The sequence below is a fragment of the Phodopus roborovskii genome, unplaced genomic scaffold (assembly GCF_943737965.1).
Source record: "Phodopus roborovskii unplaced genomic scaffold, PHOROB, whole genome shotgun sequence".
Taxonomy (NCBI): Eukaryota; Metazoa; Chordata; class Mammalia; order Rodentia; family Cricetidae; genus Phodopus; species Phodopus roborovskii.
The window spans coordinates 10,822,915-10,965,937 of NW_026126571.1; the positions used below are offsets into that span (position 1 = coordinate 10,822,915).

General features: G+C 45.8%; 4 protein-coding genes across 6 annotated transcripts; 1 reads left to right on the plus strand and 3 right to left on the minus strand.

The window, feature by feature from the left end:
- Nucleotides 1–4,467: 4,467 nt before the first annotated feature.
- Nucleotides 4,468–18,209, minus strand: Cd8b (CD8 subunit beta). Of its 3 annotated transcripts, XR_007835728.1 has the most exons (7): nt 18,104–18,209; nt 15,103–15,465; nt 12,969–13,058; nt 8,358–8,447; nt 7,415–7,451; nt 5,018–5,171; nt 4,468–4,983 (listed from the first exon to the last, which is right to left on the minus strand). XR_007835728.1 is itself a non-coding variant. In XM_051203099.1 (6 exons), exons 1-6 carry the CDS (start codon nt 18,144–18,146, stop codon nt 5,159–5,161), a joined length of 636 nt encoding a protein of 211 aa, XP_051059056.1. In that variant the 5' UTR covers nt 18,147–18,209; the 3' UTR covers nt 4,468–5,158. The 3 variants fall into 3 exon arrangements, 1 of the variants encoding a protein (XP_051059056.1); XR_007835729.1 differs by lacking the exon at nt 8,358–8,447; XM_051203099.1 differs by having other exon boundaries at nt 4,468–5,171.
- A 28,897-nt stretch (nt 18,210–47,106) lies between these two features.
- On the minus strand, nt 47,107–59,798 carry Krcc1 (lysine rich coiled-coil 1). The gene is made up of 3 exons (XM_051202860.1): nt 59,598–59,798; nt 50,091–50,254; nt 47,107–48,458 (listed from the first exon to the last, which is right to left on the minus strand). The coding sequence occupies exon 3, from the start codon at nt 48,434–48,436 to the stop codon at nt 47,666–47,668; it is 771 nt and encodes a 256-aa protein (XP_051058817.1). The 5' UTR covers nt 48,437–48,458; nt 50,091–50,254; nt 59,598–59,798; the 3' UTR covers nt 47,107–47,665.
- A 10,033-nt stretch (nt 59,799–69,831) lies between these two features.
- Nucleotides 69,832–103,337, plus strand: Smyd1 (SET and MYND domain containing 1). The gene is made up of 10 exons (XM_051202811.1): nt 69,832–69,968; nt 79,655–79,831; nt 81,656–81,869; nt 82,920–83,050; nt 84,874–84,912; nt 96,274–96,463; nt 98,726–98,818; nt 100,578–100,741; nt 102,256–102,424; nt 103,122–103,337. The coding sequence occupies exons 1-10, from the start codon at nt 69,832–69,834 to the stop codon at nt 103,278–103,280; spliced, it is 1,473 nt and encodes a 490-aa protein (XP_051058768.1). The 3' UTR covers nt 103,281–103,337.
- An 8,012-nt stretch (nt 103,338–111,349) lies between these two features.
- Fabp1 (fatty acid binding protein 1) lies at nt 111,350–116,559 on the minus strand. Its single transcript, XM_051202865.1, has 4 exons — nt 116,393–116,559; nt 114,741–114,913; nt 113,495–113,587; nt 111,350–111,471 (listed from the first exon to the last, which is right to left on the minus strand). The coding sequence occupies exons 1-4, from the start codon at nt 116,457–116,459 to the stop codon at nt 111,421–111,423; spliced, it is 384 nt and encodes a 127-aa protein (XP_051058822.1). The 5' UTR covers nt 116,460–116,559; the 3' UTR covers nt 111,350–111,420.
- Nucleotides 116,560–143,023: the final 26,464 nt, after the last annotated feature.

The window sequence follows — 143,023 nt, forward strand, 5'->3', positions numbered from 1 at the left end:
ATCTGCTGTGAGGATCATGAAGACCTTTACAGCATTCTACTTGGTTTCTTTGCTTTGATTCCTGCATCAAGGCTGAGGAACACTGGCTATGTGAACAGATGGCGGGAGGAGGGGGGGAGGGGGAGGGGGAGGGGCGCGGGCTGCTGTAGGCTGCAGCTGGTGAAAAGGACACTGTGAAGTCTTTTTGCTAAGTGTCTGTGAGTAAGACCACATACCCTAGGGCCCTGATAGCTGGCCCTTGTTGTACCCCTGGCCCATGGGCAGGGTGAGCTGTGGAAGGTGATCCAGATAAGTATATTTGAACTAGTATGGAGATCCCCCCACAAGGGACAGGCTATCTCAAACCCAAACAGCCAGGCACAGTGGCTTGCTCCTTGGAACAGCACTTGGGAGGCTGAGGAAGACTGAGGAATGTGCAGTTCAATGACATTCAAGGCTGCATAGCACCTTGTCCGCCAGGACCACAAGAGACCCAGTCTCAAAAAAAAAAAAAAAAAACCAACAACAAAAAACAGTACCAAACCAAACATCAACCTCCCTAAAACAGCAAAAACACAACCACCACAAAAACAGAGGTGACACTCGTCTGTCTTTTACCCCAAACTTGAGACTGGATTCAGATCCCAGTCCACGCACTTCGCTATGGGAAGACTCCAAGAAACAGTGACTCACGTCCTGAAGAGTGACGAACCGAGGAGGGTTCCCGAGAACTGACAGAGGCAGTCTGTCCTTTACCACCTGGAGAGGCCCGGGAACCCAGGGCCCTTTCTCTCTTTCTCTTTGACTGGGTGGTAGATTCGGATCTGCTTCTCAGCCCACAAGAGCTGGGGAATCTCTTTCTGAAAACAAGTCGCCCACTTCCTATAGGTGCTGAGGAGCTTCTGTGGTTGGGAGAGCGGTGAGTAAGGAGGAGAGGGCTGGTGTGGGACCCCTTTCCTCCCGTGGATAGGCCCGGTGGCCAGCGCACCTGCGGCTCTGCTTTTTACTGACACAGCACAGTTTCCAGGGTTTCTCATGGCTGCGGTCAGCCCAGACCCACCACAGGGCAGAGGGGCAGACACTACTGACATTCTGGATCCCAGCAAAGCTGGGTTATGTTGTACAGCCAAAGCCATTTAGACTGCCAGCAAGGGGACTGCTGTGTTGGGGCCTCAGACACACTGCAATAATTTTCAGAATTGCTCATATTCAGATATTCTGCTTTGTCTTTTTTTTTTTTACAATTGCAATTTTTACAAACTTTTGTCTCCACCATCATAAAATTAATATATGAAAGCACAGATCCATACAAAATTGGCCCAAGTACTAATCTTACTCATTTTTGCAACGTTCTATACTTGGGGCTTTATTTTATTGCTTTATTTTGAGATGAGGCCTCAAATTTATTACGTAGTCAAAGGTGGCCTTAAACTTCTGACCCGCCTGTCTCTGCCGCCTGAGTGCTGAGATTACAGGCGAGCACCACTGCTCTGGGGTTGTGAGGTGCTGGGGATTGAACCCAGAGCTTCATGCCTGCTGGGCAAGCACTCTACCCTCTGAGTTACACCTTCAGGCCCTGGGTGATGGAAGTCTCCAGAGTCACTGCTCGTAACAGCCTAAAGTAAATTCCTTTTTAAAAATTATTTTTGTGTGTATGGTCTCTTGCCTGCATGAATGTCTGGGAACTACTTTCATACCTGGTGTTTGTGAAGGCCGGAAGGCAGCCTTGGATCCACCCGGAACTCAGTTACAGATGGTTGTGAGCTGCCATGCAGATGCTGGAAGCTCTGGAAGAGCTTAACCACTGAGACATCTCTTGGAGTAAATTCTTACAGGCCCTTTTCCATGCACATAAAACATGTGCTTGGAGGCTGTGTAGACTATTAGAAAAAAAAATCCAATTTTCAAAAACAGTGAGGTGATATTCTCTCTCTCTCTCTCTCTCTCCCTCTCTCTCTGTGTGTGTGTGTGTTTCTTGAGATAGGGTTTCTCTGTGCTAGAATTCACTCTGTAGATCAGGCTGGTCTCTAACTCACAGAGATCCACCTGCCTCTGCCTCCCGAGTGCTGGGATTAAAGGTACACATTGCTACCACCACTTGGCTCATTTTCCTTTTCTTATACATTTTGTATTATATATATATATATATATATATACACACACATACATACATATATATATATATATATATATATCCTCACCTCGTGACCCTGGCTGGCCCTGAACTCATAAAAATCCACCTGTCTTTGTCTCTCGAGTGTTGGTGCCCAGCTAACACATTTCTTAACAGTGGCATAAACTCACATATAAAGCTGGACCATATCTATCTAATTGCTTTTTCATAATCCTACCCCACCCCCCTTTTTTTTAACATGCGGGATGGATGTTGAAGCCAGAGTTTTGAGGTTATTTTTGTTGGACCTTTGAGTGTTTCCAATTTTAGGCTACTAAGCAGAACCACAAGGAACAATTCAATGTGTTTTTCTTTGTGCACGGCTTGTGACCTATTTAAAATGAAGGCCAGGCCCAGCGTGGCAGCATAAGGTATATATTAAAGACTTATGGCAGTACTGACAACTCAGTTCCCTCTTCCATACAATAGTCAGGTGCTGGGTACAGGCCTCCTCACCACAACCCACAGCCCACAGCCCCCAGCCCTTGGCAGCCAATTCTGATCCAGCTGAGCCCCCTTAGCAGCTGCCTGCTACATGGCAGCCAGCCAACCTCCTGCCAGCCCAGCCCCACCTGAACTGGTAAACAAGCAAATGCAATTGCAGAGACAGAGGCAGGGAGATGCTCAAATATCACCGCTGAGGTGGCCTGAGGGACCAGGGGCGTGCTCTTCCTTCCGCTGCGGACAGGGTATGAGCCTTCAGGGAGCACAGGCTGCACACAGCCTGGGTCTCAGCCTTTGCCATTTACACGGTGTGGCTAGGCAAGAGACCACCTTGGTCATTTTCTATTCTCCCATCAGTCTGGGACACAGCCTGTCCTTTGCAGAAAGCTCTTGCTTCAGTGGGGGATCTCCTGCACCTGGTTCTGCCGCAGTTTGCATCTCAGATGCAGGAGGGGGTTGTGCTGTCTTTCCTCTGGAGTCATCTTTCCTCTGCGCCTAGCAGAGACCTCAGAACACAGCCCAGTTTGCCCTTACCCTTCTCTGAAGTGACCACGAGGAGCGGACAGGATGGTCCAGGTCACAATGCCTCTGTGAATGTGCATGCCAGTTGCAATGGGTTTTGCCTTGCTAGTCCTAAAGGGTGAGAGGCCGTGGTGGAGGCAAACAGACGGACGGACAAAGGGACTTTTTAAAATTTGGGATTCTTCTTCTCCACCCTGACTGCAGTTCAGCAGTCGGTTGCTCCTTGGTCATGCCCTGAGGCTAAAACATGATTAGCAAACGAGTCGATCATTACTCTGGTTTTACGCCTTTGCTGTGGTACAAGCTTGTCTTGAGGCAGATGTCCCCCGAGCTTAACCTTCAGAGCAAGTGCTGAGACTGAAGTAGGGAGGGTCACATGGGGACATGAGGTGACAGGTTTTCATGGCTCTAATCTGTAAAACCCGTTACCACCAAAAGTGCCTGCCTGCAATTGTCAGCAGCATATGCCTGTTCTTTCCTCCCTAGCTTATTACAAGAGAAAAAACAAAAGCAAAACAAACAAACAAAACCCAAAACTTTACCAGGCTTCTCCAGGAACATGAGGACTACTGATGTAGAAAACTCATTACACCATAAGAAAGCTCATTCTCTAAAAATTTTTGTAAAAAAGCAAACAAATTGTAAAAAGTTAGCCAGGATGGTCTGGTAAGATGCCTCAGAGGGTAAAGGAGAGGCCCCAGGGCCTGGGTTCTATGCCTGGAGTCAGGGCACAGGGAGAAAAATTTCAGAAAGTTGTTCTAGACTCCCCGCCTCTGACACACACACACACACACACACACACACACACACACACACACACACACTATTTTAAAAATTGTCAGGTGTAGGACTCACACCTTTAATCCAAGCACTTGGGAGCCAGAGGTAGGTGGATTTCTGCAAGTTGGAGGCTAACCTTATCTACCTAATAGTTCTATGCAATAGAACATAGTGAGATGCTGTCTCAAAAATAAGTAAATAAAACCACTCTCTTTCCTGCTAACAGACTCCAAAGCCCTCCAACGGCTGGAACCAACACCTGCTCTTCTCTAGCAAAAGCGATTCTAGTATCATTGCAGGTGATAGCATGTGTGTGGTCTGGAGGCAGCACAGCCTGGCTTGGGGAGTCCTGGGTACTTCCTAACCTTTTCATCCACGATTCAAGGTAAGGGCACATTGTGTGACCAAATGAGGGTCTTAGATGTAAGATGAGAATGCACAAAATGACCCCTGGGCTGGTGACCTTATATCATTTAGGATAGTCTTCTACACTCCCAACTCTTGTTCTTTTTGACTAACGTCAACACGTTTACTATAGAGGGGCTACCCTCGAATGTCACAGGAACCACTTGTGTCTGTAACACAGGACTTTATTTTTACAGCCATGACATTTTCCATAAAAACGGCAGAGGCAGAGAGGAGAAATATCCAAGCCACGAGAGAGAAGTGAAGCTTAAGAATCTCCTACTAGGAGATGAAGAAGTCTGTCTCCTGACACAACAGGTTCCCAAGAGAGACGAAGATAGCTGGCGAGAGCCTAGATGCAGTTTGTGGGACTCTTCAGTCACAAGCTGGCTTCTCCCTGTGAGGACGGACCGTCTTCTCTGGGAAGACCCAGGGTGGCCCCCATCCCCAGCTCTCTCCCATGAGAGGCCAAAGAGCCAAAATTGCTGCCCTACCAAGCAACCTACAAAGATAGTGGCTGAAGGCCCAGTCCAAGAAGGGTGCCAGGACCACAGGGGTGTCATGATGGGCGTTCTTGGTTCTTCAGCACACTCTGTGAATGGCTCTGGATTCTGGAGCCTTCTCTGTGAGACTCCAGGTAAACAAGCAAGAGGTTCCCATGCCTGAGGTCACAGACAGAACTTGCAGTGGTTCAAAGCAGATGGCTTGACAGACCTTGCAGTGGTTCAAAGCAGATGGCTTGAGCAAGGCAGTGGAATCCCCAGGGTAGAATGGACCCTTCTCTCATTTGTCCAGATCTTGCTTCTTACTGAGCATTGTCCTTTTGTGACGGGATGTCGGTGTTGTGTGTGCTGATCACTTGTGAAACCTGGGGAAGCAAGAGCAAGTCGTAAGACTCTTATTTTCAGCCTAGGGACACTACATTTCTTGTAGCAGAAGCAAATGGCAGGTGGAGGAGGAAGCGGGTGTGCCTGCGGCTGACAGCTGTATGTTACAGTGTTTCTTAGGGCCCATCTCTGTCATTAAAAAGCAAAGAACAAAGTAGCAACACCAAAAACCAAACTACAACAAAATAACATACACAGATGTAGCTCAAAACTACTCTGGCTTTGGGGCTAGTAGGACGGCTCAGTGGGTAAAGGTGCTTGCTTCCAAGCCTGATGATGTGAGTTCAGCATCCAGTACCTGTTGTTCTGACCTGTCATCATGCACATGTACACACATGACAAGGAGAGGTTTAAAAAATGTCACAAGCTTTGACATTTGCTTTGGATGGCGTTGCTTATTAAAGCACTTTCTAAGTGCACACTTTCTAAGCGCTGGCCCCTGGCGGGATTACAGACAGGAGAAGGTTGGGAATTCCTGCCTCAAATCACAGGTTTGCCAATAGCTGGTCTGTGAGGGCCAGGGGCTGTTGTGACCATGCCTGGACCATAACAGCAAAACTAGAAGGGGCTTTTAAGGGTTTGAAAGCCACAAGCCAACTTCACAGGATTAGGAGTCTAAGATGAGCTAGAGTCCAGCCTGTGAGGCCCTGTCTCAACACGCACACACACATACATACATACACACACGCGCGCGCGCACACACACACACACACACACACACACACACACACACACGCTGTGCACTCTGCCTTACTGGTCCACAGAACTCCTGGTTGCCAAATCTCAGGGTCCCATCACCAGCTTCTTTAAAAATGGCATTATCAGGTCACTGGGGACCAGGTAAAAATTAAAGGACACATTGGCACACATCATAATGAGTGGCAGGATTAGACTGGCTCTCTACAAAAGGCCCCCAAGGAGGGCTTTTTGCACAGAACTCTCGGGAGGTCTAGTATTAGCAGCTCTCAAGTTGTGGTTCTCGTCTGTTAGGGGAAGGTGGTTTTGAATTCCAGCCCACAAAGCAGAACTTGCTCACCATCTAAATTATAATTGCAAATAGCCCATAAAATCTAGTGGGGGGGGCGGAGGGCTCAGCGGGTAGAGATGCTTGCCGCCGATTTAGATGTAGGCATGTCTCTCCCTTGAGCAGAAAGTTCTGTTGCCCTCTTCCATTTGGGAGCGTGGTCCTTTCTATCTTCACGCTTGTGTGTGCGCGCGCCCATGCATGCATGCATGTGTGCGTGCGTCTGTGTGTCTGAGGATCAAACTGATATGTGTGGCCAGCAGATGTGAAACAGCCTCTGTGCTACACATCAGCTCCCAGGGCTGGGCCTGGGGCTCAGGTGGCAGGGCAGTCTCTGTGTACCAGGTCCTCAGCGCTCATATAGCAGGCGTGGTGGTGGTACAGGGATGCAGTCCTAGCACTCTGGAGGCGGAGGTGGGAGGATGAGGAGCCAAAGGTCAGCCTTGGAATACAGAAGATTCTGTCTCAAAACAACAACCAGTCAAATCCCAGTACACTGCCTGAGCCTGGGGGTGGGGTCCTAGTTGTGAGGTCAGAGAGCAACCACAGCCTCTGTCGTGTACAAGCCTTGGCTCTTGTTAAGGGTCGACTGGTAAAAACACATGATCTTTTTTTGTCTATTTTTAAATTTATGTAGTTGGTTGATTATTTCTGAGATAAGGTTTGTATCCCAGGCTGGCCTGGTACTATATGGGAGGGAAAGACTTTGAGCTTCTTTTTGGTTTTTCAAGGCAAGATTTCTCTGTGTAACAGCTCTAGCCATCCTGGAGCTCATTCTGCAGAGCAGGCTGGCCTCAAACTCCCAGAGATCTGACTGCCTCTGCCTCTCAAGTGCTGGGATTAAAGGCGTGCTCCACCACAGCCTGGTGACTTTGAATCCATGTCCTAGTGGATTTCTAATCCACTTCATTTTATATTTTGTATTTTGTTTTTTGGTAGTTTCTCTGCATAGCCCTGGCTGTCCTGGAACTCACTATTTAAACCAGGCTGGCCTCAAACTCACAGAAATCAGCCTGCTTCTGCCTCCCCAAGTGCTGGAACTAAAGGCGGGCACCACCTCCCACGTGACTTTGAGTTTCTAACCCACCTCCTAGTGCTGGGATTTCAGGAGTAAACCACTATGTTGGTTTACATAGTTGGGCAGGCTAGGCAAGCAGTCTTCCAAGTCATCCACACCCTCGGGCCCTGTTTGTGACTTACTGTTTCATGAAGCGAATTTGGGCTTTCCTGCGAAGGCCTGAAAGAGCAGAGCAAAGGCAAGTCAGCGCTGGTTGGACGATCGCTAGCATCAAGCCTCAGAGCCCAAGAGGCAGACAGCAGGGTGAACCAACACTCACTACTTCATCTGGGGTGCTAGGGTGGGCCCCGAATTCTTCACAATTCACACGTTTCTTGTTTGCTTATATAGGTTTAAAATAGTTACGATTATTCACTCATCCATTCCACATTTTTAACAGCCTTCACGCATGCTACCAGATCCCAGTACCACTGTATCCACCTCACATGCATGCGAATTGCCAAACAACTTGCCTGAAAGTCATGTAGCTAGTGCCAGAGTTTTAGCAAACTTCATCTACTCCAGTTTTACCTTAAATAAGCTTTCCTGGGAACAGGGGCGGGGGGATCAGCAGCAGAGTGGTGGGACACAAGGCCTTAGGGTTAATCTCAATAGCACACAACAAATGTCATTGCCTTTTGAAGCAGGCCAGAGTCCAGAGCTCGCCATCCAAAGCAGCACGTGTGTGCACTCCTACAGGGATGCAGCAGGGGAAAGACAGCTGTGCTGTGTCTACATCCGCAGAATGTTTTTGTTTTTGAAACAGGATCTTTGGTGGCCCAGGCTGGCCTCAAACCATAGATTCATTAGCCAGGCTGACCTTGAATTCCTGATCCTTCTTTTTTTTTTTTTTTTTTTTTTTTTTTAAACCTCCCAGGCACTGTGGTAGAGGGCATCCAGCATGCCCTGGGTTCAAGTCCCTGCATTCCCTCAAAGCCCTTCAAAGACAAAAAGAGCCATTTGCAGAGCCACAAGGTTCGTTGGGTGAATTTGCCATCTGCTTTGCTGCCCTAGGGAAGAAAGTGTGCCTGGGGAGACTTAAGGTAGCAAAATGGGGCCCACAACGTCCTTTAAGCATCAACTCACAGTGAAGGCGAATGGCCACACTCAGGGACACCAGCAGAACCAGGAGGGAGGCCACCAGCAGGCTGAGGGTAATGAGGCCACATGTCAGGCCTGAAAAAGACACACAGGACACATGAGATGGATTCACCCCTGTTCAGACACAGGCAGGGAGCAGCCCCTCCTCCCAGAGGGTGTCACTGGTCGGCTTGCTATTGTTTGTTTTTGACACAGAGTCTTACTATACAGCCTTCATCTTGTAGCCCTGGCTAGCCTGGAACTCACAGAGATCTGTCTGACTCCCCTCCCGGGAGGTAACCCCAATGGTTGTATTTTTATCATACTTCCGTCTGGTTGACTTTAAAATTCACTTTAAATATCACTGAGGTAATCTTATATAAAAAATGTCATGTTACATCTATGTTTTTACAAGTCAATAAAGCTCGGGCACTGTTTATGTTCAGAGGAAGTAGACACACCTCATACTAATAAAATTTTACTATTCGTTTAAAAAAAACCTTTATTTAAATTTCACCCAAAAAAATATAGACAGCTATGTTGTCATTGTGCTTTACTCCTGTTAGAACGGTCACAGAGCAACCCTGACAATTCCAAAATCTTCCCCTTTGCATCTAACCATTCACAGGCATGTGCAATTTTTATTGTTTCTTCATATGCGTGTATGTGAGTGTGCACGTGGGGTGTGTGCACATGTGTGTGAGTGTGGAGACCAGGGGAGGGTGGCAGGTGCCCTGCCCTGTCGTTTCCTACCTCCTCCCCTTGAGATAGTCTCTCACTAAACTTGGCGCTACTGGGGGCCAGCAAGCCCAGGTTCTCCTGTCTCTACCTTCCCCCAGCGCTGGGGTTACAGGTGTCTGACACCATGCCCAGCTTTTTATGTGGGTGCTCATGTCTTAAACTGAGGAACTGCAAGCTCTCTACCCTAAAAAAGTCATCCCCCTAACCTTTGTGTTTTGATTTTAAAGATAAGTTTTTCTGTATCCCAGGCTGGTCTCTAATTCACCGTGGCCAAGGATGCGCTTGAACTTCTGATTCTCCTGTCTCCATCTCTTCAGTGCTGGGGTTACCCTTGTGGGCCGCTATGACCACTTATGCTGAGCTGGGGATTGAACCCAGGACTTTGTGCGCGTCTCGAGCAAACACTCTATCAACTGAACTATATCTTCGGCCTCTTAGTTTTCTCCTTTCTAGCACTGTGGGTTGTACTGTGTTCATTTTGTTTTCTGCAAATGCATTTCTCCCCACCCTTTAATCATGCCAGCACATTCTTTCCCTCAGCAGAGTGAGAGGTGGCCCTTGGATGCTCCATCATTTATTCAGCTACCAGTGGGAATCTTAGTTGCTTCCCATGCTTTACTTTTATAAACAGCCCCACAGAGAACATTCTGGCACCTTTCTGCATGCAGGTGCCTTCCTAAGGCAGGAGCTGAAAATGGAAACTACTAAACCACAGACTCTGTCCATTTTGGTTTTAGTAAACTGCCAGATGCCTTCATTTTAACTCCCAGCCAACGATGCACCTTACCCGCCCTTGTTAATGGTGCTTTAGCTTTTGTTCCCGTGTGTCTGCATGGCAGAGAGAGGGAGGTTGGTTGATCGTACTTCAGTCCCGATGCCGTGTGGGCTTCAGCCTATTTGCTTGCACTAGCCACTTGCCTGAGTGTTCTTCTGCGATCTGTGTATGTGTTCACGTGTTTAGTTTCTGCATGCTGTTTAAGCGGCAGGGCTTGCCTTCTTAATGTTCTGGATCCGTCTTCAGTATTCTGGTGTCAGATCAGCCACATAATGGGTCTCCATATAGGGCTGAGGTGCAGAGCCAAGCCGATGGGTGAAAGGACAGAGTGCAGGTTTGGGCTCTTGGCTGAGAACTCTAGAAAGCCCTCTGCATGCGAAGGAGGAGAGGAATTCAGCTCATTGTGTACAGTGTGCATCAGGGATGGTGCTAACTGAAAGCTTCGGCTTTTGAGGCTGGAAGACGGGGTTGTTTTATCATCCCGGCTCACTTGTGGCTTTGAGAAACTGAGGCCTGTACTGGGGATCTAACTCAGCCGGCAGAGCGCTGAGGAGGCACTTGCACAGCTCGGCAAGTCGACCATGGCTCACCCAGTTGGTGAGGCTCTAGTGAGGGAAGCTGATTGCATGCGTGCGAGTTATCCGTGCCTGTTTTCACAGGTAGTGAACTAGTTGCAGAGCAGCAGAGGAGGAGGGGGCAGGGCATTGAGGAGGGACCGCATTGAAATGGAAGCCATGGTTGGAGGAACATGGTTACTTGTTCTAACTGATTGCTGCCTCTCTATATAAAAGATCTCTCTCCTTCTCCCTTCCCTCCCTCCCCTCTCCCGTGTGTGTGTGTGTGTGTGTGTGTGTGTGTGTGTGTGTGTGCGCGCGCGCGCGCGTGTGCGTACGTGCACACGCGTGTTTATCTTTAGACAGATTCTCATTCTGTAGGTCAGCCTGGCCTAGAACTTGCTTTGTAGTCCAGGCTAGCCTCAGATTCTTGAGTGCTGAGATCACATGCAAGAACCACCATGCCTGGCTTATTTGTTTTTGAGACAGCCTCTCACTATGTTGCTCAGACTACTCTCAAACTTATGAGTTCAAGTGATTCCCCCTGCCTCAGCCTTCTGAAGAACTAAGCCAACAGGGGCTGAACTTTGTGGGGTTTGTATCTTTGTTGCTTGACTTTTTTTTTAACTGAGCTTTCAGGGCACAATGGGTTATAAAATGAAGTCACTCTGTCTTCCCCTTCGTATTCGTATTCCTAACAGAAAGGCTTTCTGTTCGTGGGCTTGCATTTTCTTTTTTGATTAGTGTTTTGATTTCTTTGAGACAGGATCTCATATAGCCCAGGCTGGTCTCAAACTTGCACTGTAGCTAAGGATGGCCTCGAACTCCTGATTGCTGGCCTCACCCTCCCAGGTCCTGGGATTACAGGCATAAGACCAAACCTTCATGGTGACCACAGGAGGCAGCCCCCTTCCCTGCCTCCCTGACCCTGCAGGGAGCATCTCCTCTGGGAACTTTGTATGTTGCTGCAAAACCACTCAAGCTGCCCAGGAGTGCATTGGTTGTGTGGTTTGTTCTTTGGGTAGTGGCAGCTAGACCTCCCTGTTTGTCACCAGTAACTTTTGGGGGTGGAAGTCAGTATTTTTCCAGCACACATTTGAGCTTATGGCTTCAAAGGTAGGTTATGTGCCTGCTCCAGCTGAGATGCCTGGCCTCCGTTCACTAGCTTGCCAGAGTCCCACCCATCATGTTAGGTCCTCTGTCAGCCACCCAGACTGGAAAAGAGGGAAGGGCTGGTCCTTTTCCCGGAAGCTTTTGTTTGCTGGCAGCTTGATTGTGATATGATTTGCAAGCCAGAAACTCTACCTGTTGCAAGTATAGAATTTTGACCAAGGTGTACATATCTATAATCCCAGAACCTGTGAGCCTAAGGCTAAGGCAGAAGCATTGGGGATTTGAAGTCAGCCTGGGTTAAAGTTAGTTCCAGGCAGCCTGGATCTATACAGAAAAACCACGCCTCAGTGAAAACTTAAACACCCACTCAATGGCTTTTAGAATCTTTCTAGAGCCATGTTGTCTAACTTTGGGGCATTTGGGGAGTTTCAGAAAAACAAGACAAGACAACACTTCTGTACTGGTTAAGATTTTTTCATTGTTCCCAATGCCTGGTCTTGAACTCAGAGATCTACCTGCCTCTGTTTCTGAGTTCTAAGATTAGAAGGATGAACCACCCCACCTGGCTAAAATGCGTGGGTTTCTTGTTTGTTTGTAACTGACCTTTCTGTGTGCATTTTCAAGGTTCATCTAAACTTAAGCATGTATCAGTATATTGTTTGAGAATGGGGCATTGAGACAGGGTCTTACATAGCCCAGGCTAGCCTCGATGGTGCTGGGATTACACACGTACGCCCCCACATCTGGGCTCTTTCTTTCTTTTTTAATCAGGGCTTCTCTACATAGCTCAGGCTGACCCGGCCTCAGCCTCCTGAGTGTTAGGCATGGACTGCCATACCCAGCCAGTATTTAAGTATTTTTTAAAATTACATTTATTGATTGACTGAGTATATGTCACGGGCATCCGAGTGCCATGGTACACGTGGAAGTTATAGGACAACTTGCCAGAGTCAGCTTTCTTTTTGTACCGTGCGGGTACCGAACACGGTCAGGTTTGGCAGCAAGCGTGGTTACTTTCTGAGCCATCTTGTGAGGCCAGTACTGCATACCCCGTGTGTCCTCGCCTTGCCTGCGTCCTGTTTGGTTAGCCTGTGCGTTAGTTGGGGAACATGTGGGTTGTGTCCACTTCTCTGGCTGTGATGAGTTGTGCTGCTGCGAGCACCTGTGTTCAGGGTCTGGGGGGGGGGCTGTATTTTCCTGAACATCTCATTCTGTGACGAGTTGTGAGTGTGGCCTCACTGGCTGCGACTTGCTGTGGTACTCAGTGTCCCTTTTGTTGACACTAGGGTGGGGCTACAGAACAAAGGTTCAGCAAGAGTTTGTACCAGGGAGGAAGGAAGAGAGGAAGGAAGCAAGAGAAAGAGGGAAAGGAAAGGAACGGCGAGGGCTGCCCCTTTTTCTTGTAACCTGTGAGTGCACTGATGGAAAACTTACCCTTCTGGGCCTTTGGTTTGGGGACTGGGCATAGTTTCTTCTTGAAGACAGTCTTCTTGGTGGTCTGGGCAGTTGTAGAAAGGACATCCACTACAGAAAGAAGCAAGACCCATACATCATCCAGGTGACCGTGGCGCTGATGGCCAGTAATAGGAGAGGGGCTAGGAAATCCAAAGGACCATTTCCCATACCACGTCTGTCAACACATTAACCACGCTTGGTCACCGAAAGGCTTTTGACCATTGGTGCCAAGGAGCTGTTGTGAGGGACAGTTAACAGCAGTGACAAGGTCCAAAAGCCTGGGCCTGCTGGGTGTTGAGTCCTTTAGCGCATATGATTCCTAAGCTGGGTCCATTTGTCTCAAAACAAGCAGGAGTCTCTCAGTGCTCAGTGTGGAGCATGGGGGGAGCTGTAGCCTCCGGGGACCTTGGCTGGTACAGTAGGAGCCTGAGTCTGACGGGAGGGCTTGGGGACAAGGGGAGGTGTCTCTGTTTAATTTCATCTCTCTCTGAGTCAGGTGTCCTCAATTTCTCCTGATCTGTGAATTCAACCTCTCCCTCTCTGATTTCTTTTCTTTCTTTCTTTCTTTCTTTCTTTCTTTTTTTTTTTTTTTTTTTTTTTTTTTAAAGAGGGACAGGTCCTTGGAACCCAGAGTGTGCTTGAGGGCCCAAACAAGGGCTGTTTTTCCCCAGTTCTCTACATTACCCAAGTTTCTCCTCCAAATCACTTGGACCCTCCAGCCCAGCAGGACGGCTCAGGCTTTGGGTGTCCTTGTCACTGGGAAGACTGACTGAGGATCCTGGTCTGTTGGGCAGCACACAGGACTTGGAAACACAGCCTGGGACAGGGAGAGCTGGAAAATCGCCTGCTCTTACTTCACACCCACCTTTCTTAGACCCTGAAGCACTGGGAAGGCACGGAGCTCAAAGAAACAAAAGTAGAAAAGCAAACACAACCCAACCTTAACCCCCACCAGCCTGAAAGACCAGACGCGAGAGAGGCCATGGAGACATCGCTCAGCTTCTGTTGGTCTTGTTTTCCATTATAACGCTGGCCTCATCCCCAACTGTCTCTGGGCCTTCTTAGGCCGAGTGACCTAACTTCTCGGCTGGCTGGGGTGCCTTTGTGACTTCCAGCCCCCATGTGAGTGGGAACCAAGGCAATGAGAGGCCCAGTCCCGGGTTGAGCTGGAGAAAGAGCTACAGCCAACCGTTGGCCTGAGAGAATCTGTGATGATCGCTTTCCACCCCAAGAGATGAATCTTTGCTGTTCAGTGTGGCTAGTCTGAACAGAGATACTCTGTGCACATAGACTACATACCAAATGCCATGTATGAAAAAAAAAAAAAAAAAAAGGCTGCCTGTTGAAATGCTAGTATTGTTTGGATAAGTTGGGTTCAATAAAATGCACGGTGAAGGCCACGTCACTTATTTCTTCTTACTTAGATGACTCTTAGAAAACGGAAAACCGTGTCTATGGCTTACACAATCATTTAATTAATGAAACTGCAGCTTCCAAGAATTAGAGATGGGCCAGCAGCTGCCTTGTACAGATAGGGAAACTGAGGCTGCGGGAGGGGAAAGGCATGTGATGGGATTAGTAGCCTGGCTAGGCTTGGAGTCCAGTTTCTTTATCCCCTGGGCCCCCAAGTTTGGGTTTGAGCCCTAGAACCCCACAAAGGATGCTGAGGACAACTGCTTCTCTGCCGCCTCAGAAATGCACTCTCTGTGTGAGCCCAGGCAGTGAGAGTTTGTATGTACACGTTGGGTTCCTGAGATTGCTGTCCAGGCAGGGACACTGCTATGTCTACATCAGAATCAAAAGCTCCGACGGTTAACTGACTTCATCTAATTCCCATCCAAAGTGGCAGTGGATCGTACCATCTGCTGGGTGGACGGCAGCTTTAAGGGACATAGCGACGTGCAGCCCTCAAAGGTGCTTGGCCTGGGTAACTCTCAGTGTGCATTTTCTACTAGTCTCTGAGGTGGTGTGCTTATCACGGCTGCAGAGTGAGCTCACTGGCAGCCCCAGTGCCTGGTGTGTGTGTGTGTGTGTGTGTGTGTGTGTGTGTGTGTGTGTGTGCACCCACACGCCTGTACCCACGTAAGCTCCATAGCCTTAAAACCGTTCTTACCCACACTCAGCTCCGTCCCTGTCCCAAAGATCAGCTGAGGGCTCCCGACCATCATGCAGAAGTAGCTGCCACTGTCCTCTAGTTTCACACTCGTAAGATTGAGAATGTGCCGGGTTATATCCGAAAACACCATTATACTCTCCTTCTTCACCCCTTCACCGTACGTAGCGGTTCTTCTGGAAGGGTTCCAGGAGGCCAGGAACTCAAAGTGCTTGTCCTTGGTGGGTCCCTGGCGCTGTCTCAGCCAGCTGATGACTGTGGTCTTAGGGAGGGTTTTAGCTTCACAGGACACTTTTGCCATTTGATTGGTTAGAACTGTCAAGGACCTAGGGGTCTGAATGAGGGCAGAGCTGCTCCAGAGAGCTACAAAAACAAAACCAGAAGAAATAAACCAGGCTGCTGCTGTACCCATGTACTCTCAGCACTCTGTAGGTTGTAACAGGAGGATCAGAACTTCAAGTTTGGTTATATAGTGAGTTCAAGGCTAGCCTGGGCTACGTGAGAACTTGTCTTAGAAAAAAAAAGAGTAGGGGGAAGGCTTGTGAGATAGCTCAGCCTCAAGTTCAAACCCTAGAAGGAGCAGAAGCCATTAGCACGTGTTTCTATGCACAGTGGTGGGACCTCAGAATCACAGTGAGTTTGTATCAGAGACAAACAGATGGGACACTCTGCCTGGAGAAAGAGCTGGGTGTTATCAGCAGTCCATGCCTTTGAACTCACAAACATTGACTGCAAGGCAGGTGTCCGCCATGCTTGCCTTTACCACTGACGATCTACTTCTACCGGTGGCCCTGGCATAAACCGTCTCAACCAAGTCTCAGACTGGCTCCAGGATGTTTACCCCCCCTCCTCCAGATGAGAAAACACAGGCATGAAGTTAACTTGTTCGGGGTCTCACTGAATTCATATCCAAAGAAAAGCCACAGCTGGTTGCCGCCTCTGCTGGCCGTGAGGGCATAGACAGGCCTTTGGTGGCTCTAAGCCACCGGAGACTGGGGCAGGCTGGGAGAGGAATTTGGAGCCACAGGCCCAGCGCAAGGCTGGTTTGGACAATGTGAGATTTCCAGATGGAGTTAAAGGAGCTGACTCTGCAAGGGACCTGCCATTGACTTGTCGCCCCTCAGGGCAGGGCAGTCATTACAAAGGCAAGGCTAAGAGTTCATTGGACTTAGATGAGAAGGCAGGCAGAAGGAATTGCAGACATGGCTGTACACACAGCCTTTGTCCTGTAGCAACTGTGGGACCTTAGAAGTCACCAAGTAAGTGGTCTCCTGTGAAGAAAGAACAGCTTGGCTTGCCGCCATTGTCCTGCAGGCATGGTTGTGCACACTTAGAAACCTAACACTTAGAAGTTGAGGCAGGAGGATTGCTTTGAGTGTGAGGTCAACCCAAGCTACATAGTGAATTTCAGGGGCAAAGGGAAGTGAAATCATGTGAATGACGAGGCACTTACACACGTAATCACAGCGGAGTGCCTGTAACTTACACAGGTAATTTACACAGCATTTACACAGGTAAATCCTGCTGGCAGGTCTACGCTCCCAGGGGATGTTCTGGGCACCACATGAAGCCTCAAGGAGGCTCATTAAGTTTCTTCCACATCCAAGGCAATGTGGGCTTGTTCCCACAAACACAGTTTGATCCAGAAAGCCTTTTTTGTTGGGTTGGAGCAGAGGGCAATGGCCAAGATATAACACAGAGGATGGGCCTGGCTGAGCAGAGGCTGGAGGGCGTGTGAGCCCGGGAGCTGCCTGAAATAGTGACTCCATCACTGCCTACAACTGTGGCTCAGGCCTTATAACCCCATCACGGCCTTCCCGAGGACTGATGTGATGAAGTAAACCTGGAGTCCACCCTCGGAGCACTCTGAGCTTCCACTTGCATGGAGAGAATGAATATTTCCCTGGTGCTCAGGCCCTGAGTATCAGGCTACCATCTCTGTGCCGTCACAGCCGTTTTTCATTGTTTTAGGTCACTGGCCTCTTTGGGGAAGTAATTGTGAAGTGATGATGCCAGTGTAATATTGCAATGCATCAAGCATGTGTGAGTGTGTGCGAGTGTGTGTTGTCTGATTCAGATCTCACTAAAGCCTATGGGTGACAGACTCCTTTTACACAAAACAGAGCTCAAGAGAAAGGTATGCTCAGGGTTACACAGCCTGTGCTCAGTGGGCTCACACTCAAACCTAAGCCGCCACGGGACTTGGGCGAATGAACTCAGAACCGCCAAACTGAGGGAACCTACATACAAAATGGGAGCCCTTCCAACGAGCCCAGAGGACCCACACAGCCAGGCTTCAACTCACACCCGGTCTCCTTTGATCTGTTTGGTTGCCCAGGATTCCATTTTCAGAGGGACCTGGCATTTCTAGAATAATCGGCAGTAGCTTTAGTGGCTTGGCATAGCCTTACTTGTTTCCATCAGTGGCGATTTGAGGGGTCTCCCTCCCTCTAAAAAGTACTCTTGCTGGGTCTGGTCACAATGACAGACTTTAGGCCACACGTCTGTGTTAGCCCCATATCCCATCTGCGGTGTCCAGTGATGCTTCCTGGGGGAGCCCTGCTGCCTAGGACCCTGACTCAGAGGACGCTGGACAGTGAGGGGGTCGTAGTGAGCACCCTGCCGTAGTTGTCCGTGAGCCAGCTAGGCAGGGTTTGTCTAGTTTACTAGAAGCACTTCCCCGGAAGTAAGAGTGTGTCTACAGACCATGGCCTAGGCCAGACTGGGCTCTGGGAACGGCATGGGCACAACCCTGTGTCCTTCAGGTTTGGATTTCTCTCTTCTCTTTCATTTCTTCCTCCTTTCATCTCTCCCCTGCTAGTTCAGGCTGAGGGGTGGGTGGCTTCTGCCCTAGGCTTCTCAGACATCTCTGGGCAATGAGCTCCCGGGACTCCTCTGCCCATGACCAGGGCCTGTGCCTACCAGCCTGCCCTGTCCCCACAGCCTGTCTGTCCCTCCTGTTCCCTGCTCTAGGGCAGACCTGTGCTAGCCCACGTCTTACCTGCCAGCTTCACACTGAAGACCAGCCAGAGCCATGGCTGCATCTTGGCGGTTGTGGGGACACCTGCTCGCTTGGGGCTCTGTCAGCCAAAAGGTGGGTTAGGAGCCAGGGCGGGCGGGCCGGGTACCCTGAGCGTAAGGGAGGTGGGGTGCGGATGAAGTAAGAGGGTGGTGTCACCAGAGGGGCGGAGTCATGGTGTGTGTGTGTGTGTGTGTGTGTGTGTGGCCCTAAGGCCTTTGTATTCATCCTCCACAGCATCAAAGGCTGTAACTTTTCAAGGAGGCCACCAGGACTCTGCTTTCTGGTCAGGAAGTGACAGCTGTCAGTCACACCAGCTAGTTGCACCTGTGTAATGCCTCTTGCCCCTGGGGAGGGCAAGATATCTTGTGACACCTAGAGTAACTGAGCCACAGGTCTTTATTTCTTTCTGGGCAGGCCGCAGGAGCCGTTCTCAGTTTGAGGTCAGTCCATTATGGTTGCAAAGACATGCTGGCTGGCTTTACATCTAAGTGGCTCAGGCAGGAGAGCAGCTGGCCCTGGAGAGATGGAGACCCCCTGTGGGGAGGCGGGGGTTGGGGCGGGAGGAAAGCTAACTGACATCCAGAGAAGTGGATGTCATCCAGGGGGTGAGGGGCGGTCTGGCGTGCTGCCAAGGGGCCCAGACCTTGCCTGAAAGTGAGGCAAAGTCAAATCTAGACCTTCAGAGCCCTAAGGGCTGGGGCATGTGAGTGCCCGTGTGTCTCCCCTGTGCCCTCCTGCTGCTCTGCCTTCCAGAGCTATAACCCTCCTCACCTCGATTTCCTTACTGGTTTTGAGAGCAAAGCCCCATCAAGCACCTGTGAAGAACTCTTATCAGGGAGACCTAGCTTAGCCTGTGGAGGTTGGCAGAGGTGAGTTGGAGGGAGGCCGTACAGGGAAACCAGATCGTTGATGATCTGTCTGCTGGGAAGAGGGAGAATGAGGACCGACCGTGAGAAGATACACCACAGGAGGCCGAAAGTGTGAGCGAGCACCAGCCAGGCAGGCGGCACAGGCTGAGGTTTGGGCATCACTGGTGGCTAAAGCTGGGACTGAGACAGTCACCTCAGTATCCAAATCCACCGGCCCTTCCATCCCAGTCCTTTGGGTCCCTGGTGACAGGCATCAAAGAACTGAGGCAGGGGTTGGAAGGCTCCGGAGAGGAGGAGGGAAGGGGTCATGTCCTGAGTCCCGCTCTCTGACAGCCAGGCTAGTCTCCGCCATATTGTCCTGTCGTCACTGTTCCCGGGAGAACCTGCGAAGGCCCGGATGCACACGAGGTAGATAGTTCTAGGAAAACCACACAGCAGCAGTTCTTACAATCCACTTACCACAAAGTGAGTCACGTAAAGGGACTCAGTATGTCGGGTGATAAGTGAATGGTACGGCCACACCCCAGTTGCACCTTGTTCCAGGATCTGTTAACTGATCGTCTGCATTTCTTCTCTGAATTTACTTCTTCAGAATGCAACTGTATGGCATTTGGACATGTGTCCTTAGCAAATGGTCTCTGGTTTTGGAGAAGATGATCCAAGCCCGGGCATGATTTTGATTTTGTTCCCCTTGCTTTCCTATCCCCAAGGCTTTGTGTGTGTGTGTGTGTGTGTGTGTGTGTGTGTGTGTGTGTGTGTGTGTGTGTGTGTGTATAAGACAGGGTTTCTCTGAAGTTTTGGAGCCTGTTCTGGAACTTGCTCTAAAGACCAGGCTGGTTTCAAACTCACAGAGATCTGCCTGCCTCTGCCTGCCTAGTACTCGGATTAAAGGCGATGCCACAACTGCCCAGCTCCCCAGGACTTCTTAAACTCTTCCCGATTGTGACCACCCTCCCCCCCCCCTTTTTTTGTTTTTTGTTTTTCGTTTTTCGAGACAGGGTTTCTCTGTGGCTTTGGAGCCTGTCCTGGAACTCCCTCTGTAGACCAGGCTGGCCTCGAACTCACAGAGATCCGCCTGCCTCTGCCTCCCAAGTGCTCAAATTAAAGGTGTGCGCCACCAATGACTGGCTGTGACCCCTTTCTAACTCCCAAATTTTTCTATGTCCCTAGGACTAGGTCTAGGTCTGTGAAACAGATATACAAGGCAATCATTAGTTACTGGTAACTAATCATAAATGAATTTGTTTTATTCTACTTCTTAAATAGGTTATATTTTCTTGTGTTTGTGTGGGAGTGTGTGTTTGCCCTCAGGGGCCAAGAAGAGTATATCAAATATGCTTGAGATGGAGTCCTAGGGCTTTATAAGCCGCCTGGTGCAGGAGTTTAGAGCCTAACTTGGGTCCTTTGGAAGAGCATTGATTACTCTTCACCACTGAACTGTCTCTCCAGGTCCCAATAAAATTGTTTTGAATAATTTCTTTGCTATGCATATGATGCTACCATTAATTAACGATGGAAGCCAATTTACATTCTATAGAGATGGATGTGCTTGTTTATTTTTACAGGATGAATTAAATCTGGCCTGAATATTTGATACTGCAGGACACATAACATCAAAATTGAATGATTTCATAATTGTCAATTTAGAGAAAGCAGCTTCAAATAAATATAGCACAAAATGGCAGATGTGTGTTTGGGGAGACTTCAGAAATTGCTGGACTAATCCCAAACCCAAATCCGTGTAATGATTTAAAACATTTTTTAAATGTAATTATTTTATTTGCTTGCATATGTATCACGTACATGCCTGGCACCTGTGACAGTTAGGAGAGTGTTGGATCCCTGGCACTGGAGTTATGGATGGTTGTGAGCTGACATGTGGGTGTTGGGAACTGAATCTGGGTCCTCTGTAAAAGTAGCAAGTGCCCTTAACCACAGAGTCTTCTCTCCAGCATCATGGGTTGTTGTTGTTGTTTTAAATAGGACCCAAGTCATCAACTCAATTATCAATTTTTTAAAAATCAAACATTCTAGCTAGGTGGTGGTGGTACATACCTTTAATCCCAGCACCTCGAAGGCAGAGGCAGGCAGATCTGAGTTCCAGGGCAGCCTCCAAGTCTACACAGAGAAACCCTGTCTTGGAAAGCCAAAACCAACCACCCAACCAACCAAACAAACAAACCCTTCAAACATTCTAATACAATACAATGAAAAAATACTAAGTATTTAAGTGATGATCATGGAAAAATACCAAAAGTTCATGTTTCTGTAAGAGCAGGGAGCTTACTTAGTACATCTAGTGCAAACACACAGTTCACATCAGGGAATTGTTCCAAACCAGACTCCGGGTGCTAACGTTTTGTGGCATGATGGCATTTACAGGGCTAAGAGCCCACATCGTGTATTCGCAACCAAGGCCGTGTGAAGCGATGGGACTGAGGGCTGGGTTCATCACCCTTTGATTTTGAATTAATGTTTGGTCCATGCATATTCAGCAACCCTTTATCATGGTCAAATTTTGTGCACTTCAATTTCATGATCACCTCTCGGGTTGTGATGCACAGTTTAAACAGTTGGAAGTTGCCCAAGTGCTGGACTGACAGGTGCACCCACTACACCCATCACAAGCATGTGTTTGAACCCCGTTTACTCCGTTGGGGTATATATACAGGAGTCAAACAGCTGGGTCCTTTGGGAATGGTTGCTCTGTTATCCATAGCGGTGATGCCAATCTACAGAAGCACCAGTGATGGAAAGAGCTCCAATTTGCCCACACCCTGCCAGGGCCTGCCACTTGTGGTTTTCATTTTGTACCTAGCCTCGTGTTAGGAAGGGATATATCATGGGGACTTTGGTTTGCATTCTTACTGACTAAAAAAAAAAAAATCAAGCCTCTTCTCATTGCTAATTGGCCATTTGTATGTCTTTGTGTGTCTGTTTAAAATATTTGTGATTTAGAAAACACATTGTACAAAAAAGAAAAAGAAAGAAAAAGAAAACACACTGTACTTCTATCAGAGGGGCATCTGTGCTGTGCACTCAGATCCTTGGTCCCTTTTACTCTTTACAATCCGCATAGAATTGTCTCAAATCAGTTGAGCCAGAGTGTCCTCAGAAAGTGCCTCACCTCACCTCAGTCAGTGTGCCTTTCTTGTGTGCTCAGTGTCTCTCCACCCTTTCGAGGCTACTCAACTGTGCTGGTAACTTCTAACTGTTCATGGGACACAGCCTACAGCCACGCTGGAAGAGCTTCAGTTGAGCAGTTACCTAGATCAGCTGGGCCTGTGGGCTCATCTGTGGGGGACTGCTAATTGATGGAGGAAGACCCAGGCCACTGTGGGTAGCATGGTTCTCCAGGCTGGGACTTGAAGTGTGTAAAAGTAGAGAGAGCCAGGAAGAGATCAAGCGAGCAAAGGTGTAATTATACTTTTGTTGTTGACTGTTGGTGTTATGTGACTAGGTGCTTTGAGCTTCTGTCCGATCCCCTCCCCCCTCCCAGTGAAGGACATAGTCTGGAACTTTACACTGCTATAAACCCCTTTCTCCCTGCGGTTGATTTTGATCAAAGTGTTTTTATCACAGCAGCATAAGTGGAACCAGAACTTGACGAGGAAGCAGCTCTCTCAGGGAGTGATTAAAAGGTACTGTTTTGTCAGGGTATTGCTTAAGCCACAGAGAGGGTTCCGGAACAGTTAGTTGGAGACTCTCACTCTTGTGATAAATTAGCCTCTAAACACTGGCGATTTAACTCATTACAAAGGCGTTCAGACACAGGGTGTTAGGCTAGGGAGTCTGTGCTCCATTTGGTCTGCAGAGGCTCGGGATCTTTCTATCTATCTATCTATCTTTCTATCTATCAATCCCCATACGCAGTTCAAGGCTCCAGGAACCTCTGAACAAAGTGAAGCCAATGAATGACTTCCTGGTGACCCTACCAAGCTGCAAGCATGCTAGACAATGGAGTCCAGCTGGGACCCTGGGAGGAAAGGGAAATGAAGTCAGTGAATGCATGGCTAGCATCCACCATACTTGGTATGGCAGAGAGGTCCTGTTAGCTTTGATCCTATTACTTACTTGTCCTCGGGCCTTGTGCCTCAATAATGGTGATAACACCATCTTGGGAGTTTTTTGTTTTTAATGATTCACAGGCTAATTGAACATCAAGGAGCTAATTCAGAGTCCCATCCATTCTTCCTTCTCCTCGGCCCTGTTCTCCTTCTCACCATTAGACATTATTTCACTTTTTTTTATACTTATTATATCTTATTTACTTGTTGGGAATGGGCATGCGCACAGCATGTGTGTGGAGGTAGGAGGACAACTTTCAGGAGATTTCTCTTTCTACCATGTGGATCCTGAGGACCCTACTCATGTCCTCGGGCTTAGAGGCAGGTGTTTTTATCTGCTGAGCCTTCTCAGCCTATGGTCATTTCGCGCATGGTCTCGAGTGGTCATTCCCTGCTTAGTCCCATCTTTCTGAGTAGGAACACGGGAGCAGTTTAGAAGGACACTGAGGACACTTGGACAGCCACATTGTCAGGGTATGCTATGGGTAGGTGGTGAGTAGGGTTAAAAGAAGCCAGGTACACAATGTGGACCTTTTCTGTGACTTTGGAGCATACAACTGGACTGTCAGTCATCATCTATAATTATCAGAACTGAGTCTGGTATTGCATCTCCAGCCCATCTTTCTCCCTTAAGGTTTTCTAAAAATCTGCCCTGTACCTCTGGTCTCCCAAATTAGTGCTCTTTGCTAGCAATCATCATATGCTCTCTGTTTTACCTTCAGTCAGGATCTCCTCAGCACATGTCAATGTGAGTGTTCAGGGACCTCATTCGATGCAATTCTGTCAGAAATGCCTGTGTAAATACTCATTGGTATGTCAATTTTGCTGCCGTTGCTGCTTTGAAGTAGGGTCTTGCAATATACCTCTGGATGGCCTTTCACTAGAGAAAATTCTCCTGCCCAGACCCAGCTGGGTTTTGTTCTGGAATAGCATGAATGGATACGTAGGGCTTCTCATTTGTGAATCTTGTTTCAATACAGTAAACATGTTATAACAAGGAATTGTTAAAAAAAAAAAAAAAGTGATGACAACCAAATAAGACATTATGTTTATTATTGTTGTTGTTGCTATTGTTTTTGGAGACAGGGTCTCTCTACAAAGCCCTGGCTATCCTGGAACTCACTATATAGACCACCCTGGCCTTGAATTCATGGAGATCTGCCTCCACCTCCTAAGAGCTGGGATCTAAGGTGTGTGACACCACACCCAGCAAAACATTTTAATTCATGGTGGTTCAAACCTGTAAGTCTGGCACTTGGAAGCAAGAGGGTCAGGAACTCGAGGCCATCTCCGCTACCCCAATACACACTGACTTAGAGGTCAGCCTGGGCTTCATCAGACAAAACGAGGCAAGAACGCTCGCTCGGTAAAGGGTGCTGGTCTGACAAGGTTGGGTCTGCTCCAGGCTGTGACCAGCCTCAGCTGCGGAGGGAGTGACTGATGGGTGAAAGGGTGAGTGGACATTATCGGTGCTGAGGATGGTGTTCTGTGATGTAGCACGAACCTGTGTAAGGTGCTGGGTTCAGGCCCCACAGCAAATCAAGCAGTTGTTAAAAGAGCGCAAGCAGGAAAAATCCAGCTTGTCTGGGCTGTGTGCGGGGTAAAAGAGTATTGGGTTGGTGTTCATGCTCCACTCGGAAATATCACACTTAGGTCTAAACCAAATTAAAGAAAAACAATCTAGATTGCCTTTTCTAGTTCTTAGGGGAAAAAAAACTGAAAACGCGACCACCAAGAGGAAAGAGCAGAGTGAAAGCCTTCAGGGAAGGGTTAAGGACAGCACCGTTAGCATAAGAGAAAGGAAACCGAGTACTGATGCAGGAGGAGGAAAGTCCCACACAGATAGCAGTGAGCGCTTGTGGCTGGAGAGATGCGCAGTCCTTACAGAAAGTGTAACCTTGTGGAGGGCCAGGGTCTCATCCCCAGAACGCTTCATCCCTTCGTGCGCCCTGTGACAACTCCATCAGATGTACACAGGTCCCTTTACACCATGGTAGCTTTGGCTGCATTGAGTGTGTGTGTGTGTGTGTGTGTGTGTGTGTGTGTGTGTGTGTGTGTTCAGGTCAAAGCGTAGCTTGTGAGAATCAGTTCTCTCTTTTCAACACATCAACACATGGGTCTTAGGAATCAAATTCTTCTTACTGGCCTCAGCATTGTGTTAACTTCTGAAACAAACATGGCCATGACCCCAGAAAAACGACCTCAAATGAGTAAATAAACACCAAAAAGCAAATATACAGGGTTTTAAAAATATACTCAAATCTGGGTATGGTGGCATATGTCTGTGATTTGAGCTTAAAAGGAGGATCTCCTGTTTAGCCAGGACTACATATTGAGATCCTGTCTCAATAATTTTAAGTTTTATACTAGGAAACCTAAGTCCCTTTATCAGCTCACATCATGGCCCCACCTAGAGTAAGTCTCTTGTTAAAAAGAAATTATTCAGCCAGACATGATAACTCTTGCCTGAAACACAAACACTCAGAAGGCTGAGGCAGGGGTTTCTACAAGCTTGAAGCCAGCCTGAGCTACATAGCGGAACTCTGTAGAATAAGGAGAGAGAGAAATCCAGCAAGAAGGCTCCGTGGGTAAATACTCTTGCGATTAAGCCAGATGACATGATTTTGATTCCTAGAACCCACAGGTGTCACACAGGAACTCATATAAACAAACATGTAATAAAAATAAACAAGAAAGAGAGAAAGAAAACATCAAATTAAAATCCTTACACTCTTTCTCTCTCTCTTTCTCTCTCTCTCTCTCTCTCTCTCTCTCTCTGTGTGTGTGTGTGTGTGTGTGTGTGTGTGTGTGTGTGTGAGAATGTGTCTCCAGGCTTGCACAGGTCACCAGCCTTCACAATAAGATCTTCACCTGTTGAACCATCCCCCCCCCCACACACACACCGTTTCAATTATGTTGGAACATTCTAACAGTCCTGGCCATGAGCTGGGGGCATAGCTGAGTAGTAGAGCACATATGAGAACACACACACACACACACACACACACCTCAATCGTGGTGGCCGGCTGGCTGGCAGGATGATTACTTATAGACCAGAGTTTCCTACTATACTTTCTCTTAGCCAGAAGGGATGTACCCAGAGTTTGAGACCAGCTTGTGGAACATAATAATATCCTTGTCTCAAAAGAAAACATGAGGGGAAAAAGTCCCACATGCAATGAATGAATGAATGAGTGAACACCAGTGCTCACTTCCTCTTCCGCATTCAGTTCAGGGCCCAGTCCATGAAATGGTACTGCCCACAGTCAGGGTGGGTCTTCCCATCTCACCCCTATTAGATAATCTCTCGTGTCCAAGGCCAATCTTATCCAGACCATCCCTTGTAGAGATTCAGTTTGCTGGGGATTCTATATTATGTCAAGTTAAGCACAGGCTTGCTGACCTCTTGTATCCAGGGGGAAGATAGTATTTGACTTATGTTCACTATTTAGTCCAGGTTCTCTGCCTTTGACTTTTGGAAGGTTCAGTATATGCAAAGGAGGCTGTAATCCCAGGTTTTGGGAGATGGAGGCAGGAGGCCCAAGGGTTCAAGACTAGCCTCGGCTATATAGGGAATTTGACACCAGCCTGGGATCCATCAGACTCCTGTCTCCAAAACCCAACTAGTAAAACAAAAAATAAATAACTGTGTTACAAATCATCTTTGGAAGAGGATTTTGACCTCAAGACTACGGTGTAGGTTATAGCACAGCAGACATTTTCCATGTATGTGGGTGTTTGCCTAAACATATGTATGTGCATCATGCGTGTGCAGTATCCTGGAGTTCAGAGGAAGGCACTATGTCCCTTGGAACTTGAGTTGCAGATGGTTGTGAGTTACCGTGTGGGTTCTGGGAAACAGACCAGGAGTCCTCTGAAACATCATTCAGTGTTCTCAGCTGAGCTGTCTCTCCAGTCTCATCTTTGTGTCTGAATCAGCATGCACATTCCCAACAAAGCTGTGCCCTGGATACTTTCCACAGTAGCTCTACCACCCAGTTCCGCCTCTCCTCCGCACCCACGCAGGAACAGAGGGAAGAGACTAGGCGGTGTGAGCTGCAGGTGCTTGTGGTGTTCCGAATGTTAAAGGACCATGTTGTGCTCAGATCCTCAGCTGGTGGAAGATGAATCGATCGATCTCTATTACATCATCTCTGTTTCTCTCCCTGTCTGACCAATGCCATCTCCATCTCTAGCTACATCATCTTTATCTATAGTAACACTGCATATGTGTGTGCATATGAGGGTCTGTTACTTTACATAGCTCAAACAAAATGCTCTCTGAGAGGTTAGTCTAAAATCCGCTCACGTTCTGGAAGAGTTCATGCGGTGGCTATGTGTCCTCAGCTCTGCTTTGCAGTCAGCTTTGGCTCTTCGCTCTAACCTAGCAAGCAGAGAGGAGGCTAGCCGCCACCCACCACCCACCCCATTGTTTGGACAGCTGTGCCATGCCCTGTCCCTGTTTGCAGGACAGCAATCTGCAGCTGCTCTGGACCCTGGCTCATTGTGTAACACTCTGTTTTCTACTCCAAGGCAACACCTGTGATTACAGGGCACAGGCTCTGATGTCCCAGACCCCATACATTCCAGGCAGAAGCATGCATTTAAGAGCAGGCAGACAGAATTTCTGCCCACAGGGAGTTTTAAGCAGTCTTCATGGGATAGACAAATAAGAAAGAGACGCTATGAACAATTGTGCAATTTGTACACAATTACAATAATGTACATAGTGTTTGTGGGGGCTGAAGAGATGGCTCAGTCTTTAAAGCACTTGCCTCACAGTGTGAGGACCAGGGTTCAGATCCCCAGGTTAAGAGTAATGACCAGTAGGTATGGCTCTGTTACCAGATTGGTCATGGAGACATGGGATCCCCAGAGCAAGCTGGTGAACAAGACTAGGACATCAGTGAGCCCTGGGTTTGACTGAGAGACCCCGATCCAATGAATAACATAGACCAGGAAGTCAAGATGATTCCTGACATCAGTCCCAGGCTTCTAAACGTACACGCTCCCCAACTGTGCCCAAACACACATGTGCCAGCAGAAATGAATGCACATACACATATATGTATACAGATACACATGCACATATACTACACACACACATACACAAATGGGAAAACAAAATAATTAATGAAGATTCATATTTGAGACAACCTCATGCATCCATCTCATGCATCCTAGGCTGGCCTTGAACTCACAACATAGTGAGGGTGGCTTTGAACTCCTGATCCTCCTGCCTGTTCCTGCCAAGTGCTAGGATTACAGTTGTGCATCACTATACCAGGCATTTGTTTAAAGATCTTAGCTGCATTATTTTCTATTCTAGAATGGAGCAACACTTCAATTCATAAAGCAGAATTAGTGTCCCTAAAGTCTGAGCTGATGAGGCTGCTTCCCTAGACAGAGACAGATCAAAGCAATGAAGAAATAAAAGCAAGGCAGGGCCAGGCCACTTCAAAGCCACTTGCCTTCTCAGGTGGGGACAGGAACAATGGAAAAATAGCTGACTGACGAATAGTTTGTTTGTTTGGTTGTTTTGGGGGCTTGGTTTGTTTGCTTGTTTGTTTTGTTTTTAGAGGGATTCTAATAATTAAAGGATGCAAGAACGCAAGAAATAAGGCAGAGGAAACATCATTACCATGAGTTAGGGTTAGTGCACTGGGGGGATCTAGAAGTTACCTCTTATTTTTCATTTCTTTGGCTTCTTGAAAGGTCAAATAAATGGCTTAGGATTGTTTTGATGACACGGAGCTTTAGCATGGTGACTTCCCTTTGACGGTGTGTGGTGTGTGTGTGTGCCTGTGTATCTGTGTTCCTCTGTATGTATGCATGTGTGCAGGTATACACACAGGGGGCAAAGGTCAACACTGGGTGTTTTCCTCAACCAATTCGCACCTTACCCGGAGTTTTCACATTTCACACTGGCTGGTCAGTAAACCCAAGGCTTTTCCTGTTCCCGCTTCCTCGGCGCTGGCCTTACAGGCAGGAGTCTGCACTCGGTTTTATGTGGGGGCTGAAGTGAACTCAGGCATGCACGGCAAGCTCTTTACTGACTGAACATCTTTCCACGCGTCTCGTTTTGACTTCTAATCTGTTGTGTGGCATACAGTATAAAAGCCTCGTCTAGAACAATGACCACCCAGGATTTTTATTTAACAAATTAATGAGCTGGTCAGAATATAGACTCATGCATTCATGACTGTGTTCATCACTGTGACTCCATATGAAGATATATGTGTTTGCACACATATGTTTGCATTCTACTTAGTGTTCTGCATATTGAAACCCTGATCAACACTCACACCTCAGCATTCTGTTAAGTAAGTTGAAAGCAGACTATTGGTTTATACTCAGCTTCATTCTTAAACCAGATCATGCTGACCCTCCATGCCAAGCTGACCCAGGAGAGGAAAGAACCCAATTCCCAAACCAGGCAGCTGTAGCTGTTGTGGTAAAGAAGCCTCCTACATGGTAGCCTTTTGGCTTTGGTTTTGCTCAGCCGCTTTCTGGTGTTTCTTGTTTCAGCCTTCCATCTGAGCCTTCTCTCTCCTGCTGGAGGGCATCACGAAGAAGAGCCCCATCAGTCTAGCCTCTCTGTTTGGCAACTTTATGCCCATTCTAATATACAGACATTTAGGCAGGTCTGCAAATTTGGGTACCCCACCTAAACTGGAACCAGGAAAGACTTCCATCTAATGGAATCTGCCAAAAATTCCTCAGCAGGTCCTGCGGCCTGAGCCACCTATGAGCTAGAAAAGCCAGACTGAGCCCTAGGGCATGTGTCACCCCCAAAGCAATGCAGACATATGTCTCCCCAAAACAACTCAGGCATGTGTCTACTCAAAGCACCCAGGCATGTCTCTCCAAAGCATGCAGGCATATGTCTACCCCAAGGCATGCAGCCATGTGTCTCTCCAAGGCATGCAGCAATGTCTCTCCAAGGCATGCAGGCATGTGTCTCTCCAAGACATGCAGTCATGTGTCTCTCCAAGACATGCAGGCATGTGTGTCGCTAAATCACCCCATCATGTGTCTACCCAGGGCAAGCAGGAACTAGCCCCACTTTATCTCAGATTACTTTTCTCTGTCCCACTACTTACTTCCTGCCTCTCCTCCTTGGCTACGATTCTGGATAGAGACAAAATTTTCAAGCCGGGCTTTTTGATCCCCAGGAGGAAGTTTCCTTTCCAGCCACCTAGAGGCCCCAATACCGGTCTCCTGAGGTCTCGGTCCTCAGTCAGGTGAAAGCACCCAACTCTACCTTCTGTGCTCAGTTGCTGCTGTGGACACCACTCAGTCTGCCCCTCCAGACACACGTGTGCTGCTTACAGATGCTCTGTAGGATACCCCGGTGCTGATGAGGAAACCCTCTGGTGACGGTGGGCAGCTCAGCTCATACGAGGCCCAGCTGAAAACAGCTACCCTCACACCATGTGCTTCCGATTTAGACAAGGCTAGCCCGAACCTTCCTGGAAAGCAGCTACACACCTCAGCCTTCATACCCAGCTGTGGATGTAATCAATACAACAGTGTCCGTATTTCCCCTCAAGTACTTTCTAATCTGTACTCCAAACTACCATTTTAGCTTGTGTTTGATAGAGGGAGAGGGAAGGCCTGGCATGTTAGGAGCTGTTTATGGGCCTCTGGCCACTCAGTCATTTTAACTTTCACAGAGCTTCCGGGTTTTTTTTTTTTTTTTTTTTTTTTTTTTTTTTTGAAACAGTCCTGACTGTCCTGGAACTCACTCTGTAGACCAGGCTGGCCTTGAACTTACAGAGATCCACCAGCCTCTGCCTCCCACGCGCTGGGATTAAAGGTGTGTGCCTCCACCACCCTGTCATACGTCATACTTTTGTTGTTGTGACCAATACCGGAGAAGGAGGCTATTAATTTCTTTTTTGCTACCACATTTGTTTACTTTGGTGAGACACCACATTCAGAGGTCAAAGGACAACTTGCAATAGTTCGTTCACTTCGTGACCTCCGGGTTCGAGCTCAAATAGTCAGGTTTGGTGGCAAACACCTTTACCTGCTAAGCCATCTCACTGGCCCAGGAGGAATTATTTATGGTTTGAGGAGAGGGCAAGCCAGGAAAGGGGGAGGAAAGACCCCCTGTCCTGCTTCTACTCTACAGTGCCATCTACTGGAGGGGACTAAAAGGCCAAGCAGTAAAGCCAGTCCTGGGGATTTTTGTTTGTTGTTTTATTTTTTAAAAAACTTAAATTAGAAACGGGTTAGTTTTTTTGTTTTTCTGGTTTTTTTCCACATGTCAACCCCAGTTCCCTCTCCCTCCCCTAAGGTCCTGTTGTAAGAGTTGATAATTTGATAACTCGGGTAGGGACACGAGTAGATAAAAGTGGTTTCCCCAGTCTTTCTGGCCGTTACAAATATCTTCTGGAAAAATCCTGAAGAAAATAAAAACAGCACATTGAAGGAGTTGGCTCTCTACTTTAACAATGCAGGTCCCAGGGATCAAACTCGGTAAACTAGGCTTGGCGGCAAGCACCTTTACCCCCGAGCCCTCTAACTAGCCCCATGAGGATTAGTCTACTTCTCATATCCTCTACCCACCCCATGCCTATCCCCTGAATATCCTACCAAATACTCCAAGTCTATTTAATGCTTATCTTCAAGATTCTAATTTTTATAGACTTTATAGAAAAATCTGCTTTACACAAACTCTAGATGTTTTGGAAAACTACACCTATTAAATTTTTCTTGTTGAACAGCTTCTGGCTCTTGTATCTTGAACAAAAACAGTTCTCTTGGGTGGGTGTGGCCGTGAATGGCCTTAAGGGTAGCTAGCTATTCCCTCCATGAATGTTTTTCACAGCACATTCGTACCTGCTCATCATATACCTTGGTGAAGGTTAGGTAACCCTGCAGCCAGTGTTACCCAGCCTATGTGTGGCAGGACGCTTCCCTTGGTGGCCCATCAGAAGAAGGTTTGTGACTAGGGATGAGATGAGAGAGCTCTTGCCTAGCATGCCCAAGGCCCTGGATTAAATCAATCCTCAGCACCAAAAAACCATGCAGCTTGACTGCAGCAGCTCACAATCCGTTTGTCTTCTCTTGGTCTTCGCCATGAGTAGCAGGGCTGAGTGGTAACAAGCAGAGGGAGTGGACAGCAGGAGCAGCTGCAGAATGGTAGCAATGGTGAGGACGGCAGCAGGCACTGCCCCAATGGTTGCCATGGTAGCAACAATGGTAAGAAAACGGATGAAATTTCCAGAGGGGCAGAAACAATAGGAATCGGAGGTCCTGGAGACAACGAGGGATGCAGAAGCAGAAGTGGCCCTGACCACAGAAGTTTCAGGGGGACGTCACGTGTTCTCAATGTCCAAGGATCCAGAACAGCAGCCCTGGCCTGTTACAGTTGCTGAGTGTTCCAACACACAAGATGCTGTCGAGCTGGCAGCTACTACCCACTCCTGCCCCCTGCCACTCAGAACCAATGGCAGCAATTGCTGCCAAGTGCTAGGGCTTCTGCTCCTTAACACGCAGACCATCTCCAGCTCAGACCCAGAGCTGCTTCTAAAGCCCCTGGCTCTCAGGCTTGTAGCTGGAAGTCCCCGGTCTGTCAGCACAGCCCAAAGGCTTGGGCACTAATGGGCCTGTCACTACCAGTGCCGGAAGTGTCCCCATGCAGACTCACCATTTCTTCCTTTATTTAAATTAGAAACAAGCCTTTTTTACGTGTCATTCCCACCCCCCACTAGCCCCCTATCCCACCCCCTTTCTGCTCCCCAGGGAGGTTGAGGCCTTCCATGGGGAATTTTCAAATAGACTCACAATTTCTACACCAGTAGAGCAAATGGACCACGGCAGGAGACTGGTATTTAATGCTTCCAGGTCATTTAATCCACCCTTACCAACAGAACCAAGTCATTGACTTTTGGGGCCCCCAAATGCCCAAACATCAGTAGCAACTGCCCAAGATAGCTTCATCCCACAGATCCCTCTCCTCTGGCTCCTTCTTCTTTCTGTGGGAATGGTGCCTGCCTCTGGTGGCATCTCCTGCATCACGGCTGGTCCCCTTTCCGTGCTTGGACTTCTCTGTGCCCACGGGCTCCGCTGAGGCCTTCTTTCTGCCAAGGCTCTTGTCTTTGAGCGAACCCCTCTCTGAGTGCTGCTTCCTCCTGGGCATCCCTTGCTCTGTGCCGGCGGCCCCTCCTAGCTCCTGGTGCGCTGTTCCTTCCTTTCTGTCCTGATTGACTGGCTGGATCGTCTGATGATATCTAAGGCGTTCCAGTCTTCGTCTGCTGCGAGGTACCAGGTTTTCCCCTGCCAGACCTTCGTAAGAGCATCTGGGGTGCTTTCTGGATGAGAGCACTGGAGCTCCAGAGCTGACATGGTCTCTCTCTCGGTGGACAGGGTCCTCTGCCACATTTCTAAAGTAGAACCTTGGATGCAATCCTCTGGCTTTCTGATTTCTAATGAAATCTTCAAGCTCAAGTTGAAAAGAGTCATTGGTCTGAGGCTTTTCCATTATACTGGCCATGAATGGCTTTCTCTAGAAAAAAAAAAAAAATGGGAGAAGACCTTCTGTTAATGCATCATTTTGCTGAAGACATTTTCTCTGTCCTAAGGGAGAATGTTATATACATATTATACAGCCCATAGCAAATAGTCACTGATGGTGGGCATGAGTACTTTTGACATACTGGTGACGGGAAAGGATAATGGAGGAGTATGGTATATATAATGAAGGTCTTAAAGTATGATTGCTCTTGTGTGTGGCTTTTTTGTTTGTTTGTTTTTCAAGATGGGGTTTCTCTGTGGCTTTGGAGCCTGTCCTGGAACTAGCTCTTGTAGACCAGGCTGGTCTCGAACTCACAGAGATCCACCTGCCTCTGCCTCCCCAGTGCTGGGATTAAAGGTGTGTGCCACTACCGCCTGGCTGCTCTTGTGTTTTTTTGTTTGTTTTGTTTTAAAATTTTAATTATGTGTACATGGTGCCCACAGGCCAATGATGCCCGATGTCCCTTGGGGCTGACACATGGTTGTGAGCCCCCTTATGGAGGTTCTGGGAACCAGACTTGAGTCATCTCCTAGAGCTGTACATACTCTTAACTGCTGAGCTATTTCTCAAGCCTGCTTTTTTTTCTCTCCAACCTGGTGACTTGCTCCTATTAAGTAGTATTAGCTGGCTTAGAACTCACTCCGAAGAACAGGCTGATTTTAAACTTGTGTTCCTTCTGCCTCTGCCTCCAGAGAGCTGGGATTGCCAGCACCAGTCATAGCTGGTGGGAAATGAGTCTGAAATCACTGTAAATGTTAGGGTCTATAAATATGAATAAATGTAATAAATAGCAGTGTATATGTGACCACTTGAGTGCATTCATTTGTGTGCAGTTGCATACGTGTGCAAAGGTTAGAGGCTAAGCTTATTCCTCATAAGCCGTGTTTGTTTGTTTGTTGTTTTGGAGACAGGGTTTCTCTGTGGATTTGGAGGCTGTCATGGAACTAGTTCTTGTAGACCAGGCTGGTCTAAAGGCGTGTGCCACCACTGCCCGGCTTAAGCTGTGGTTTTTGAAACAGGGTCTCTCGATGGGACCCAGGGCTTGCCCTTTAGGGTAGGATGGCTGGCCAGTAGTCCCCAGGGATCTTCTGTCTCCTCCTTCTCCTCCTCCTCAGCACTGGGGTTACACATGCGCCACACTTTTCATGTGGGTGCTGGAGATTAAACTTGGGTCCTTCTTTTTGACTGAGCCATTGCCAGTGCTCAGGGTAACATTTACTAATGGGTAGAAGGTTTATCAATGGTGATGACAGTTTTAAAATCAGATAGTTTGGGTTAAAGAGATGATTCAGCACTGAAAGCACTGGCTGCTTTCACAGAGGATTGTTTGGTTCCCAGCACCCACACAGCAGCTCACCACCATCTGTAACTTTAGTTCCAGAGAATCCTTATACCCTTTTTTGGCCTCTGCAGACCCTGCTCACAAACGGTACATAGACAGGCACACAAGCACACACATACACAAAATAAAAATAAATCTTTAAACAAATCTGTTAAGTTTAGGCCTTTTCTCTACCATAAATACTATTCCAAATATAAGATTAAGACATTTGAAGAGGAAAACATAGAGATTGCCAAGCAACTAAACAAAGCTGAAATCAAGCTGTGTTTGTTGTTGCAGGCCATTAGCCCCAGGACTTGTAAGGCAGAGGCAAGTGATCTTCATGAATTTAAGGCCAACCTGGTCTACATAGCAAATTCCAGGCCAGTCAATGCTACATAAGAGACATGTTTTTTAAAAAAGTGTACTAGAATGACCACATTTCAATACCTGGGACCTACAAATTGTCCTCTGGACTTCACATGCCCTGTAGCATCTGTGGAAAAGTACACACACACACACACACACATACACACACACACACACACACACACACACGATATATACTTTTTTGAACTATGTTTCCTTAAAGCAAAACAAACATAGTGTGTCACGGTGACCACATAGCTGTCTTAGTCGCAGTACAAGCACCCGGGTCACTTAACATTTCTCAATATGTCATCCTCATTGACAAGCAATGCACAGCTATGTTACGATCCATTTCCTGTCCCTATTTCATAATGGATGTACATAATTAAGACAGCTTCCAAGCATGCTGGAACAGCTTCGGGATGTGATTTTATTTTTAACCAGCCCTCTAAATTTAGGTTATTTGTGGCAGCAGTGTTCTGGATATAGTGTACCACGGATATAGGGTTCAAACCCAGAAGGCAGGCTCTGGGGTCAAGGCCCCCATTGTTGGGAAGGCCTGACAACCTAAGTCTAAAGCAGATGTTGAAGCCGAGTTCCTACCAGGGACTTAAGTGTGTCTCCCTTCCCACCCGCCTTCCCTGTCCTGCCCTCCCTTTTTTTGGGAGAAAGGGTCTCATGTAGCCCAGGCTGGCCCGAAACACTCCACACTTAAGGATGACATCGAACTTCTGATCCTCCAGCCTCTCAAGCACTAAATCTAGGCGCCACACCCTCCCCAGTTTATGTGGTGCTGGGGACCAAACCCAGGGCGGGCGCTGTGCTCACAACTAACTGAACTGCATACCCAGGCTTGGGGTTTATGTTTTCTGTGGAGGGACTGAAACTGGGTTCAGGTTTGGTTGAGGTGAAATGATTTTCACTGGCCTCAGGTTGCTTCCTCAACAAGGACAGATGAAGAGTGAACTGTTGACAGTGACAATCCTTCCTTAGTAAAGGGAGGTGATTGGCAGCCTGGTGCTCCGGAAAGGTGCCCACCCACAGGGAGGAGCTGCTCCGAGGGCTCCGGTGCGGCTGGGTCTCACTTCGTGATCCTAGTCTGGGCCTCTCTGAGCAGGCCACACTCCAAGGTGTGACTTAGGAGACATTCTGTCACATACTCATGCGTCAACCTGCTGGACAGTCTTGTGCTCAGTACCCCAGCTCCTCCTGTGGGAGGGCCCCGTGCTGAGTCAAGCCAACAATTATGGTGTGTTCCTGCCTACGATGTATTTGCTGGAGTTCCTCTGAGTCAGGTATTAGGCTTGGCCTAGAGCCCACTCCAGAGCTTCCAGTTTTGTTTGGTGATCGAATAAAATACAATCTTTGATCCCACCCCAAAATGCAAAACAAGGGCTGGGGGTCTAGCTCAGGAGTGTGGGATGGCCATGTTTACTCTCCAGCCCTCCCTCCCCAGATGAAGCAGATCTGATAACAGGAAAGGCCAGGGTTGATTTTTTGTTGGTTTGGTTTTTTCATGATAGGGCTTCCCTGTTTAACAGTCCTGGCTGTCTGGAACTCACTCTGTAGACCAGGCTGACCTCAAACTCACAGAGATACACCTACCTCGCCCTCTTAAGTGCCAGGATTAAAGGTGTGTACCACCTGCCCTCAAGCAGGCTGTTTTATTGGGAAGAGGATGAGAGATCAGGGTAGGTGATACTGGGTGGAATGACTAAACCCACTTCCTTACTAATGACCTTCTTTAAATAGGGCTTAGACATTGGCAGAAATAACGGCATCCAGTCTGCACAAGTCTGGCCTGTCTGCCACTCGGCATCGATGGAGTTTACCTACTGCCTCCATTTTGTAAATCGGTAATTCAACCCCTCAAGTTTTTTGTTTTTTTTTATTGCATTCATTTTTATTTTGTGTGGGCATGTATATAAATGGAGGGGGGTACATATTCTGTGGCACATGAGTGGTCGGAGGACAACTTTGGGGAGTTGGTTCTTCCCTTCTGCCATGCAGGACCAAACTCAGGTCAGCCTTGGCAGGGAGAGCCTTCACTCACCGAGCCATTGGCCAGCACACCCCTTTTAAAATTGGGTTTGGACTAGATCACTTTACCTCCACCTCAATTATGGGATTACAGGCTCGTGTGACCACACCCATCCAGTCCCTTGTCTTTCCCTTAGCCTTTCTTCTGCTTTGACCCACCTACAAACCATTTCCCAAGAAGCAACAACAGAATTAGGACCCATCTGATTGTGTCATCTCCAGCCAAAACCCCCATGTTTTGATGGGGGTTGATGGCACATGCCTTCAATCCCAGCACTCTGGAGACAGAGGCAGGTGGGTCTCTGTGAGTTCAAGGCCAGCCTGGTCTACAGAAAGTTCCGGGACAGGCTCCAAAGCAATACAGTGTAACCCTGTCTTGAAAAATAAAACAAAGCCAACAACAAAAACATGTTTCTCCTTGGTTTAAATGATACTTTGAGTCTCTACTTGTCCATAGTATTTACAATTTCACCCTGTTTGGATCTAGGCTTCCTCTCACAGTCTATGAAACATGAATTGGGGTTGTCAGGAATTCCTATCCCCAGTGCTTGCCTAGTCAAGATGAGCTAGACTGTCCTCCCCTGCTTCCTATTTTTCTTGTATAACAAAGTGAATACTGCTGTATGTATACTAGAAAGGGGAAAGATAGCAAGGGGAAAGAAAGAAAAAAAAAAAAAAAACAACCTGAAGAAATACTTAGTTGAGAAAACGAAGAAAGGAAGAAATTGCCATACTGAGAACAAATGTTTTCTTCTGCTCAGAGTTCTCCCTAGATGCAGGAGATTCTAGATCATGTTCAGCACTATGAAACCTCACCAGTGCTCTCCACACCAACATCCATCTGTCCTCACACAGCGAGCGCCATCTTCTGCTCTTTGCTCCTTCCCATCTCCAGGCAGCACCATAGGCCCGGTTTTCCCTTTTCCTTTTGAGACAGGGCTTCATCTATCCAGAGCTGGCTTTGAACTACTTGGTGACCTTCCCGCCACTACCCTCAGAGCACTGGAATTATAGGCGCGTCCCACCACACCCAGGTTTACGCAGGGCTGGAGCTCGGTGCAGGCTAGACAAACCCTATCAACTCAACTGTGTTACACCCCTTGCCTCCTTCCAGGGTCAAACTGTCACATCACTTCTGGTTCGGAGACACTCTTACTTGGGCTCCCGCTCTAGTTTACAGACTGTTTCCAAACCCACACTAGAATAATCCTTAGTTTCCTTGTTTTTGCTCGAAGGTCCCCCCCCCCCCTTCAGAGAGAAGCCCAGTTGTCTCACAGCCCTGGAGGCCCTGCACCTCAGGACAATTTTCCTCTTGCTCAGGCCTTCCAAACACATTGTCTCTCCCGGAAGGGCACACAGGCACACTGGTCTCGTGGCCTTTGTGCTCCAAGTCTCTAAGCAAGCACACCAGATTAATCATCACCCCGCCTTGGTTGGAATGCTAGGTTGGCTTTGATGACCTCCACAACACCGCTGTCCTATCCCTTGCATTATCATTCGCTAAGTTTCCCCTGTGCAATGCAAGCTCAAGAGCCGGTTCTGATATCGGGTGTGACGGTGCATGTCTGTAACCACAGCGCCAGGGAGGCTGAAGCTAGCTTGGTTCGTGAGTCCTAGTTCAGCCAGGGCTATAGTCACGAACAGCTGGTTCCAGCTCTTCCTTTCTAGCCGGCTCTGAGCTGCGGTCCTCACGTCTCTCACAGAGAAGCAAGATCTAACACTTTTTCAGGTCAGTGTGCTCTAACTTCCCACACGTGCACGCAAGGTCCTCATGAGCAGGGATTCCCCAGTCGCTAGTTTCCTCACCCTAGCCAGTTGTGCCCAACTAGGTGATTCACAAGGCCCCTGGCCTCTCCCTACGTGTTGAAACCCACTAGGAACCCCGGGTCCGAGGAGCCCACCCTTCCAGTCCCAGCTTCCCCTTGTTGTACCTGAGCCATGGTCCTTACTAATGCTCCAAAATGCCGCCAAGCACCAGAATGAACGAGAGGCAGGTTTGGGTCAGTTCTTATCTGCAACCATCACCTTGCATAGTTTACTGAAAAAATCTGCCACACAGAGATGAGTTTCTGGGCTTGCGAGACTTAGGGATCATCAACGCGGAAGACCTGTGGGTACCACAGAGCACCAGTGTCTACCTGGCTAGAGTCTGCAGTCAGGGCCTCACACGGGGGACCAGTTACAGTGAGGTCCTGAACAGTCCCAGGTTCGCAGCTGCTGTGCTCTTCTGGACTGGCTGCCTGGGAGCCGGAAGTGGGAGGTCACGCCCCTTCCTTTCTTTTGGGTTCTGTTGCTTTCTGCCTTCTCAACCTGAAATTCCAGATCACGCGGGAAATAAGTAGGTGGTCACGCCTCTTCCTTTGTTTTGGGTTCTGGTACTTTCTGCCTTCTCAACCTGAAATTCCAGATCACGCGGGAAATAAATCCAATCTTAAACCTTAAAGGGATTAAGCAACGCCCTCAGACTGGAGTACGGAAAAACCAGAATGAAGCCAGATCAGAACTAGTCAATCCTGTCTGGAGGGTGTTTTGTTTGTTTGGTAGGCTTTTTGTTTTTGTTTTTGTTTTTTTTTTTTGGGGGGGGTGGTGTTTCGAGACTGGGTCCCTCTGTGTTACTTTGGAGCCTGTCCTGGACCTCACTCTGTAGACCAGGCTGGCCTCGATTTACAGAGGTCCGCCTGCCTCTCTCTGCCTCCGGAGTGCTGGGGTAAAAGGCGTGCGCCACCACTGCCTGGCTTCTTGTTTTGTTGTTGTTGTTTTGTTTTGGTTGTTGTTGTTTGTTTGTTTTTCCCCAAGTTCAAATTCTGTCTTTATTTACAAAATTTTCTGATAAAACATAACCGCCATACTTACAGGTCTCATCCATGGAATTTATGTTGAAAAAATACATAAAAATATCCGATTTTAGCATATATCACCCTCGTCCCTCTTCTCGCTCCTCGTCTTTCTCCTTTTTGAGACAGTTTCATAGCACTGGTTGGCTTTGAATTCCCCACAGAAGATAGCCTTGAATTACTTCCAGATCTTTCTGGCTCCACTTTGTTGGGATTACTGCCTTGTTCCAACTTGTGTATTTCTATAGCACTAGGGATGGAATCCAGAGCTAGCCCTCCAGGCAAGCATGCTTACCAAGCGAACCACAGTCCATAATGCTGTACTTCTAAAAAGGTTGTCAACTTCAGCAACCAATCTTACAGGGCTAACTTTTTCTCCTATTCATCTTTTGAATACTAACATTAACAATTGTAGAACCTAGTGGCGTCATGGTGACATTGCCATTTGCGTGTGTATCATAATCTGATTCAGTCCTATCGTGGATGCCATGCCGTCCTGGGGATGGCTGTGCTGAGACGCTCTGACCTCAGAACAAGGCTATGCTCAGGGCAGTCACCACTGTCTTCATTCAAGATCATTAAATTCAAAAGAGTTAATCCTAGCAAACCCTTGTTACAAATGCACATGCCAGTGTAGGGCAGGTGGGTGGACATGCTTGGCATTTCCGACCCAGGGAAAGACTGTCATTGCCTTGGGGCTAGGCTACTGCTAGCCACAGTAAATTCTAACTTCAACTGCCCCGGTATACCATGACACTTTGCCACTGTGGCTGTACCACAGTATGGCTAATGAATTCCACTTCCAAGCTCCTCTGTCTTCCATGAATTCACTCCTAACCCATGTCTCTGGTCCTTTGCTGCTTTTCCTGTAAGGCAGTATCCCTCTTTAACACCCATCCCCATCCCCACTTGTGATCTCCACCCATCCCCTTTCCTTTCTGTAATAGTCCTTCTTGGATTTTCAGGTTATCCTACTTTGGATTTCCTAAAAAAAAAATAAATAAATAAAAATAAATTAAAAAAAATACTGAGCAGTTGCTTTTATCGACTGAATCATTTCCCCAGCAACTGGTCTTATTCTGAAGCCTGGGATGGTCTAGAACCTACCACAAAGCATAGCTGACCTTGGTATTACAGCAATCCTCCTGCCTCAAACCTCCTAAATACAGGGATTAGAACACAGCTCTCATAATTCAGTTCAGTCCCCCACCCCAGACACCCACCATAGCCGTTCTGATCAAAATTAGATGGAATCTCATTCTTACTTTGATTTGCATTTCCCAGATGGCTAAAGAGATCAAATATTTTTATTACATATTTTTGTCTGGATTCCCTTTGAAAAGTACTTTTCAAATTATTTGCCTATTGGTTAACTCACTTATTGTTTTGTTGTTAAAAAAAAAAACAGTTTTATTTGAGAGTAGTCTTACTCTGTGGTCCAGGAAAGCCTTCAGATACATAATCTTCCTGTCTTAGTCTTAAAATGCTGGGATTATAGGCATGTGCCACGATGCCTTATTCAGAATTATTTTAATATTCTGGTCATTTCATTACTCATCTATGGGGATAAATAGCTGGCAAAGATTTTCTTATTCTAGAGGTTTTGTCTTCATGGATGGCTTCCTTCTTTATGCATATTATTTAAGTTTTGATATAGTCCTCTTTACTAATTTTAAATTTTATTTCCTAAACTAATGACATCCTATTTCGGAAATCATTTCTTCCTCTGAGACCTTTTAGTGTTTCCTCTATATTTTTCCTCTAATACTTTCAAAATATGGGGGCTAAAGAGATGGCTCAGAGGTTAAGAGCACTGGCTGCTCTGCCAGAGGTCATCAGTTCAATTCCCAGCAACCACATGGTGGCTCACAACCACTTGTAATGAGATTTGATGCTCTCTTCTAGCCTGAGGGCATACATGCAGACAGAATACTGTGTGCATGATAAATAAGTTTTGTTTTTTTGTTAATTGTTGTTGATTTATTTTGAGTTTTTTCTACAGAGTTCAAAATAAGGATCTTTTTATACAAATATGCAGTTTTAACCAGTTCCATGTGTTAAGGAGGCTGTCTTCTCTTTACTGTGTTTTTAGCAACTTTATAAGAATCAAGATGGCCTATTTCTGGACACTCTAGGCTGTTCTATTGGGCTCTGTTTCCATCTCTGTGGCAGAAACATGCATTTTTGTTACTATGGCTCTGCATGAAATGAGGTATTGCCATGTCTCAGCATTGCACTTTTTTTTTTTTTTTAAACTAAGTCTACATAGCTCTGGCTGTCGTGGAATTCACGACGTAGACCAGGTTGTTCTTGAACTCATATAGAGATCTGTCTGTCTCTGCCTCCCAAGTGCTGAGAGATTAAAGGTATGTGCTACCAGGTCTGGCAGCATTGCATTTTTGTCCCAGAGTCCTTTGGCCATCAGGTTCCTTTGTGTCCATGCATAATTTTTAGGGTTGGCTTTTCTAGTTCGGTGAAGAATGGCATTGATACTTTGGTAGGGACTGCATTCAATCTGTAGATCTTTCAGCAGTATGACCATTTTACAAAATGAATTCTCCCATTTGATGACCATACAAAGTCTTTCTGTTGTCTAATTTTAAAAGTTTTAGTTTTGTTATGTGTCTCTGTGTGTGAGGGGATGTCCGAGGAGGCTAGAGGCATCTGAAACATCTTGTGAGTTGCCCTGTATGGGAGCTGGGGACTGAACTCAGGTCCTCTTCAAGAGCAGTATGGATGCATTTCAATGCTGAGTCAACTCTCAGTCCATTTGATTTCTTTCTTCAGAGTTTTATCACTGTATTAAAATGTATTTTTACATTTGTATATGTGCATGTGTGTGCTCTAGTATGCATGTGAAGGTTAGAGGACAATTTGTGGAAGTCTCTCTTCTTCCCAGTGGGTTCAAACTCTGGTTGTCATACATGGTGGCAAGTGTCCTTAACTGCTAGGCCATATCACCAGTCCTATTTTACAATTTTTATTGTAAAGGTCATGTACTTCCTTGAAATGTGTTCCTATTTTTAAAGGATATGTTGAATAGGATTATTTTCCTGACTTCTTAGTGCTCTCAATATTGATGTATAAATAACAGGAGTTATTTTTGTTTTGTTGTTTTTTTTTTCCAGGAGTTATTTTTGAATAGTTTCTTTTTTTGAGATGACATGTTCTTACTGTGCATTCTAGGTTTGATTTGAACTCACAATCCTCATGCCTTAGCCTCCCAAGTACTGAGATTATACAATACACCACAACACCTAACAACTATTTGCTACTTTTTTGTTGGTGTTGTTGAGGTATCTCGTGTAGCCCAGGCTGGCTACATGACATCGGCCTCCTGATCCACTTGCCTTCATATACCACATGACAGAATTGCATTTACTACCATACCTGCTTAACCCCTTGGTCTTCATGCTTCGCCCTGTCTGACTCACCCTAGAACCATTTTCCAGGAAGCGGTGGAGAAACTTCAGGGTTCTGATCCTTCTGCATCTACCTCCCAATTCTGAGGTTAGCACCATCATGCCTAGACAATAGAATTTTTTTTTATCACTGATTCTATTTATGTGCTGAATTATGCTTACTAATTTATGTATATTGAACCATTCTTGCACTTCTAAAACAAAACCAGTTTGATCAGGTCTTTTTATTTTGAGACAGGGTTTCTCTGTGTAGCCCTAGCTGTCCTACAGCTAGCTCTTGTAGACCAGGTTGGCCTTGAACTGACAGAACTCCACCTGCCTCTGCCTCCTGAGTACTGGGATTAAAGGCATGCTCCACCACTGCCCCGAGATCATGTTTAATTTATAATCATTTTAATTATTTTCTGTATTTATGTTTATCAGCAATACCACTCTATAGCTTTTTTTTTTTTCTTTCTTTCTTTCTTAGACAGGTTCTCTCTACATAGCCCGAAGTGTCCCAGAACTCACTGCATGGACCAGGCTAGCCTTGAGATCATAGTGATCTACCTGACTGCCTACTGAGTGCTGGGATCAAAGGCAAGCATCACCATACCAAGCCTACAGCTTTCTTTTTGTGTGTATCATTTACCATGTTTTAGTAGGTAAAATACTGCACAGACATAATTTTGCCTCCCAACAAAGAAAGCTTGAGACCAGATGGATTGTTTAATTTCACCAGACCTTTGAAGAACCACTATGAATGCTTCTATAACTATTCTGTGAAAGAGGGAACTCTTCCTAAATTAATTCTACAAAACCAATACTAAACCTACCATAAACCAATAAAGACACATGTTCAGCTGGGTATGGTGAAGCATGCCTGTGCAATTTTAGCATTTGGGAAGTGGAGGCAGATCTTCAAGGTCTTCTTTAGTGACATGAACTACTTGAGACCCTTTATGTTCTGCTTTGAAAAAAAAAATCTTTTATTATCCATCCATCCATCATCATGTATAAGGTCAGAAATGATATGAGCAATGTGAAGATTCTGTGTGTCAATGCTATTTGTACTTCTGTCAATGCTAAAGGATTTGTATGGTGTGAGCCTTCAAGTTATGTTACGGGCTGGATCATCAGCTGCAGGCTTTTGCCTTCTCATTAGTTTGTTCATGTATGTTTCCCCTGTGCACTGTATGTATTCCTGGTACCTACAGAGGTCAGAAGAGAGCACTGGATCTCCTGGGTCTAGAGTTATAGACTGTTCACACATGGGTACTGAAAATTGAACCCAGCCCCTCTTCAAGAATGAGTGCTCTTAACTAATGAGCCATCTGTCAAGCCTGTCTTCCATACTCTTAAGTTGAAAGATTCACCAAAGTCCAAGTAGGATGAGGTTGTAGTATACAGTCTACAACCTGCCCTGTATTTCTCTCCAGGTGGAAGGAGGTAATTTATGTCCCCTGAAAGGCTATATTTACTTCTTTAAGTCTGTCTCATTGTCCAAACCAAGGTTTGTTAGTATGTGTAGCAGGCAACAAGAGCACACACTCCAGTAGCCCTCAGTCTGTGTATCTAGATGTGGCATTACACAAACTGGTGGTGTATCTCTGAGATCAAACCAATTTCTTTGATGGAGGGGGGTCATGGGAGCCAAGCCTGCTGTGGGATAATCTTTTTGTACGTCACGAAGATGTGCCTCTGCCAAGGCTCTTTCTGATTGGTTTAATAAAGAGTTGAATGCCCAGTAGCTAAGTGGGAGAGGATAGGTGGGCCTTCTGAAGAGAGAACTCTGTGAAAAAGAGGCAGAACTTGCCAGCAAGACACAGGGAAATGGGATGTACAGTATGGAGGAGAGGTAATGAGCCACGCGGCAGAGTGTAGATTAATATAAATTAATGGAAGTTATAAGAGCTATTTGGGGGCTGAAGAGATGGCTCTGTGTTTAAGAGCACTTGACTGCTCTTCCAGAGGTCCTGAGTTCAATTCCCACCAACCATATGATGGCTCACAACCACCTGCAGTGGGATCAGATTTCTCCTTCTGTTGTGCATGAAGACAGAGCACTCTTATACATAAAACACATGAATAAATAAATCTTTTAAAAAAGAACTACATGGGAACAAGCCTAAGCTAAGGCCAAGATATCATAAAAAAAAAGTCTCCATGTCATTATTTGGGAGCTAGCAATCCAAAAATGTTTGACTATAAAGCCCTCTGCCAACTCTAGTCTTAGGCTATAACCTAACTACCCCTTTTGTTTCCCCCCCCCAATATAACAAGTCTTGATTTTGTCACAGGACTATTGATGACCATGTCCCTTGCTCACCTCTTCTCCACAACCCACATTCCCATTGGATTTGTGACAGACATTCCTCCTTATTTACAGTTGTCCCTCAGGGACCTTCTACCACCCTTTTACTGCAGAAGTGTATCTAGAGACCCTGAATTGTGACTGTTGACTATTTTCTGATCCTGGATGAAGTACTTCTGACAGTGTGTAGCACTCTTGAGGTTTTGCTGGGTAATGTAGTGGATTTCTTCTTCAGAGCTGGCTTGATTGGGGGACGATTTCAGGCTAATCCTCCTGATGGACTTAACAGTGTCTAAGAATCTTTTTTTTTTTTTTTTTTTTTTCCTGCAGTTAGGACTGTGGTTTGATGTTACTGTGAATGGCTGGCACCATCTGGCTTACCTTACACTTGTGATCTTTGGTTCTCCTTCCCCTTGGTTTGGGGAACAGGGACAACTAAATTTCAAATCGCTTTGCACTTCTTTGCATTTCTGTGTGTTTAGACTTCTTCTTCCTGTCCTCTTCATTACTGATTCTTCTCACTTGCAAAGTTGCATGAAGGATGTTATCTTGTTCTTTGGATTTAGGATATCTTCCCAACTTTTGACCAGGGTTTTTCCACCTCTGCTACTTTGGTTCAAAGTTTCTTTGTAGTGGAGGCTGCCCTGTGCATGTACAATATTTAACAGTAGTGTCAAAGAAGGCTCAGCTTCAATCATTTTTACACACTGTGTTTCAATATTGAATGGGGTTGGAGAACAGGGGACATTTTAGGACAAAATACTTCTGTAATGATTTAAAAATTGTGCTAGCCAGAGTGGCTTCCTCAATATGGCCAATACCACATATTTATAGTCTTCTTTTGCTCATTATCAATGTTTAATTAACATGTTTTAAAGGAGCTGCATATCGTATTTAGACTCAATTAATGTTCAGTTGTATGATGCTGTTGATTTTGAGTCATTCTGAAGAAACCACAGAAGTTAGGTTCTTATTATCTGTACAGCATTGCCAAGAATAGAAAAACATTCTTCTTCTTTTTGTTTTTATAAATTCCTTTTAGTTTCAATTATTTGGAAAAATTATGGTGAGCCATAGACTTTTTATTATAAAATATAAGTCTGATACAGTAGGTAAGGAATTTTTTATAACTTTTTAATGTATTCTACCTCCAAAATCTTTCCTCTTTATTATAGTGTGGTTATTTCTTTTCTACTTGTAAAACAAAATCACTAGAACAGAGCACTGACACAAAACAAAATATAGAAGTTAAAATACTTTATTATAAACATTTTCAGAATATAAACTGATTTTGTGTGAAGACTCTGAAACTTTTAAAACTATGTGTAAGGTAAGATTATTATAATGTATTTCACTTTCCAACCCAGAAAATACACTGCAAGTTAGATCTAAAAAAAGGATATCTAAATTGCTTCATAGAGAAAGCCAGTGAGGATAAAAATACGTGACTCGAAACTAAAACAAACCCAACCAAGAAACAGATTCCACAAAGTCTGTTAATCCTCCAATTTTAAATAAATGATCTCCCAAGGGAAAATAATTCCACTACCATAGCAACTGGGTGAATCACAGCAGAGCCACTCTCTTAAAGGGAAATTCTATCATATGTAAGAAAAATTAAAAAGCTTTTAGAAAATAGAAAAGTAATCTCCATGTTGGAAAGCAAGCATACTAAATTCCTCATGTTCACACCTTAGAAGTTGAAACTTCTGTCCATACAGGAAAGTGACATGAACATGAATGCATATAAGCAAGCTCCTTGGATGTTATTTCAGTTGAGCCTCAGGAGAACTAAGGAGCTTCAAAATCCAAGGATAGACTGGTCCCAGAGCATCTCCTCCTCTGTCCTTTCTTCACCTTGTTCCTTTTTTTCCTTTCTACGCTTACGGTCCTCTTTCTTAGAGGATACATCTCGGCTTTTTCTCTCTTTTCGATTCTTAAGCTTTTCTGTACTGTCCTGTACAGTTTCTGTTTCTGCCTTTGTTTTCTTTCTTTGGATGCTCCTGTGCTTGTTTAAATCCATTTCCTCTGAACTCCTTTTCCTCTCATGTTTGGGCCGTTCTTTTTCTTTTTCTCTGCTCTCCTCTAGATGTCTTTTCTTCTTCTGGTGCATTTGTCTATGACTGGCTTGAGGGTCAATGGTACTGTGTCCTGAGTAGAGATGCTTGTGAACTACAGATTCTACACTGTATGAGCCACAGTTGTATTCTTGCTGACTAAGGTTCAGGGGGACTTGTTTTTCTGAGAAGCTGTCCCTGGTAAATTGACAGTAGCTCAGAGAGTCTAATCTCAGCTTTCCATGAGCTGGTAACCACTGATGTAAGCGGTCTTCTGTCTGTGAACTACTGCAGGATCTTGGGTAGGTATGGTTGGTTCCAGGTGGGAGCCTTTGATCAAACATCCTATATCTGGGACCAGAATCAAACTCTTCTCTGTACCCACAGCTTTCCAAATAGTCCCCTCTCATCCTTCTGAAACACGTCTTTGGCTCTAAGCCTCTGGCTTTCTGTACTTTAATATAATCTTCAAGTTCATCTTGAAAAGAGTCATATGACCTGTTTGAATGCTTCATTAGGTTGACAAAAATGGATTCTCTGTAGAAAAGATGGGAGAAAAAAACCTTACTAGATTATTTTGTTCTGAAAAATTCATTGTTCTTAGAAAGGTTAAAATGACAAAAGGAAGACCAAATTAAAATCTACTCAACAAGTGCTAAATATTTTGGTAATATATATCAAAGAGCAGTATCACAATGGTCAAATATCTCACAAACCACAAATAACTTCACTAGTCTACACTGGGAGAAAAAGTACAGAAAGGAGCTGACGCATGGGATCTTTTCATTCAGCTAAAAATGTAAGGCAACAGGGATGTGTGAATCACATGTCTGTGGCAGTGGCCTGATCTAAATGTTAGATCATTTCTAAAGCTGTGATCACTTAGTTTCCTATATTATTGTTTTCTAAGACAAGTAACAGAACCACAATAAAGTAATTTAATTTTTAAAATCTTCTTTACTCAAATAAATTAATATACTTACCTGACTACAGTACTCTAAGGCTTACTAATGAAAGAATATGATGTTTGTCAAGTGATTTAGGAATGCTGGAAATGATAAACTCAGCTACAGGATGAGAATTACTCTTCGGGACAGGGTATGAGGGAGGATGAAGGAACAGAACAGAGTTCTGGGGCATCTGTATAGCACTTGGATTCTCCTCTATTACTTCTGACTGGTATAAAGGCATTCTAGAATGCCTTCTGGTTTGTTCTCTCCAAGAAGGGTTAAGTATGAGGTGGAAACAATAGGGACAGAACTCATGTAGAAACGTTTCAGAAGAAACTCATATATACCAGAATTTTTATTACATTTTTTTCTTTTTCTAGGAGGGAACAACATCTATTCCTGATTGTCTTTCTTTCCCCCACATCAGAAGCTAAACTCTATGTACAATTGAATATTCCTTCCTTTTCAAAAGTACACCACAAAGCACTCCAGAGTCATGAATGACCAGCCATTATTTTGAAAGTGGGAAAATAATCTGAAATCCTATTTGGTGAATTAGAAAAATTAGGCGCCATTTTAATTTAAGAAGCATAAAAACTCTGACTAGGAAAGCAACAATAAACATGATGAAACGAAGGCACACTATTTTGATACTTCAGAAGAGCATGTATACAAACGGTCAACAAACACAGGAAAAGATGTTGTAGATCACTATATAAAACAAGTGTGAACTCAAACCACAGAGAGGGATCACTACACATGCCCTGGAATGCTGAAAGATTGACAAGGCTTGGTGAGGAGGCAGAACAACTGCAACTATGACCTCTCTGGCAGGGAGGGTAAAGGGGGCAATCACTCAGAAGACAGTTCAGCGGCTTCTTAACCAAGTCACACACACACTTATGCACTGACCTAGTCATACCATTCACAGGCACTTACCCCAAAGAGATGTCTGCACAAGACTTAAACGAGTGTTTAGAGTAGTTTTATTTTTAATAGTGTCACAAAGGAAAAAGAACAAAAACCCCCAAATGTAATCTAATAGGTAAAAGCAACTGATGGAGTTATTACATAATGGAATAAACATCAGTGATTAAAAAAAAATCCCTGTATCCACCCACTGACAACTGTACAAAGTAGAAGAAACTTGGAGAGACACTATGCAAGCAAAACAAGACAGTCCTTAAAGATCTCAGATGGAACGTGAGTAAAACCTTACCGTTATCAGGCTGAGAACTTGATGGTGAATGACCATATTCAACCATTAACTGCTTCAATTTTTCAGCATGAATGCTCCACAAATTGAAGATCACAACAATCAGGGAGCTAAATCACTGAGTAGAGATTATATCTACTTTTGTCTAATACTCAACTCTCATTCACCTGAAACCAAGCACAATTTTGTCACAAAGATTAAACATTCATACACATGCAACCAACACAGATCAATCTACAGAATACATTCTTATTGTTTTGTTATCAATCTGAAAATCTGAAACTGTTTCTTTACATCGTGTGTGTGTGTGTGTGTGTGTGTGTGTGTGTGTGTGTGTGTGTGCGTGTGTGAGTAGAGGTGTATTTATGTATAGAGGTCAGAGGAAAAGTTGCATTAATCAGTTCTCTTCTACCATGTTGGTTCTGGGGCTCAAACTCAGGGTGTCAGACTCCAGAGGCAAATATCTTTATCTACTGAACCATCAGGGTCTCTCTACATAGCCCTGTCTGTTCTGGAACTCACTATGTAGACCAGACTGGCCTCAAACTCACAAAGATCCACCTGTCTCCGCCTCCCAAGTGCTGGAATTAAAGGTGTGTATCATCATGCCCAGGGAGCATTTTTTTAAATTCTGAAAAAAAACATTTTGATTATGAATGCATTGTGCCTATTATCATCCTTCTTATTCCCATTCTGGTTTCTCCAGACTTACTTAGACCAGCAGGAGCTCCTCTTTCCAGTGTACCTTAAACCCCTATGGACCTCTTGGCGCTGACCCAGTGTCTACCTAGCTCTTTTCTGCCCATTTCAGCCATTTCCTTCTAGCGCATCTCCACTCCTTTATGACACCCTATTAACTTGCAGAACCGCTCTCTACTGGGGGCCCCCAGTGGCCACACTAGGCTGGGCTTTCAGATCAGTGCATTCTCTGATCATTGCTCTATTCAGAGAAGCTGCTTCTTGCAGTATGTAAGAACCAACAGAAAACAACAACTGGACAATGTGTGGAGAGTGACAGACTTTGGAGAACTCAGTCCTTGATGGGATGGATTCATTAAACTCCTGTCTTTAAGGGTCAGGGATCAATGTGGAAGAGAAGATAGGAAGACTGTAGGAGTCAGAGGTGACAGATGACTTAAGAAAACTTCTAGACATCAGGACTGATGCACATATGAACTCAGACTGTAGCAGTGTGCCAAGATCTGCATAGTTTCAAGCCAGATGGGATCTCAGCACTGAACAGGGAAAGTGGACATAACTCTCCACCCCTAACCAAGAAACTATATGCAATTGATTCCTGCTTGGAAAGGGAAAGGAGTCACAGGTATATCAGCCACACCCCAGGGCAGGGCCCATGCTCAGGAGTACTTGGCTAACAAAAAAAGCTCATTTTTTTTTCATATTACTTATCTCTCTCTCTCTCTCTCTCTCTGTGTGTGTGTGTGTGTGTGAGAGAGAGAGAGAGAGAGAGAGAGAGAGAGAGAGAGAGAGAGAGAGAGAGAGAGAGAGAGAACATGAAGTTGGATAGATAAGAAGGTAGGAAAGATTTGGGAAAGGCTGGGGGAGGGGAAGAAATGGTCAAATCTTGTGTACTAAATTTCAAAAGCATCACAACAATGGTGAGGTGGTCCAGTGCACTGGTGCTTGCCACTGAATTTGATAGCTCAGGGTAGAAGAGAGCTGACTCCTGCTGAGTTCAATTCTCTCTAACCTCCACATACTCACACCATGGCACACATGATCCCCCCCACCTCCATTATGATGGTGGCTCAGTGGATGCATGTTTGTCACATAACTACAAAGACCCAAGAGTTCAAATCTCAAGAATACATGTAAAGGCAGTTATACTAGCATGTGCCCATAATCTTTTAATATAAAAATTTATTACTATATTGAGAGTTTTAACTAGGTCGGAATGCTAGCATTAAGAAAACAACAATAGCTAGCTGGGTGGTGGCAGCTTATGCCTTTAATCCCAGCACTCAGGAGGTACAGGCAGGCGGATCTCTGAGAGTTTGAGGCCAGCCTGGTTTACAGATTGAGTTCCAGGACAGCCAGAGCTGTTACACAAAGAAACCCTGCTTTGAAAAACCAAAAAAACAAAACAAAATTAATCCTAAAATGTTGGTACAGGGAAAATCAGGAAATTAACATTTATGAGTACAATCATAAATGAATTTTCTTGAATTTACCTTTATCTTTCTAAGTTGAGTATTACTTTATAATCATAAAAACTAATTTAAAAAGTCAACACTACACAAAGAACCAATAAAAGTTAAAAGAATTAATTTTTTTAAACACAACTCAAATGTCAAAAGGAACACTTTGATTACCTAATACTTTTCTAGAGAGTTAGAATACCCTATATTATGACTCTCAGCTAGTCACAGGTTCTCAACCTGTGGGTCAAGACCCCTTTGGGGGATCAAACAATCCTTTCACAGGGATCACCTAGGACCATCAGAAAACGTAGATAAATTTCTATTACAATTCACAACAGTAGCTAAATTTCAGTTAAGTAGCAACAAAAACAATATATGAGAGTTGGATGCCTGATTTTAGTTAATTCTTACAAATATGGCAAACAGGGCATTTTGCAGATTTAACAGCGTTAAAGTGACTTACTTGCCCAACAATTAATGGCAAAATTGAGACCTAAATCCAAGTCCCCTCAACCCAAAGCTGAGAAATAACTATAATCTTTGATAACTTTAATCTTTAAAGAACTTTAATCTCAACTGCAATGAACTAGGATTTAGTTTCAGACAAGATTACCAATGGATAAAACCAAGTGAAATGGTTGGGAAGATGGCTCAGTAGAGGGCACCTATGTCTGTCTGACCCCTGGGAACAAGAGAGCTGAGAACTGATTGCCAGTTGTGCCCTCAGTGCTGTGGCGCCCACATATAAATACATGCATGTGTGTGGGAACCACTTAAATGAGTGCTTTAGTAACAGCACAAATGCCTTTTGTTTCATTAAATAAATGTACCCAGTACTTTTGCATCCGAAATACCAGGCTAGAGATACCAAGTTAAAAGACACTATTGTGCACAGATAGTAGTGTTTAATGGCTAACCCTGCCAGGACACTATTACTCAGATAAGATACACAGGGGAAGCCATACCATATAAAGGAGAACACTGAACAGGGACTCAGCAGTGGTTCTTAACCTTCCAAATGCTTCCACCCTTTAACACAGCTCCTTACGGTGACCCCAACCATAATATTGTTTTTGTTGCTACTTAACTGAAATTTAGCTACTGTTGTGAATTGTAACAGAAATTTATCTACGTTTTTTTGATGGTCCTAGGTGATCCCTGTGAAAGGATTGTGATTCCTGCAAAGGGGTCTTGATCCACAGGTTGAGAACCTGTGACTAGCTGAGAGTCGTAACTCATCTATGACTGACAGGCAAGCCCCACTAACAGTTCCCAGCTCCCATTTTCTGTGATTTGAAGCCTCTATTTAAAAGGCTGTCAAAAGTAAGAGTACTTTACTTACTGGTACTTTCCACATTAGTGGAAGCCACTGATGAAGTGGATACAGTGGGGGTGGGGGGGTGACCTTCAGAGTTACAAAGACCTGAGTTTAAACTCTAATTATCCAAATGTATTTCCTGAGTCAGTGTCTTCACCCATCAAAAGGACAATAACATTTATCTTATAGGGCTCTTAAAAGGATTAAATAAAATGGCATGAATGAGATTTATCTGCTACTTTGAAAACGCATTCAAAAGATATGGTCTCTTATTTTCAACCTATCTCATAATGAAAAAAAAAAAAAATCTTTGTGTAAGCAGCATCACTACTACACAGATGTCTTTCATTAAAAACCTGTCTGCATTCATTCCTGAATCCATGGAGAAAATAAAGGAAGGAAAAACACTGGAAGAGATTGTTTTCAATCTTCATTTAGCAATATCATTTCGTATACCATCTGAAACTTTAATTTTCCAACTGCTTACAAGGTCTAGTAATAGCTTTCTGCTCAATGTCAATTTTAACATGAAAACATTAAGCACAACTAATACTTAATATGGTAATGTTCTTCCAAACTTTGAAAAAATTAGTTTATTTATCGTGTGTATATTGGGTGTATATGCCAGAGCAGGTGTGAGTGTGTGGAAGTTGGGGTACAACTAACTGGAGTTGGTTCTTTTGCCTTCCACCAGGTGAGTTCCAGGGATTGAACGCAGGTCCTCAGACTTGGAGGTGTAAATCTTTATCTACTGAGCCTCATGGCCCCAAATTAGTAATTCTCCTTGCTTCAGCCTCATGAGTACCTGTAATTATAGATGTATGCTGTCACACCTGGATGTAACATTTTCCTGTGGTCCAGAAAACATCACTCTAAATGAGAAGGTACCAGGAAACCAATGACCAGGCCCTATGGAAGTGGTGTGGGCACAACACTGAAATATGGACATCGAACCTGGGAACTTTTTGGTATCAACAGTGTCAACAAATGGAGTCAATTTTTATGAGTCACTGATTCTAATCTAGTTAAACCCTCCATTTCTCTATGTTCCAAACTTTGGGATTCAATCAACTATGGATTAAAAAAAAAATCACGTTTATAGAGAGTGAGAAGACTTATTTTCCTTGTCATCATTCCATAAACAATACAGTATGACAATTATTTATGTAACATTTACACTGTACTGGGTCACTATATTTCAAGTAATCTAAAGATGACTCAAGCATATAGGAGAATATATAAAGGTTATATACAACTACACTAATTCAGACTTAAAATTTGCATACTTTGTTACAAGAGGTAGGGGGTCTGTAATTAATTCCCTGCAGATAATTAAACATGACTGTATAACACTAAAGTCCTACAAAAATCACAGGGAGGAACCACAAACCATCTTCACCTGTGGCAGGTAACCTTCTACAGTTGGGAAGTATTTAGGTCAGGGAGTCATCACCTTAAGATGGGATTAATGTGTTCTAAGTTTGAAACTGCAAATTTGATTTCTTTCCACCACACTTTGCCTTCCTCCATGAAGGTGGCTTTCACCAGATGCTGGCACCTTAAAATAGAAATCACCAGTCTCTAGAACTGTGAGAAATCTTTTTAGATAAAACAGTGTGGTATTTGGTTGTATGAATATAAAATGAACTAAAGACAAATGTCAATTATTTAGCACTAGAATTATACTTTATATGCAGGTATTTATTTTTTTGTTGAGACATAGCCTCCCTATCTTAGTTCTTGATAACATGGAACTATTTACTATTTAGGACAGGCTAGCCTTAAAGATCTTCCTGTCTTTACCTCCAGAGTGCTAGGATTATGGGTATATGCTAAAATGTCCACCTTTTTTTTTTTTTTTTTTTTTTGTAGCTACTTAAATTGGAAAGGTGGTGTTATGAAGAAATGTCCATGGTATATTTAAGGAAAAAAAATATACTTCCAATTTTAATAACAATAGCCCAATATATACAAGGAAAAAACAACAGCAACAACAACAAAAAAGTTAAGGAATGTATCATGATCCATTTACTTCCTTTCCCTGGCATGGGGAGGGGGGATGGTAGAAGGTAGGTAGCACCAAAAGCTGAGTAAAGTCCTGAATAATATTTGCTGGGAGGAACCTCACCTTTAAAATTCCCTTTTACGATGTCCTTGGCCTAGGATTACTAATAGTAAACAGCCCATATCTAAGAAACATAGCATCCTGAAGAATGCCATAAAATCTACATAGCTCCCTAGGGTACACGGATATATTCACAACCTACTGTGTGAAATGGCCCAATATATCACTTAGAAATTACCCATTATTTTGGGTCAGAGATAAAAGTTTGAAAAAGGTTTGGAAACATCTTTCACTTCTAGACACTTTATTTCATTTGGGTTTCTGAATGAACTTATCTTTGAAATAGTTACACATTCTTGATACTGTATAATACTGCTGACTCATGGAAGTCTGATTTGGTTCACTCTTATGTTAGCTTTATTTTATTGAGAACCAGAAAACAACCTTGAATGGGGTTTATTACATATATTGTACTATAGTTGTTGTTTTTTGCAAAAATGAAAAACTCTGTATTTATGCTGGTTATCTTCAAACTAAGCCTGACTTCAGTACCAGTATGTAGATTTATAATGTTTGCTTTAAAATGTGTGCTCAAAAAAAACTGATAAACATTTTAGAATGAACTTGAATTGTCTTGAAATTATTGAGTTGCTTAAAAATATGCAGTTTAGCTACATTTGACTATAAGGTCAGTAAGGTTGGTGAAATAATGTAGTTTCTACAACTTCTCTTGATTCCAAATTAGTGCACACAAACCAACCATAATGATACTGACTCTTCTTGGGATACGATCTCACTGTGTTCAAGTTGGCCTCAAATTCCTGGATTCATGTGATTCTACTCATTAGCTTCCTGCTTTAAAAGCTGGACTGGAAGCAGAATTCTTTTGTTAACTTCTGGAGGGGTTTCCTACCATGGCCAGAGACATAGCAGACACAGATGGCAGATACACACATACTTAAATACTAAGCATCAATCACCTTTTTTAAAAGTCTACCAGCAGAACTGGAAATTGTTTATTTTAATAACTTCTCAAATATTTTCTTTTTCTAAAACAAGGTCTCAGTGCAGCCCAGGCCAGTCTCAGACTCCTGAGCCTTCTACCTCAGCCTTTGAACACTGGAATTACAGGCATGCATTACATGCCCAGTGCAACTTTTTAGAGGGTGGGAGAGGTGGGGGCAGTTTCTCTATATAAACCAGAACAGCCTAAAACTCAAGAAATCTGTCTGTCTCTGCCTCCTAAGCGTTGGGATTAAAAGTGTGGGACTCCACACCTGGCTCTAGCCTACCTTTCATAACTATCAAAAATAAAATATATGGTGTCCTAAACCAGGAAGGATGGTGCATTCCTATAACCCAACTCTTGAATGGTGAGATTGGGAAGAAGTTTCAAAGGCAGTTCACCTGTACCAATGACTAGGCAACCTTTTCAACTGTGTTTTTTGTTTTGTTTTATTTATTTATTTATTTGTTGTTGTTGTTGTTACTGACTTTGATCATAACTCAAGAGATTTTTTTTTTTGGAATGTCATCAAATGGTCACTAAGAATCCAAACTTCCATGTTCTATGATTACTGTCCCAGCACACTGTAAATCTAATCTACACAGGCCTTCAGAGTTTGGTTAGTGTAAGGTTCCTCCAAGTTGACAATACTGGTGTTGTGTATACGGGGGTTGTCTTATGTGTTTAGAAATGTTTGTGGCATCTGCACACCAAATTGATTATGTGTAGCATTTGCTTATCATGTTCTTCTGTCCAGTGGTAATAAGCAACAGTGTCTCTAAATATTGCCAAATGATTGGATGGGGAATTAGGGACAGACACAATGTTGGCTGAGAATCGCTGGGCTAGTGCAATTACTCCATTGTAGATGTCATAACCCAAACCATAAAGTACAGGACTTTCTCAGGGTCATATGCTTGTAGAAAAATTAGCAATAAAATCTATTCTTGGTGAAGACTATCTCTCACTGATCTCATTTTTACCACCTATGAATAGTAGAGGGTACAGCTAAACAGATTATCACTTAGTCTTTTACACATATATCAGAATCACTGAAAGCAGATGAGAAAACTGTCAGAAAAGTTGGTCTCGTTTTTCCATGAAGAAGTGATTGTAAATTATCCTGTGATCTGACTTTAGAACTAAAAAGAACTGCAGTGTTGACACTATAATACTTGGTGACAGGCAGGAAGTTTTAAAGGCCAAAAAACAAAGTTCAGGCTGAGTGCTGGTGGTGCACACCTTTAATCCTAGAGCTCCAGACAGGCAGGTGGGTCTCTGGGAGTTGCAGGACAGCCAGAGCCGTTACACAGAGAACACTGTCTCAAAAACACAAAAATAAATAAATGTTCAGATTTTTTTTGAACTCTCAAGACTGAAGATACTCATTATAACAAATTTCAAGTGTTCATAAAAATGTTTTAAGGATACTATTATTTTACTGGTGTGCCATTTCTCCAAAGTGAAATGTGTACAAAAGAACATAGAATACAGGTGTCCTGGAAAAAATAAGTACTTTTAGTGTTATGTGTACAGATATTCTAGGACTCTAAATTACCCTAAAAATATTCTGGCTTCTATTACCTTCCATGCTGAAGATGAGGAACAATATAAGGCAAACAAAGCAAGTACTAAGTGTTTTTCTGAAACTTTCTGCAGTTGGGATGTGCCATGACATAAGATTATTTCCAAACTTGCTTTTAAAGAGTTATCTCATAGGTGTAGGCTGGTGTGTAGTACCCACAAGAACCCACAGATTTCTACTGGGATAGTCAACAGCTTTTTGTATTTTGGTAAATGTGTTGGTGAGATTAAACCAAACTCTCCAAACTTCCATCCATATAAAGTGACTTAACCACAATTTAACACGATCCCTAGTGGCTTACAAGTCCCCAGCCCCACATTAAGGAAAAGGCTGACTGTGAAGTTTACTGTTTATTTTAGCCCTCACTTGATGACAGGTCTGTGGACTCTGTGTGTGTGTGTGTGTGTGTGTGTGTGTGTTGCTCAGGGCCTCAGGCGTGCTAGGCAGGAGTTCTACCCATAGTAAAGGTCACACTGTTAAAGTTACTTACTTTAAGATGCTAACCCCCCCCCCCTTTTTTTTTTCCTGAAGTAGTGTCTCACTGTGTAGTTCTGGCTGACCAGGAACTCTTATGTAGACCAGGATGGCCTTTGCCTGTCCAGTACTGGGGATTAAAGCGCCACGCCCAACAAAGGCTCCTTCCAGTCACTTCAAGTTTATTTCCCACAACTCAGCGGGGTCTTTCAAAGACCTTGAAATCATTTCTTTGAAATGTAAGTAGGGTGGCAGAGTGCCTTCCCAGTCTCTGTGGGAGGACAGGCGCCTGACTCCCACAATTCCCAGATGGCAGAAGCAATGACTAACTTTGCAACTTCTCACTCCCTCAGTCTAGTTCAGGTCGGCCTTCTCTCCTTACACATTCTCCGTCTCTCTCTTAAAAAAGTCCCATGTCACCCGTGAGCCATTCGCCACTCACTCGTCAGTAGGTCTGGGATAAAATCCTGTTTCTCAACACTCTCACAGGGGGGGCAGCTCGCACTCAAAGTCGTTCTCACTATGTCGGTGTACGTTTGTGCGGGTTTTGTTTTGTTTTGTTATTTTTTAAACTTGTCTCCCGGGGTCCCCAGAAGCCGGGGCAAAGTTTCAGGGTGATCCCCTCGGCCTCGCCTCTCCCCTTCCTCGAGCAAACGCTCAGCCCGGCAGCTCCCCGCGCTACTTTCCCTTCCAGAGCCTGCCGACTCGCTACCACCCGCCGGTGCTGCGCCCTCCCGGGGCGGCTTGCACACCGGGGCCCGGGCCCCCCTGCCCTGGGCCGGCTGCCGGCTGCCGGCCGCGCCCGGGCCCGGGCCGTCGGCCATTTCGCAGGCGGGGGCCGAGGGCTGAAGCTCGGGCCGCCGCCCCCGGCCCCGCCGCCGCCGCCGGGCGGGAACTCACCTTCTCCGAGGCCGGGGCGGGCGTCTACAACTACCGTCCCCCTCCCCGCCAACAACGCCAACGCCGGCCGGGGGTCAGAGGCCGCGGGGGAGGTGGAGGGGGCGGAGAGGCAGGGGCGCCGCTGCCGCCGCCGCCGCCTCCGCCGCAGAGCAGGCGGGGCGGGGGAGGAGGAGGCGGAGAGCCGACTTCCTGCGGGGAGGTCGCCGCCACCACCCGCGCCTCACTGGACGACGCCAGCGCCATGGCGGCGCGGCGCGCACACGCGCGTGCGCACAGGCTGGCCTCGCCCGCCCGGCCCCGCCCCGGCCACGCCCTCCATGCCCGCCCCGCCCCCGCCCGCCCGCCGTTCCCGACCCTAACCGGCTCCGTTCGTTCCTGCGAGTCGCCGGCGTCTCGGTGCCCGCCCGCCCTTCCTGCCCCTGGAGGGAAGGGACGCAGCAGCGGGCACAGGGCGCCACAGCGAGTGTGGGAGTGGTGTGGATCCGCCGGCAGAGTAGCTGGGAGCCGCACACCGGGCTTTTCTCTGCCTTGTGGTTGTGCGGAGTTGAGTTAAGCACAGTCCCTGCTCAGGACACGTTGCCAGGATATCCCGTAAATTCCTTCTTTCCCTCCCAGGTTAGGCATGCATGTGCGTGGTACTCTCGAATGCACACACGGTGTGATCATCTCATTATACCCAGTCACCCCGCCCCTAGACCACTACATTTGTACGCACTTTCTTTCCTAAGGTAGACACACGCTTACACGTTCCTATCTCGTGAATACATCTCACGCGAGCACCGCTAAAGTATGTCTAGTCTTTACGTTTTAGTTATTTTGTGTGGAGTGGAGTGAGGGTGGGGCTCTTCATACCCTATGCACCCCAGAGGTCGAACTCAGGTCCTGGGGCTTGGTAGCAATCTTGACACGAAGAACCACCACGTGTGTGATAGGGGCTCACTTGTAGCTCAGGCTGGTCCCAAAACAGTGACGGAAGGGTTAATCACCTAAAAGGCTCAGGTGAACTGAGAGGCTCCGAGTTGACTGAAGCTTCTGATAAGGCGACCCACAGATACCACTTCAGACAGCAGGGGAATTGGCCTGCAGATGGAATCTTCCATTCCCAAAGCCACCCCCCCTTTTCAGGGCTACAAAACCTGAGAGCCCACCACCACATTCCCCACATCCCGGAGAGCCCGCAGCCCTTCTGATTAAAGATCAGTTCTATTTCTGGATTTGCCTGTCTTCCCTTCGTTTCCTCTCGCCCCCATCAATCCTTATCTAACAATAACAACCCTGCTGGAATTACAAGGGAGAGCCAGAAAGCTCCCCTGGCTTGTTTGTTTTTAAGACTGAAGCTTGTGTTTGACTTACAGGCTGGCGTGGAAAGCAGGGTCGTTCTACCTGAGACTCCCAAGTGCTGGAATTACAAACACCCTTACCTCTGAGCCATACATCTCCAAAAGCCCTGATTCTCGTTAATAGTACACTAATGTGTAACTCAACATGCTCCATTTGCTCCCTTTTCCGGAAACTGCCACTTCCCTACTTTCTAATAAACTCTGGTAGGAGGATCGCCTAGCCTACACACAAGTAAGCAATCCATTACTGAATCCATGATATTTTAGTAACACAGGGAGGGGAGAGAACATGAGAATTTTTGTTAGTACTCTAATTAGACAGAATATGATGGGCGATTTCTGTGAGTGCTTGATGTACATATGAACTTTTCTCTCTTCCCTCCACCCTTTAAAATATTTTATTTTTAACATATTATTTATGATATCAAAACTTGCAAATAAATAGAAACATGATGTGCTTAAAGATTTGTTTTTAATCATGTGTTGAGGGTGGGTGTCCAAAGAGGTCAAGGGTCTGATGTGGATGTTGGGAACCTAACAGGTCTTTGAAAAAGCAGGAAGGAGCTCTTCACCTCTGAGCCATCTTTCCAGCCCCTCACTTTTATTTTCAATGCCATTCTCTTTATATTTAGCACCCCCTTTTTTTCCGGTCTCTGTACTTTCTTTTTGTGTCTCTCACACTTCTTATGGAATGAATGAACGAGACTGTGAGTACTGGGAGACAATGAGCTTTTCCTGGCCTGTTTAATGTTGCCAAGCATGCTGAGCATTCTATTATTAGCCTTAGCAGCTGCAAGCAAACACTTTCTGTAAAAGGTCATCAGTAAGCACTTCTGGCTCTGCTGGTCATATGTTTTCCATGGGATACAGTCTGCCATTGTACTATGAATACAACTATAGAAGATAGGCAAGCAAGCAAGCAAACAAGCGTGCTTCTTTCCTGATAGTTATATTTACAATAACTAATTTGAATTTTGTCTAGTTTTTTTGCCACAAAATTCATTTGATCCCCCACCCCACCCATTAAAGACAGTAAAACTATTTTTAGTTCACAGTTGTAAAGGGCCCTAGATGTCCTGAATGAACTTTGGCATCAAGTAGAAAGGAAGTTAGGTTGTCCTTTTCACTAAAGTGTAGAACAATGGAAACGCTTGCAGCTTCCTTGATTTGCCACTAGATGGTAATCTTTTCGAACATGTAGCTTGGCCAGTAGGTCTTTGGCAAAGGGGACATGATAGTTTTTCCAGGGTGAGGTAGCATTCCTGTATTTGTACAGGTACACCCAAAACTTATCATATTTGTCATTTCCTCCCTTTACTTCTAGCTTTCATAGATATCCATACATATTCTCTAAGCTGTAACATACACAACCTAGGAAACACAATCAGGGCCTCTGCTCTCAGTTTAAAGGTTCAGGACAACAATGTATCTAATATACACAGGGTTACAGCTAAAGTTTTTGGCGCTACAATAGACATCTGGAAACAGGTCCTACTCAAAATTAAGGTTAGCAAGACAAAATCCTTCTTACATTAAGAAGCTATTTACCCAGGAGTGCTGGCAATTCTGGCAACTTGGGAGGTTAATGTCGGACAATCACAAGTTTAAAGCCAGCTTGAACTACCTATATCTGGAGACACTCTTACAAAATGGTGGCAGCGGCAGCATCAGCAGCATCTGCAGTGGGTACCAGAAGTTATGCCTAGCTTTTGTGATGATCTAAAAGTCTCTCCAAAACAGCCCCTTGCATCTTTCCTTGTCTTCACACTTCCTTGTCTACTTTTGAGGATATAGTCCAATCCACCACTAACCTGGGAACTGGTGCCAATGCCCACTGTCTCACTGATGCTGGACAACCTTAGACAATGAAGAATCTCCAAAACACAGAGGGGTATTTCATGTAGGTGAAAAAAATATCTGGGGTCACCTGAGTCTAGAAATTTGCTCTTTAATATCTATTGTTACTAGAGTTGATCATGGTGGTGCACACCTTTAATCCCAGCACTTGGGAGGCAGAGGCAGGCAGACCTCTGTGAATCTGAGACCAGTCTGATCTACAAAATAAGTTCAAGGACAGCCAGTGCTATACAGAGAAACCCTGTATTAAAAAAACAAGCAAGCAAACAACAACAAAAACCAACAGTAGTTATTTTTTACTAATTTAATATTACATTTGTGTATTTGTATGTAGATGTGTACACTATACATGAGTCCAGGAGCTCTCTGAAGCTAGATGTGTAGGATCTCCCAGGAACTGAAGTGAGAGTTGGATGTGAACCTCCATACATAGGTGCTAGGAACCTAGTCAGGGTCCTCTCCAAGAGCAGCATAACACTCTCAACCCCTGGACCATCTCTTCAGCCTCTAGATATATACTGGAATTTAAAAAAAAAAAAAAAAACCAAATGTGTCTTCATGTTGACTAAAGAAAATTATATTTCTTTTGTTCGGTACTCCACTAAGATGCTCACTGGATCGTAAAGTCATGTTATAGGCATCAGTTCCCCGTGCAAGACTTGTGTACCCAGGATTAATCTGTATTTTGAGTTTTCACTAACATAGTGAATTGGGACCAGGCTGTCAAGAAAGCTTCTTGTAAAAAAAAAAAAAAAAAAAAAAAAAAAATGACACCTGCAATGTGGGTACTAAGAACTTCCACTTAAAACTTGACAGAAGCTTAAAAAAGGATTTTAAAAACAAAATAGCAGAGAGAAACAAGTCTTGGTAGCAGCACTTTTCTCGGTTGGACTCTGTTTTGCTAGAGACTGTAAGACCCTAATTCTGGGGTCCTGATGGGCCGATGGGAGAGCCCCACAACATAAACACCAAAACCAGGAGATGCAACAAGCAAGAGGTGTTTATTGAACGAGTGCACTTGGGTGTCAGCAATCTCGGGGAAAGCTGCACACCACTCAGAGGGTTCAGGCTCCTTTTTATAGAGACAAGCCGCAAATCAGCATACAGGCATGGGGCACAAGGTGATTGATTACAAAGTATGATCTCATGTTTGAGAGATCACCCAAGTATGACCTGTTCTTATTCAAGGGATAAACCATAGAATGACTTGGAAAGTCCCCAGACTGTCCATTGGCCAGGAGTGACCCAGACAGGGCTGTTCATCTGGAATCATTTGTTCCAGGGTTGGGGGCCTATTTCCTAGTTGTGGGCCTAGACCTGTGAGAACCTTTTTTCATACTCTGGCTTTCTCTTGGCTGTACCTTTAGAGCCTTCAGTTATTCCACAAAGGTTTGATGATTTAGTAACTAGCCCCATTTAACAAGATCAGCCTAGCATATAACCACTAGCCCCATCACCATAGTAACCTTTCTTGTTCTCATAATTCCTGTTTTTTCCTCCCATGTCAACGTCCATTTTTTTGTGATTTTCTATATTCCACTTGCAAGAATTATTCTCCTGCTCCTTTCCTATATCCTTGCTCTGCAAACTAAAATCTTTCAAGACAAGCAGAGATTTGCCCAGCTCTTTTAAGGGAGGTTCCCTGACTGGGCATAAGCAGTAAACCCTGCTAACAACTGAATGGTGTGTACGAGAGCTGGCAACGGCAGTGACCACGTCTCCAAGCTGGCAACATGCTGCTTGATGGCAGCATAGACCAAGGCGGATGAGCACAGCTCTCAGTGCTGGCAGTAAACGTACCCCTGCCATCTTGGATAGACGGCGGCTAAAACAGTTGTGGCTTTCATTTTAGCAATGTTGTTTGGCAGATAGAAGACTTATGGCCAGAAGAAGATAAAGATTTACAGTAAAGACAGATTCAGATAAAGAAAAACCTCTAAAGGCTTTGGAGAGAAAAAGAAACAGGAAAAATGCTTTTAAAAAAATAGAAAGAAAAAGAGTAGCTGGGTGTGGTGGCACACGCCTTTAATTCCAGCACTGGGAGACAGAGGCAAGCAGATCTCTGTGATTTCAAAGCAAGCCTAGTATATAGAGTGAATTCTAGTATAGGCAAAAGTTACAGAGAAACCCTGTCTCAAAAAATGAAAAAGATAGAAGTAGAAAAAATAGAGAATAAAAAAGCCACATGAAGATGGAAAATACATTGAGTCTGGATACTGTATGCTATTGTGTTGTCTTTGAATTGCTCAATTACTAAGGAAGGAATAACTGCTAAAATACATTTAATTATCAGTGCTGCTAAATTAATCCAATGTATATATTTTTAAAATGCTTTGAGTTCAAAATTTAAATCTAAGGACAGGTTACTGGAGAAAATAATTTCTATTTTTGTTTCCACCGAAAATGAAAAGCTATGGATTTCTTCCAGACTAACATGGTTTGATCAAGCAAGGCCCCCTAAAGTAGTGTCCCAGGTGATTCAACATTCAAAACAGCTGGGACAAGACAGCCTTGCAGACCACTACAGCCAGGATTTCTGAGTGTTAGGATCCCCAAGACAGCGCCCCCTACCAGCAGGAAGCAGTTTGGAAAGAACCACACCCAAATTCCCAAATATTATTTATAAATGTTTGTTTTCATTTAAATGGGGTTGGTTAATGATCATAACCAATCTCTTTTTAAAGGTAAAAAGGGAATTATGGTATAGAAATGAATACTTTGTTTTGGAATGGACTTTCATTTATTGATACAATTTAAGGTCAATTTTGGAATATGTGTATTTCTCCTCTTGTTTAGGTATTGTGTTTATACAGCTCATTTAAAAATGTAATGTATAATTTAGTACAAATTATAGATGGTTAGCTATAATAGTCAAAACTTATAGCTATGTTAGTTAGGATTTCTAGATATACAGAGATATTTTTGAGATAGATAAATATTCTTCAGACCTTTCAAAGACCTACAGAATACAACATTTTAAATGGTTAGGGTTTTTCTTAACAGTGAGGCACAACTGCTCCTGTGTCAGAAAGGAAGATGGGCATGGAAGAAACTTGATATGGAGTTTACTCCCAATATGGCAAGACTAGCCATTTGGGAAAGATACTGCTCTTGTCTGGACTGTTTGACTTTGTGATGTCTAAGCTGGACATGCAGGACCCACAGAAAAGTGATTGCTGATTCAAGATGGACAGTGCTACAGGGTTCCTGCTTCATGGAAGAGTCTGCCAGACAGTTTGCAGGACACAGAGAAAAGTGACTGACAAACTGCCAATACAGGTGGACAGTTTAAAGTTTCCTGATTTGCTGAGGAGTCTGCCAGACACACTATGGCCTGTGGGCTGAAGATGGAACATTACAGAAGAACTTCAGGTGACTGACCAGGCAGTGAGTTGTCTATGTCATTTCCAGAGTTTATATATTATCCTTCTGTTGTCTTTGATGGAGTTGAAGACAGAGAGTTGTGGTTATAGTTTTCCTTAGTTAGGATTAAAGATAAGTTACATATAGGACTCTAGACTCATAAAGATAGGATAGATGATGGGATATTTTCTTTAAATCTTGCTAAATGTTAATGGACTGAACATTGTTAACAATAGATCTTATCTGAGTTCTTGCCAGACTGAGGACTATCCTCAGAGCAGTTGTTACAAAGGCTGTGACTTACAGAGCAGGGTGGATACAGGGCATTTGTTGGAAGATAACTCCCTCACACTTTTGTTTTAGCACCCCTTGGCATCAGTGATACTTAGTTTTTTGGTTTTTATTATCTTCCTTATTCCTCCTCCTCCTCTTCTTATTCTTTGAGAGGATCATACCTTTTAGCACATGACCTCAAACTAACAGTCCACCTTCCTTTGCCCCTACAGTAGCTTGTGTGCTGGTTTGAAAGAGAATGGCCCATAGGCTCATGTTTGAATGCTTGGTCCCAGTTGGTGGACTGTTTGGGAAGGATGAGGAGGTGTGGCCTTGTTGGAGGAGGTGTGTCACTGGGTGGGGGGGGTCAGCTTTTGAGGTTTCAAAAGCCCACATCAGCTGTGGTAGTGATGCACGGCTTTAATCCCAGCAGATATCTGTGAGTTCGAGGCCAGTGAATTATAGAATAGCTAGGACTGTTTCACGCGGTGGGTAGGGGGAAGCCCATAGCAGGACCAGTCTCTCTTCTTCTGCCTCCATCTTGCAGATAAGATGTAAGCTCTCAGCTACTGCTCCAGCACCCATGTCTGCCTACCTGCCACAATGCTTCCTGCCATGATGGTCATGGACTAACCATCCGAAACTGTAAATACGCTCCCCCCCCCCAAATTAAGTTCTTTCTTTTTTTAAGTGACCTTGGCCATAGTGTCTCTTCACAGCAATAGAACAGTGACTAAAGCACCTGGGGTTGTAGGTGGGTACCACCACACCCAACCCCGATGTTTACCTTTTCGGGCACTCGTTTAAAATGGCTTTTGAGTTGTTTTGCTTTTCAGAAATATGTCTGAGATCACTGAGATTCTCTAGCTCCTGTGTTCCAAGAATCGGGGCTGCTGTGTGACAAGGGAGTTGGATGTGTTTGCAAGGCTCAAAGGAGTTTTGAGACACACAATGTGGTGGCTGAAGATGGCCATCACTGAATGGCCGCTTTATGGCATGCCAAGAGCCGTGCTGTCCCTGGACATATCACCCCATTATTGCTCCCCAGAGCTCATGGAGGCAGAGATTTCCACGCTTGTTTCATGGGCTCCCTTTTCAGGTGGTAGTAGTGCTTGTGAGCTACTACATTAGTAAAGACCCAGGGCAGAGGGTCCTCCGGAAACCAGTGTGTTAGTAAAGACCCAGGGCAGAGGGTCCTCCGGAAACCAGTGTGTTAGTAAAGACCCAGGGCAGAGGGTCCTCCGGAAACCAGTGTGTCTTGGTTTGTTTGTATTGCTTTAACAGAATGTCGGAGACTGTGCAATTTATAATGAGCAAAAATGTATTGACTCATGATCCTGGAGGCTGATGGTGGACCTTCTTGCTGTATCACGGAATAGCAGAAAGTCCCCCGTGGACAGAAGATGTGGTGGGAGAGGCCTGACTCATCCTTTTTAGTAGGAGTCTACTCCCTTGACCCTGGGATTAATTCATTTATGAGAGCTGCCTCTCCAAACTGCAGCACTGATTATGGTTCAGCCTCAAACTCAGGACAAGCCTCGCTTGCAGCTCAGTACCTGTGGTTCCTCCCAGTGCTCCTCACCCCGCCTCCTCATCTGCCCCCCCCAGGGCGGGGCTTCCTCTTCCCTTCCCCCCCCCCCCAGCCTGATCCCTATATTCCCTGGCCACTTTAGCTGCTCTGGCCAGGGCCACCTCTCAGTCAGGAGCTCCTCTATTGCTCTCCCTCCCTTCTCTCCCTTCACAGTCCAGTTTAGTCTGCAGGCCATGTGCAGTCTGGAATCTTCTCTCTTTGCCCGCTTTCTCCCTTATATTTACAATAAAAGTCTTCTCCATACTTGAGGAGTCATCATAGCCTCCTCCTTCCCTCCCTCCCTCCCTCTTCCCTTCCCTCTCTCCCTCCCTCCCTCTTCCCTTCCCTCTCTCTCTCCCTCTCTCCCTCCATCCCTCTCTCCCTCCCTCTCTCCCTCCATCCCTCCCTTCCTCTCTCTTTCCTTTTTCCATTTCTCTCTCTCACTCTTTCTTTTGTCTTTCTTTTTTTCTCTCTCTGACCCTCCCTCCCTTCCTCCCTCCCTCCCTTCCTCCTTCCCTCCCTCCCTGCCTCCCTCTTTCCCTCCTTCTCTCCCTCCCTCTCTCCCTCCCTCTCTCCCTCCCTCTCTCCCTCCATCCCTCCCTCCCTCCCTCTCTCCCTCCCTCTCTCCCTCCCTCTCTCCCTCATCCCTCCCTTCCTCTCTCTTTCCTTTCTTCCATTTCTCTCTCTCACTCTTTCTTTTGTCTTTCTTTTTTCTCTCTCTGACCCTCCCTCCCTTCCTCCCTCCCTTTCTCCCTCCCTCCCTTTCTTCCTCCCTCCCTTATCTCCCTCTGTTCTGTTTTTCTTTTTTTATTCAATTATATTTTCCGACACTTAAACTTTGAGGGTCAGGCTCAAACCATAGCAATCTAGAATCTCAATATAGCCAGAGACTAAAAATCTTACCTAAAAGCTAAGCCACAGCACATAACCCACCCAGGCCTTTCCCTCAGCCTCACTCAGTGAGCTCTGCCTGCTGGCTAAGGAGTGGTGTTAAGTTCACAGGGATTTTAGAATTATCCCCATGGTGTCCTTCCTCCGGGTGAGAGGGAAGGTACACTGATATTTTCCTGGCAGCAGACATCTGCTTGAGGGGAGTTGGTAGGATGGGTGTGGTTATTTTCAGAGCCTGCCCCTCTGTACCCAGCTCTCTGCATCATCAACGATGCTCTAAGCACAGGGCACCTCTGACCTCCATGCCATGGGGTGCCCTGCTGGGAGAGACCCAGGGGCATCAGAGAGTTCTGGTCTGTGCATGCCGACGGCCCATTTTAGTTTCTGCTTTTTATTTCTTGCCATGGGCCAGGGGCCCATCTCACTCGAGAAAGTCTGGGTTTGACAGCTGAAGGGTCCCAGAGCAGCCAATATTACCTTGCCTCTTCTGTCTGTCTCTCCCAGTTGTCTGCTCTTGATTGACAGAGGCATCTGGAGACTAAAAATACCCTACTGACCAAGTGCTCTTGATTTCAGCTCAAGCTGAACATGACTGTAGTCCAGAACATAGCACATGCAGGGAGTGTCTTCAAACAGGTTTTTGAAAGCCATTGGGCTTCATGTCAGGACTACAATAAATGTGCTCATTCTCTGTTTGGGCATCTTTTCCAAGTGGTGAATGAGACCCTTGTCAAGTCACTGTTCATGTGCCTTTCCCCTCCAGAAACAGCGTGAGGGGGGAGGTGAGGGCCTAATTCTGGAGAGCGGGGGTGGGGGTGGGGGGGTGGCCTGTCCATTTATAGTCCTGCTCTCTGAGACAGGAAGGTGCTAAAGAGCAGCAAGGACAAGAGGCGTGGCTCAGTGCGAGCCACCCAACCCCACCGGCCTGACAGACTCGGAGATGACAACAGGGAACATGGAGAATGTGGGAGTCTTCACTTCCCAGGGAAAAGGCAGAGGTCTGAAGGCCACAAAGGAATTCTGGGCTGCGGATGTCGTCTTTGCTGAGCGGGCTTATTCTGCAGTGGTTTTCGACAGGTATGGCATACAGGGAGTGAGTGGCCTTCTCCACTGCTGGTTTGACTGGTGCCAAACTCTCACATTCCGGCTCCCAAAAGCAGGGGAAGAAATAAAGTTCAAGGGGTCCTTAATTTGTGGTTAACATTTTTATTAATTTCTTTATGGGTGTGGACATACCACACACAGTATGGAACATATACTTAACCATGGTGCATGTGGGAAGGCCAGAGGGTAATTTTCTGTGTTGGCTCTCTCTCCTACCATGTAGGCTCCAAGGACTGAATTCAGGTAGTCAGTCTTACTGGCAAGCGCCTCTGCCAACAAGCCGTCTTGCTGGCCCTGGAAATTGCTCTTCTGATAGCTCTGTTGGTATCTCTTTTCTGCAAGGAGTCATCTCTTACTCTCTATGGCCAGAGTGGTGAAGCTGAGCAGGGATTCAGGCACATTATCCTAACCACAGAGAACATGGCTGGAAGGCTGTGCTGGGGGTGGATGCCTGGGTGTGGTGCCGTGGGAAACATTTTCTTACAAAAAAACTCTTTTAGTCTTTGGATATACGAAAGAGGCTAAAAGTCTGTATAAGCCCGTTAGAACAGAAAATATTGTGTGAAACTTTAAGAATTCAGTTCTAATTATAAGAATCATTTACTTTCAAATATTAGAGCCTTGCCCAGTGTCTACTTCAGGCATAACTTGTACTTTAAATCGACTTTTTCCAGAACATTCTTATGTTATCTCCTGCATTAACACATTGATTTGCACTAAGCTGGATAGGCACAGTTCGTTTGTTTGTTTGCTTTTATAGAAACGATATCATGCTTCAGGGTCAAGCAAGCTTGCTTTTTTCTTTAAACTATGTTTCTGAGTCTATCCTCATTTGTTTTTATTACTTTAAAAAGTGTGTGTGTGTGTGTGTTCCTGCATGTAGGTGTGCATGTGCCATTGTGCGCACACATACACAATAAGGTCAGGGAACAATTTCTGGTCAGTTCTCTCTCCTCTATATAGGTTCAGGGACTGAACTCAGGTCCTCAGATTTGGCGGTGGCCACCTTTACCTACTGAGCCATCTTTCCGGGCTTTACACATTTTATAAACATCCAGTTATTTTAACTATGTGTAGAGCTTTCCATATTGATCCATAAACTATGTGGGATATCACACAGTAATATTACTGTAAATATTCTACCCTGTAAATATATGTACAACATTTTACCCATCCATTTTCTAGTCAAGAGACATTTGATGGGTTCCTATTTATCATAAAATCAAACATTCTCCAGTTAAAATGTGTTCCATTGTCCACAGGTGCACTGCATGATTCTTCTCTAGGCCATTGGTGTGCACACACACACACACAGTGTGACTCTTCTCTGGGTCATCAGTGTGCACACACACAGTGTGACTCTTCTCTGGGTCATTGGTGTGCACACACACAGTGTGACTCTTCTCTAGGCCATTGTGTGCACACACACACACAGTGTGACTCTTCTCTGGGTCATCAGTGTGCATACACACAGTGTGACTCTTCTCTGGGTCATTGGTGTGCACAGATGCACAGTGTGACTCTTCTCTAGGGCATGTGGCTAGAAGGGCTTGCTATTTTCAGTTTTAAATGGTCTGTTAAAGCTGTCTTCTCATTTCCCTACAACCTTGTGTACAAGGAGCTATCAACATTTTTAAAACAGTACTTAGTCCTTATTTTAAAACAAGCAAACAACCCCCTACATGGTGAATCCGTTAGAATGACGGTATTTTCTGATCCCAGTTGGAGAGACTGGGGTTTGTGTGGTAGGAAAGAAGCAGCCTCTGATGAGCTGGGCGGGTGAGTAGCTACAGCATCTGCGGTGGGTGCTTCAGAGGTAACTCAGCATTTAAACTCTCTCCTCTGACTACGCCTTCCAAGACCTTCAGGAAAAGGCTCTAAACCAGGGCATGTGGCTCATTGTTCTCCAAGGAGTAATCAGAAGCTCAAGTGACACGAATAGCAATTCAGAGAAGTCGTGTGTGTGTGTGTGTGTGTGTGTGTGTATGTGTGTGTGTGTGTGTGTGTGTGTGTGCGTGTGTGCGTGTGCGTGCATGTATGTGTGAGTGTGTGTGTATGTGAGTGTTGTGTGTGTGTGTATCGATATAAGTTGGAGTTTGTATGCATTTGTGTGATGTGGAGGCCAAAGGTTGCTATTGGGTATCTTCTTCAATTACTCTCTGTGATATATATATATATATATATATATATTTAATGTGCATTGGTGTTTTGCTGCATGTATGTCTGTGTGAGGGTAACAGACCCTGCAGTTACAGATGATTTTGAGCTGCCATGTGGGTGCTGGGCATTGGACTGGGTCCTCTGGAAAAGCAGTCAGTGCTTTTAACCGCTGAGCCATCTTTCCAGCCCTCCTGTATGCTATTTTTGAGACAGGATTTCTCACTGAGCACATGGTTCACCAACTCAGCTAGTTGGTTTCTAAGGACTCCAGTGGTCCCCCTGTCTCTGCCTCCCTGATGCTGGGATGAAGGTTTCTATGGTGTTTTCGGGTCCTCATTCTTCTGCATAAGTGCTGACTGATCCATCTCCCCAGCCCCTAGTTTCTTTATTTTAATTTAGTTCCTGCTGACGTTGCTTTTCTTAATTTTTCCTGTTCAGCAAATTAAGTTAATTCTGTGTCAAGCCAAATGAGATGAATGGTTTTATTCTCAACAGTGACTTGGGCTTTGGCAAGGAGAGGAGATAATTATCTCGTTCTCTGGTTGTCTGTCACCATCATCGCAATCATCATCATCACCACCATCACCGGCATCATCTCAATAGGAAAGAGCTCATCACTAAGCCATTCTCCCAGCTAAGTTTATCACACTTGAATAGGTTTTATAATTTGCTTTGTTTATTTAAGAGCTCCTGTGGCTCAGGCTGGCCTCAAACTCACCCTATGCTGAGGCTGGCCTTAAGTTCTCTGTCCTCTTGACCCTACTTCTCAGGTGCTAGGATTATGGACATATGCCGCCACACTTGACTTATAATTTGCTTTTAAAATTGTTACTGATTTTCACTTTGATTTTTTTAAAAACAAATATTTAACTGCACTAAAAGTTGTCAGGCTCTAAAGTATTTTCTGGGGATGCTTAGATTCTTTTAAGCCCTTGACACGGAATTTTCATTGCTTTTAGCTGGAAGGGTCCTAGAAGTATTGTCTAGAGGTGAAAAGGGCTGTTCTCCAGGCCCTTCCCTGTCTGCTGAGGATGCTGGATACGGAATCAGGCTGCAGAAGGGAACTGAATCACATGACCGCAAAGAGCTGACAGTTGAAATTCTATGGCTTGCAATGGGCTAAAGCGCAGTTAAGAGAGGGATGCTGAGACAATAAATTGGAGCTTATTCTGGTTGTTATTTTAATTTAATATCAAATACTAGAAAGGTACAGTGCTGCTGACTATGGGCGGCACTGAGAATCCCGAAATCTCGATCCTCCCTCCCTTTTTTGAGATAAGGTTTTACTATGTAGCCCATGTTGTTCTCCAATGTCAGCTTCCCAAGTGCTCCACATCTAGCTCGTGTGTGTGTGTGTGTGTGTGTGTGTGTGTGTGTGTGTGTGTGATGGCACATGAATGCAGTTGCCAGGTCAGCTTTCCTAGGAGTGGAGTTATAGATGGTTGTGAGCCAGCTGACGTAGGTGCTGGGAACCGAACTCTGGTCTTCTGCACGAACAGTAAGTGCCCTTAACTGCTAAGTCATCTCCTCAATGCTCTCAACTCTCCCCCTCAACAGCAGCAACAACAATAGATAGCAATGATAATGCTCCAGATGTCTTGAGTTTAGAGTTGGTTTAGCCTCTGAGTTCTCCATGGACCCCAAGCTAGGGAAACATTTACAAGTGGAAGATCAAATTTGTGTGGATGTGCATATGTGATTTTTATTTCCAAGGAGAAAGTGAATAACTTTCATTGCTTTCAAATGGTTTTCAATACAGAAGCGGACACCCACTGGGTTTATGTATTCCCTTTGGACAGATAGGGAAACTGAGGCCCAAAGGGACATTAACCTTTCCCAGGTCACAGTCACACTGAGTGTCTCCGTTGTGGTGTTGTAATCCAAGTCAGCACGCCTTACTCCTGTCCCCAAATCAGCATGTTCTGAGCATTGCCTACTTTTTGTTTATGATGGTGTAATTAATATTACTTAGTGTTAGTAAAAGAAGGTACATGTCTGGAGATGTAGCTCAGTCAGCTTGCCTAATGTTCAGAAAAAGGATATGTGCTATTAACTTCAGAAAGATCAAAAGTTGATTCTGGAGCCAGAGAACCGTTAGGTCCGTAAACCAGGTAAGAAACAGGAAATGTGGTGGCTGGTGGCAGGACAGCTTAGTGGGTCAAGGACTAGCAACGCAAGCCTGAGGAGCTGAGTTCAGATTTCTAAAACCAGATGTGGTAGTGCATCTGTAATCCCAACTCCTCTACATCGAGATGGGAGGCAGAGGTGTGAGTCCTCAGAAGTTCATGGGTCTGAGGTTGTCCTCTGGTCTTCACGGATCAGCCATGGCCCACACACACACAGAGAGAGAGAAAGAGAGGAGAGAGAGAGAGAGAGAGAGAGAGAGAGAGAGAGAGAGAGAGAGAGAGAGAGAGGTGATTAAAACGGGGGAAAGCGCTTGCAGTAATAAATCAATATAGTATAATCTCTTGCTGCTGTAACAAATTACCATAACCCTGTGGCCTTAAGACAACACAGGGTTAGGAGTCTGAACTGGGATGATTCTGTTTGTTGTTCTCTTTCCCAGCTTTCAGAGGCTTTTCTTTCTGCATCTTTTGTACTTTTAAATTTTAGGTGCGTGTGAGTGTTTTGCCTGCATGTGTGCCTGTGTACCCTGTGCATGCCTGGTGGCCATGGAGGCCACAAGAGGGCGCTAGATCCCCTGCAACTGGAGTTCAGGCAGCTGTGAGTCTCCCCAGATTCTCTCTGCCAGAGCAACAGGTGCTCTTGTTGCTGGAGAGAGATGAGCCCTCTCTGCAGTCTGAGAGCTCCTCATCTTAGCTACATCTGCAGAGTCCCTTCAACACATCACCAGGTTCTGGGAATTAGGAGCTGGACATTCTCAGAGACTTTTCCCAGCCCTCCACAACAGTACCCTATTATAGAAATTTTCTAGATTAATCCAGTTCATCACAAAAACATTAAGAAGTGAGGACAGTTATTAGATTTCTTTTTCTTCTTTTCCTGTGCTACAGGGTGAACCATTATGTGCACATACTAGGCAGACATTTTACCTGGTAGGGTTTCTGTGTAGCCCTAGCTGTCCTGGAACTCAGTCTGTAGACCAGGCTGGCCTCGAACTCACAGAGATCCATCTGCCTCTGCCTCAAGTGTTGGGATTGAAGGTATGGGCCACAACCACTGGGCATCCCTTGCAAATGACTCTGGCTAAGAATTAAAAGTGCCCAGTGGTTGTGCATATTTCTATGTGTAGGTAAAATGAAAAGGAGGAAGGTGAGGAAAAGTTGAGGACTTATAAAGAAATGGGTGTCAGGCTGTTTTTGAAAATCAAGCCAGTTATGAGCTTTTTTAGGCCCGGTGGGGACAGCTGAGCTTTTTAGTCAGTGTTTTCAGTGTGAGCCCGAGAGACAGGATTAACCCTGCCATGTGCAGCAGCACACATGTGGCTTCTCATCTGAGGACAGCTGGTGAGTGGGTGTTAGAGGACTATTGATGTTGTAAATGGATTTTTTTTAAATGTAGAAAGTTTATTGGAGGAAGGGAAGAGAAAGAGCGAGAACATAAATGGAAATAATTTAATAACAGGATTAGATAAATTCTTGAGCTAAATTAGTTTAGGACATAAAATAAGTGTTCACTAAATTATTCAGATTTCTCTCTTCAGTGTTTGAACTTGTTGAGAATAACTGTAATAGATTTAGAATTATGCCTTTTATTTGGCCATTCGTAGGTATAGAGACAAGATATGTTGACATACCACACAAACTGTTGTGAGTTACATTTCTAAATTTTGCTAAATAACAATCCAACACAAAAGTTTGCGAATAATTGGCATTTTATTTTATTACTGGTGTTTGTGGACGCGTCTTACAGAGCCCAGGCTGGCCTTGAACCACTGATCTTCCTGCCTCTTCCTCCAAATGCTAGAATTACAGGTGTGTGCCATCATGCTAGGCTTTATTTTATTTTAGTGTTTTGAGACAGGGTTTTGACAGTGTTTTACTATGTAGCTCAGACTGTCCTGAAACTATAGATCCTGTTTCATTTGCTTTCTTGCTGTGGTGGTGATGGGCTCTTACTCATCTGGAACTGGCTTTCTGCATGCTAGGCGAATATTCTACCCTTTGAGCTACATCCCGGCACCCAGGCTGAATTTTTAAGCAGTTTGAAGACATGAAAGCATTAGCCCAGCCCTATTGGCTCCATAGTATTTTTGCAGGACAGACACCCATGCAGACACCTCGTCTCTCCATTTATCTGCTATGGCTGATTATGCCCATACAAGGAGCTGCTCACAGCTGCCATTCTAGTGCTCTTGACTCTGACAGACCCCAGGACATGGCTGCAGAGTGAGGAGTGACTGGAGACATTCCTCCAGGGCGGAGAGAAGAGGTGCCTACTCTGTGTTCTGGGAGCAGTGGCTGGGAGCAGGGATTTAGGAAACCGATATCCCTGTCTTCACAGTGACATATTGGCAAGAGAGTAGCAGCGCTGGAAAAATGACTCAGCGGTTAAAAGCACTAGCTGCTCTTCCATAGGTCCTGGGTTCAATTCCTGGTGCCTGCACCATGGCTCACAACCGTCTGTAACTTCAGTTCCAGGAATTCTGACACCCTGGTACACAGACACACACACAGACAAAATATCCATACATGTAAATCTATAAAATGTTAGAAAGAGTGGCGAAGTTTGGTGAGGTTGGGAATTTCTGCTTCCTGTGAACAGGAAGTTGGAGATGGTGGATGATTCTGGCTGAGTAAGCTCTCTTTCTCCTGGAATCCAAAAGGAATTTGGGGACCTGGTGTCTTTTGGACACTCTCCATCATGGGGGATAGGGTGGTGGCATGTCAGGGAAGTGTCCTTGTTCCCAAGTCCCCCACCCCCACAGCTGTGTGTGCCTGAGAATGTGAGGGAGGGATGGGGTCTGGGGACTCGTGGCCAGAGCTGAGTGCTGTGGTACCGCTTTACATTTGTTCTTGTTACTCATCTTGACAATGGGAACACTGGAATTGCTATTATTTATTTATGTATTCTAATCTCTCCACCCACCCAACTCCACACCTTTCCTCCCTCCCCTCCACATCTCTCCCCCACACACATAATAACAAAAAAAAAAACAAAAACAAAAAACCTACCACTAGCCTAGTAGTCAATCCCATCAAAGATCTGAGAAGAATAAAAAATTTCACCTGAGTAAGCAGGCAGTGTAGACCAAGCAGCTCCGAATCTATTAAAAATGACAGGGACTTACCAGCTCTCTGGACAGTCACCCTAGGTCCTTTGTGGACACTGGGACAGAGGTCCCAGGGTAGCACCAGGGCCAGAAGACCTTGCAGGCTTTTGTGAAGGAGGAGTTTGGGGGCCTGGCCCACCTTGTCTAGGCCAAGTAGGGCAATCAGCTCCCTGGTACCTTCCTTTTCCAGTTTGGACAGGGTCCTGGTGGTGCGTGAGGTGAAGGACAGCTTTTGCTTGCAGCGGCCAGCTTTGCCACATTTAAAGCGAGCTCCAGGTGGAGATTTTCATAACCTATTCTTTTCTTTGGAGATCTTAGGGGTGCTGCCAGGATCTGGCACTTCCCTCTGTCATAGAAGCTTACTATTACTATTATTGTTATTAAACATTTAAAATGCCATATTCAGCATTAAAACATGTGCAGGAGGCCAAATAAAGCTATTCCTGTAACTAATTGCATGACGGTGCCTATGTCTAACCCATCCCTCTTCAGATCCTGCCCCGGTCAATTCCTTTCCCTTCCTGGCTTACGTCTGTGTTTCTGAGTCTGAGGCAGACGCTTGTTCCTCTTCTTTCGCAACCTAAGCCAGGCTCTCAGACTTGTGGGAAACTTCAAGGACACCAGACAGTTCAAAATGACCTTGAAAGTTTTGAGCACCACAGTGAGAGCAGCTGGAATACATACGAAGCCTACACTTCCAGTTAGACAGCCGAGTACCCTAGCGGCCCTCTGGCAGTGAGACACGCTGGCTACCTTAATGCAGTATTTGTCAGAACCTCTCACGAAGGTGGTCTGGATGCTTTGGGAGAGTCTTTAGGGGGCACAGCAGAATTCTACAGTGTAGACCTCGATTGTCCCCCAAAAGGCCCACGTGTTGAAGGCTTGCTCCCAGCCTGTGGTACTTCTGGGAGTAGTGGGTCCTTTGGAGGTGGGGCTTGATGTGAGTGAGGAGGCAAAGCCCCTGGGAAGTGTGCCTGTGGAGGGGCAGCTGCTTCCCAGCTGTCAGGAGGTGAGTGACTTCTCTGCCATGCACTCTTGTCGTGATTTACTGTCCGGACAATAACTCTGAAGCCCCGAGTTAAAGCCTTTTCTCTTTCTTTTAAAATGGATCATTTGGGGGCATTTTAAAATTACGTGTGTGTGTGTGTGTGTGTGTGTGTGTGTTGTACACATGGATGTGAGCATGCCATTGTGTGCATGTGGAGTTCAGAGGACAGCTTGCAGGAATTCTTTCCTCCTACTGTGTGAGCCATGAAGATTGGATTAATTTTGTCAGGCTTGGCGGCAAACACTTTTATCCACTGAGCTGTGTCTGCAGCTCATCGTCATTGTTATTATTATGTATTATTGTTCTTCTTGTTGTTATTATTATTACTGTGCTAAGGATTGAACCCAGGACCTTGTCTATGCTGAGCACGCTACTGCTAAGCTACAGGCTGGTCCAAATGCATACATGGGAGATTGATAGTTCCACTCTGATGTCTTGATTAACCCTCCCTCCTGAAGGCCCCACTCAAAGTACACAGTCCAATTGTTTCCACTGTCTTAATACTTCTAAATGGCAATTACAAGTCACACATCTAGACTGTACCCCAGCCATAGCAGGGCACATGGAAGGGCACAGTAGTGGCTGGCGGGAGACCTGGGTTCCAGTTCTGGCTCAGAATATGGTCTTTATCCCTTTGAATTTTAGACTTGCACTTTCCAAAACGAACGTCTCCTTCTAAATGTCTCTTCTGGATGAAATTAGTTCTTGAGCAGACAATTTTTAAACTGTGAGTCAAAGTAAATCTGTTTCCTTCTTTTTGTAGTTCAGGCTGGCTTCAAACTCTCTACCGCCTCTGTCTTCGAGTGCTGAGACCCTAGGTGTGCCGTCAGCCAGGCTAGGTCTCTTTTCTTTATGGCTTACCTGGTTTGTGGCAATGTGCTATTTGCAACAAATATGGGCAAAAGCATCCCCTATTTTTAAAAATGATTTAAGTTTTGGGTTTTAATTATGTGAATGTGTGTAGTCCGGGCTGGTCTCCTGCCTCCGTCTCCTTCAGCAAATCCCACCAGAATGCACCACCACAACTGTCGTAAATGTGTGTATCTGGCCTCTGAGGCCAGGGGCGTCAGACCCCTTGGAGCTGGCATCACAGCTGGTAATTGGCCACCGCATAAATGCTGGGATGCCGGTGCCAGCTGGTATGTGATCTTAACTGCTGAGCCGGCTCTCTAGCCCCTAACATTTCTTGACTTGCATTTTTCCTCTCTCCGCTTTCAGCCTCGTTAACGTTGTGTGCCACACCTGCTTCAAGAGGCAGGAGACGCTCCACCGCTGCGGCCAGTGCAAGTTCGCCCATTACTGCGACCGCACGTGCCAGAAGGATGCCTGGCTGAACCACAAGAACGAGTGTTCCGCCATCAAGAGATACGGGAAGGTGCCCAATGAGAACATCAGGTCAGAGCTGGTCCCCATGGCAGGGCTTGGGATTTCCAAAAGTCAGGCTGGGACGGCAGAGGGGAAGCAGCATTCCCTGCCCTCAGGCTGAGTGCGAAGCTCTCAGACCCTTTATTCCACTCACTCCTTAGATCTGGGAGGGACATTCTATAGCAGTGATTCCAAATTGTGACTCCTAGAGAGGCCCACGGGCCCCTGCATAGCTCCTCAATATTTAATTAAAACAAAAAAAAAAAAAACAAAAAAAAAAAAAACTGATCTGCCAAACTTTGAAATTGGGAAAGTTACATGTGGCGAATTCTCTGGAGAGCAATAATAAAAATGAAGCTCTGATAAAACGCGCTGTAGCTTAACAGTATGCGTCTCTTTTAAGAGGCAGTTTTCCAAGTCAGTGACCTTGCTTATGATGGTCCTTGTTGCAGCCCAGACACGGCACTGGTAATGCAGATCTCCGCAAGGGGCCCCTTGCTAGGAACCTCAGCCTAGCATGAGAGTTCCAGCGGAGAGCTCCCAGGTGCTGGTGGACCTGTTGGAAGTTGTTGGTGTTGGGATGTGGTTCTGTGTGTGTAGGAAGCCAGGCTGACCTAGGAGCAAAATGGGTGAGGGTACTGGTAATTAGAAGCATTTGTAGAGCGTGTGGGGCATGGCAATCAAGAACAGGGTCATCTGGAAACTTTTAGGAATCTACAGGATGAAACTCACGCAGCCGCAGCAGCCTCCTGTCCTAGCTACTGGAATCATGATCTTTAAGACCCGAGTCTCCTAATCTCTGTGCAGCTCCCGCTGATCACATCTGTTACCAACTTGAAATCTGTCGCCCATTGTTCTGTCTTCTTAGGACCATATCCCCGGATACCGACCTTTCCCACGCCTTATCCTGAACCTTACTTTCCCCATGCTGCCCTGGGCTCTGTGTAGAAACTGTTGATTCCCAGGCACCTGGATAACCTAGACGTACACATTTCTTTTCTTTTATTTGTTGTTGTTGTTTTGAGACAGGGTTTCTCTGTGTAGCTTTGGAGCCTGTCCTGAAGTAGCTCTTGTAGACCAGACTGGTCCTGAACTCACAGAGGTCCGCCTGCCTCTGCCTCCCAAGTGCTATGCACCACCACCGCCCCGCAAGAAGAAGTGCACAGTTCTAAGAATAATTCTTACCCAGACAGAAAGAGGTAGGGCCCGCACTGTGCCAAGCAGGCAGAGAACTCCCTGCAGGAGCATGTCTGCCTGGATCACCAATCCCCAGTCAGCAGCAGGTGTCAGTGTGACCCTAAAGGTCTCTGGGACACAGATTCCTTTTGTGGAAATGTCCCCTCTAACAGTCAACAAGGAAGCCCTTGGGGCGAAGTGCACCCCTCTGTGTTAGACTCAAAGGCCATTAGGGTCCCTTTCTGTCCCAGTTTGCCTTGCCTTCCTCAGGATTTAGGCCCAAGACCCAGGATACTGCGTGCGTCTGTGTCCCAGGCCTGTGTGACTTGGCTCCTGCCTGTCTAACTACCTTCTGTCCCTACTCCTTGTCCTCCATGCTGCTGTCACCGGGCTTTCTTGCTCTGTCTGTGCTGGGTCACAGAATAGCACGTCTGCTCTCCTTCAGTCCCCAGAGCCAGAGTCCCTGTGCAGCCGGTGCAGTTACTGCCCAGGCGTATTTCCTGGTTCACTGCACTCTTGTTTACTGAAATCTCACATGGTGTGAGAAGCATCTTGATAGAAGTCTGTCCCTGACACCCTGCCCGGTGCACTAGGCACTGGCGCTTGCTGAATGGGTGAGTTAATGCATGAATGAGTGTGTGTAGGTCTCTCTTATGCTGTCCTCCCCTCTTTTCTCAGGCTGGCAGCCCGCATCATGTGGCGGGTGGAGAGAGAGGGCACGGGGCTCACAGAGGGCTGCCTGGTGTCGGTGGATGACTTGCAGAACCACGTAGAGCACTTTGGGGAGGAGGAGCAGAAGGAACTTCGGGCGGACGTGGACACATTCCTGCAGTACTGGCCGCCACAGAACCAGCAGTTCAGCATGCAGTATATCTCACACATCTTTGGCGTGGTATGGCCTTGGGAGCCCTGCTCTGTCCTCTGTGTCCATCTCCTCCCTCCTTCCCCTCTTCCCTTTGGGAACATAGTTTGGCTACTGTTTCCATGACAGTGGCCACGAGGTCAGGCAGGCAGAGACATGAAGTGAGCCCTCTTGTGTCCCAGGTAGAGCAGAGGTACCTACTGCCCCCTCTGGTTCTGAATCCAGAGGCAGACTCCTAAATGGTCACATTGAAATAAACCTAGACTCTCCCAGTACTAGTATGATTTCTTATACTAGAGGGACCATGGTGACACCAGGTATTTTCCAACTAAGACGTTCCCTGAAGCAGACCAGCCAGATTCAGGAGAGAGGGCCAAAAGTCTGGAAGGGACAGGGACTTGAAATGATGCCATTTTATCCCACCATATATTTTTTCTCTCTGTCTGTCTGTCTGTCTGTCTGTCTGTCTATCAGTCAATCATGGTATCCCAGATTGGCCTTGCATTCCCAAACCTCCTGTATCTACCTCCTGAGTGCTGGGATTCAGGTGTGTTGTTACACCTCTCCTCACTCAGAGTATTTGCTCTTATTTGCTATGGACATGCATGCGCGCGCACACACACACACACACTACAGAGCGTGGAGAAGTAAACCAATATGGACATTGAAAGTGTCATGGTGGTAGTATGTTGTATTTGGTGAACGTGGGGCCCCCCTCATGGCAATCATCTTGGGGGTGAGTCACGCAGGAAACAGGAAAGGGTCTGCAGACTCTAGGCATCTTCAGGATGAGAATGGGTTCTCTCTAAAAGGAATCGACCAATCGTATTATTTATCAGCTTCACACATGCACATAATGTATTCTGATTTCTCTCTCCCCTCCCCATTCCTACTGTTTCCCCCCTATCCAGGATACCGCCCCCTCCCCCATCCCTTTCCCACATTCATGACTTTAGGTTCTGCTTTGTGACTCGTTTAGGTTAAGCAGAGGGCCCTCTGGTTTTCAATCTCAGCAGCTAGGGTGACATTCTGCACTGGATATGTGTCTGTTGACTGACCCTCCTCCTGTCCTCTGGGTAGATCAACTGCAACGGCTTCACTCTCAGCGACCAGAGAGGCCTACAGGCAGTGGGCGTGGGCATCTTCCCCAACCTGGGCCTGGTGAACCATGACTGCTGGCCCAACTGCACTGTCGTATTCAACAATGGCAAGTGAGTGCCCCTTTATCTGGACTTGGGCAATGGGGATCAGGCACAGTCAAACTCTGGAACTTGACCTACTATGAATATCCAATGTTCAGCAACCCTGGGTCTCAGTCCAGACTAACCGCGAGGAGAGGAAGGCTCTGAGGTGGATGCCGAAAGATTCTATCTGGTCAATTCCTTGACACTGTCTAGATGTGTTTGATAAATCATTAACTACTGTTCTAAAACTTGAACTCTGTGATTGCTTACCTAGTGTCAAAGCATCAAGAAGGTTTCTATGCTGGCTCAGGTCTCACACGACATTCGAAACATTCAAATAGTTTACTCACAGAGAATTGAACGAAAGCACAATTTACTGGTGTGTGGGCAGGATTTAGGAAGGCTCAGCCAAGGACTGGTGAGGGCCATGCTGAGCACACAAAACCACCAACAAGCCAACAGAGAACGCTCTTGCTGCAGCTGTTGAACATCTGAGCCATGATAAGCTTCCTTTGCCTGAGCTGTGCTGTACATCGGTGCCTGCACACAGCTAGTCACTGCTAGGATTACAGCATAATAACTCCCCTTGGCCAACCTCACCCAGAAGCCAAAGAGCAGAGGAACCTGGGTGATGCAGTCCAGCCCTTTGCCCCCAGGAAGGCACAGATCAAAGACACACGGGCAGACACTTGGATCTTGGGAGTGGGGCACAAAAGGGAAAGGATCAATACATAGCCCGCAGCCTGATTGTGCACAGCTCAGGCTGGGGAACCTGGAGGGTAAAGCCTGAATGACATGCATTGCCTTTGTCATAAAGATGGTATCTTAGAACACATGAAAGCCAACTTTGAGCCATCAGCCTGCAGCCTTTCCCCCAAGACTTCCTCGAAGTCAGGGACAGTGATTTCTGGGTCTCAGCTGAGAATCAGGTTGAAGTGGCAACATACACAGGACTGTGATTTCTTCCTTCCTTCTTGTTTCTGACCACAGCATCTAAAGCCACTGAGACAGATGACAAAGATCGGGAAAGTTTATTTTGGACCCTGAGAAGAATGTTTTCTAGCGTGTTGTGCGCCTCTGTCTAAGCCTCCTGGCACAATTGCCCTAGACCTCATGGAGTCTTCCTACCAGGGTGTGTCGCTCAGGGTTAGCCTAGTCAGCAGAGTGAATAATGTCTAGCCATGCACACCTTCGAGACGGGCCTTCTGTAAGTGTCAGTTACCCAGGGCCCCTCTTGTCACTGTATAAGGACCTAGAAACCTAGGTCCTCTACTTCAGGGCATCTCTGGTGTCTTCTGTAGCTTCTTTGCATCTACTAATTGTGAGTTGCCATGTGTTCCCTGGGTTTGTTGGCTTTTGTGCAAGAGAGGAGATCATTACAGTCCCTGCCTGTCTGCCTACCACACTGGAAATGCCACTGGGCATGGTATTAGTGGGCCAATTTTAACCACAACCATATGCAAGCTCTGCATATGCAATTCAGAACTCTCCCCAAGAGATTCATCCAAAGAGGCCATGTTCATCCATCATGACTGTTGGTGGGACAGTAATAACATTCCTATGTTCTCAGATGTGTTGTCTTGTGACAGCTTCATTACTGGCTTCTAAGTGGAAGACTGATGGGAGAGGAAGTCATTTGTTCATCAGTGAATCCCTCCATGCCCTCACGTTGTAACCCATTCCAGTGTGCTTCCCACCATACCAGGGTGCTTTTTACTGTACCAGGCAGGGGAGGGATGAAGTTGGTTGTGACCTCCAATGCTCTGATTGCATCAGCCCAGCATGCTGTGTGCTCTTCTGGCTGTAGTAAGAGCAGCCGATGGTATTGACTTCCTTGTTTTGTCTTTCAGTCATGAGGCAGTGAAATCCATGTTTCACACGCAGATGAGGTGGGTTAGTTTTCTCACACACCCCCGCTTCTCTGACCCCTCTCCCTCACTTGCCTGGCTTCCGGGGACCAGCCCTTCCCGAGCCCTTGGCTGCTGTCACCATGTGTTTGTCATGCTGTGCCCTGCAGTGTCTTGGCTTCACCGAACTGCAATCATCTATGCACTTGAACTCACCGGTTCCTCCTCACCCTCCTCCTGCCAGTTCTGCCCCCCGCCCCGCCCCCAACTTTCACCCCTGACTTCTTTATTTTGGCCTCAGAGTTTGCACCTTTCTAGTTCATCATTTCGGCCCCAACCTCCCTCCCCTCCTTACCACTGTCCTCACCCCGTTGTCTCTGCTTACCATGGAACAAGAGTGCCGGTTATTAACCAACCACAGAGCTGTGTGACTGTCTGCAGAGCCAGCTTTTCCTCCAAGCCAATAGTGCCCAGAGCTGTGATATTTTGGTAAATACGTATTTGTAGTATACTTTTTATTGATCAAAACTATGAGCATGTGGCTTAGGATACCATTTTGAGTGATTATGGCCCAGGAACATATATGTATGTAATGTATGTATTATGGATGTATATAAACAAGGTCATAGACCAAGGCAAGTTTAAAATACATTGACGGGCACGGCAGAGAGGCAGGCATGGTAACATGGGGGATGATTGACTATAGGCCCAACACACTATCTAATGACATGCTTAGTTTTAGGATTCACAGAAGCTAATAGTCTGCTAAGTTAATAAATTCTAAAAGGTCACAGGATATTAGTTCTGACACAGATGTGGACAAGGCACAGCTGTTCTGGAGGGCTAGAAGTAGCCCAGATAAGATAATCTGTGGACCTGCAGCATTCCAACCGCCCCACAACCCTGAAACTCTAGCCAGCCACGCAGTTCTTTTCAGTAGTCTCTACCCACAGCCCCTCTGTCTGACCAACACCACAGTTTGTACGTGTGGGGGCCACATATTACTTATTAAATACTACAAGGCCCATCGCAGCTAGGAGCATTCATTCCTAGAATCTGTTGAAGATGAGGCTGAGTAATGGACGGGACAGCACTCATTAGGAGACAGGGATAGCTGTCAATGGCCATTAAGAAAGAAACTCAATGGTCATATCGAAACCATTACTCATCGTGGTCTGGATCCGAATTTCTTTTTACACTCCCTGTGCTGATATAACATGTAGCATAGGATGACAATATCTAAAATTAATTAATCAAGAACTCATTTTGGCCTAATGGAGGCAAAGGTAACATATGAAACACACATTTATAAAATCACCCAAATTTACATATTTTAATGACATTGACTACGTAGTTCCCACATATTTACAGTTATTTGTAGTCTATGAACTGTCACATTTACACTGAAATAACTTGAAATGGGACTTTGGAATGAGTCACTGTAGGACTGTCTCCCTTTTTATTAGTAAAAAGCAGATACTGTCTGATTAATTCTTAAGCCTGGCTAATTGTACTGTAGGACATTTTAGATATGAATAAGATCAATAAACATAAATACTGAAGGTTCAAACCATCATGGATGTCGTTACTAGAGACTGATGTCATTTATCTAATTTGGATAAGAAGAGTCAACCCAAACCTTTGGACATCTCTAGCTAGAGTAAATGGAGTGAGCGTTTAATTTAAAAACTTGATGTTTTGTTTTGTTCATAGTACACTAAACAATGAGGATATATACTGTGTATTTATAAAAAGAGTGAAAACCTTGAATCTTTCAAACATTAGTTTCAAATAAGGTAGGGTTTAGGGTGAGCAAATAATCACAACAAAAAAGTATGATCAAATGAAAGAACACAATATTTTAACTTCATTAAAACCAAGATTAGTATTATTTTACCACTTAGGAATATATCAGGTACAATAATGGATGCCATAAACATTTTTTAACAGCTAATTGCAAAGAGGTGTAAGAAACATAATAACAAGTAAGAAAAGCACTTAGTAACTTGGAGACGGGGATGTCACACAGCGTTTTGGAGTCCAGTTGATACTGGAAAGCTTCTTGTCTCCTGGATATAGTCCTGATCTTGTAATCAGAATGGAGTCTTTGATGTGATGTCTTTTTTTCTTTCAGTTGATAGAATTGTCTGGGTTTTTTGGAAGACTCTAATCTTGATATTTAATTATTAAATTTAAACTAAAAAATTATTCTCTCATATATTACAAAAATAATTTTTTTTACAATACTGTGCATTATTTGTTAATGTACTAGGTCAAGTTTGATTGGCCTGGCTTCTCATGCCATCCCTGAGTGACGGGGTCCTAATGGGTCGGCCAGATGATGAGAAGCTACAGACGACGGGAAGACTGGGGTCCGGTGATCTTTCACAAGCTGTGTCTTATGCCCAGCAAGTTTATTAAGAAGTACAGAATCTTATAAACAGTTTGTGGGGGAAAACTAGGACAGAGTCAGCAGAAAGCCACCATACAGTGGGACAATGTCAGCTGGAAGCTAATCAAGCAATATTGCACAAGGGGAGCATAGGATATCTCAGGGCATCACAGATTCAGCAGCCAGCGGTGGCCTTGGAACTGATAACTCCCATTTCTTCCCAGGAATAGAAACTTTGGCTCCTTTGAGGCTCTGGTCCCAGCCCAGATTGTACCTTGCTAAGCCTGCCCTTGGGCAAGGACACAGACTAGATCCTTTCTGCCCTTTCATCCGAGCTCCTGAGAAAGCCTCGGGCTGCCTATCTCTCGCTGTTTCATAAACAGATTTAAACATCTGTGCGTAGAAATAAGTTTCATAATAACTATCTGAGTTAGGAATATTCTAAATAGACACAGCTCTCTAAACACACACACACACACACACACACACACAGAGAGAGAGAGAGAGAGAGAGAGAGAGAGAGCAATGACTGATTATTCAATAGCAAAGGCTTTTCTCCATTTGGAAAACATATTGAATCACAGGTTTTAAATGTCCATGGAGTAAAAGGATACTAAGAACAAATCAATCCTTGAGAGAATATTACAGAAAATCAAGCATTTATTTTCATCTCAGGGTATTAAATTAATCTTGTAATTTTTATAAGCTTTTATACTGTTTATGACTAAGTCACAACTATGTTTTTAAAACAACCTTCTATAGCATACTTCAATCTTAACATTATTATTATTACAAAATTTAGGAAAGAAATTTTAGTGAGATAATTTTAAATGAAAACTCAGGAGGCTATATCTAAAACAGAAAACATAGTATCTTAGATATCTAAAAGTTATAAACACATTCTTTGTCAGATATGAGTCAAAAAAAAGTTATAAACACAGGTTAAGTAAGCCACTGTTTTCTTAACCAAATTTAGATATTACTTGTTGAAGATCCAAGTGATTATAACATGTAGCTTGGCATGCATTTTTTGTTAGAAAAAGCATCTACTTTTCATTAGTGTTTATGAGGCATCAAGAGTACAAGGCACCTAGATCAGGGTAAAGTTTGGCATTTATAACTTTATTATTGTGTTTTCTAAAAAGAGATGAGTAATTTTTTAGATATGTCATTATGATGTAATACACTAAGGTAATCTATAAACTCTAGGAGACATGGATAAGCCTTAAAGGATAGGGATTGAGGAGATAACATCTTGGACAAGTGATGTCTGGTTTGATTTGTTTGATTATGTAGTCTTATCTTTAAAAAGCAAATATAAAATTTTTATTTATTTATTATTTTATGTGTATGGATGTTTTGCCTGTGTCTATGCACCATGTGCATGCAGTGCCCTCAGAATCCACAAGAGGGCACCAGATTCTGGGACCGGAGTTAGAGCCAGTCTGAGAGTTGAACCCAGGACCTCTGGAAAAGCAGCCAGTGCTTGTAACTGCTGAGCCATCTCTCTTGCCTAGATTTAAATAATTGAAAAACTTATGTTAATTGCCCCAAAGAAAGATTTCGGGCCATTTATCACATCTTTTGGTTTTACCAATGTGGTTACATTGATTAAATACACTTTTTGTCTTTTACCATTATTCTGTTTCTTAAAATTTTAGTTTGATTATGAGCCAAAATAAAGCTCAGCCAAGTTAACAACTTTAGTTTACATAAGCATTTGCTTATAAGCAAATTTGGCAGTAAATACATTATGTAAAAATAAACCATAGCCATGTGTAGACAAATAGTCCATATAAGTAGTCAGATAATAAAATATATTTTAATAAGCCAAGATTTTGAACATTACTGTCTGTTGGGATTATATTTTCTATAACTCTCACTATGAAAAGGAAACAGCATAGAGATCTTTAGTATACATATATCTAATAACTGATATATAGTCCAACTGTAATAAAAACTTACATTTAACAGTTCTTTAAAAACATTTTGAAGAAATCATATGGGTTTTATGCTATCCATTATATAAATGGGATAAAAATGTATATATATATATATACATATGCATATATATATATATAGAGAGAGAGAGAGAGAGAGAGAATCTGTTTTAGAAAGAAATTCTTGTCAAAATCTATGTACATGTCATTAAGATCAATGAAACATTCATATCCCTAAAAATATCATATTAAAAAGACTAAGATGTTCAGAGTGCTCACATTTATAAAATAGTATATATTTATCAGCCTTAATATATGATCACAATATTTCAATTTAATCAGCACCACCACTTTAGTTGGGCACACAAAAAATAATTTTAGCATATAACAATAATGAATTTAAAAAGAAAAGTGAAGTATCCACAATTAATAAAAAAAAATTTTGACACAAACATTACATGAAGACAACAACAACAAAAAATACAAAACCGATTACCATAGATAGAATTATAGCACAATTACGTAACAGTGAGTATGCTCCCTGCTTAAAAAAAGAAGTTTCTCTATTTCCTCAAGATGTGAGAAACAGTAACACAAGAGATCAAGTCGCCTAGTCTTAGTGTTCTCCCTCTCTTTAAATAGCTGAGGCGTAGTGTTTTTGTTTTGTTTGTTTTTAATGTATCCCAGACTCCTTTCCAGCAGGTGTCTTGGAGGTCATAGCTTGTACCAAGTCAGGTATGGCCACCTTTCCACAAGAAGCAAATTAAAAGAGACAAATTCAAAATGGAAAGCATAAAAATGATTTAGTTCATTCAGGTCACATTGGGAAGTTGTGGGGAGCAGAACAAAGAGATCCCGCAAAGTCGTCAAGTCCATCTTTAAGGTCCTGAAGACCAAAGTTTAACTAGAGGGATGAGATATGCGTGTCCGAGCAGTCCTGGTCAAGGTGCAGTCCTGCCTTTCTCAAGGTGTGGTTCTGCCCTCTGCTGATTCATCAGCATCTGGATTTTAGTCTCATCTTGTAACCTGTTAGAACTGTGACATCTCTTTCAGGGAGACAAGCTCCCTCTGTGGCCCTTCCCTTTCTCCAGAGGAACTCCCATGTCCTTTGGGTCTAGAGGAGAGGAGACACCTACTCTAGAATATACCTTTTCTTTTTATATAAAAATCTAAAACAGGGTTGGAGAGATGATGGCTCAGAGGTTAAGAGCACTGGCTGCTCTTCCTGAGTTCAATCCCAGCAACCACATAGTGGCTCACAACTATCTATAAAGAAATCTGGTGCTCTCTTCTGGTCTTTGGCCTGCAGGCATACATGTAGGCAGAGCATTGTATACATAATAAATAAAACTAAAAAAAAAAAAAAAAAAAAGAAAAAAGAAAGAAAAGAAAAATGATGTCATTAAAAACTAAAACAATTTTAGCATTTAATTTAACTCATATATAGATTTTTTTGAAGACCTCTACTATGAAATAACAATGTTAGTTTTGACAGATATTTTATGTTTTAATTAAAGCAGGGTGCCTGTTTATGATTTTTTTTTTTTAACTGCATTGCCTAGGACTTTGTTAAGCGTGCAAAATAAACCATTTTGGAGGTGGTAAATTGTTGTTTGAATGAGAGTGGTCACCACAGGCCATAGACTTGATTGTTTGGTGCCCAGTTTGCAGAACTGTTTGAAAAGAATTAGAAGGTGTGGCCTTGTCTGAGGAGGCGTGTCCCTGGGGGTGGGCTCTGAGGGTTAAAAAGCGCATGCCCTGTTGTCTGCAATTTGTGGATCTGAAGTGAGCTCTCAGCTCCTGCTCCAGCACCGTGACTGTCTGCCACCATGCTCCCCACCATGATGGTCGTGGACGAATCCTCTGAAACGCTAGGCAAGCCCTCACCCAACTGTCTACTTTGTAAGCTGCCTTAGTCGTGGTGCATCTTCATGGCAATAGAATAGTAACTAAGACAGAAATGTTTAGGTTATCTTTAGATCTCCCCATTTTCCAAATAGTTGCACGTTAGTAACTGTCACACATAAAACGATTTCCTCCTGTTTGGAAATCTTATTCCCCATAGTTATATATACGTTTTTCTTTCCTCGTAAAATTCCTAAGGTGAAGTCTTGGTAAAGTCATAGGAGAAACAGCAGGAAAACACAACTATGAGTTCAAGGAGTGTCAGGAGACAAAGGCCAAATAATAATACATGAAAACATTTCAAAGACAAAGAAAACCAAGACAAACAAAACAAAAACCAAAATGCCTTCAACATTCCAAAAGGGAACTAAATACTGAAAACAAGCTAACCACCAGAATCCAAAATGCCTTCAGAGATCCAAAAGTAAGCAAACAAACAAACTAAAGGAAATGTCTAGATTTTCAAAGCAAGCAAACAAACTAGATACTTTAACCAAATACTCAGAAAGCAGGCCCAAAATGCATCTTTCAAAGAAAGATCCTTGTTAACCAGCTCAAAATAAAGAAAATGGACTATTGACTAAGCCAAGGGAGGTCCAGAACCTCCTCACCATCACCACCCAAGAACTCACCAGCAATTTACCTGAGGAAGTTGTTAATCCCCAAGATAGGAGGATAAAGACCACTGACCCAAACCATCATGGCTGAATTAATTACAGCAAGCAGTTAATTAAAGCTAGCATTTATATTCATGTTCACAGACTGCCTCCCCCTAAGGTGGGGTTTGGGAGGTCAGCATTGGATGTATGGAAGAGAACGCTTTTCTAGCTCAGAGGGGGAAATACACAGAATTATAGGAGCAGAATGTGCATAGTAAGTTGATCTTAACAACCGTTAGAAACAAAGGCATGATTGAAAGGTGGTTGTAATAAGATAACAAGGCAGTGACAACAATAGGTAGTCAAAATAATCTTTTGAAACAAAAGTTGGGTTGCAGGATGGTCATTGTGACTTCTTGAAACAAAGGCATGGTTACAGTTTCCTGAAACAACACTACAGAAGTATCAGTAGATGGTCTAGACTCAAGGGGTCGTCTGGACTCAAGGGGTCCATGTCTGAACTCAATGGGTCCACGTCTGTACCTGGCTTCTGTTCAGGTGATTCCTTTGGTGAAAAGTAGATCATTTTTAGGATCTCATGTTGTGGCTCCATAATTGTTCATTCTGTCCTCTTAAATACAAAGTCATTTTGAGTTTGGGACTGTGGGACTGTGGGAGACAGTCATCCCTTCATTATAAATCAGGCTTCCTGCTAGCTTATTTTGCCTAACTATTGGATGAGATTTTAGCAGTTAAGGCAGGTGAAGCTAAGTACATTAGATGTATTAAATACATGCTTGTAGTGTTTTCATCGTATCATGGATTTATTGGGGTATGCACTGCTATGTACCGAGAAGCATCTGTAGTGTAAAATGGGATGGGGGTCTGTGTACCCTCTCATTCTCTCTCCTCTCCTCTCTCTTTCCTTTCCAGTCCTACGGACGGAACCTAAAGCCTCTGCTCTTAGACAAGCAGTCTGACCCTCAGATGTATCTAGTCCCATTTCTAATTTTTATTGAGACCATCTGTTGCTAATCTTTCCAGGCTTGCCTTGAACTGTTATCCAGGCAGGCCTTGAACATACTGCCTCTAACTTTGGAGTAGCTGAGGTTATAGGCATATTGGCATATTTATGTGACATAAAGTTAATTCATTGTTGGAAATTTTCTTTTTCCTCCCTTTCCCCTCTTCCTGTCCCCTTTCCTTCCTCCTTTTCTCCCCTCTTCTCGTCATTCTTCATTTTTCTTCTTCCTTCCTTCCTTCCTTCCTCTCTCTCTCTCTCTCTCTCTCTCTCTCTCTCTCTCTCTCTCTCTCCTTCTCTCTCTCTCTCTCTCTCTCATTTTGGTTTTTCCAGACAGGGTTTCTGTGTGTAATAGTCCTGGCTGTCCTGGAACTCACTCTGTAGACCAGGCTGACCTCAAACTCACTGAGATCCGCCTGTCTCTGCCTCCCAAGTGCTGGAATCAAAGGTGTGTGCCACCACTGCCCGGCCTTCTTTCTTTCTTGATAAAGGGTCTTGCACATAATCCAGGCTGGCCCTGAGCTTCCTCTGTAGCTGAGGCTGACCTCAAACGCATAATCTTCGAGAGTTCTGGGACTGCAGCGTGCACCATCTCACTCACTTTGGGTTTTTTTTTCTCCCCACACTATTTAAATAATCAGAGATACCCGAGGTCTTGAATGGAATCAGAGCTTCTGAAAGTACCAACCAATTTGCCACTGAATCATGATACGCCACTATGGTGGCCACCTCTGTAAAAGGATCTAGTGAGGAATACTATTCCCTCAAACATGTCATGGCCCAAACATAGACCATGGAGGCTGGGGATATGACTCAGTAGAAGAATGCTTCCAATTTGCCTTCCTGATGCAGTTGGGCACTAGCCACCCACTGTCCTCACTGGCCCAGGAGTGGCTCCCATAGAACATCTTAGAACATTAGTGAGTGGCGGCCTACAAACAAGCGTTCCTATGTACCACAGCCCCCAGAGGCTGGAAGCCATCCGCTGTCGGTCTGAAGTGCACCATGGGTCCCGAATTCTAATCTTGGCCTCTGTCCTCCTAGCGCTCTTGAGGGAAGCCTTGGAGGTCCTCTACAGCTTGGAAATACCAGGATTTTCAGCATAGCCATGAGCAGGGTCACGTGGCTCTCCTCCCCCACCTGTCCGTTATCATGTCAGTTACAGCTCTTAGTGAAAATTGGGAAGTGTCCCTGGATTGCCAGAGCTCCAGCTGCCTGGCCCCACCAGGGATTAACATTTAAACTGTGCTCCAGCCAGACAGCCGATGCGTTGTCTGCAATGCCATCTCTGCTGGGAGACTGCAATGTGGATAGGAGGGCAGCCAGGCCTTCACTCTGGAGCTCAGTCTTGCCCTGAGGTCCGTGGTCAGCCATGCCTCTGACTGTGTCTGTGTCTCTCAGGTTATCATTCCTTGTACTCTTACCTCAGTCTGTGGATGTCTGGGCCAAGGCGCTTTGTCGAGCGCTATCGCCTTGCCTGCAAGAACGACGCTCAACAACAGGATTCTTCTGCAGCTATGTTTATTGCGTGGCTCATTACAGCAAGTTGAGGGAAGACCCCAAGGAGGAAAAAGGGCTCTGCTTATATAGAGGAGCTGTGTCCGTTACTGACAGTTGCAGAGGAGCTGTGTCCGTTACTGACAGTTGCAGAGGAGCTGTGTCCGTTAATGACAGGTGCAGCCTGCAACGCTCGTAACGGTCACCCCATGACGTGGATCGCGCATCGAGCCTTGCTGGCTTATGGACAGGAAACCGGTGCCATCTTCAGGAATGGCACCGGTGGCTCTCTAGAGCGCTTGGTGAAATTCTGGGTCTAGTCAGTGTGTCACTATTGACTTGCACTGCTCAGTGGACACCCAGGCTGTGAGTGTCGGAAGTGGTTACGTCAGCACAATCAAACCAGTGTTAACAGTAATATGTGCATGCAGATTCCTTTCTACAATATGGAGTTTAACTGTGTCTTATAAGGCAGGAATAGAGCCACAACCCTTTCTTCCTGCCCCTTTCAAAGGAACAAGAGCAGGGTGGCCTTCCCTCTCTTTCCCTGACCTTAGTGCCAGGAGCCGCCTAGGGCTCGTGCATGCTCAGGTCACACTCTTCGGCTGAGCTCCAGGCCCACCCAGCCTGCAAAGTTGTCACATGTCCCCCACTTATGGGAAAGGCCGTGGGACCTTAAGTAGTCACCCCAGACATCTGGCCCCTCGTCTCCCCGGAAGGGGGTGCCTCTGGATCTTTCTGGGGTGCTGCGATCTTGCTTTTCAGGTGGTGCCTGACACTTTCTGGGAGGCAATGACCAAGCATCTCTGCCCAGAAGTGAGACTCCAGGCTCCTGGGGACACAGGGGCACAGTTGCGAAGGGAACATACAGATCTTGTCACTATACTCCCCCCCTCCGCCCCTCCTTCCCCTCCTCCCCTCCCCCTCCTCCCCTCCCCCTTCTCCTCCCCTCCCCTTCCCCTTCTCCTCCCCTCCCCTCCTCCCCTCCCCTCCTCCCCTCCCCTCCTTCCCCTCCTCCCCTCCCCCTCCTCCCCTCCTCCCCTCCCCCTTCTCCTCCCCTCCCCTCCCCCTTCTCCTCCCCTCCCCTTCCCCTTCTCCTCCCCTCCCCTTCTCTCCTCTCTTCCTCTCTTTCTCCCCTCCCCCTCCTCCCCTCCCCTCCTCCCCCTCCTCCCCTCTCCTCCTCCCCTCTTCCTCCCCTCCTCCCCTCCCCCTTCTCCCCTCCTCCCCTCCCCCTTCTCCTCCTCTCCCCTTCTCTCCTCTCTTCCTCTCTTTCTCCCCTCCCCCTCCTCCCCTCCCCCTTCTCCCCCTCCTCTCCTCCCCCTCCTCCCCTCCTCTCCTCCCCTCCCCCTTCTCTCCTCCCCTCCTCCCCTCCCCCTTCTCTCCTCCCCTCCTCCCCTCCCCTCCCCTCCTCTCCTCCCCTCCCCCTCCTCCCCTCTTCCTCCCCTCCTCCCCTCCCCCTCCTCCCCTCCCCTTTCTCCCCTCCTCAGTCTGATTTTGTGGTGGAAAGGCATGGCTGAGAGACATTGTGCTGGCTTCGCTGGATGGATGGGGGTTGTTCAGGGGCCTTGTAATAAATTCCCTACTTGACGTAGGCCTGAACCATTGAACAGAAGGGTAAAGTACAAGGGGGCTTAAGATGTAGCACAAAATATGCCAAGATGGCGGCAGCTCAGCATGTATGTTACAGAGAACGTAGTCTCCAAACTAAGGAAGTGATATTTAGATCTCGTCTCGTTTTCTCTTTGTTGTTACTCTCATCCGGTTACAGATCAGTAGCTGAGTGTATGAGACTGTGGTCAGGAGCTGTGTAGGGCTTTAAGACCAGTCCCAGTCTTTTATGGGGCTTCTGTTTGAACTGATTCCAGAAAAGTTAACTGAACAGAACAGACATTGAATGTGTAGAACTCTGCTTTAGGTTGTGACCTTTCTAGAGGGCCTGGGCATTTTCTCAGAGTCTCGCTGGAAGCTGTTGGCTTTGAAACTGGGTTTCTGGAAGCCCCCGAGAACGCTGATCACTGGCTCTCTTGACTCCCCATTGTCTTGCTCCAGAATCGAGCTCCGGGCCCTGGGTAAGATCTCGGAAGGCGAGGAGCTGACAGTATCCTACATCGACTTCCTCCATCTCAGCGAGGAGCGCAGGCAGCAGCTGAAGAAGCAGTACTACTTTGACTGCTCCTGCGAGCACTGTCAGAAGGGGCTGAAAGATGACCTCTTCCAGGCGGTGAAGGAAGACCCCAAGGTACACACACCTCTGCTTCCGGGGCCCAGGCTGCCTCCGCAGGAGCTGGGCAACGGCGGGCTTATAGTCTCGAGTCTCGAGGAGGTGCCCTGGGACGAAGCACAGAGCAGGGCAGGCAGGTCCCAGCTGGTTTGGGAGGAAGTGTGAAGCAGCCTGTCTTCTCTGGGAAAGGGCAGCAATGACCCGAGGGCACGGTAATAATTATGAACACTGGTTAAGATGACCTGTATAAAAGGACCGTCACACAAGCACTCTGCAGGGTTCGGCTCCCCACCCTGCCCTTGCGCTGGTTAAGTAATGTGGAGAACTTCAGAGACCAACGTCCAATAGGGAAGGGGATCTGAGTATGGTTTTCCTAGGTCTGTAGAGATGGGTACTATGGAGACAGGGCAGGCTTGCCAAGGGGATGCAGGAGCTCAGCCGAGCTGCTAGGAGATGCGGTATCCAGTTAAAGCCACGTGTTTATACACACAGTATAAACAAGAAGCAGAAACCAGAGAAGGTGCCAATCCCTGCTCATCCATTTTCTCCCTTGGAGCACACAGGGGTGGAGGGTGGGTCAGCACAGGCAGGGGCCATTGTTCTCCATGTTGAGAGGACTCTGACAGAAGGCTCAGGCAGCTTTCTAGATGCCTGATTAGAGGAACAAGGGGAAGAAGCTCAGGGAACAAAATAACTGGCTGCCAGGGCAGAGTGGGGAAAAGTATTATCTCCAAGCTTCCTCTCTTCTCCTGTAAGGAGGTCGCAACTGAAGTACACAACAGGTTAAGTGGATGTTTCTACATAACGGGTATTCCTCTGCTGTCTGTGGGATACACCCACATGAACTTCTAAACCCCCTTCCGAATGCTATGCACAGGAGGAAATGTGTTCCAGGTCAGAGCAGAGGGGCTAGGTGAATTCCAGAGTCCTGGCCATACGAGCTATCTCATGGCTCCTTTACTAGTGGCGTATGTGCTCATTAATGTTTATAAAACACCCTCTAGTTCCCCACCCGCCCCTCTGCATCTCCCCTTCCATACCGGGGTGTTTACACAATTTTCTGGCCAATAACTTACTTGCATTCTTACCACATCATATAAACATTTTCATCAAGGAGTTCTACTTCTAAGTATCTGCCCAGAAGAGACGACAGACATTTACGCTAGGATAAATGGGTAAAGATAAACTGCAGTGGTGCTTTGACAAATAATAAATTGCTGGGGGGGGGGCGCAAATCAATACACATAGGGAAATATATGAACAGAAGAAATGCCCTAAACCATTGGAATGCACAAAGCGGTGTGGATATGCAGCTCCTCAGTGAGATATGTTCCTCAAGGGAAATGGGTTAAGGGCCCAAAGACGCCACGGACATACCCTAAAATGCTGGAGTTGTTATAGCTGATGCCCTAACCTGGGTAGTGTGTAGCGCCAGCACTACCGTCTGCTCCACAAATCGGGCGAAGGCCTCGAGATTGAAATGGGAGACAAGACAGCTGGTCGTTCATTCAACAGCAACATCGATGTGATGGAGTGAGCTTATATACTGACTCACAGCCCAGTGGAAAACAACAGGGTTTCAGGCTTAGCTCCTCCCCACCAGATGGGTCAGATGTGTTAGCAAGGCCGGAAGCGTACCAATGACAAATGTGTGTGTGTGTGTGTGTGTGTGTGTGTGTGTGATGTGGATGGAGATCAAAGAACAGTGTGCAGGAGTCAGTTCTTTGCTATCATGCGGGTCCCAGGCATGAAATTCAGCTTACCAGGTTTGGTGACAATATACCAGTGTGGACAGGGGAAGTCTTGTGAGGCCCCGCCCTAGAGGAAGAACTCCAGGTGGCTGCTGAGAGCTGGATGAGCCAAGTGCTCCTCCCTAAACACCCCTGAACAGTGAGGAGAGGCAGTGGAGAAGCCTGGGAGAGACTGCAGTAGGGAGCAGGGGACATGAACACAATGCTCATGTGTGAAATCCCCCAAAGCTGAAGAACTGTAAGAGAGCAAGAAAAAGGAGCCTGAAGAAGCAGTTGCAAAAGACGCGTCAGCAGAAATGAGGCAGTTACCACAGGGAAGGCTCTGCTCCTGGGTACAATGAATGCCAAAGAGGGCAGGCTTAGATAGTGTACGTTTGTCTCTCTTTTTTGATAGTAGTGGGGTCGAGCCTTGAGCCTTATGCATGCAAGGCAAGTAAGTGCTCTACCAGGGAACTACAATCCCCGCCTTCAGGACAAAATGGGCTGCCCCAGGAGGCGATCTCAAACTGGATGCCTGTCTCTTTCCCAGCCCTCCCCGGAAGTGGTGAAGGAGATGGCACAATTCTCAAAGGACACACTGGAAAAAATAGACAAGGCTCGCTCTGAGGGTTTGTATCATGAGGTGAGCGCACTTTTAATAGAGGTAGCGATGGCGAAGGGAGGTAAGGGAGGTATGTGGACGGGAAGGGGAGACAGCTGAACGGGTTGCGCTTCCTGGAAGGCCGTTTCCCTCATGTCCTCCGGTGGTCGCACCCGTTGAAGGTGTGTCCTCACTGACTGCGCAGCCCAATGGATTCTGTCCAAGGAGAACAACATTGCTGGATCCATGTGTTAGGGGCTGGGGAAGTGCCCGTGACAGCTCGGGTGGCATCAGAAATCAAAGACTAACAATGGCTTCAGGGCGTCATGGAGAGTGGCCCTTTGCTTCCCATCACTGAACACATGCCTCTTACATCCTGCTGCTGACCACTGAAACCTTAGCTCTCTCCTGGCTCTATACTGTAATCACTTGTGTAAACATCTCATGCTCCTCCTCTAACCAGGACAGCTTCTCTAAAAATCTCTGCTACAGGGATCTAGACACCAAGATTTCATAACTTCCACAGGCTTTCAATGTGCCACCAAGTAGGCTTTGGTGACATTGCTGTTAGTTTTTGGAGACAAGGCCTTGGTATGTAATGTAGGCTGGCCATGGATTCTCTACCTTCTCTACCACAGGCACACACCACCATACCCGAGAAGTTGCTTTGAATTACCCTCAACAGCTTGTTGGAAATCAATTCTTGTGTCTTGCCCTCTAAGCTGGGATCTGTAATGAATATCTAAATTGTTCCAGTATAATAAAAACTCAGGAGTCAGAAATTGAGATAAAAACCTCCCTCCACATTTTTTTCCAAAGTTTTCCCGGAAACCCTCCCTTCTGTCTCTCTGTGCTTTCTAGCAGACCTCCTCAGTCCTCCAAGAACTCCATGGCTAATCCCAGTTAGCTAATTGCTGACTAGGTCCTTTGATCAAGGTGGCTTTACTGCGACGATGGAATGGCTGTGAACAATTCTTCCCCAACAGTGATCTATCCATTCTGAAATAGAACGCAGGCGCCTTGGCTCAGTGGCTTTCCCCCTAAGCTTATTACGCAGCGTGGATGAGCCAGGTGTGGCTGTCCCCAGGGTGTGCTAATGTGGCGGTTAGCTTCATATCTGTTTCGTTTCCCTTTTTTTTTTCTCCTCCTCTACTGGTTCATCCATTGCACATGCATGAACCCTTACGAGGGTGACCAATGCACGACATTCTCTTTATCCCCTGAGTCCTGTCAGGTGAGAAGTGTTGCGCATAGTAAGGAATCCATGGCGAAGGCATGTGTTAGGAACCACACAGAAAATGGTGGGCTCCATGGGCTCCGTTCCTCTGGCTTCTCCTCTCCCCTTCTACCTTCAAACACCACCACAGGCTGATGACTAAGCCCTGGTCACATAGCCCTTAGGGGTGGGCACTTACCCAAACCATATTAATGTATTCACATTGTGTATATCTGTACATACGTGTGCATATGTGTACATATATCCACATGAGTTTAGTGTATGTATGTGTAGACATGCACACATACGTGCATATGTAGTTTCCACCGCTCTGCTGCCTAATGACGTCGAGTAGGCAAACTTCCTCACTTTGTTGTATCATCCTTGTGTCCGACCCGACCCTTTCCCATGCCAGTGTCCTAGCCAGGAAGACCGTTTTGCTAGATCAAATCGAAAACCTTGTTTCTTCCCCCTTCTGGTTCTCCAGTTCTCAAAGAGTGAGTCTAGGGTTGTCTGGATGTTCTGCCTGCCAGTTAAGCACATACTCTGGTCCAGTGGTGGTGGATGAAAGTTGTCTCCCTCCAGGTTGTGAAGCTGTGCCGGGAGTGCCTGGAGAAGCAGGAGTCGGTGTTTGCCGACACCAACCTCTACGTGCTTCGGCTGCTGAGCATCGTGTCAGAGGTCCTCTCCTACCTCCAGGCCTTTGAGGAAGCCTCACACTATGCCAGGAGGATGGTGGATGGCTACATGTAGGTGATTGTGCTGAGTCTCAGGTGGTTTCCCGAAACCCTTTGTTCAGGGATGCCAAAGAGATAGCACACATCTTTCTCTCTTTCTTTCTTCCTCCGTCCCTCTCTTCCTCCCTCTCTCCCTCCCTCCCCCTTCCTTCCTTTATTTATTGTTTCTCCTGTACCTACAGTGGCCATGGTCACAATCCATCCACACAGCCACAGGCTACAGTTACAGTCATGCTTCTTACAAACTAAGCGTCTGTCATGATGCTCCAAGCAGGAATGAGTTGATGCCCAGATGAAGCCTAGTTGTCATCTCTGGTGTGTTTGCTTTGTTTTACTTCCTTATTTGTCACTTGAGCGCCATCGTCTGCTTTGGATTTCCCTAAACGAAGCTTGATTTAAATGCTTGGAAAGTTTCTCATTCTCTCTTTAACAATCTATGACCAAGCCTCTTGACACATGGGCCTTGGGGGTAGGCACTTACCCCAACCATAGCAATATATTTGCATTGGTGTGTTTTTACATATGTATGCACGTGTGTACATACATTCACACAAGCATAACATGTGTGCAGATATGTATGTGTACATGCATATAGTTTTCACAGCCCTGCTATGGACAGGTCATTCTTGTTTATGAATTATAATATGCTGCTTTTTCAACCCTCCTCCCCATCTATCTCTCTCGCCTTCTATGTTCACATCAGCCCAGGAATTTGTGTTTCTGGTCAGACGAGTAACTTGTCATAAGAAGGCTTTTCTTTAGAGGATGCTTCTCATTAAAGAATGCAGGTGAATGGTCCAGCATGCTAGGCAGGAGCCCTGCCAGGAGAAGAAAATCACAGTGCAGCCCCAGGCAGGCCAATGAAGTTATATATATTTCCCTTTTCATGTCCCCCCAGAGAACTGGGTATGCTGCAGGTGGTACCCAGCTCCCTATGCGCAGGCTCAGAGTACAGCTGTGGCCCTCTTTGTCCGTGAAGCCTTGGCTTGGTGGCCGGGTCTGAGCCCCAACTCCCCTGGCTTCACTGTGTGGAGTATGGTGCCCCACAACAAGCCGCTGGTGCTTCACACAGCAGGAGTGGGAGGTCTAGCCAAACTTGCTCAGTAGGAGTACTGGCCTTGGTGTCATTTCCATGTGCTGTGACAGGATACCCTGGCTGATCAGCTTAGAGGAGGAAGGGTTTATTTTGGCTACATTTCTAGGTCACAGTTCACCATTCCAGGGAAGCTGAGGTCACATCGCTCCCATGCTCAAGAGCAAAGAGGAATGAACGCAAGGTTGCTGTCAGTCTGTTTGGGATCTCCTGCTCAGGGAATGGTGCTATCCACAGGTTTGTGGACGGCTGTCCACAAACACACCCACAGCCAACCTAATCTAGAAGATTCCCCAGGGAGACTCTTTTCCAAGTGATGCTAGATTACGTCAAGTTGACAACGATAACTTTCAAGAGTGCTTTAGCGTTTGTTCTGTGCTGTACAGATGTAAGTGAGGATGACGAGTCATGATTACTGTCCGTGCCTCTGCAGGAAGCTCTACCACCATAACAATGCCCAGCTGGGCATGGCTGTGATGCGGGCGGGGCTGACCAACTGGCATGCTGGTAACATCGAAGTGGGGCACGGGATGATCTGCAAAGCCTATGCAATTCTCCTGGTGACACACGGTTCCTCCCACCCTATCACCAAAGACTTAGAGGTAAACAGCACCCTGGAGGTGGGCAGTCGCTGTCTCGTTTGAAGATCTCTTGAGGTGGGAGTCTCGGATCATTGGACTTCGAAGTGTGTAGACTGCCAGCTAGACCAGAAAGGGCCTTAGGATGTGTTAGCCTTACCCCCTTGATTACATATGCAGAAAGAGAGGCCCATGGGAGGGGAGTACTCATCTCTAGTTATCCAGTGGTTTGATGGTAAGGTCAGAGATGGTTAATTTTATATCTAGTATACAAAAACTTAGTTAGGGCAGAGTCCCAGTCAATCCTGCTTACCATGGTGTCCTGGGCCTCTTAACAGCTAGTTCTTCTGAGTGGGTATGTGGGAGACCAAAGACTTAGTTGTGTGTTGTACAACTATAATCTTCCCAACATGCTGTGGTTAACTCCCTTCACGGAGGTCCTGCAAGTACAGAGGTCAGAGACAGAGTTCAGTCCCAGGGTCCTCAGCTAACAGAGAGAAGCAGCGTTCTATGATGAAAACAACTCCAGCTGCCGTCTCAGAGTCCAACTCCCTCGCCTTGTGATGCTAGGCATGCTGCTACGCCTTCAGTCCGCAACAGTGTACCCCCCCCCCCCCCGCCCACACACACTTCTGAAGGGGCGGAGTTGACTCTTACTGGCCAGGGTCATCTATCTAAAGACATGCTAGTCATGCTCGGTGCTGTTATCTGTGTCCCACAGGCCATGAGGGTGCAGACAGAGATGGAGCTGCGCATGTTTCGCCAGAATGAGTTCATGTACCACAAGATGCGAGAGGCTGCCCTGAACAACCAGCCCATGCAGGTCATGGCTGAGCCTAGCAATGAACCAGCCCCAGCTCTGTTCCACAAGAAGCAATGAGTTCCTTGTTGGAGAGCGGGGGCAACGTGGCTGGGAGCTGGGGAAATTACTGCTCTGTGTCCCTCACTACTATTTTGGTTTAATTCAACCCAGCTTAGCTCTATCTCATCCCAGACCAACTCTCTTTCTATCTGTTGGGTGCTAGATTCCATCATCTATTTAATAAAGAATAATGGGGCTAGAAGGAAAAATGTAAACAAACAAGGCACAGCATAATAGCAAATACAACGGCAAACTCTATAGAGAGGGGTTCAGAAGGGTTGTGTGTGTGTGTGTGTGTGTGTGTGTGTGTTGACACGTGAACTATGGGTGGCAGGTACCTAGACTCTCAGATGTCTGCCTGTCTGTCTGTGCAGGCATCTCTGGGGCTGCTGGCCTCACCTGTGGCTGGGAATACTTGGGGTTTGGCAGACTGGGATGGGTGATGTCCTGTATCCTCAGGCTGCCATGGAGTTAATAACAAAAGGCTGTTGCTGTGTTTGGCTCTTTGAGATCCACTCAGAGACAAGAAACACATTTGGGGTGGTGCCTAGAAAGAGGAAGGGACCCTGCTCAGACCATGTGATCTCAATGCCTAGTCTGAGCTTGAAGCACAGTTTTCTAGATAACTCTAGAACACACAGAGAAGGAATTCTTCCCTCCCCAGTCCTACTCACCAAGCCTGTAGCTCCTTGTTGTGTAGGGGCTACGTGCGGAAAAGCGGAGGTTTTTCTGGCTGTTGACTAGTAAGAGTGAGAAGGCCTAAGGATGGAGCTGAGGGTGTGCATGCCTGGCTATGGTGGGCCCAGCAGACCTGGCTTGTAGGTGTGTCAGGTCTGCATCAGCTTAGGCTTCATCATTGGCCCCGGGGAGGCTCTGCTGTTTGTAATGAGCAACTCTTACTTCCTATGCGTAATTTCTTCATCCTGTCCATGCTGTGGGGGCTTCTGTCCTTCTTAATGGAAGGCAGCTCACTTGGGCTAGGATCTGTTTGTGTACCCAGTTTGTTCTCATTGGCTGAGAGGCCCATTTCCATCTGAGAAATGAAGACCCAAGGATGGATGACCTTTTAGTTTCCGGGACCCCAACTTTCTCACCAACACGCCTGCCTCTGCCCCCTGAGGACCGTCACTCCCAGCACCACTGGGTTTCTTTAATGAAGTCAGGAAACACGCCGAGGGCCCTTGGATCACAGCTTCGCAGCTGGGAGTTCTCCTCAATTGTACATTTTTGGTTTGTTTGGTGTTTTGGGTTTTTTTTGGAGGGGTGGTTTTTGTTTTTTCTGTTTCTCTTCTCTTTCCATTTCTTCTCAAACCCACTGCACACTGGTTCCTACCTTTGCTCCGCCATTAAAATGTCTGTTTTCTAGTTCCTTGCATTATCCAGCCTCTCTGTCAGCAGCACACCCCAAACTTGGTTTCTGTGACCCATCCCTTTGCGACGAGCTTCTGGTGTGGTTTCTCTGGTTTTCCCTGGTCTTGTTTCTCACCTGAGCCTGATGTGACTCTGAGTTGATTTTGTCCTCGGTTCTGTTCTTGCTCGGCACCCTCCTAGCACGAATTTAGGCTGCAGGCTATGTAATGACTACATTGAGGTTTCTGGTTCTCAGGTCTGTTATTTGATCTTACGACTTGAAGCCCCTCACATCCTCTGGGTGTGGGCTCTGGTGGCACCTCAATGTCAGCATGCGCCATGAGACTCCCCAATACCTCTCCTAACACCTAGTCATTCTCAGAATACCACCCAAGAATACCACCTCCTCCATCGTGTTGTGGGTTCCTGCGGGGAGGGCCACATCCTTTCGTGCATCTCTCTGTCTCTAGCATGGGTCCTGAACATGATATTGTTCATTGAGCGTATACTGAGTACATAAATGAATGAAATACTTATCTCAAAGTTAAAGAGTTACACACACGACTGTGTATTTTGAGTAGTTTTGTTATAACAGTCAGCAAGGCCCATTCAACCCTCTGTGTTTGTAGGACATGGCTTTTTTCTTTCTGACAGTCTTTCCACAGGATCATGATCTCATGACATTCCCTGTGATGGTGGAGGAGAGGACTCGTATCTGTGATGTCCAAGTTAGTAGTTGCTAACAGCTTGTGACTACTGAGCACTGGGGTAATATTAAGAATATAAACATTTAATTTTATTTAATGTCAATTCATGGTTTTTGGTTTTGTTTATTTTTGATTTAATTTCTGAGACAGGGCTTTTCTGCGTAACAGTCCTGGCTGTCCTGGAACTCGCTCTGTGGTCCAGTCTGGCCTTGAACTCAGAGAGATCTGCCTGCCTCTGCCTCTGCTGGGAATAAAAGGTGTGCACCACCACTGCCAGGCTAATTCATTTCTGTTTAACTAGGGAAGGTGACTAGTGGCTGCTGCATTGAACTGTGATTTGAGAGAAATACTTCAGTGTTGTTTGAGAGCATGGGTGCTGAGGAAAACTACTTTAGTTTGCCTTCTTCACAGCCATCCCGGTACCAGACCCGTTACTTTACCCGGCCATTTCTCCATCTACCTAGGTTGGCAGCGAAGCCTGGATTTTTAAACTAGGATAGCAGCAGGGCCAGCGGCAGTGTTTAAAGAGAGCTCCATAGTGTAATCTGGTTGAAACCACATTTCTGCCAGGGGTTTCATTTTCCCAATTAGAAAGGTAAGGAGTGGATTGTGGTGTCCTGAAATTGGCTTTGTCAGCTGTGGGAGCTAACTGCGCACGAGTCTACCAGCACCATGTTTACTGGAGTCACACTGACAGATAACTGGAAGTTGGCCATGACAGGAATGTTAAGCCCATACCCGTTGCCATAAGGTTAGAGCACCCATGTTATCCTATAAAAGGGGAGTGACAGAATGGATCCTTAGAATGTTAAGGTGATCTCTTCTTGAACTGGAGTGGAGACTGAACTCTCAAGCCTCTACCGCCTCAGAGCCACACTGAACATGTCTAAGACTTCTATGCACCATGCTCACCATGAAGCCGCCTGCATCGGCCCTGTATTGGTGAAGCCAAGCACTAACCAGACATAGTCATCACCTCTCAGGGCCTGACATGGAAAACTGTGACATTGGACCTTCACCGTAGCCAGATGATTTTCCTGCTGAGTATTTCATGTCATTCACTCCTAGTGTGTGACCCCTCAGTGAGCACCTGCTGTCCCCTGGGTCAAGTGCAGAGTTCCTTTCCAGGCTGAAAAGATTCACTGTAGAGACCCAGTTCTGCCTGTGTTCTCTCATGAACGCCCCCTTGCATCATATCCGTTTGCAAAATAAATACCTCCCGATGCTCTCAGACCTCCTGTGACTCTTTTCTGATGGGGAACACTAGAAAATTGTGGATGCTCAACATGTATACAAAAAGTGATCCAGGACCAGTGAGATGCTCAGTGGGTAATTGTGCTTGCCATTAAAGCTGGACAACCTGAGTGCAACTCCCAGATCCCACAGAGTGGGAGGAGAGGACAGACTCCTGCACGTTGTCCTACCGCGGCACCTGCCCACCCCCTTCCCCAAGTAAATAAACAAAATGTAAAAATAAATAAACAAAACAGCACCCAGAAGTTCAGGCATCGACCATGCTAGACTCTCCCCTCCTTTACCCTAACACAGACAGTTATGAAGACAATTAAAAAGGAGAGAAACAAAAACAGACAGAAAGGGGGGTAAAAAAGGAAGCAGTATTTAGTGGACATACGTAATGTGCGTCAGCCATGAACGTTCTCCCAGGAACAAGAGCGCCTGTTGGTGAAATGTCCATAGGCTAGACAAAGGCCAGGGCATTAGTGTGTGTGTGCACACGGTATGTGAGTGTATTGGCAAGGAGGGGGCTGGAGTTAAAGAGAGGAGGGGCCGAGGTGAAGGTGGCAGATCCCATCAATGGCTGGGTTTTCAGGCACCAAGTTCTCTGGGTAACTGTAAAATCCGAGTCCAGCATTCCAGGGCAAAATAAATAACCTAGAGCTAGTCTCAATGCAAGATCCTGTTAGGAATGATTTGGGGGATGCCGGATCCCCAGGGTCTTTGCTGAGAAAATCTAGGAAATACTCTTTCTAGCTTCAGAGCCAAAGAACTTAGTTGTCCACGCAAGCCCCTTTCCCCTGCACCGCCACTCAGCTTAGCTCCTTTGGTCATGATGGTTTCTGTCAGTGTTCTTTCTGAGTATCGTCCTGTTCCAGTTCTATTCTGATGCCGTGCCAAACACCTCAACAGAGAGCAATTCACGAGGAAAAGGGTTTATTTCAGCCTACAACATCCAATTAACTGTCAGTCACCGAAGGAAGTCAGGGCAGGAACTCAAGCCTGGAACCCGGAAGCAGGAACTGATGCGCAGGTGTGGAGGATCATTACTCACTGGCTTGCTCTCTCTGGCTTGTGTCCAGCCAGCTTTCTTATACAGCCCAGCTCCACCTGTGTAGGGATGGTGCTGCCCACTGTGGGCTGTGCAATTCCATATCAGTCATGAGCCAAGACGATTCCCCACAAGACAAACCCACAGTTTGTAAGGTTTCTTCTTTTTATGCTGCCTAAAGTTTGTGTCAAGTTGATAACAAAACTAGTATGCACACCCCATTAGCCACCCCTGAGGAATCTCAGAATGGCCCTACAAAAGCCACTAGAGAGGGACATGCACTGTGCACTTTATAGGAGCTGTAGCTATGATCCAGAATCATAAGTCAGTCAGCTCAGCTGTGTATTCAGGCCAAATACTTCTTAAATCATCTCCTTATCAAACACATAAATCCCAAAAATTAGTTGCTTGCAAAAGAGTTAAACAATATAAATGATGTAAAAAGCTCTCAACCTCCTGCTCCTGTGCTCATCCCAGAAACACTGTCGTCGGATGCACCAATTGCAGAAAGGCTTTTCCCTAGGCTCTCACGGGTGTGTAACAGACAGCCTTACTTCCCGCCTCAATACCATTTACATGAAGGATAGTCCATTGCCAGTGTCATTCTGAAACTTACGCTAGACAAGGTGGTTACAAGCCTGTAATCCCAGCATTTGGGAGATGGAACCGGGGGGAATCAAACATTCAAGGTCTTCCTCCACTACCCAGTAAGTTCATGGGCTGCATGAGACCCTGTCTTTTTCTATAATATGCTTTGTGTTAGAAATCTTTCCATCTCAGTATCTTTAGACTGACTCCATCATTTATAGCAGATGGATCTACCACACTTAATCTAACCGTCCTTTTTGTTTTTAAAGATTTGTTCTATTTTAAACGTTGTCTCTGTGTGTGTGTGTGTGTGTGCTTGTGTGTGCATGTGTGTATAGACACACGTGCAGATTCCCACAGAGGCCAGAAGGGGGCATCTGATTCCCTGGGACTGAGTTAAAGGTGCTTGTGAGCCTCCTTACATGAGTGCTGGAGCCAAACTCAGGTCAACTGCAAAAACAGTAGGCACTCTTAATCCCAGAGCCATCTCTCTCCAGCCCCTTGCTCTTCTTTGCCGTGTGTGTGTGTGTGTGTGTGTGTGTGTGTGTGTGTGTGTGTGTGTGTGTGGCACATGCATCTCATGGCACACATGTGGACATCAGAGGACAACCTCACCCATTGGTTTTCACCTTCTACCCTGTTTGAGACAGGTAGCCCGTGAACTGGTCCATGAGCATCTGTGGATTCTCTTCTTTGCCTCCCTCTTCCTGTGGGGGCGCTGAGATCATAGATGCATAAGCCACTCTGTTGGGTTTTATGCAGGTTCTGATAATCTGAAGTCAGGTTTTCTGGCTTGTAATAGAAGTGCTTTACCCACTGAACAATCCCCCCAACCCTATCTAGCCCCCAAAAAATCTGTTTCTGTTTTAGGTTGCTTTTCCTTTCAAACTCAGAACTGAGAGCATGGCAGGCACTGAGCTATGTCTCTTTCTTGTTTGTGTATTAAGAACTAGTCCCACTATGTAGCCCAGGCTGATCCTCCTGCCTCTGCCTCCTAAGAGCTGGCTTTACAGGAGGGCGCACCACTATACCCAACCTATGCTTGCTACCACCTTTATGCTTTCTGTACATGTCAAATTTATTAATCTTTTCCTCATGGCCTTTGCACTTTATGTAAGAAATACAGTACTAGGGAGATGGCCCGATAAGGGGGTATACTGCTGTGGCATGCTTTAACTGTTACAGCTCTGAGGGGAAAGGCCTCCCCGCTGGAGGTGTTGTAATTCTGAGAGGAAAGGGTTCCCCAGTGCAAATGCCATAGCTTTGAAGGGAAAGGTATCCTAACAATCGAGAGCCAAGAAATATCACAAAGTCTGGCTGTACAACAAACCTCACACAAGATTTACTGGGAGGGAAAACCCCAGGAGAGCGGCTGCCTCTGCTTGGTTGAGAAACAGCAGAGAGCAGAGATTACATAGGGTTTCTTGGGAGGGGATGGGAGCTTTCCAGGGTGAGGACTGGTGGGGCTTCAAGTCCTGAGCTTGGGCTTTTGACTCTGGAGGGCAGAGCTTGGCCACCTGCATTTGGAGGGGCTGGGCCTGGCCATTAGCTGCCTTTAGAGTATTCTGTGGGCAGAGCCTGGCAGTTGGAAGTCCTGGGGGGGGGCAGGACCTGGCCACTCACACACCTTGAGGGGTGTACACAAAGGACCCCAGTTCCCAACAACTACACCGAGCAGGTCACAAGTGCCTATAACTTTGGCTCCAGGGGGTCTGACACCTGCCAGCCTATGAGGGCACCGGCACACAGGCTCACACATACTCGTAATTAAGACTTTAAAAGAAAGCCTTGGGTATTAGGAGCCATCCACTGCCGTGCGTCTGTCTTTTCTTTCTGTTTCTCTCTTTCTTTTTTGTTTTTTGAGACAGAAGCTCTCAGTGTATCCCTGGATGACCTGGAACTCACTTGGTTCTGCCTCCTGGGTGCTGGTATTAAGGATGTACACCACATTCTTAACAGCTATTTCTTAGCTGTTTTGTAGGGACTCATCTAGCTCAGGCTGGCCTCAGACTATTTCTGTGACTGGCATATTGCTGTATGCCATTGGTTTTTATTTTCCTCTGTAGCTGCTAGTGCTTTACCAAGGCTTCGACAGGCTGGAATTCTTCCAGTACTGAAAGACTATGCGGGTGGTCATGGCAGAAACGGGCAGCAATTTGGTGTCTGAGAATTGGATTATTTTCCCATTGTTCCCTAAACTGGGTGGCTTAAGCAACAGATCTCACAGTTCTGGAGGCTGGAAGTCTGAGATCCAGTGTTGGCAATGTCAATTTCTCTCTGATGGATCAGGGAAAGCATCTAGTTCAAGGCCCTGCTGGCTCCTGAGAACACTTTGGTGTGTGTCAGCTCAACACCAATCTTCACATAGATGCTTCCTGGGTATGTCTAAGTAAAGACGTTGCCGTACTGAATTCGGAGCCCACCAGCTTTTCCCTGTGGCCTTTGATACATGCAATAACATGTTCCTAAATAAGGTCACATTCTGAGTGACTGGGCATTAGGATGTCAGTGTGGACTTCTGCTGGTTGCTGTTCAGCTCATATCAAGCTCCAAGCAGACTGGGACAAAGTAATGCTCAGGGGGCCAGGGGTTACCTCACTTTCTGCTCCCTGCATCTGCCCGTGTTGTGGGAGGAATTCCACCTGAACTTCTCTGTATGTTAAGCCCGCCCAAACGAGAGAAACTTAATGATTTCGTAGCTGAATGCCCAACCTTTTAGAGCTTGTCTACTGATGAGTGCTCATGGTGGTGGCTCTCCCTTGCCGTCTGGTCTTCGTGATCCCTGTCCTCCTGCAGAGACACCCTCAGACCCATGGTGTCCTTCTTGCTCCAGTTTCTTGCCCATATGGCTAACAGAGAGGGCATGGCAGACACGCCACAGATCTGGTCATACTTGGCATTCCTGTCAAGGACACCTGAGACAGTGGTTGGTATTCAGGCTGAAAATGATAGTACAGATCTGGGCTGGTACAGGGACACAGATTACAATGACAAAGTCAGAGCAATGGTCACTGAAGACATCAGGGCAGGGGGTGCAGCTCGGTGACAGTGCTTATGCTCACACGTTCGAGGCCTTGGGTTTAATCACACTCACACACACACACTCACACACTGAAAAAAGAGCAGTGCCACCATGACAAGCCATGTCGGAGAAATGCTTTCAAAACAAAGGTAACTTTATTGCATAAATTTTTACACTGTAAAAGAATATGAAATGCAGCCTTGTCTAAATTCTCTTGCTGACTCTCTTGTAGACAATGTCGCCCAGGGTCATGGTCTGAAATTCAGAAGAGAGATTATGAGATATTTTCTTAATGATGAATTGGAAGAAAAACAAATAAACAAAAAAATAATCTCCCTTAGTGGCCCCAAATGTGCTAACACATGAGAGCTTTACAACTTCGTCTTTATGGGCAGAGGAACAGTTGGCAACTTTTTCCCAAACACCAGGTAGTGTCCTCTTGTCCATATGGAGGGCTGTCTTGCCAGCCACCGAATTGTTTCCTAAATCAATGACAGCTCTAGAAAAACCGTCCAGAGCGGGCCAATCCATTGTCTCAAAATTTCACTGAGGTCTATTACTGTCCACTAACAGCCTATGGCTGAACACAAGGATTTGTGCATGGGCAACTAGACTGGAACAGTGGGGGCTGGGTAATTTTCCTCTTAAGCTTGTGAACGAAGCACTTGAGAACACTGGGCGTGGGTTCGTACGTCAGGGTGCTTGCTTAGCATTCTCAAAGCCTCAGCAGAGCAAGAAAAACAAAGCACACCAGCTTGAGGGTTGCTGGTGGATGGTCCATTCACTTCTCTCAGGTCTCTGATTTTGTGCCTTATCAAGTGGAAAACACGCTCCTTGGCCCCAGCGGTCACCCCTTGGGTTGGGGTCCTGATTTTATCACTTATCAGCTGCATGGTCTAGGATATGTTGGCCTGATTATGAAACCCATTGCCTGTAATTCCCATAGGAGACAGGAAGACGGAGGGGGGTGCACCTGGACTCAGTCCACGGCGGCTCCTCTCTGCTCACCTGCTCTGCTGTCAGAGTGAGGGGCAAGAGTAGGGACTGAATGTTGCTTCATGATTGACAACCCCCTCTCTCCATGGTTGGAGGAGGTTTTCACTTGCCCAGATGGCATCACTTGGACAGGTGTCTGCCGTCTGTGACCTCCTAAAGTGCATCTTGGATACAAAGGAGAGCTAGAAGAGCTGGCCATGGCAGAGGCACTACCAGTCATCGGGCAGACTGGGTACGGGATAGTACCCAGGGAGGATGACCGCACAGGAGTGCACACGGAGTGTGTCATTCCTTAGCGACCATGAACTTGGTAGAAATGTGACTTCACACCAATGCCAAGTGGGCAGAGGCATTCATTAGGCCCCTGAGCTGTGGAAGATGGCAGCCTCTGTGACTCGCTGGCTAGTGCTGAGGCAGAGGGAAAGGCTGTGGCCACGCTCTGACATTGCCAAAGGGAACAGCAAGGACAGAGCTTTTGCTCAAACAAACCTCCCTTGTGGACGCTTTGCACTGACGGGAAGTATGGCTGCAGGAGGCACTGAGGCCTCCTGGGTAGGACATCTGCAGGTGCAGTGAAGTCTGGGGACATCTCTGGATTGAATGGTCTGTGGCCCCGCCCCAGCAGAGACAGGACAGGCAAGCTGTGCTCTGCACACCCTGACCGGGGTCTCAGTGCACCAAGTCCTTCTGACTCCATCCCGGCTAGGTGCTGTTGGGATGGGGGAAGAGGCAGGGAGGGGCAAGGAGAGGCTGAGGTGGTGGGAGTGGCTGACTCTGGGAGTGGAAGGGCAGCCTGGAGGTGGGAGGCAAGGGTGAATTAGAAAGGGGCCCTTCCTGGAGTCACTGCTCCTCTGTCTGTCAGAGGAGCACCCTGGTAATTCGGCCCTGGTTTGGTCAGAACAGGATGGCTGCAGATGTTCTGAGTGCAAACCCTCACTGTCTACAGCATGAACAGCTTCCCTAGGGCTTGAGTGGAAAACAACTGTGAGATTAGCCTAAGGGACAGACCCAGTCCCTGGAGACCTGACTGCCGTCGGCCAGCTCACCTGGTCACAGCCTTACTTCCCCGTGTAGGGGAAGTGTTGTTCAAAAGACTCAAGACAATTATGAATCAACTACGGGGGGCATAACGGGTCCTCTTCGGTGGCAGAAGGTACTGACAGAAGCCCAGGTCCCGGGAGGAAAGGTGGGAGGAGAGATAGCACATTACAGCCTTCACCCTCTGCAGCTCCATTCCCCTCAGGCACTCGATGGCCAGACAGGAGCCAACAGGATCACTTACATTGGTGATCGTGTCGCCGTTGAGTTCAGTCACGGACTTCATGCCTTTGAAGCTTGTCACCATTTTATTGTCACCTTCCATCGTAACCACAGCCTGCGGGTAAGAGAGATCATGGCCCGTGAGGAGAGCCCTGGCAATGTAGCTCATGAGGACCCTTCCCTGCGTGGTCACAACTGACAGTGAGTCAAAGGTCCTGCTCATCGCCCGTTCTCTAGTGCTAAGTGGACATTGAGGGTATTTATGAATGAAAGAGAATGTCAGGCCTGCCTAAGTGGTCATCCCTTGGGGAAAAACTAAAATAAAATGTAAAATCCCACCTTCAATCTTAATGGAGGGAGGCTGTAGCAGAACCCCAGCCACCAGCAGCTGAGGGGAGTTTGCTTTGGAAGATGTTTACCCTTTCCTATTGTGGTGCCAGTTCCCAGTCTCATATATAAAGGATGCAGTCAACAGAGGCACGTCTGTGTGTGGCTGGGCACAGGGCAACACTTATGATGCCAGCACTCAGGAGGCAGGAGCCAGAAGATACTGAGTTTGAGGCCAGCGTGGGCTACATGGCAAGATGCTAGGAGGCAAAGAATAAGGAGAAAGGAAGCAGGGGAGGGAAGTAAGAGAGGGGTGGAGGGAAACGGGAGGGATGGAGGAGGAAGTCCAGTCAGGAGCAAAAGACACAAGGTCCACCACGGGCAAAGACCCATGACAGCCCACCACTGGCCATGAGTAGATCAGGAGAATCCCCGCCCACTTTTCACCAAGTCAGAAATAAGAGCAATCTAAAGAGGCAGAGACTCCTGCTGTGCCTGAGGCACAAGGCTGCCGGGAAAGGCAGGAGCCCAGAGAGCAGATACCCAGTCCACCGGCTATCCTGGACTGCGCAGGCTCCGTAGGGAGGGGCGGATGGCAGGGCCCACAGCACCTGTCACCACTCGCACAGCCCACGGCCAGCTGGCATTGCCGCGTGGAAGACCACCCTGAGCAGGTGAAGCTGCCCTGGCTGGGATAAAGGCTTTCACTGACACCGATTTGCCCCAGTTCCTGGCTCTCCTTGGAGGACTCTGCGAGCCAGGAGCGATGTGCCTGGGAGACCCACTTCCCCGCCTCCTCCATAGTGAGAGCCCAGATGCCTTGTGATCCCCGAGACAATGAGAAGTCTGTTCTCAGAGCTCGCTCTGTCTCCTGCCTAAGGCGGGTTCAGTGACGTTGTCTGTTAGGAGAAAGTTGGGGGACAGGAGGCGGGACTACATACCTTGACCTTTTCCCCACTCATGGTCTCCAGCTCGCACTCTTCCCCCAAGGTGAACTCGTTCTTGACCACCTTGGGCCCGTAGGTCAGGGTGAGTTTGACATGCTTCCCGTTATGCTCGATTTCTGATATCCCCTTGATGTCCCTCCCCTTCTGGATGAGGTCATCAGGCAGACCTGCAAGAGCCCATGTAAGGTTAGAGACTGCAGCAGAGGAGGCCACTGCAGACGCCTGAGGTCCCACACGCAGACCCGTGGGCAGCAAGGCCTTTGGCCTGTGACAGGAAAGTGGGTGGCTGCTATTCTTTCCCAGGCAGCGTTATCAGTTTTTGCGGCAGGGTCTCTTGTGGCCCAGGTTAGCCTTAACTCACTATAGACTTGAGCAACTGACCCTCCTGCTTCCATGCCCCTGGGGTTACAGCCACGCGTCTTCATACCCGGCATATACGGTCCGGGGATTAAACCCAGGGCTCCATGTGTCCTAGGCCGACACTCCACCCACTGACCTGCATTCCCAGTCCACAAATCCATTTGCCTATCACTTGGCCTCGGGCCCTTTCCTCTGCGGCTCCTGCTTTTTCCTTATTCTCCCTCCCAATTTCCCCTTTCTTTAGTGGCCTTGTTCTTAGAGTGGGAACACTTCATCCTTCAGGGTGTTTATCTTCCAAATCAGGTGTTCCCACACACACAGTGGGATCATGCTGGGCGAACTTGCTTTGGCGCGGGAGTCAAGGCTCTTGTGGGTCATGTACAAAAGTCCTTTGCCCTTGAATGGGGCTTTGCAGATTTCGGAGCGAATCTGTGCTCTTACGTGAATGGAGGTTTATAGAAATCATGGGTTCACAGCAAGAGTAGAGAGCCCATCATATAACTAAGGGGGTCCCGGACTTCGTGAGCTGGGACGCTCTACGAAAGTTTTCCCTGCGCTTGCCTTTTCTCATCTCGTCCCTGTACATGCCCTCCTTTGTCCCGCTTCACCCTCTGCCCTCAGGGCTGGCTCTTCCTGGAACGTACTCTTTTCTCCCTGGTCCCAGGTTCGACCTTCACCACCACAAAATCTTCTCTCTTGTACCCCGGGGCGGATGTGGGGTCTCTGGGACCCAGCAGCTTCTTCTAAATCCAACTCAAACACGTCCAATCGGTGACCCTTGTCATATCTACTTCCCCTTTCTTGGCCCCAGTTGTCTCCACAGTGAGCATTAAATGTGGGCATCGCAATGCCTGGTATAAAGTCATACATATTATTTATTTATTGTCATTGTATTTATCTCCAAACATTGGTCAGGATTGTAGCTTATCACATTCTGTCTCCCTGGTTTATGTACAAGCACAGTACTTGAGGTGTGGTTGGTCTTGAACCAGTATTTATTAGAAAAAAAAATGAATGAATGGGTGAGTGAATGAATAAGGTCAGGAAATGAAGTACCAGTAGACACACACACCAATCCAGTTCAGTGACATTCACTGCTCCCAGTGGCCTTGTCCAGTGAGGAACAGTGTAAGTAGCAAGAGACTAGGAAAGTCACTAAAGCACTCTTCAATTTGGGATAGCCTGGACCCTTCTTCCACCCCAACATCAGACCTTGACAGCTGCTGATGGTAGGGCTAGACCCCCTCTGTCATTACATCAGCTCCGGTGTCGCAGCCAGCACTTACCCATTGCCTTCATGAAGGGCTCAAAGTTCTCCTGGCTCTGCAGCTGGTACTTGCCGGAGAAGTTCATGGTGGCGACGAGGCTTCCTTTCCACAGCTGACCACAACAGCTCTGCCTGCCAGGCCACCCATTGGTGGCTATTTTATAAGGGGCTTCTTCCTCCTCAAATATAGGCCATAGGTCAGTGGTTGTCGATTTCTTTATGGCCAGGTTCAAACATTAACTCCTGAGAGCAATGGTCAACGATAAAAATCAGAATGGGCAAGGCAGAGGTTTGTTCTAATTCAGCAAACATTAGTGAGAGCCAACCAAGTGCAAAGCTCTCTGTAATGTCACCCTAATGGTGACTTACCTACCACTGATGAAACAAGTGTGTGCATAGAATGTATGTGCACAGATGAATATGTGCAACAGATATGTGTAAATCATGTCTCTAACAATGTACGCATCAAATATACTGATGTGCAAGTGCACATATATTTATATATATGTAGCTACATATGTACATACACACATATATGTAAATGCATTTATGCATATGTGTGTTCCATGGGGAGAAATACCTTTGAACCCAAACATTTTCCACATATCCTTATGTTTGTTGCTCAACCTTTTATTATTATACAAACATAATTTTACAGACATGTCATCAGGGTTTGTACCTGAGTATTCCTCAATGATTCCAGGTGGTTTCACATTCTGGGCAGACCTCCCTTTTGAACAGGGCACCACTGTCAGCGGGTGTAAGCTCTACAGCAACGGGGTAGAAACTTAGGTGTTTTGTTTGGTAAAGACAAGTCAAGGCAAGGAAGAAGGCATTGCTTGCTGACTTGCCTCATCCCTGCCTCAAGGCAGGAACAGGAAACTGAGGTGAAACATGGGAGTTTGGGCTGACTGGAACGGGCCTTGGGCAGAAGGCAAAGGGATGCTTCACCCCTGTGGAGATATGATGACCCTCCATCCTATTCTTGCCTTTGAGGGAAGTTCTCAGAAACTCCCTCTTCACACCTCATTTCTCTTTTCCACCCAGACTTTAGCATCTGCCTCTTCACCCATAGCCTTTAGCTCTCCATCCTCTAGTCCTCTCTACTTTGAGACTATGTCATGCCTCCGTTTTAAACCTCTGATGGCCCCTGGTGCTCCAGCAGTCACAGGTCCTGGATGACACAAAAGAGCCCTGTGTCCGCTGTACTGGCTGAGATGATGCTCTGAACAGAACTTGCACTTCGTTATCATGAGCTTTTCCCCTCTTCTGCCGGCTAGTGGAGCGCTTCACCCCACCCCATCCTGCTTCCTCCATTCAGCTGGGCTGACTTCTGTACATTCTGTCCTCGCTGTGCTCGATTCCAATGTCTGGCACATGGGATGAGCTCAATCAGTGATGGGTCAGCAAAGAAAATAAAACATCAAAAGATAATGAGCCCACAGCTCTCGTGGTTAAGAGGTAATGAGAGATATGGAATAGTCAGATCAGCAAACCAGTCCTGTAATCAGTGAATCATATGAGTCCAGAAGCAAGGCGACTGGAGGGCAAGTGTGAGTATGCGCATGCGCATGGGCACATGAGCGCTTCTAGTGGCTGTGGCTGGGCTGGGAGCCGGTGGGGAAAGACGTGAAAGGGATGCGAACTGTTGCTGCTGCGGCTGGCAGCCCACTCCTCGCTTCCCACCCTCGGTGTTCTTTCTCTTTTCTCTGCAGTTCTGCTCCGTGGTCCCAGCCTGTGCCCAGCCCACAGTGGGAGAGTGTATTAGATAGCACCCTCTCTGTTCGTGGACAGTTCCCTCCCACTTGCATCATAGTCACCAAAAGGATCAAATGCTCACCCAGTCCATCTGCACAGCAGCTCTCTGCTCCACCCAGAAACGTGCTGGGTTGCATTATCAGCCTTGAGGCTGCAAGGCTCTGGTCAGGCAGATCTGCTGCGGGGATGGGAGGGAGGGATTTGAACTGGTGAGAGCTCATGGCAGGCAGGGCCACCGATGCCAGGAAAACAGCTTAGGACCACAGGGCCTGCCAGTTTACAGCTAGGGTGTATCCTATCAATCACCTCAGTGTCTCTGGCACACGCTTTAAATCTCAGCACTCTGGAGGCAGAGGCGGGCAGATCTCTGTGAGTTCGAGGCCAGCCTGGTCTACAGAGTAGGTGCCAGGTTCCAAAGATACACAGAGAAACCCTGTCTCAAAAAAAAAAAAAAAAAAAAAAAAAAAAAAAAAAAAAAAAACAACCAACAAACATGAAGTCTTTGGATCTATACATCACATGCCAATGCCTGACCTTTCTCACTCACCCTCACAAGTAGTGTTTATGTGCACTTGCTATGGGGGAGGCCCTTGCCTTTGGCCTGATTGAGTGTAGCATCACACAGATTCTGGTGCTAGCCCAGGGTGTCACTCCACTCTGCCTCCCCTGCTTAGCCCTCTTCTAATAGTGGTAAGGACATGCAGTGATTCATGGTCTACACATCGAAATAACCCACAGGAGAAAGATGCAGGCAAGCACACAGATTAAGCCAATGGAGACCATACCAGCCCTTTAATTTTGGTTGGCAACCAAGTGAGCCAACACCTCAGAGTCTCTTGGCCGAAGCTCAGAGGTACAGAATTTTAAAAGGCAAAACTCACTGAAAGCATAATTTATGTCAAAGCTAGGTGAGGGTCAGACTAACCTTAAACCATTCATTTCTGGCAGAAGATAGTTATTTCAGACAAAAATAGAGATTATTTTTTTTTTGCTTGTACCTTCTTCTGTTAGCTTATTTTATATTATGCTTGTATAAACTTAATACATCTGGACCATGGTCAGTTTCATGGAAATCTCATGTGTTTGCCAAGGCAGATGTGTCTATTGTAAGACAGAAGGCCGAGAACTATCTAAGTAAACACAAAATGGGGAGTCAGGACAGGATGGTGTTACCTTGGTTACTTCAACGCCAAGTTAGGGCTGTCCCTGAGCATCCTTGTGTGTTGAGAATTTCTGTCCATTTGTAGTTACCTAAGCCCTGGAGCACAAGTCCAGGAATGGGCACAGTGGCTCCAAGGGTGACCCAAACATGTAAGGTGTCCTCCTGTTCTGAGCCTGGAATGTGTATCTTTTAGTGTGACTTTTCATATGAAGGGGACGATATAGACACGGTCTCACAGAATTTTTGTATTTACACATATAATAAATTTATATTTTTGGTTGTGAGCCTAGCTGAGCCTAGCCTTTTCTCCAGCCCAATAAATTTAAAAGTCTATCCTATTAAGAAGTTGCGCTCTAATTTTCTTGAGGGATCCCCCGCTGTGTGTGTGTGTGTGTGTGTGTGTGTGTGTGTGTGTGTGTAAATGACTGGATGAATTACTTGGAGAAAGCTTCTTTGAAACTCCAGCCTGGGCCGCAAGAGCCAAGATGGAGAAAGCAACTATTCCCTTGTGCAGAAGACTAGAAAAGGCAGGGGGGCCAGTGAGGCTGCAGGAAGTGCTCTAGTGCCTGCCAAGCCTGCTGCCCTCTTGCTCAATAGGCTAGCCTCACACAAACAAGTGAATAAACAAGAGGAACCAGTGAGCATTTAGAGAACAGGCCACCATAACACCTCCACCCAACAAAGCAGGAATTCTAAGAAGGGCAGGGTTGACTTTGAGCCTAGTGTTTACTCTAAAGTGAATACTCGATTTGTTTTAAAGCCCTCTCCTCCTAGCTCAAAAGCTTCTTAGATGTAGTTGTCGGGCTGGGGAAATGACTCAGGTGACAGAATGCTTGTCTACATACCATATAAAGTATATGCGGTAATGCATGCCATAAGGAAGTGGAGTCAGAAGGGTTAGAAGTTCAAAGTCATCCTTGGCTACATAAAGCCAGACTGGGCTATATGAGACTCATTTGTGCACAGGTAGAAAATGATCAGGGACTTGGTTTTGTTCTGGATTGATGTCATGGAGTTGAGGAAGCTCGTGCAGAAGCAGTAGCAGGACACTCATGGGGATACCCTGCCCCCAGAGGACCCCCAAAACCTAGGAAGGGGCCTTAGGAGGTTCTGAGTTGCAGGTGGCCTATGCCTGTCTGATGACCACGCAGGGGTGGAGCCCTGTGATGCAGCCATGACCTCTCCCTTCACTATCTGTCCTAGAGAGCCACTGCCTCAGGGGTGTGGGGCCAGTAGAGCCTAGGACTTGGTGTTTTGGTGCCATGATGGCTGCACAAACCTGAAATTTTGTGGATTTGTGGCTGGATTTGTGGGCTCACTGCAGAATGCAGGGGCAGCATGACAGTATGATGTTGGGAATTGGAGTGGTGGCTCTTTAGCAGCTAAATGCTGGAGCCACCAACAAGGCCTTCCACAGGTCCGTCTATTCCCCAGCTTAAGAATTGAGTACAGTTTGAGTTGTTGATGGCAGCTCAGCCCAGGAGAAGTTCTGTCTCCTCAGAGGGTGATCAGGTTTTTTTGTTTTTTAAAATATATTTATTATTTTTTTTATTTTACATATGGATCCCAGTTCCCTCTCCCTCCCATTCTCCCATGTCTTCACAGGGAGGGTGATGCCTTCCAGGAGGGATCATCAAAATCTGTCAAGTTATTTGGAGTAGGATCTAGGCCCTCTCTCCTGCCTCTAGGTTAAGGGAGTATCCCTCCATGGGGAATGTGCTCCCAGAATCCTTTCGTCACCAGATCCATCCTGGTTCCACTGTCAGAGTGAGGGTGATCGGTTTTAGGGATCAGCAGCTGCCATGGATTCGGGCTCTCAAGACTTACACATTTGTTGCAGAAACACCCCTTCCTTACGTCCGAGGCTGTCCTCAGCAGCCAGATGTGTCAGACCACCTTCTTCCAGGACAGGCACACATGCTGTCACTGACCAATAGGAATACTGCCCTCGTTCAGCCCTCTTCATCTACACCTGGCCAAGGAGCTAGTCCAACATGACGGAGTCCTAGCCTAGCATGCACACGATGCCGCCATACAAGCCAAAACGAGGGAAATAGAAGGGAGAGGTCATGAAGCGGGGAGCGGAGCCTCGGGGCTTTGCAGTCTAACACCAGTGAAGTAATTACCAAGGTAATAATGGTAGAGTCACCCTTGCTCAGCCCACCCATCAAGTTCTTACTTTGGAAGGATCTGTGGACAGTGCCCTCCATACACCATGCACCCTGCTGGCTGTGGGATAACACCCTTGCATAAAAGCATTATCTGTCATGTAAAAATCTCATGCTTGGGTCTTTTCCCCTTGATCATAGACATCAAGCTGCAGCTTTCTTGGATCTAAGGTGGGCATGGGATGGAAGGCAAGTCAACATTAATCCCAGAGGCCTCTGGGAAGGCCTGAGCCTTGGTAGCTTTCTGGAATCTGAGGAAGAGCAGGGAAAATGAGCAAATTTCTATTGGGACATCTGCTTGGCCTCTCACTTCCTGTCTACCCATCTAGGCAATGCCTACAATAGTGACCGGTTTTGGGGACATAAGGCTGATCCATCGCCTGGCATGGCAGGAGAAGACTCCCTGGCAGATGGGCACCCTAACAGGATGCAGTAAAGCAAGTAAAGCAGGCTGGGAGATTTAAGACAGGGCGCACTCCCCACAGGCCTCAGGCATGAACATTTGTAGACAACTCCAGTAGTTTCATTATGTCAAGATTTGGGGTGGTGGATGTGTGAGTCTTGGGGCCGCAGAGGTTAGCAGCTATTTCAAAAAGCAATACTGTGTGGATATGGTAGCTCACACCTATAACCCCAGCCCTTGGGAGGCAGAGGCAGGGGTCTCCTTGTGTATGAAGCCAACCTAGACTATAGTGTAAAAACCTTTCCTTAAAAAACAGAACAACAACTAAAAAAGAATCCATAGGACAGGAGGGCTGGAGAGGCGGCTCAGTGGTTAAGAGCATTTGCTGCTCTTCCAGAGGACCTGAGTTCGGTTTCCAGCATCCATGTGGGGTGGTTCACAACCACCCGTAACTCCAGCTCCAGGGGATCTAATGGCCTTTTCTGGCCCCTGTGGCCACCTACACACATGTGGTATTAACGTACAAACAGACACATACATAATAAAATAAATAACAGTAATAAACAAAGTAACATAACGATTGTGCGTACTTTTACGTAAAGTAAAACAGGTGAGCACAATGACATATTCCACCTGCTCTCTGAACAAACATGAGAGGGGACAAAATTCAACTGCAGTGATAAAATTCAAGTGACAGTCAAGAAGAAAAATTAAAATAACACTCCACTACCCTGGGCTCAACTTCGGATTTTGGTCAACTCAAAGTCTCTGCCTCCTCTTCCGGCGCCACTAGCCGCCTCTGTCCATGGTCACATGGACAGCACCCGAGGAGCCTGTGGAGCAGAAGGACACACTCTTGGCGGTCAGAATGCAGTAAATATTCTTGTGCCCCAGAGAGTCTGCAGTGCCCCCCCCCAAGCCCAGGGCTGTAGGTACTGCCCTTCCAATCCACAATACCACCCTTGAGCCTCATCGGGCTCCTGCTTTCCTTGCCTGTTAAATGGTCCACACAATATTCTTTGCCTGGTGAAAACTGGCCTGTGATTTGGGAAAGCAACGCTCCAATTACAGGTGGTCAGGACCCTTGGTCTTCGCATCTGCCAGTTTCTTGGTGGTGGTGGGGGGTCACTGTTCTGGGACCCAGCTGTAGTTTATCTCCTGGATTGAGGGAGATGCTTCCCATGGCTGTCCCAGCTTTGCGGAGAGCTCAGCTGCATCTTTTTGCAAGCCTGAGCCCTAGTCTTTCGCTTCCGGGCCATGTCATGGGGATCCAAGCTGCTGGTCACTTGAGTCTATGTGCAGGTCTGGCAACCAGCCCAAAAGACCTGATCTCATTGCTTTTCGCTGAAGCTTCTAGTTCCCTCAGAGTTCCCAGTACCTGAGGAGGGGACAGGTTCATCTGAAAACCGTTAAGGTTCAACTCCCACTCCCAGCCAGGCTTGGGGGAAACGGGTAAGTTCCTTAAAGGACTTCCCTGCGGGGATATTGCTCTGTGATAGTGTTTGCCTAGCATGACAAAGCTCTGGATTCACTTCTGAATTGCCCTGTGGTAACTGCATGGAATTTCCCCATGCAACAGTGATCTGCCCTAGAATGGGACCCATGGTGGGGATTTTGTTGTTGGTGGCAGGTTTTGGAAATCTATCTTCTCGAAGAGCTCACTGTGGGGACAAAAAGTCAAAGCAGACACCAAACAGCAATTGCAAGTGGCTAGGAAGATGGCTCAAGAGTAAAAGCAGTAGCTGTGTAACCTTGACGACCTGAGTTTAATCCTGGGAACCTGTGTTAAAGCAAAACAAAGGCCGTGGCAATGCACACACCTGTGATCCCAGAATTCCTTCGGAGAGATGGAAGGAGACAGGAGGTTTGTCTGGATGGGGTGCACAATGAAGCAGCAGGGGTAAGAGCCACCCTCCCCGGAAAGGTGGAGCGAGCCTGTCCTGACGGCTGTGCTTCGAGCTCCACAAGCATGCCATGGCGCACTTGCACCTACACACACCTAAAAATAAGCAAATTACTAAGTAAATAGACAAGCATTTTGAAGTCACAGGTATTGAGTGGTATGCGCTGTAAAAGGAAATCAAACCACATGAGCAACACAGAAGGTGCCCTCAGTGTGGAATTCATGAAAAATAAAAGGGCTGTGACCCTGTATCAACCAAAAATTAATTCAAATCAAACATGTGCTGAGTTCCAGGTGTTTCTGGCATAGGTCAATTGCTGTTATAGGGAGATTGTTTTTTAATTTCCTCTTAAAGACTGAATCTAGGGGCTCAACTCACACTAGGTAGGCAAGCTACAACCCCAGCCTCATCTCAGAACACAAGACAGACACATTTGCAGCGAGGTTGCTGCCGAGCCGTTAAATGTCAGAGACTTGCTGCTGTCTTAGGTGTTCCTATTGCTGTGAGAAAACACCATGGCCAAAGAGCAAGTTGTGGGGGGAAAGGGTTAATTTGCCATACACTTCTACAGCACTGTTCACCATAGATGGAAGTCAGGACAGGAACTCAAACGGGGCAGGGTCCCAGAGGCAGGAGCTGATGCAGAGGCCATGGAGGGGGTGTTGCTTGCTGGCTTAGCTTCTTCTGGCTTGCTCAGTCTGCTTTCTTATAGACCCCAGGACCACCGGCCCAGGGTTGGCACCACCCACCATGGGCTGGGCCGTCCCCTATTGATCACTAATTGAGAAAATGCCTTACAGCTGGACCTCATGGAGGCATTTTCTCAACTGAGGCTCCTTCCTCTCTGATGACTCTAGTTTGTGTCAAGTTGACACACAAAGCCAGTACAGCAGCACAAAGTCCACACTATTGTATGTTATTGTGGCAGCTTGAATAAGGACGGACCCCATAAGCGCATATGTTTGAATGCCTCATCATCGGGGAATAGCACGGGTAGACAAGGATTAGGAAGTGGCCTTGTAGGAGGAAGTATGTCCCTGGGGGGTGGGCTTTGAGGTTTCAAACGTCCAAGTGGTCCCAGGGTCACTTTCCTCCTGCTGCCTGTGGTCCAGACACAGGGCAGTCAGCTACTTCTCCAGCACATTGCTGCTCCCACCCTAAGACTTATTATTACAAATGTTTGGCCAATAGCTCAGGCTTGTTACTAGCTAACTCATATTTTAAGTTAGCTCATATTTACAGAAAGCAAATATCTTTTGATTATATTGGACTAGGATGCTGTTTTTTTTTAATCCCTGTTTCTGTTGCTGACTTGATTTTTTTTAAAAAAAGTTTATCCAGTGAATTTTGGGTTGGTATTTGGTATTCTCAAATGGTCCTAAATGTACTTCTGGCATTTTGTATGATGTGTTTATGTGAAGCAGTATTTTCAGCATTGACCATTCTAAAATCAGAATACGGATCAACCCTGAAACGTGTTACAGTGCCTTATGTCCTACAGTGTGGGTGGGGTGGGTGCAGGCTATGATGACAGGCTGGTGCGCATGACACCGTGATCATGTGGCCATCTGAAGACAACTTGTGGAGTCTGTTCTCTGCCTCCACCTTTACGTGGGTTCTTAGATTATCAGACTTGCAAGCATCTTTGCTCACCAAACAATCTTGCTGGTCTGTAAATCCCTCTATGAAAAAGAAAAACGGATAAGTGCATTCAACAGACAACCTTTTCTCTACACAGTAGCTTTTTGGAACTGCCCTGTCTAAAACTGAGAACGTCTGGTATTTGCTTTATGGCTCTCAATGACTTCTTGACTCTGTGGAATGGAAAAGCCCGGGGTGATGCGGGAAGTGGTTCAGAGAATGTGCGGATTGTTCTAACTAAAGAACATAAAACATCTCACTTGCCCAGCCGGTAAGTCCCCACTTTTGCCTACAAAAGCAAATACTGCTTGTCCTCTGGTGTCTCTCTGTCCCTTGCCCTGTGAGGCTGGGTGCCAGCCTAGTTGGCGTCTAAGTTTGCATGACCCTTCAAAGCAATTACTTCTCAACTTGTCACACCTACCTCACATCCTAGATTCTGGCTGCTGAGCTCTGTGCAGATATGTGTGCAGCCTTCCCAAGCCTTCATTTCCACACACAGGCATCCATTAGGCATCCCTCTCCATAAAGGTCCCCTGCACAATAATATCCCACATTTTAGTCTGTTATATTAATAGACGTAAAAAGATGGAGAGAGGAAGAATTGATTGAGAAAGCACTCAATGCTTCCTCTCATTGAATTCTCAAAACAATACTAAAAGGTAAGCATTATTCTTTGTTTTTTTTTCTGAGATGAATAAACTATGTACCCAGTTACTCAACAGGAATACTCTGGCCTACTATGTGCTAGGATCCCATTTTGAATCTACAAAGGAACCCACTGTGTTGTAAGGATCATGAAAGAAGTTAAAGCTACCTTTTAGATTAAGTGAAATTGGAATAAAATCTCAAAATGTAGAGACTATTTGAATTAAGGCCAAGATGGGCTTTTCTGGTTGGGGAGGGAGTCAGAATAACTTCATGAAGAGATAACAAAGCATTTGAAAGCATGAGAAGGCCTGTTGCTGCAGAATGTATGTGTGTATGAGTAGCAGAAAGATACAGAGGAGCCTGGAGGAGCCAGACTAGGGGAATGTGTGGGAGCTGGAGACAGGGCCTCAGCAGATGGGGACGGAGCCTGGTCTGCCCCTGTACAGTCATTTCAGATCTATAGAGATTAGTAGTGATTATAAATTTGAACTAATATATGTTAGAAAATAAATAGCAACTCACTGTCTTACAGATTCTATTGTTTAGAATAAAGTTAAGTGTCTTTTGTTTGTTTAGGGCAGTAGAGATTGAACGTGGGCCTCATAGTTGGTAGGCAAGCAAGTCTACCATTGACCTATGTCCCCCTTTTCATGGCACTGGGACTTGATCCCATGGCCTGTACGTGCCAAACATTCTATCTCTGAGCTACTTCCTTACCCCAAGTCTAAGGAGCATCTTAGAGAAATCTTGAATTTACTTCTTTCTTCTCTTAGAAAGTTCCTTCATAGCTTCATGACATAAGTTAGGAATGTAATAGTTGAGTCTAATGTAGAAAACACACATTAATTAGAAATTGCAAAAGAGTAGATCTCACTGATGAGATGGATCTCTAAAGTATTGAAAGGGCAGGAAGAGGTTTGTTCTTTTAATGCCTGGGATGGAATGCGGGCTCTGCCCCTGCCTCTGTAGGCTTGGAGCTGGCTGTTGCCTGTAGGTGTGGATGCAAGCAAAACGGTGCCGCATTGATTAGGATCTGAGTGATAAAATGAAGTAAAGATGAAGGCTGCGCTATAACTAGCGCAGGACATATCAAGATATGACAGTTTTTGGTAGCAGGAGATTAGAACTTGGGAGTGGGCAGGAGATGTGGGCTGCAGAGTTTCTGCAGTCTATCAGACCCTTGCAGATCTATGGTGGGTGAGCTTGAGGGGTTGGCAGGGATTGGCTGCAATCACGACTCCCCATGTGATGTCTGTGTCATCCGCTGAGGGCCACAATGGAAAGAGCCGCAGACAGCCTCGCTCCCCGTCTCCAGGGAGTGTTTCCCTGTCACTCTGGGCCCATGGTCTGCATTACTCTCTTCAGAAATACCCAGGTTCACATCTTCTTTCTTTCTGGTTGGCAAGGTGCTTGGTGGAAGAAGGGTATAAAATTCACTTCTGGCTCCAACCATGCATAGACTCCGTGTCTATAACAGATAACAGTATTTATAATGATGTGACAGCCACTCCTTACCCTCCTTTAGCTTCCCACAGATGGTTTGTCCATTGTCAAGACATCCTACGTGCCCTCCAGATTCTGAGGGCAGGAGCCAAAGAGATGGCTCAGTGACTACGAGGACCCAGATTTGGTTCCCAGAACCCCTGCTGGGTAGCTCATAACTGCCCATAACTCCAGCTCCAAGGGAACTGACTCACTTTCTGGCCTCTGAGGTCATCCTCACGTGTGTCACACACACAAGCATATACATGCACATTTACACATATATTAAAAATAAAGTATATCTAAAAACAAACAAACAAACAAACCCTAAGGGCAGTCCATAGCATCTCTACCAAGGGCCCAACAGAAACAGTTAAACACAGATGAAAGTTGTTAACAGACCTTTGTGACTTCCCTTCGCTGCTTCTCTTCTGTCTTAGTTAAGGTTTCTCCTGCTGCCAATAAAACACCACAAGCAACTTGAGGAGGAGAGGGTTTATTTGGCTTTTACTTCCACATCACTGTCCATCCTTGGAGAAAGTCAGGACAGGAACTCAAACAGGGCAGGGACTGGAGGCTGGAGCTGATGCAGAGGGATGCTGCTTTCTGGCTTGCTTCCCCTGTTGTGCTCAGCCTGCTTTCTTATAGAACACAGGACCACCAACCGGGAGGCAGTACTAGCCACAATAGGATGGGTCCTCACACAGCAAATCACTAATTAAGAAAATGCTCTACAGGCTTGCCTGAAGCCTGATCTCATGGAGGTATTTTCTCAATTGAGGTTCCTTCCTCTCAGATGATGCTAACTTGTGTCAAGATGACATAAACCCAGCTAGCATAGCATCCCTCAGCCAACGAGATTCTGTGGGTTCCCAAATATTTGAATAACTAGGAGGTTTGAAAGAGAAGTTCCTTTAAAACCAAAAGACACAATTGCCATTCTTTGCTTTCAGCGTATCTATCTTTGATTGGGAAGATTTTAACTTTTGGGAAACAAACAAGAATAAGTCCGATGTGAGACTAAACATGGCAGTTTGGGGGTTTGTGATCATGTTTATATTTATTTCCTTTTGCCTATCCTATGTAAGTCCCTGGAAATCTCTACACATCTTTGCATCTCTGGAGCTTATGAATGAGATTGAGAAAGGCATTCGGGTCATGTGCTTGAATGGCTGATTGAATAGATAAAATAAGTACCGCAGATTTCAATTCCTGGCACCTCCTGGCAGGATCCTTGATTACCAATGAGAACAAGAGCCTTGCAAAGAGGGAAGATGAGAGAGAGCTATGAGAAAAGGAGATATGATAATAGGAGATCTGAGAGAAAAAGCCTGGAGTCTATTCAATTGCATCTTTATAAACATTTATGGAAGAAGCTGGGGGGGGGTACAGCTCAGTCGGCAGAGCCCTTGCCCACCATGCACGAATACCTAGGTTGTAACACCAGCATAGCATGAAACCAGCTATGATGCACACGTCTATGATCTCAACATCATGGAGGGGGAAGTGGGAAGATCAGGAGGTTAAGGTGTCATTCTCTGCTGTGTAGTGGGCTCAAGGCTGGGATAGACAGCCTACGTTTCAGAGACTCTGAAACTCCTGCCTTTGGTGTGAAGTGTCTTCAATAAATAGCTGGGACAGGACAGGATTCCATGGCACACACAGAACTTCCAAATGCACATTGCCCACTGAGTGGCCAGACAGATCACCCCACTTTCTGATAGGCGTGTGTGCAGGGGATTGTTTTTAATCATGTGGACAGCTCTGGACCAAATTCTTCATTTCACTGAAGCTTTTGACAATTCAGTTAAATTTCAACTACATTTTATTTGACTGAACTATTCCCTGATAACTGGATACTGGGACTGTCTGCCCTCTCTGGCTTTGTTGATAATAGCATGAAAGGGAGTTAGTTAGCTTTCAAAACCAGGGCAAAGGGAAACCTCCACGTCTTGAGCAAGAACAGCAAGGCTGATCCAAGAGGGATGCAAACTTTTATTTACAGAGGTGTATGGCTCTGTCGGGGGGCAGCCAGAATGCAGTGGTGAACTTTTTCTGACATAGCATCGCTCACTAAGTCCCACTCATGTCCACAGGAATGGCCAGAGTGTGATGGTCACCTTTGTCCATATGGCCAGGCTTACCTAGACTCGCTCACCCCTAAGCTCATTCCTGAGCACCTGTTTGGCAGAGGAGGCGCTGACAATTACCTCATCTTATCAGAGAGAACCAGGCTTTGAGGGAAAGTGTGTTGCCCGAGGTCACACCCTCATGGGATAGCAGAGAACACAGACCTTCTGAGAGTAATCCCCAGAGGCCTCTACTCCCTAACCCAAACCATTTCACAGCTTCTTCCAAAATGCAGGGCTGTGTCTGCATTTAAATGTACAACACTCTTCCTGGGCTTTGGAGATTTCCCCTTGTCTTAGTCAGGGCTTCCATTGCTGTGACAAAGCACAGTGATCAAAAGCAACCTGGGGAGGAAAGGGTTTATTTGCCTCACACTTTCACACTGTAGTCCATCACTGAAGGAAGTCAGGACAGGAACTCAAACAGGGCAGGATCCTGGAGGCAGGGTCTGATACAGAGGCCACGGAGGAGCGCTGCTTGCTGGCTTGCTCTTCAAAGCTTCCTCAGGCTTACGGAACTCAGGGCCACCAGCTCAGGGATGGCACTACCCACAACGGGCTTGCCTACAGCCTGAACTTAAGGAGATGTTTTCTCCATCAAGACTCCCTCCTCTCTGATGACTTTAACTTGTGTTAAGCTGACATAAATCCAGCCTGCACACCCTTGCTACATCACTGGGGATTTTAGGTATCTGCATTATTTTACTACGGCTTTTCCTTCTAGGCACAGCATAACTAACCTGTGACCATTGCAGAGTAGAGACTACTGAGGCCTGCCAATAAAACAAGAACTATGCAGAGATAGTTAGATCTGTGGTGATGGTGACATGACCACGACCCTATGTGAGAGAGCACGGGGCCCTCACTGGAACTGCAGCCATCACACTGTTCTGCTTCCCACAACTGGGAGACAGTAGAATACACCGGAAGTAGGAGGTAACTAAAAGTGAGACTCTGTGATGTAGCTTCCATGAAGTCATTAGCGGGGATGGGGTGGGGCTTCGTGGTGAAGCAATTGTTTGGGGTCATCCGGGTACCTGTAAATGACTCCTTACCCATGCTCTACCTCATACACTCACTCTGCCACCACTCTGGACTTCACTGGGATTTTTACTGTGGTCGTTATTGGTGTCCTATCTGGGGCACAGAGGCCTTTGTACGCATCTCCCAGGGAAAAGTAAATTGAGCAAGCACACTGCTGACTCTCAGATGTTGCTTTCTCTCAAAATTTCTGAAGGTTCAGAACAGAATCTTCTCACTGTGCTCACTGAATGCTGTGCCCATCTTCCATGTGTGCCCTGAGTTATGAGACAAAGTTCATTTCTGACATTAAAATTTTTCAGTTATTGCTACTGCAGTATGGCATGGGGACATCTGTGTCACAGATTGCACACAGAGGTCAGAGGAGGAAGGTTCTTTCCTTCCCCATTTATGCGGGTTTTAGGGATTCAACTCAGGGTTGTGCACCAAGCTCTTTACCTTCTGAGCTATCTGGTCAGCCCAGCTCTGATAATTGTTTTAAGAACACAACAATTCAGATAATATTCTCTGGTGAGAACACTTGCCCAGCTACATAACTCCCATAAATGAGCTGACACCAATTTCTGCTGGATTTTCAAGAACAGGAAACCTTGTAACCAAACAGCTTCCATAAACCTCTATGTCCAAATATCTTGTAGAAATCTCCTCCTCACCCCCTAAAACCGTCTGCCTTCCAGACTAGCAAGATGGGTTGATAGGCAAAAGCACTAACCATGCAAGCCCAGAGGCCTGAGTCCAATTCCTGGGACCCATGTAAAAAGTAAAACTGCATATAGTGGCGTGTGTGTGTGTGTGTGTGTGTGTGTGTGTGTGTGTGTGTGTGTGTGTGTGCAATCCCAGCACTCCTGTCGTGAGACGGGAAGCAGGACAGGACAATGTCAGCCTGGAGTATGGGAAAGAAGCCACAGGGGACCGACCCTGTCTCAAGACAAAGACCACGCGTCCAGGGACTCAAAGCAGCTCCTTTCCCCCAGGGATGCCGGACAGAAGTTGAGGGTCTAGGAACAGGGAGCCTGGAGAGTAGATAACTCACTCAACTTTTCCTAAGTCTGGTACCTTAAGGCTGAAATGTGGGGCTAAATCCATCTTAGATTGCAGCTGCACTCACGGATGATAGAAGAGACCAAAGACCTTAAAACCCCAGCCTCAAAGTTTCGGCGCACTTGTGTGTTGAAGCTGTTGCTTGAACTCTGGGCACTGATCTCCCGCCCCAAGCCAGCCTTCCTACACAGACGTAGTAATGCCTCACATACTTGCATACATCTCTCTACTCTCTGTTGATGGTGAGACATACAGTCTTGTTCCTAAGCAAGAAGAGAAAGAGGCTCCCTGTTTTCCTACACCCTTGCCGATAGTTATTGTCCCATCTTTTAAAATATAGCATCCAGAGGATGTTTATGCAACAGCTCCCTGAGGCTGTCATTCATACTTCTGCAAAGTCTACGAAGATGCTTTGCATCTTTTTACTGGCCGTTTGTATACCTTATTTGAGGGAAAAGTTCATTCAAATTCTTCCCTTGTTTCTAATTTTGCCTTGGTTCTATTCTTGAGTTAGTTGTCAAGAAGCCTTCACAGATTCTAGATAGAGTTTTGTTTTACCAAGTACCTGACTTGTAAATATTTTCATTCATTGTATGAGTTGTCTTTTCATAGTCTCAATGGTACCACTTCAAGTAGAAAAGATTGAATTTCCACTAAGGTACCAGCGTTTGTACTTTCGGTATTAAATCTAGAAACTACTGCCTAAGCTAATATTTTTTAAAAACGTATTACATACACGTATGGTATGTGTGTGCGTGTGCGTGTGTAAGTGTGCCTTGACTCGTTTGTGGAGGTCAGAGCACAACTTGTAGGAATTGGTTCTCTCCTTCCACTATGTGGCTCTGGAGGTCAAACTCAGGTCATCAATCTTGGTGGCAATCGTCTCTGCTCACTGAGGCATCTTGCCAATCCTAGATCATGAACTTTAAAGGGTTCATTGATGCATTGGTTTTCTATGCTCCATCTTTCTAGTTATGTACTATTTCTTCCTTTGGTTTCCTTCCTTCCCTCCTTTCTTCCTTCATGCGTCATTTTTTTTTCTTTTGGATCCTTTTTATCTGTTTTGTTTGTGAAGCAGCAGTGTGTCATTATTCTTGTGATTGCCTTAGAGTTTGGAGTGCATGTCTTACCTTACCACACACTGCCTTTGAATTGTAGTGGACCTCACAGGTACAGCATAGAAGCTTTAAAACTGTGGACTTCCCTTTCCTTCCTTTAGACCTTGATGGGATGGCAGTCACATTTACCCTTACATACACACTGCACTGTGATTAATGTTTAAATGGTTAATCATCTTTTAAAGGGATTTAAATACTAATTAAACTCTTACCACGTAATAGCCGCTTCCTCTGCTGACCCTCTCTGTGTAGTTCCGGCTTCCACCTGTCATCATACTCCTCATTAAAGGACTGACTGCCCTTTGATCCTCAAACAATTCCACACATTAGAAATGGAAGGAATGCTTCTAAGCTAACCCTCTAAAGCTGATATTAGCCATTGCCAAAACTCAGTAAGGATACAGCAAAACAACAAAAACTGCAGCTCAATTTCCTTGATGGATGAAAAAGTCTCTAATAAATCATTTGCAAACTGAATTCAATGATTGTTTGAAAAGCTAGCACACCCTGATAAAATTTACTTCATACCAGGAGTACCATGATGGTTCAACACAGGCAAATCAATAAATGTAATTACATGACATACTTAATTACAGTACTTGCATACTATATATAATATATAAGAATCAAGGGAGATTACATGATAAACTCAGTAGATTCATAAAAAGGCCTTCGGCGACATTCATCATCGCTCTATGATGCAACCTTGGAAGACACTAGGGATACAAAGACTGTATTTCAGTATAACAAAGGTTATAGATGCCAACTCTGAGTAGTGAACACTCTAACAGAGTGGAGGAAAAAACATTGAAAGAATGTTCTCTTGAGAATGAGACAAGGGCCTTGGGAGATGTCTCACCTCCCGGGTTGAAGGGTTGAGATGTGTCTTCTCCCGAAGAAAGTGCTTTTGTGTCAGGAATGTGTACTCTAGGCCCTTTTCCCACCCACAAGCTGAGCCATGTGTATATAATTTAGACTGTTTTCTTGGATTATGAACTTTTTTCCTTTAGATAGTTACATATCATAGTCAAAACTTTAGTTAGGTGAGTTAGGATGTCTAGATATACAGAGATGTATTTGAGATGAACAGGCATTCTTCAAACCTTATAAAGACCTACAGAATATGGCATTTAAAATGGTTTAGGGTTTTTCTTGACAGTGAAGCACAACTGCTCCTGGCAACACCACTTAGGTTGGAAAGGAGATGGACATCGAAGAAACTCCTTATGGAGTTTACTTCCAATTTTGCAAGGCTAGCCATTTGGGCAAGAGACTGAACTTGTCTGGACTGTTTGACTTTATGCTGTATAAACTGGATATGCAGGACCCACAGGAAAGTGACTGCTGATACAAGATGGACATTGCTATAGAGTTCCTGCTTCATGGAAGAGTCTGCCAGACATTCTGCAGGGCACAGAGAAAAATGACTGACAAACTGCCAATACAGGTGGACAGTTTAGTTTCCTGCTTTGCTGAGGAGTCTGCCAGACACACTATGGCCCATAGGCTGAAGAAGGAACATTACAGAAGAACTTCAGGTGACTGACCAGGAAGTGAGTTGTCTCTGTCATTTCTAGAGTTTATATATTATCCTTCTGTGGTCTTTGATGATGTTGAAGACAGATAGTTATGGTTATAGTTTTCATTAGTTAGGATTAAAGATAAATTAAATATAGGACTTTAGACTCACAAAGATAGATGATGGAATATTTTCTTTAAATCTTGCTAAATGTTAATGGACTAAATATTGTTAACTGTGGTTCTTATTTGAAAAAAAATAAAAAATGTAAAAACACAAATAACTAATAAAGGAATTTTTCAAAATACCAATAGTGACAATTCATTAAAAAATGTACACTATCTGGAAAATACAAACTCAAACTATTTTGAGATCTTGCCTCAAAAAATAGGCAAATGTTAGTAAGGGGTCAGGAGTAAAGGAACCATTATGTCCTGCTAATGGGAATGGAAATTATGCAACCACTATGGAAATTAGTATGGAGACCTCAGAAAAATAGAACCACCATATCAACCTCAGAAAAATGGAACCACCATATCAACCTCAGAAAAATGGAACCACCATATCAACCTCAGAAAAATGGAACCACCATATCAACCTCAGAAAAATGGAACCACCATATCAACCTCAGAAAAATGGAACCACCATATCAACCTCAGAAAAATGGAACCACCATATCACTCAGGGGTCTACTCCTGGGTATATACTGGGTGCTGGTGAGATGTCTCAGCCGTTGTGAGCTCCTCCCTGCCTTCCAGAGGTCCTGAATTCAGTTCCCAGCACCTATATTTAGGCTCACAATTGTCAGCAACACCTTTTTCTGGCCTCTGTGGGCACTGTTCTCATACACTCAAACACATGCACACACACACACACAAAACATTTGTCTCAGAAGATATGAGCTCCACCTAAGTGGCCAGCAACAGATGGACGGATAAAGAAAATAAGCAGAAACCTGGGAGGTGGAAGCAGGAGGATTGAAGTTAGTACATCCAGGGCTACTTAGTGAATAATCCTAAGGCCGGCCTGACCTCCACAAGACCCTATCGCAAAAAACAAAACAGAAAAGAAAGAAGGTACGTATATACACAGTGGAGTTGTGGTAGCCGTAAAGAATAATGAAACTTTGTCATTTGCAGAAAAGTGGATGGACCAGTGACCAACATGTTAAGTGAAGTAAGCTACACTGAAGAAGACAGATGCCACGGGGTTTCTCTCATCTATGGAACACAGATATTTTTAGGAAGGGAGCTATTTGAGGAGAAGAAAGAGGCAAGATGGGAGAGGGAATGGGAGATGAAGATGGACAAAGCATGGTGTGTGTGTGTGTGTGTGTGTGTGTGTGTGTGTAAATACATATCAGACTGGAAAGATGGCTCAGTAGTTAACAGCAGGTGCAACTCTTGCAAAGGACTTGCTACAGTTTCCAACACCCATGTCTAGCAGTTAACAATGTGTATCTTGATTTCCCAGGGGTCTGACACCCTCTTCTGGCCTCTAAAAGCAGGCACACAGATCCACATGCATTTTTCTTTTCTTTCCTTTTCTTTCTTTCTTTCTTTCTTTCTTTCTTTTTTTTTTTTTTTTTTTTTTTTTTTTTTTTTTGTAGAAACATACTTGGGAAAAAATTACACAAAGGAATCTTTTATTTCTTGTAGCATGGGACTGCTATACAAGAGTTCATTCAGCTTTTGTTTGCCTGATTCTGCCTTCTTTGGAAGGAGATCTTTTCACTACTGTAGAATTCTAGGTTGTCTGGGATATTTTTTTCCCCTCATCTCTTTAAAGTATGTCTCCTTGTGTTGTGCTTGCAATGTTCCACGTGTGAAGTCTGCTGTTCTTCCCATGTAACATGCCATTTTCCTGGTTTCTTGAGTTCTCTTCTCTTTATCGTTAGCTTTGATTTATGTTGGACCATGAGCCAATTTTCTTCCTCTTACCTGTGATTGGGGTTGATTGAGTTTCTTGCATGTTAACTGCTTTAATAAGATTTGGAGGGGCTGTTGCTCTGGAAACTGGCGTCACAGACAGTTGTGAAACAGCCAATGTGGATTCTAGGAACTGAAGTTGGCCCTCTGAAGAGTGAGTGATGTGTGCTATTAACTCCTGAGCCATCTCTGCAGCCCCCTCCCTTTGAGTAGTTTGTCTCAGGCATTAAGGCATTACAGTTTCCATCCCTAAAAGTTCAATGTGGTTTTACTTGTCTCTCAGAATTGTCTTATCTCTGTGTAGCATGATGGGCATGGGATATGGGCAGTGCTTCAATGTCTTTGTCTTCTAACATCTGTGTTAGTTGTGGAAAGGTAAAGTCAGTTGCATTTATCCTTATTATGCACATTTTCTGGTAATTTCTGACTGGATGCATATAAGCTGCAACATTGGGCAGTGGATGTATTTTTTGTATTCCTATAAGTATTCCTGACTTTTACTCTGGGGTGCTGTGTAGTTACTATGAAACACTTGGATTCTTTTGTATCTTGTAACTTGGTAGTTACTAGGACTGGGGAAGTGGTTTGACTAGGGCTAATTATTCACCAGTGTTGACATTTTTCCAGAGACAGCACCTCTCATGGTACTATCCATGGCCTCTGCCCTTCCCACCCATGGCCTGTTCAACCCTGACTGTTGGAAGAAGTATAATCCCCGATCTTGTGTGCTCGCCAGGAACTGTTACTCTATAGTCCCTTGGGTTGGTCTTCTGACTGTAGGGTACCTTCTGGAGGCTTTTGCTATGCAGCTCCCTCCTCTCTGTGACATACCCACACACTCTGACCCAGTCTTCCTGGACTCTTCGTGTTGTCTCAACTCAGAATTCATCACAGTCTGGACAGGGTTCCTCAAACTGTGCCATGGCCCAGAAGCTTCTTGAGACAAGGAGCTGAGCTAAGTCTAAGGCTCAGGTCACTTATTTTGAAGCTCTCAGGGGCCAGTGTCCTGTATAATATGGTGTGTAATGGCTTGGAAATTAGTGCCTCATATATTTTATTAGCTCTTTGGTTTCATGCAGAGGAGGTTATCTTGCCAGGAACAGTAGCAAGAGTAGTAATAGTAGTAGTCGTGGAGGCAGGGCGGGGCAGTGGTGGTAACAGTAACAGGACAGTAGTAACATAGTAGCGATAATAGTGCCAGGAGTAATGGTGGTAGCATAGACAGCACAGTGGCAGGGTGGCAGGGTGGCAGCCATGGTTGCATGGCAGTGGCAGTGTTTCCTATCCTCAAGTCATCTCTGGCAGCGCCATGCCTTCCTTTCTAATCTTCCTAGCCATGGTTTCTTTCCCTTGCATTGTGATCTGCGGAGCCACGGCAGTGGCAATAGTTAGTAGTGCAGTACTTTAGGTTTGCAGATTCAATAGACAGTTCATGCTACTGTTTGGCTAGGCCCTAACCTGGTAGATACACCCGGGCTGTTACTATCCATGGCCTCCACCTAGATAGCCTAAGTCTTATGGAAGAGCAGGAGTTTTCTGGGAAGGGGTTAGGCCAATCTGCAGGTGTGAGGTCCAAAGGTCTTCAGCCATCGTCGTCCAACCTGAGGTGACCTTGCAGGTGGGTGGCGGCTCGGCTCTGGGGTCATCATAGGCTTCTGGTTAGGTGCTGATTTCAGGCTAGCCCAGGCCTAATCACAGGAGTCCTTGCTCCTGATGCTCCTCTAATCTCAGGGAGATTAATTAATTAATGATCTGAGGCTCTTAGCCAGATGGCCAATGGTCACAGAGTCACTGAGCCAGCAATCCAATGGGCAGACATAACCTTGCACAGGGCCCCTGGCTACAGTGCATCATTGCTGCAGCGTGGAGGAGATGGCTGTGTGTGTGTGTGTGTGTGTGTGTGTGTGTGTGTGTGGTCCCCAGGCTGGAAGCCCTAACCTTACCCAGGAAATGCACTTACACAGCACGCCAGAACTGACTTGCCACCTGCTCTGAGGCTCTGCCTGCCCTGGTGTTGTTTATAATGTGACACGCTCATCTACACTCCTGTTTTTCCTTATTTTAACATTTTTACAGTTCAAATACTACAGAAGACAACAATGACTGATGAAATTAAAAGCCTGCGAGGAGAGTGCATCCGCTTGCTGAAACGGTCCTCTCACCAAGCTGCCCAACTCCCCTTACTCCTCTGCATCTCTGCTATCCCTTCACTGCAGACAACAGACCAGTTAGCCGAGGGTAGATCTGCTTCTTCTCCACTCAGAAGAGGAGGCCTTCTGAATGAAAATCGATGGTCCTCGGCTCTGCCACATTCTGCCTCCCTCCACCGCGCCCTGAGCCAGTCTCCGTGGCCTCCATGCCTCTCTGTTTTGCATGCGCTTTTCCTTTTGCAAATCCTAGTGAATTTCCCTTTGGACGGATAGTGAACCCCAACTCATCCTTCAAGACCAGGCCCGGAGGCCACGGCCTTGTAGACCTTCATGATTTCTCATCTGCCTATTCACTGAAAACACTCACAATTCAACGTCTATTCGTGCATGCCTTTGTCTATGGTGTGAGTGTGTGTGTGTGTGTGTGTGTGTGTGTGTGTGTGTGTGTGTGTGTGTTTGGGCCCGACTGGCTGACTATGGGCTCCTGGGACCCTCTGCTGTCTGCCCCTCCAGCGCTAAGGTTACAGAAGTAGACTGTTATGTTCAGCTCTTAAGTGATGCTGAGGATCTGAACTCAGGTCTTCATGCATTTCGGGATATTACAAGCAACAAAACTTTTAGTGGACTTTGAAATTTTTAAAATTTCATCTCAGGCACTATTCTGGGAATCTTATGTGAAAATGCATTTTTGTCTAATCTGAATTATCAAATGCAGCTCCCAGGCGGGCTATAAATCACTTGTTGAAAGCATTGTTGGCCTAGTGCTGCCATCTAGTGATTGCGCATGTAACCATCTTTATTTCAGAACACAGCAGGAAGTTGAATTCTCCTGCACCAAACTATAGAAAAGAGCTCACATCACACCATATTTGTTAGGATGTGTTAGTGCTAGGTGCTAAGTCAGTCAGGGTCTCATGTGTCCCAAGATGCTTAGAACTCTTCTGTGTAGCCAAAGATGATCCTGAACTTCTGGCTTTCCACCTACAGAGGATGCATCACAGGTGCACTCCAACACACCCAATTTATGAGGTTCTGGGTTTCGTGTTTGCCAAACAAGAACTCTACACAACTCTGGGCCTCATCTGCTATTTCAGTCTCTGGTTCATTGCCTGTAAATCCAGCGGGCTTCCTGATGTCTGGAACAGGGGAAGCCCTAAGAACCGGCACATGACTTTCCCCATCTTCTGCAGCGCAGTATCCAGTGGCCTCATATATTGTCCCAGTCACACCATTGTCACCTATATTAAGGGAGTCTAGTTCAGTCTTATGCAGGTTCCCCATCTGTCAGACCTGAGTCAGTGATCTCTCACTAGCTCGGGTCAGCTGATTCTGTGGGTTTCCGCATCATGTTCTTGACTCCTTTGTTCATATTATCATTTTAACTGTACTCCAGGAGCTTGGCCCGTTGGTTAGTTGTGGATTTCTGCATCTACTTCCATCTGTTTCTGGAAGAGGGTTCTAGCTTCTCTGGGATTGTGGATTGTAGGCTAGGTATCTTTTGCTTTATGTCTGGTATCCACTTATGAGTGAGTACATACTATATTTGTCTTTCTGATTTGGGTTGCCTCATTCAGGATGGTTTTTTCTAGTTCTGTTCATTTGCCTGCGAATTTCAGAGTGTCACTATTTCTTACTACTGAGTAGTAATCCATTGTGTAAATATACCACATTTTCTTTATCTATTCTTCAGTTGAGGGGGATCTAAATTGTTTCCAAGATCTGGGTATTACAAATATTGTTTCTATGTACATAGTTGAGCAGATGTCCTTGTGGTGTGACTGTGCCTCCTTTGGGGATATGCCCAACAGTTGTATTGCAGAGTCTTGAGCTAGGTTGATCCCTAATTTTCTGACAAATCGCCATACTGACTTCCACAGTGCTGAACAAGTTTGCACTCCCACCAGCAATGAAGGAATGTTCCCCTTTCTCCACATCTTTTCCAGCATAAGCTGTCATTGGTGCTTTTGATTTTAGCCATTCTGATTAGTGTAAGATGGAATCTCAGAGTGGTTTTGATTTTCATTTCCCTGATGATTAAGGATATTGAGTATTTCTTTGTGTCTTTCTGCCATTTGAGATTGTTCTGTTGAGAATTCTCTGTTTAGATCTGTACCCAATTTTTAAATTGGATTATTTGTTAGTTTGATGTCTAGTTTCTTGAGTTCTTTGTATATTTTGGAGATCAACTCTCTGTCAGATATGGGGTTGGTGAAGATCTTTTCCCATTCTGTAGGGAGCCATTTTGTCTTGTTGACCATGTTCTTTGCTTTACAGAAGCTTCTTGGTTTCAGGAGGTCTCATTTTATTAATTGTTGCTCTCAATGTTGGTGCTACTGGTGTTTAATTTAGGAATGGTCCCCTGTGCCTATGTGTTCAAATGTATTTCCCACTATCTCTTCTTTGAGGTTCAGCATAGATGGATTTATATTGAGGTCTTTGATACTGTTGGACTTGAGTGTTGTGCATTGTGATAGATAGGGATCTATTCCCATTCTTCTACATGTTGACAGCCAGTTATACCATCACCAGTTGTTGAATATGCTTTCTTTTTTCCATTTTGTATTTTTAGATTCTTTGTCAAAAATTAGGTGTTTTTAGGTGTGTGGGTTGATATCAGGGTCTTTGATTGGATTTCATTGGTCGACCTGTCTGTTTCAATGCCAATACCAGGCTGTTTTCATTACTATAGCTCTATAATAGAGCTTGAAGTCAGGAGTGGTGATGCCCCCTGATGATCCTTTATTGTACAGGATTGTTTTGGCTATCCTGTTTTCCTTTTCTTTTCTTTTCTTTCTTTCTTTCTTTCTTTCTTCTTTTTTCATATGAAATTGAGTATTGCTCTTTCTAGGTCTGTGAAGAATTGTGCTGGGATGTTGATGGGGATTGCATTGAATCTGTAGATTACTTTTGGTAGGATTGCCATTTTCACTATGTTGATCCTACCTATCCAAGAGCTTGGGAGATCTTTCCATTTTCTGATATCTTCCTTAATTTCTTTCTTTAAAACTTGACGATCTTGTCATACAAGTCTTTCACTTGTTTGGTTAGAGTTACCCCAAGATGTATGTTATCTGTGGCTATTGTAAGGGGTGATGTTTCTCTGATTTCTTTCTCCCTGTTTGTCATTTGTTTATAGGAGGGTTACTGATTTTTTGAGTTAATCTTGTACCCTGCTACATTACTGAAGGTGTTTATCACTTGTAATTCTCTGGTGGCATTTTTGGGGTCAGTTATGTGAGAGTTTGACTTCTTCTTTTCCAATTTGTATTCCTTTGCTCTCCTTTTGTTGTCTTAATGCTATGTATCACTAGAACTTAAGAGTACAATGTTGAAGAGATATGGAGAGAGTGGACAGCCTTGTTTTGTTCCTGATTTCAGTGGGATTGCTCTGAGTTTCTCTCCATTTAATTTGATGGTGGCTGATTACATTGACAGATTTTCACATGTTGAACTATCCCTGCATCTCTGGGACGAATTCTACTTGGTCATGGCGGATGATATTTCTGATATGTTCTTGAATTCGGTTTGTCAGTATTTCAGTATTTTTTTCATCAATGTTCATGAGGGAAATTGGTCTGTAATTCTCTTTCTTAGTTGTGTCTTTGAGTGGTTTGGATATTAGGGTAACTGTAGCCTCATAAAAAGAGGTTGGCAATGTTCCTTCTGTTTCTATTGTGTAGAAAAAACAATTTGAACAGTATTGGTATTAGCTCTTCTTTGAACATCTGGTAGAATTCTGCACTGAATCCATCCGACCCTGGATTTTCTTTTTTTTTTTTTTTTTTTTTTTTGAGACTATTGATAACTATTTCTTTTTCTCCTTGGGGGGGGGGGGTACAGGTGCATTGAGTTGTTTATCTGTTCTTAATTTAATTTTGACATGTGGTACTTATCTAGAAAATTGTCCATCTCCTTAAAATGTTCCAATTTCATGGAGTACAGGTTTTTGAAGTATGCCCTGATTTCCTGGATTTCCTCAGTGTCTGTTCTTATTCCCTCCCTTTTTTTTCTGATTTTGTTAATTTGGATATTCTCACTCTGTCTTTTGCTTAGTTTGGATAAAGTTTGTCTATTTTGTTGACTATCTCAAAGAAGCAACTCTGTCTCATTGATTCTTTGCATTGTTCTCTTTGTTCCTCTTTTATTGATTTCAGCCCTCAGTCTGACTAGTTCCTGCATCTACTCCTTCTGGGTGAGCTTGCTTCTTTTTATTCTAGTGCACGCAGTTGTTCTGTTAATTCACCAGTGTGCATTTTCCCACTTTCTTCACGTAGGCTTTGGTGCTGTGACCTTTCCACTCATCACTGCTCCCACAATGGGTGTGCTGTGTCATCATCTTCATTATATTTTAGGAGTCTTTTATTTCTTCCTTGACCCAGTGGCGGTTCAGTTGACCATTTGTTCAATTTCCATGTGTTTGTGGACTTTCTGAAATTAATGTTGCTGTTGAATTCTAACTTTAAGCTGTGGTTGTCTGATAGGGTACAGGGGTCTATTCCAATTTTTGCTTCTTGTATTTTTTTGAGGTTTGCTTTGTTACCAAGTAGGTGGTCTATTT

Excerpts from the sequence above, each read along its gene's own strand:
- Fabp1 (XM_051202865.1), bottom strand. The coding sequence starts at position 116,459 with ATGAACTTCTCCGGCAAGTACCAGCTGCAGAGCCAGGAGAACTTTGAG. Across the intron at positions 114,914-116,392 it reads GCCCTTCATGAAGGCAATGG|GTCTGCCTGATGACCTCATC; the intron begins GTAAGTGCTGGC and ends GGGCTCTTGCAG. Across the intron at positions 113,588-114,740 it reads TGAGTGGGGAAAAGGTCAAG|GCTGTGGTTACGATGGAAGG; the intron begins GTATGTAGTCCC and ends TCTTACCCGCAG.
- Smyd1 (XM_051202811.1), top strand. The coding sequence starts at position 69,832 with ATGACAACAGGGAACATGGAGAATGTGGGAGTCTTCACTTCCCAGGGA. Across the intron at positions 96,464-98,725 it reads CGGTGAAGGAAGACCCCAAG|CCCTCCCCGGAAGTGGTGAA; the intron begins GTACACACACCT and ends TCTCTTTCCCAG. Across the intron at positions 100,742-102,255 it reads AGGATGGTGGATGGCTACAT|GAAGCTCTACCACCATAACA; the intron begins GTAGGTGATTGT and ends GTGCCTCTGCAG.
- Cd8b (XM_051203099.1), bottom strand. The coding sequence starts at position 18,146 with ATGCAGCCATGGCTCTGGCTGGTCTTCAGTGTGAAGCTGGCAG. Across the intron at positions 15,466-18,103 it reads CTTCAGTGTGAAGCTGGCAG|CTCTCTGGAGCAGCTCTGCC; the intron begins GTAAGACGTGGG and ends TTGTTTTTGTAG. Across the intron at positions 8,448-12,968 it reads CAAACCAAAGGCCCAGAAGG|GCCTGACATGTGGCCTCATT; the intron begins GTAAGTTTTCCA and ends TGTCTTTTTCAG.
- Krcc1 (XM_051202860.1), bottom strand. The coding sequence starts at position 48,436 with ATGAAGCATTCAAACAGGTCATATGACTCTTTTCAAGATGAACTTGAA.